The sequence below is a fragment of the Arachis hypogaea genome, chromosome 3, assembly GCF_003086295.3.
Source record: "Arachis hypogaea cultivar Tifrunner chromosome 3, arahy.Tifrunner.gnm2.J5K5, whole genome shotgun sequence".
Lineage (NCBI taxonomy): Eukaryota > Viridiplantae > Streptophyta > Magnoliopsida > Fabales > Fabaceae > Arachis > Arachis hypogaea.
Genome location: NC_092038.1, coordinates 1,802,211 through 1,945,135, shown reverse-complemented (window position 1 = coordinate 1,945,135; position 142,925 = coordinate 1,802,211). Strand labels below are relative to the sequence as shown.

Below are 142,925 nucleotides of genomic sequence, written 5' to 3'. Positions count from 1 at the left end.
TAATTATTTTAATTTAATTTTTAAATTTTTTAAATTTTAATTATATTATTAGTCTTTGTGATAGTTTCTGTTATAAAATCAATTAAAAAATTTAGAAAACTAAATTGACACTATTAAAATTTTAAAGATTAAATTAAAATTTGAGTAAAATCTTAAAGACCAAATTAAATATTTTTTCGATATATATTTGTTAGTATATTATATTTATGGTATGCTTCATATATGATAACTAATAATCCTATTTATTTATTATACTGTAGTAAAGCAGTTTTAGTCTACTAATAATTCGACTAATAAGTTCAACAATATTTATTATTAAACTAATTTTTACTTAAAAAATCTAGTTACACTTGGATTATTATTACTTTTCAATAACTTTTCAGGTGGTTATAGAAAAGGCAATTTTCTTCTATGTTAATAGAGTATATCAAAATTTAATGATCAGAAAAGGATATTTGATGTCAATAATACATTAAAATGGAAGTTATACGGAAAAAGAAATTAAATACTTTTGTTAAGAAAATATTAAACGCTTGAAAAATATATATATACTATTAAACTCTAACCTTTTAACTAACCATTCAACTAATTTTTTTGTCACTTCAAAAAAATAATTAAAAAATTATATATTTCTCAATTTGTTATCGTAAATGTGTGGTAATATATTGAGTCAAGTTAAATAAAATTGGATTAGTGTAGCAATAATTCATTTTATATATACAATAATTTATTGACTAACTATAAATTTTTTAATAATATTTTAATCTATAATAAATTAGTGGATAGCCTATCAAATTAGTAGATACTATCAAAAATCTAAAAAAAAAATTGAGTCAAGGTGAACGTAGACTTACGCTATTTGCGGGGGCTGATTTGTGATTTTTGTAGGACCGAGTCAACTCAGTGAAAAAAGGTTTCATTAAGAGTGTTAGTTCTTTCTTGTTTTGCCATTATTGCCAAAATTCCAATTAGGGCAGTGTGTCACTGACACCATATATATTTTCTGCACTCCACTCTGCTACCACTCAAATACATGCATGCATTCATGATTCATGCATCTTTCAAATTATAAACTACTTTATTACTTATGTTTATTTTAACAATAATTTTATACTCTAGTTTTAATGGCTGATATATATAGTACGTAATTAAATGTACGTAAATTGTTTTATATTAATCGTAAGTTAAAAGTAAATTCATAATTTTATTAGATAGATAATTATATATTGTCTTAAATAATTTAAGTAAATATATTAAATTATTTAATAATTTAAAAGTATTTTATATGATAATTATTATTTTATTATTATAAATTTAATTTTAATATATTAATAATATAAAATATTTTTTATATAATCGTTTAATTATATTTCTTTTTTTAATGATCATTATTTATGTGATAAAGATAAAAAATAATTATTTTTATTAATATAATATTAAATTATTTTATATTGACATTGTATTAAAATTAAATTTTATATTATTATTATTATTATTATTATTGGAAAATAACATCTTCCATATATACATATTGATGATAATATATAGAAATTAGATGATATAATTCCTTGAGTAAGGCTTTCAATGATGAATGTCTGAAAATGTTCATTGAGGACGAACTATATATATTGTGTAACAAAAGAGATCGCATTGATGAATTAATAACTTTTAATAATTGCCAGTAAATCTGCTCAAATAATTTAAAGATAATTATTGATATTTTGAATTGAAAATATTTATTCCCATTTGTGAAACAGCAATGAAGTGGAGAGGTGGACGAATTTCTAGAGAAACGTGAAGCATATACACAAAGAGATTGCTGTGTGCCACAGACACATAAAGCAGTAGCACTCATTTCTTGTCTTTCTATCATCAAAATTAAATAAATAAATTAAATTAAATTGGACTTATTTAATAATTAATCTATTTGTTCGTTTAAATAAATAAATTAAATTAAATTGGACTTATTTAATAATTAATCTATTTGTTCGTTTAAATAAGTATTAAATATTTAAATTTTATTTTATATATATAATAATTTATTAATTAATAATAAATTTTAAATAAAATTTAAATTTTAAACAAATAATATTTTAATATTTCAAATTAAAAATATTGTAAATAATAAAGAATTAAATAAATTAATTAAAAAAAGAAAAAAAATGATATATTCTCTCTCTTTCTCTATCTGACAGTCTTACTCTTATGGGTCCTACCCTTAACCAGTGAGGTGTCACGGACGGCACCACCTTCTCTATCTCTATCATTTCATAAGGTCATAATAATAATTATGCCATAATCATTATTCTCATCCCTCCCTGTAAAGCTAACTCACTTTTCTCTTTTCTTACTTTTCAAACTCTCAATTATTTTCTCCTTCCATAAAGCCAACCCACTTTTCTCTCCCTCTATTTTATCATTTCCTATCATTGCTTCCCACATTACATTTACACTACTACTACTTTTTTTTTCCCCCTTAAATTGTATTACAAATAATTTGATTAGATAAGTTGAAAGGTCTCTCATTCGGATTATTCCTAGTACATATGTATTATTTCATCAGACAATTTTTGTTACATTTTTTTAAGAAGGTAATTTTTTTTTATGGGAAATAGAGAGACTCGAATTCATAATCTTTTAGGTGAGATGGAAAAACTATACTATTTGAGTTATAACTCGTTGATAGAAGATAATTTTACTCGATGATTGAATACTTTATAAAAGATATATCAACTTTTTTTTTTCATACTAAGATTTGAAAAACATATCAAGTTATAACTTTCCATAACTAAACTATGTATTAATTAATATGTACACATATATAAACTGTAATATACATGTGAGTGAAAATGAAATAAATATTCAATGAAATTAATATGTACACATATATATATAGTTGTAGGGAAGAGAGTGGTCCATATATAGTTGATTCAATGGCTGACTACCTCTCACAGCAGCCGTGTTAGATAAGGAGAGAAAATAAAATAAATATTCAATGTTTATATATTCATTATTATTATTCCAATCCCTTTCTTTTCTTCTTTATTTAATTATTAACACTTGATAATAATTTCTTATAAGATTCTCTAAACTATGACTAGTGTGCTTTCCGGGCAGTTCACATGTAAAAATCCAATTCCATCAATTCCCTTAGTTCCAATACACATATAAATACTTTTTATTATTCATTATTATTTTAATATCAAAATGATGAGAAAAATCAATGGAATGAAACTCATCAACACCTGTCTCAAGTTTTATTCCTAATAACAACACATGCTTCTTCAGATATTTATCTATCTTTCACAGCACAATCACCGGCAGAACCTAATAGTACACAACCATAAATTGGTTTTCCTATTTTTTTTTTTTTTTTTTTTTTTTTTTTTTTTTTTTTTTTTTTTTTTTTTTTTTTTTTTTTTTTAGATACTTTTTTTTGCAAATTCAAATTTGATTTTTATTTATATGTTTTGAGTTAACTGCAAATTCAAATTTGAGTGTTGGTTACATATGTTTTGATTCAGATCCGGATGCAGAAGTGATAGCTATGTCACCAAAGTCGTTGATGGCGACGAACCGTTTCGTATGCGAAATCTGCAACAAGGGTTTCCAGAGGGACCAGAACTTGCAGCTGCATAGGAGAGGACACAACCTTCCATGGAAGCTAAAGCAAAGAAACAAAGAAGAACAAGTGAGGAAGAAGGTGTACGTGTGCCCGGAGAAGTCTTGCGTGCACCATGACCCTTGTAGAGCACTGGGGGACCTCACAGGTATCAAGAAACACTACAGCAGGAAGCATGGCGAGAAGAAATGGAAGTGTGACAAGTGTTCCAAGAAATACGCTGTTCATTCTGATTGGAAGGCCCATGCCAAGATCTGCGGGACTCGGGAGTACAAGTGCGACTGCGGCACCATTTTCTCCCGGTACGTCCCTTATCAGCTTAAGTTTTTGGGAGAAGTGATTGCTGAATGTTGAATATGATTGTATTTAGGGTTGTTCATTATTGTTAATGACGTGTTAATTACTAATTAATGATGATTAGGAAGGACAGCTTCATAACACACAGAGCATTTTGTGATGCATTGGCTGAAGAAGGTGCAAGAATAAACTCAGTTCCAACAACTTTGAGCAACTTGATGGATAGAAGAGATCATCATCATCACCATCATCAATTAGCAACAAGTAGAATCATCCCTCGTCATCACATTCTTCCAAGTGCTGGATTTCACTCGGAATTTGGTGGTGGTGGTGGCAGTGGTGGTGGTTATTATTCAGATCAGAAGCTGATGATGATGAGGAACAATAATATTCAGATTCCACTATGGTTAGACCAGGGCAATAGCAATAACAATCATAATCATGTTAGTGGCATTTCATCAAACACTAGTAGTGCATGCACCAATGGCAACACTATCATTATGCCTCATCATGATGTAGTGAACAACTCTATGTTTGGATCACAACAATGGCAGCAGAATCCAGAAGCATCATCATCATCACTCACAAACAATAACAACAATGCCAACGTGGCTATGATGATGCCACCACCACATGCAGGATTAAAGCAAGAACAAGATGACATGTTCTATTTTGGTGCTAGTAATTACCATCATCATCACATAATGTTACAAAAAGCATCACAAATTGGAGGAGGTGATGAGTTGGTGAATTTGGAAGGTAGCATCAGTAGTATTCCTCCATTAATATTGAATCCAACAAGGAGGCCATCAAAGAATGATAATAAAGATGAAGATGATGAACTGGGTTTAACAAGGGATTTTCTTGGAGTTGGAGAAGATGAATCAACAATGAGCAACACTAGGCCATTGATGTTACAGCAACACTTAGCTGACTTCACAGCCATGGATATGCATCATCAAACCCACTACAGTAGTAGTAGTGGACATTACTGTTAGCACTTTAACTTCCAACTTGTATCATATATATATATATATATATATATATATATATATATATATATATATATATATATCATCAATCACATTATTATTCTTCTTATTTTCATATATGTCACATTTGCATCAAATAATTAAATCATATTCTTATAATAGTAGAACTTATATGCAATTATCTTCTTGTAAAATTGATATAGTAAAAAACTATCATATAATAATTAAGTTAAATCTATCAAATAATCTAAATGATTTTCGACTATCAATTTACTCACCTTTTACAACATAGAGTGATACTAATTGAATATTTATACCTACAAGTATATATCTACAAAGTAAATCATATTGAATACATAATAATTGATTTTACTAAATTACTTTAAGTGTACATATAGTAATTTTTTAGTTGTATATGTACTAATATTCATTTAACAGTTTTCCTTATAATAATATTGATTTCTAAACTACATTTGTTATATATAAAGAAAGGTAAAAACTCATGTGCGACTTCACATGAAGTGGATAACTGAAATTTATTAGATAATTTAATTGATTTGACTAAATTTTTATTTAACAGCTCTCAACTATCAACTTCACGTGAACAAATTACACAAATTACACAAATTACACAAGCTACTACTGATTTTCTTACATGAATAAATTAAAATTCTAGTTGAAAAGAGTTGATTGCGTAGATATTTTGAACAACAATAACAGAATGTCAGAATCTAATAATTTTACCATGAATGATGTTACAGACTTACAGGTAAATGATGAAGAAATAGATGGATGAATGATAGAGTGGACAAAATAAAAGAAGTGAGTTGACTCGGGAAGAGGGGGAAGAAGAGAATGGTGCAACTGTGCAAATTTGAGAAATTCACGTGACGTATATAATCATAGAAATGACTCGTGATGTGGGGCCATTGCATTTTTTGCATGTTGGAAGGGACAAAACAATTTAGAATAACTCCAAATTGAACTCACAAGCCTGTGAGATTCTCTTTATACATATGGTCCCTCCCTCCATGCATGTCCATCGTACAAACAATAATATATATTATACTATATAGTAATAAAATCTTCATATTTTTATATGATATAATAGTACTATACACATCAATAAATATTTTTGGAAGGTTTCTCTTTATATTAAGATGTGCCTCTTGATATTTCTTTCTTTATATACACGTAATAATTATTACTATACATATAGGTGAGTCAACATATATATATTAACATGAAAATGTATGGAACCAATTTTTATATTATCCAATAATATTAACTATTTTTTTTAGTGTTAAAATTATTTTTTATTTTTGTTTTAAAAAATTTAAAATTTAATTATAAATATTAATATTTAGAATTTAAGACGTACAATTATGATAACAATAGATGGTAACATTGGATGACTTGTAGCGATTATAGGTGAAATTATGGTAATATTAAGAGAGACGTTAGAAAGAAAAAATAGAAAAATGTGAGAAGAAGAGAATATATGAATTAAAAGATAATTTTTTTAAAATAATATTAGTTGAAGTGACTACTAAAAATTAATTTTCTAGTTGGAACCATTATATACTTATGTACAAGTAACGCTTCTCTTTTAAAGATACAAATTGATTATTTATTTATTTATTTATTTTGGAAAGATATTTGTTGGATTACTATGTATATATGTATGAAACACGTTTTTTTCTGAGAGCAAATTCATAAATAGATTAATTTTTTTTGGGAATGTCTTGCATAAAAAAGGGGAAACGGTGGTGGCGGATAGTGGCAGGCATGCCATATATACTGCCATACTACTCGATGATGAAAACGATTTTTATACGCAAAATAATATTCCTTTAGCATAAAACATGTCGCAATCTCACATTTACAAGCTTACATTATCTTGCAAGAAATGTTTACTATAAAAAATGCATTAACATTTTTTTTAAACTACCAAAAATATAGCCAAATTATTTTGTTGTTGATAAAAATGTCCTCAAATTTTATTATCGACAAAAATATCATCAAATTATTTAAAAATGTGACAAGTTATACTGATGTACTGAAATATTATATGTTAATAAAAAACAGTGATGTGTCAAAACAAAATTTTTTATGTGGTAAGTGAGAGTTTGACATTGATAAGTGAGTCACATTTTTTCTGTTAATGGAATAGGTATTTGTTTACGACTAAACATTTTTATCATATTTTTAAATTATTTGAGAAATGTTTTATCAATAGCAAAATTTAGATGTATTTTTATCCGCGCTAAAATAATTCTGAGTATATTTTTTGTGGTTTATTTTATCTATATATATGATTTATCTCCAAAAGAGGATCTCTACATCTTTTATTTGATTGGTTTAGTAGTAGCAGTAGTAATCGAGTTATTAGGGTGCCCTTAAGATATACTATATATATATACGGCGATAAAATTTTTACAATGCTATATAATTTTCAAAGAGAAAGTTTAGAAATTAGTTTTTTTTTATAATTAATATTTAGTTTACTTTGTCATTTCCTAAATTAAAAGTATATAGTGGAAAGCTAGGCAGCTAATAATTAATAAGGTTTTTAGCTAGTACCCTAATTAAGAATAAGAGGAGGAAGATGTAGTTACGTTAGTTATGAGAATAATCCTCCTCACCTTTGAACGAAAGACAAATTAAAGTGCCGCATCTATTGATATCTATGGTTCGTTGGAGAGAATAGAAGAGTGATATATTATATCAAAGTTCAGGGTTCACGATGGCACACCACTCCTAATTAGATACGTTTAGTTTATTATGAAAAAGTATATGTCATGGCATTAATTAATTACAGCTTCAATTTAGTTTGATTGATCAACTATAAATTAAAAGTACCAAACATCTAAAGGGTGCCAGCGGATAAATAATGTAATGTATAGTCTTTTTAATTTTTATCCACGCTTAAGGCTTTGTTTGGATAGTGGAAAGAAAATAGAAGAAAAAAAATAAGTGGAAAGAAAATAGAAAGAAAAGTAGAGTTATTTATTTGTTGTTTGGATTAAGAGAAAATAGATAGAAAGAAAATAGAGAGAAAATTTTCTTTTGTTTGGATGGAAAGAAAAATAAAAAGAAAAAAATCATAAAATATAAAATTACATTAATACCCTTATAACAAAATAAAATATAAATATTTTTATTTATTTATATTTTATCACATTTTATAAATATTTAAAATATTATAATTTTATATATTTAATTTAAATTATTTATTTAATACACATATAATATTTAAATATAAATTTTTATTATAATAATATATTAAAATTATTAAAACTAAATTTATATTGATAATTATTAATAATAATATAACTATAGGTAATATTGTAAATATACAAAAATAATCTTTCTCTCCTAATTTTCTTGTTTGTTATGGATGAAAATTTTTTTGGTGGGATCCACAAAAAAATTTTCCTTCCTTTCCATTTCGTTTGCATCCAAACAAAGAAAAAAAAAAACAATTTCTATTCATTTTTCTTCCATCCTTTTTCTTTTCTCTTATTTTTCTTTGAAACAAACATACTGTAAAAGTCTCAAATTCGAGACCAACTCTTAATTAAAAAAATTAACACTATTAAATTCTTCTAAATTATTGATAGATTTTAGCGATATAATTTTTTAATTTTGCGACAGATCGATATTAGTGTTAGTGATAGAAATAATAACAGATAAATTTATCACTAATAATAGTTATGCTACATGATTTAATCAAACAAACATTTTAAACCGTCAAATAATTATTAATGAAAATGAAAAATGCTCAAAGATCAATCAACAAAAAATCTATTATTCTTATAATATGAGGGTCTCTACCAGTCTTTGGACACGAAAGAAGGAGAAAAAGGTATATATAGAATTGCAAAGAGCCGGGAAAGAAGAACGAGAGATTTGGATCAGGTTAAGTGCATAAAGGATAAGGATGGAGAGGTGTTGGCTCAAGAGGAGAAGATTAATGAAAGGTGGAAGAGCTACTTCTACGAGTTATTTAATGAGGGACAGAAGACTCTTCCGAGCCTTGGTCGATTATGCACAAGGGAAGAAGATCAAAACTTTGACTACTATCGAAGGATTCGAGACTTCGAGGTAAAAGAGGCTCTAAAGCAGATGAAAAATGGCAGGGCAGTAGGACCTGATAATATCCCGATTGAGGTTTGGAAGGGTCTTGGAGGAAAAGGCATCAACTGGTTAACCAAGCTTTTTAATGAGATTTTAAGGTCAAAGAAGATGCCTGATGAGTGGAGAAAGAGCACCTTGGTACCTATCTACAAGAATAAGGGGGATATACAAAGTTGCGGAAATTATAGAGGGATTAAGCTTATGAGTCATACTATGAAGTTATGGGAAAGGGTGATAGAACGGAGGTTGAGAAAAGAGACACAAGTAACAGAGAACCAATTTGGATTTATGCCAGGCAGATCTACCACTGAAGCGATATACCTATTAAGAAGGATGATGGAGAGGTATCGTAGTAATAAAAGGGATCTACACATGGTGTTTATTGATTTGGAAAAAGCGTATGATAGGGTACCAAGGGAGGTCTTATGGAAGGTTTTAGAAAAGAGGAGAGTAAGGATCGCATATATTCGGGCAATTAAAGACATGTATGATGGGGCCACAACTAGTGTGAAGACTCAAGGTGGTGTGACAGAGGAATTCCCTATTGGTATAGGATTACACCAGGGATCATCCTTAAGTCCATACCTTTTCACATTAGTCTTGGAAGTACTCACAGAGCACATCCAAGAGCCTGTGCCATGGTGCATGCTTTTTGCCGATGATATCGTCCTTATGGGAGAGTCAAGGGAAGACCTAAATAAGAAGTTGGAGTTATGGAGAGAAGCTCTAGAAGTGTATGGTCTGTGCATAAGCCGTAGCAAGACGGAATATATGGAATGTAAGTTCAGTCTGAGAAGGGAAAACTCCAATATAGAGGTGAAAATTGGAGAGAACACCTTACGAAAAGTTAAAAGTTTTAAGTATCTTGGGTGCATCATACAGGATAATGGAGAGATTGAACATGATGTAAATCATAGGATCCAAGCAGGTTGGTCAAAATGGCGGAGTGCATCTGGTTTTATATGCGACAAAAAAGTGCCTTTAAAACTTAAAGGTAAATTCTATCGCACCGCTATAAGACCGGCTATGCTGTATGGTACGGAGTGTTGGGCGGCTAAAGGAGAGCACGAACATAAGTTGAGTGTGGCAGAGATGAAGATGTTGAGATGGATGAGTGGTCACACGCGATTGGATAAAATAAGGAATGAAGATATAAGGGAGAGAGTTGGAGTAGCACCCATTGTGGAAAAGATGGTTGAATCGCGTCTCAGGTGGTTTGGACATGTGAGAAGAAGACCGATAGAACATCCAGTCAGGAGGGTGGATGAGATGGAAGATGGACAAAGGGCGAAAGGCAGAGGAAGACCTAAGAAGACCATCCATGAGGTGGTCAAACGAGATCTACATGTAAACGGTCTCTCTGTAGACATGATACATGACAGAGCACAATGGCGTCGTTTGATTCATGTAGCCGACCCCACTTAGTGGGATAAGGCTTTGTTGTTGTTGTTGTTGTTGTAATAATTTTATAAATTATTAGTCAAAAATAATAAATTTTATAAATTTTTTAATATTTCTCAATATTAATTATTATGTTTGCATAAAGATATTTCTATATTAGTAATCTCCATAGTATATTAATGATTTTGGATTCATTCGTTCCTTATAGCAAAATAAAAAAATTGCAGCAATTTTTTTTCTCAGCAGTTCCACAATTATATGGGGCCTCATGAATAGCTGCTTTTAAGAGGTGGACAAAGAATTTTGGATAATTTTTTGCGGACAGCTGAAAATTCAATATAATCGATTTAATATAAAATTAATAATTAAAAATAATTAAATAATTTGATTAATTTAACTAAATTTTTATTTAATAATTTTTTATTATTAACTTAACTTAAAGTTAATTACATCTGAATTTACATCCTTTCAGGCGACTCTCGTATACATTCTTAATCAGTAAGAAAGAACTTACTGATCCATCATGAGTGAACTGTGTGGCACCCACCATTTCTATCTATCTATTGTGATTGCTGACGCTACACCTTAATATCCTTGCCAGGTGTAGATAGCAACAAGATATCAATAAACCTTCACATATATCATCACAACACCTTCCTTTAATTTGACATGTCTCCCACAATCTATATATAAAACCCCATGCATCATAAACCTCTTCATCTACTCTTCATTGCAAAATAACACAAACCCTAATTAGATTAGCCTTCAATTCACCAAAAATGATGATCAAAAACCAATCTCTATTATTCTTCACAATAATACTACTAATTTCCACAACCACTATAGCACAATTATCACCAGCTATATCCCCAGTAGTTCAACCAAACCCTAAACCAACAACAACACCAGCAGCATCACCAAAACCATTGGTACCTTCATTACCAAGCAACTCACCAAGTGAGAACATTCCAGACACACCCACTGTTGACGTCATCGCCATTCTGAGGCAAGCGAAGTCATTCAACACACTCATCAGACTCATGAAGATCACCCAATTGATCAACCAACTCAACTCTCAGCTCATCACTTCCAAGTCCGGCGGCCTCACCATCCTCGCCCCCGACGACGCCGCCTTCTCCCAGCTCAAACCCGGCTTCCTCAACTCTCTTTCCGATGGACAGAAGCTTGAACTCGTGCAGTTCCACGTCATCTCCGACTACGTCTCGAGCTCCAACTTCGACACACTCACAAACCCGGTCAGGACACTGGCCGGCGCTAAACCGGGAAAGGTGGAACTCAATGTGATAAGCTATGGCGGGAGTGTTAACATCTCAACCGGAGCGGTTAACACTACAATTGATGGAATCATTTACACTGATAAGCATCTTGCTATCTATAAGGTAGGGAAGGTGCTTCTTCCTTTGGATTTCTTTGCGGTTGCTAAGACTCCTGCAAAGGCTCCATCTCTGGCTCCAGAACCTTCTGATTCCGCAAAGGCTCCTAAAGCTGATAAGGATGACACAGGAACATCCTCGGATTCATCTTCGTCGCAGGTTAATCCCACTGAACAGAGCTCCGCCGGTGCTGTGAAGATAAATGTGGTTGCACTTGGTCTTGCATTCACGGTGGCCGCTGCTGCAACCATGCACGCTTGATAATGGAGATGACGCACGCATGAAAAATTTTCTTTATTTAAAATAATATATATTTAGATACTTATTTACATTGATGATATGTTGTTTTTAATTATCTCTTTTGTTGTTTTGAACTTGCTATCAATGCTATGTATTTTTATAATTGATTTCTTCTCATAAGATATGTTATTTAATATGTTTGCAATTATCTTTAAGTCATTAATTTTGGAATGAGACCTTTTTTTTACGAAAAAGTATAGGTAGACAATGAAAATATTAAATAATATAAACAATAGATATATCAGATGTTCAATTCACTAGGTGTGCGGATAGTTATTCAATTCACTAACTTATTAATTTGGAGTGTAATGTATTTTACTTGAATTATGTCATTTTTAAGGTCCGTTATTTATGTTGTTCAAAAAAATTATTAATTATCTAACATAATCTTTTTTTATATATTATTATTTGTCTTATGTTTATTTTTTTTAACAACCAACGAACTCTAAACCTTTAATATAAATTCTAATAATATGTTATAAAATTATTTTTTTTAATTTAAATTGATACATATAAACAATTATATCTCCAGCAATTAGTATATATATGTCAATTAGAGGAAAATAAAACTCCATCCCACATTAGATAACTAATTAAGCAAGTATATATAAAAGGTTGCAACGAAAGAAAAATGATATCACTGCTAAAAAGCTCCTAATTAATTACTTGAAGCTCTATATATGTATTAGCTAAGCAATAAGGCTTAGGTTTCGACTTGCAACATATGATTTAATTTGGACATACAGCTCTTAGAGTTCACCTAGCTGATATGAAGTGAACATTTGAATTGGATGGTAGATTTATATTTGTAAAAAAAAAATGGTGTACACCCTAAAATTCAATTATTATATATTTGTGTATAAATATATGTTATTTATATTTTAATATGTATTTTATATAAATAATTAATTTAGTAGGTGTGTTTTTGGTATCAACAGCATAATTGTAAATGGAGTAACTATATATTTGCTTTCACATCAATTCATTATCATGCATCATAGATCAGTTGGATGCATGCATATGTGAACTTGCCATTTGAAAGGTGTGTGTCTCTGTATACATGATGTACAAGCTAATTGATTCACTCTACTTTTCCTGATATTAAAGCGCATCTACAATTGATAGAATGATAGCCTCATTTAGAAATTAAAATATCAGTGTTGTAATAAATAAAAAGTGAATATGTTTTGCATTTTATGCCCATTAGTTTATGATAACTTTTTATCATAATTTAGTGAAAATGAATTGAATTAAGTGTTACATACATATTAAAAATTAATTATTGATGTATATTTATGTGTAACATTTTATATATTTTTAATATATATTTTGTATTTAATATGTGTTATATAAGATTGGCTGATTAATGTTTTTGATGTGCACATTAAATAAACAAATCTTTATTTGTCCCTCAAAACTTAATCACAATAATATAATTATGTTTGACCTTTGTGTGTACATATATACTTAATCACAACTCCCTCAAAACTTTATTTGTCGAAGTTACTTGTAACTTAAGAAACCTTATATATGTTGCAACTTTACTGTATTATAAACAATATTAATAAGAGTATTATTTTTGGATATACATGTTTAACAATTCATATTTATTAGATATACTCACAAAGAATTAATTAATGAAATTGAAGAATAAATGAATTTACTTTTAACATGAATATATCTAATTTTTCAAAAAGAAAAATGATGTATCTAAATATAAGATGTTAAACTTATTATATCCAACCAAAATATCAGGAACTTCAAAATTTCATAATGCAAAACAATATTTATCTCCTTACATGGATTAGTGTAAGTCATAGATTACCAATAATAATTATTGGTTATATATATACAAGTTTCTGATTAAACGATTTGAGTTATAACTTAGAATTTCTCTTTCCCTATTTTCTTACCGAGATAGAATTTTCTGTTAATTATTCAGAATATGCATTGTGTAAATAGTACTCTTGAAGAAAAACAAGCCATCATAGCATGATACTCATTAGAATAAACTCAAAGAAACATACAAATATATATCTCTAAAGACTCAAATACCCTAATCCAATCCCCTCCGGAAAACTCACCACCAAGCAACACACACATTTATCACAATCACATACCACAACACAACACTAATATTATTGAACATTAAACATCATGGTAGGTAGCTTATAAAAACTTAGATCCTCTTCTGGTTTATGATGAAAATATAGTCACGAGAACTGCACCAAGAACAAGTCCACATCCACTGATTTTCATTGTCCCAGAGTTTTGATCAGTGGGATTAACCTGAGATGATGATTCCGTAGAGGAATCTGGGGACAATGACCTATCAGCTTTAGGAGCCTTTGCGGAACCAGAAGGTTCTGGAGCCAGAGATGGAGCCTTTGCAGGAGTCTTAGCAACCGCAAAGAAATCTAAAGGAAGGAGCACCTTACCAACCTTATAGATAGCAAGATGCTTATCAGTGTAAATGATTCCATTAATTGTAGTGTTAACCGCTCCGGTTGAGATGTTAACACTGCCGCCATAGCTTATGACATTCAGTTCCACCTTTCCCGGTTTAGCTCCGGCCAGTGTCCTGACCGGGTTTGTGAGTGTGTCAAAGTTGGAACTCGAAACGTAGTCGGAGATGACGTGGAACTGCACGAGTTCAAGCTTCTGTCCATCGGAAAGAGAGTTGAGGAAGCCGGGTTTGAGTTGGGAGAAGGCGGCGTCGTCGGGGGCAAGGATGGTGAGGCCGCCGGACTTGGAAGTGATGAGCTGAGAGTTGAGTTGGTTGATCAATTGGGTGATCTTCATGAGTCTGATGAGTGTGTTGAATGACTTTGCTTGCCTCAGAATGGCGATGACATCAACAGTGGGTGTGTCTGGAATGTTCTCACTTGGTGAGTTGCTTGGTAATGAAGGTACCAATGGTTTTGGTGATGCTGCTGGTGTTGTTGTTGGTTTAGGGTTTGGTTGAACTACTGGGGATATAGATGGTGATAATTGTGCTATAGTGGTTGTGGAAATTAGCAGTGTTATTGTGAAGAATAATAGAGATTGGTTTTTGATCATCATTTTTGGGTTTTGGTGATAACTGATAAGTGAATTGAAGGCTAGCCTAATTAGGGTTTGTTCGTTCAAGTGCTATTGTTCTATTATTAGTATTGGACTTGTTTGAGCTTTCTTTGCAATGAGCACTTGATGATTTGATGAGGTTTAGGAGATGGGTTTTTATAGAGGATTGGGAAGAATCATATGGGTATTTGTCGCTATCTGATAAGGAAATTAGGTTATAGCATCAATGAAGATGAAGATATGGAATGAGAGATATTAGCTAGGGCCTAGGATGATGGATCTATGAATTCTTGCTTGAAAGTGACATATACATGAGAAACATAATTGGACAAACAGAGGGTTTAATATTATTGAATGTTTTGGGTGAAGGTGTTGCTTTTGGTAAGGATCAATGTCAAATCAAAAATTCCTTAATTTATTGCTAAATACGTCTCATTTTCAAGTGGATTTGCATGGACAGTTAGCAATAATTTTGTTTGTGCACATGAAAAAATTGGTTTTCTATTGGTCTTCTGCCAATTTTTCTTTCCCTAAAAGGATGAGCTGTTATTTTCCGAAGTTGAAATACTAAATCAGGGTAATAATCTAGCTCGCTATAAAATTTTCTTGAGAATTTGATATTCACAAAATTGGTTACTCTGCCATCTATCAATAACATCACTAATTATTAATTAACTTTCGGAGGAATATTATACGAAAATCATAAGTGGACACCTTTCATTGATGATATATTTGCTTACACACCTTTAAAACTGGTGGTTTTTTATTTTAATTTTTTTAATGAGGGTAGCTGTTCCTATTTGATATTCTTTTTCAATTAACTGGTTAATACTAAGGTTTCCTCTGTGCATTGCCATTTCCCTTTCCAACCTACATTCTATGCACAAAGATGTTAAGAACCATGCATCTTGCATCTCATATCATATGTCCATTATGTATTATCAACTCACCATATCCTAACCTCATATAATCATCATAACCTATTCTCACCTAAAGGTTGATTGGGCAAAGTTGCCAATAATAATCCATAATTAGATAAAAGATCCTTTCTCTCTCCATCACATAAAGATGTGATATACCCTCACAAATCACAATCAACACAACAACAATCTAATCTCACAAAACCATAATAAACATTTCACCAACCAATCATAATCCTATATGCCTGAAAGCAATAATATAACCCCTATATATATACACACACTTCTCCAGCAATCCAACACACTCATTCCAATCATCACACAACACAATTCTTCAAAGAGTGTATCTATCTCTAAACACTAAAGGCTAATAAGTGAATAAGCAACTGAATATAAAAAGATGAAGAAGCAGCAGGTAACAGGATTGTACCTTGTCTTGCTAATGTTGTGCTGCACCATCATTCAGGCATTTTCACAAACACCTGCAGCGTCCCCAAAACCAGCACCAAAAGCAGCAGCATCATCACCAAAAGCAACAACAAAAAAAGCACCGTCACCAAAGCCATTGGTGCCAACACTGCCGCAGTCACCAGACTCATCAGATGCAGCACCAGACGACATCACAAAGATTCTGAAGAAGGCGAAGATCTTCAACGTCCTAATCCGTCTGATGAAAACAACAGAGATAATGAACAACATCAACTCGCAGCTCATAACAGCCAAGACGGGAGGCATAACGATCCTGGCGCCGGACGACGACGCGTTCTCGAATCTGAAGGCAGGATTCCTGAACTCATTGGACGAAAAACAGAAGATAGAGCTGGTGCAGTTCCACATACTGCCGGAGTTTGTGGCCAGCAACAACTTCGACTCTTTGGCGAATCCGGTGCAGACGGTGGCGGGAAAAGATCCGGAGAGGCTGCCACTGAACGTGAATGCGTTGGGGAACAGTGTGAACATATCAACGGGAGTGGTGAATGCGTCGGTGGTGGGAGTTGTGTACTCCGATAACAAACTCGCTATATACAAAGTGGATAAGGTGCTTCTTCCTTTGGATTTCTTTCAGAAAGCTAAGCCTCCTGCTTTGGCTCCCACCGCTCTCGCAAAGGCACCTAAGGCCGCTAAAGAGAACACCGCCGCCGACGATCAAGACGGTGACGCCACTCCCGCCGATCAGCAAAAATCTGCTGCTGCTATTTTTGGAAAACCATTGGTGTCAGTTGCTGTAGCTTTTCTTGTAGCAGTGATGTGGAATTGAGGAAGAAGAAGATGAGATCATCCATTTGACCATTTCGAATCTGCTCCTTCTAGTTTCCTTTTCATTTATTTTTTTATAAGATCGTCAATTTCTTTCTTTGTATCTTTTGATTTACATTCTTCAGTATGTTTCCTTGCGTACGTAACGGTGGTTTTGTGAAGTTACATGAGTTTTTTTGCATGAGTTTTTTAGTCCGAAGTTCCATGAAATCTTAATTTAATTTCTAAAATTTTAAATATTTTTATTTAATTTTTAAATTTTGTGACTTATATTCGTTTTTAAAAATAATTTTCAATGTCTAGATGTTAACAGAAGTGAATCACTCTCGATGTTATGCTGAATTTTATAAAATGACTTCGGTTTTATTTTTTTAGTGTTTATTAAAATTTTTTCTTTCAAAATAATTAATATAATATTTGAATTATTTGAACATTGAAATTAAAATTTCATCATTTTATATATTTTAGTATAATATTTAATTGTCTTCATCAGCGTTGTATTAATATTTATGTGTTAAAAATTATTTCAAAAATTATTATAAATTATATTTATAAAATTTAAAAATTAAATAAAAATAACTACAACTTTTAAAATTAAACTAAAATTTACAAATTTAAGAAAGAAATTGAATATTAAATCAAAATAGTATATGTTTTTAGCAAATTTGGTGCTTGAAAAATTGTATGCATTACTAGATGCAAATCAACTAAAGCAAAACCAAAAAAATAATGTTTCTTTAATTAACATCCTCTGCTCTCTTGAGGGTTGTCGTGGCCTCCGTCTAGATTATGGTGACCTTTTCTTTTTTTTTAATTTGTTACAGATATAATTATTAATATTATTTTTATTTTATTAATTTAAATTTTTAGGATAAATAGTTTCATAATATAATATAAGAGTATAAAATTTAATTTTCAGTGAACTCCAAAAGTAAAACAATAACATAAAATAAATTAAAAAAAATTTACATAAAAATCAAAGAATCCAAAAGAGACTTTTACTTAAAAAAATGTTAGAGATAAAATTATTAATATATCAATTTAAATTTTAGGATGAGTAGTTTTAGGGGTTCTGAAAGCCAGACCGAAACGGTCAATTTGACCGAATTAACTGAAAACCAGTTGGGTGGTTCGATTGTCCTCCAAAATCATTCTGTAAAAAACCGATTAAAAATTGGCCGAACCGATAGTTAACTGAAGAACTAGTCAAACCGACAGATTTTTTAAAGGTCCAGTTTTGTCATTTGTCTCATGAACGGCGTAACGCCTGAGAAAAAAAGAGAAAGCCCACTATCACAGTCACAATTCCCAAATCCAACTGAAGAACAAAAGAGAAAGCCCACTATCACAGTCCCAATTCCCAAATCCAACCGAAGAAAATCTCATGTCCTAAGCTGTTCAAGCTGTGATGTTGATGGTTTGATGAACCAAAAGAGATTAAGAGAGGGAGAAGAATAAGTTCTTCTCATTGTTGAAGAGAATGAAAAAATTTCTTAGAAAATATTTGTTGAGTTATTACACCTTATATACTATGTACTCTTTATATACTCTCACTAAAAAATAATTATAATGGTAAGCCTATTATTGATAAAAAAATAATCTAGGTAACACTCTCCCGCAAGCTAGAATTGTATAAATCTAACAATCATGACTTGGAAACATTAGCAAGAAAATGACCTGGTGGCAGAGCTTTGGTAAGAAAATCAGTAAGTTGATCTTTGGGACGAACTGGCATAAGATGAATGAGACTAGACAAATGCTTTTCACGAACAATGCGGTAGTCCACTTCAATGTGTTTGGTTCTTTCATGAAAGATGCGATTATTGGCAATGTGAATAGCTAATTGGTTGTCACAGAATAGAGTGATAGACTTTTAAAGCGGCAAACTAATGAAATTCATTAAGAAAGATAACCAACTAGCTTCACAAGTGGCAACAACAAGAGACCTATATTCAGCTTCTGTAGTGGACTTGGCAACTGTGATTTGCTTCTTACTCTTCCAGCTAATGAGAGAGTTCCCAAGTATGAAGTAATAACCGGAAACGGAGCGACGAGTATCAGCACAGGTAGCCCAGTCAGCGTCGGCAAATCCAGTGAGATACAGATTAGAAGTAGAGGAGAAGAATAGACCAGTTGTAGGTCGGCCTTTTAAATATCGGAGCACGCGAAAAGCAGCCTATAGGTGAGAAGTAGTTGCACAGTCCAAAAATTGGCTCAAACGTCCCACAGCATAAGAGATATCGGGTCTAGTGTTTGTGAGGTAAAGGAGTCGGCCGATGAGCTGTTTGTAAACAGTGTTGTCTGTTAAAATGGTACCTGATTCCTTTGAGAATTTCTGACTATAATCAAATGGGGTAGAGAGAGGTTTGCAATCTAGATAACCAAATTTCCGGAGAAGGTCCATGGTGTACTTCCGTTGATAAATGTGAATTCTAGAGTTATAGCGTGCTACTTCAATTCCCAAGAAGTATTTGAGATCATCAAGATCCTTTATTTTGAATTTGTCATCCAAATTTTGTTTGATGAAATTGATTTCGCCAATGTCATTCCCGGTTAAAACCAAGTCATCAACATATACTAGAATGACAGTGAATCTTTCATATTGTTTCTTGATGAAGAGTGAATGATCATAAAAAAACTACTTATAACCAGCATCCACAAGAGTCTGAGTGAGCTTAATGTTCCATTGCCTGCTTGCTTGCTTAAGCCCATATAGAGACTTTTGCAATTTACAAACCAAACCTGATTGTGACACAGCTAAACCGAGTGGTATCTTCATATAAACTTTCTTGTGCAAATCTCCATGAAAGAAGACAGTGCTGGCGTACAGCAGTTTCAAATGCCATTTCTTTGCCGCTGCTAATGCTAATATTACTCGTAGGGTAGTCATTTTGATAACTGGACTAAAAGTATCACCATAATCTACTCCTTACACTTGAGTGAATATTTTTGCAACTAGCCTCGTGCCTCTCTATGGTGCCATCGAGATTGAATTTTACCCGAAAAACTCATTTGCAATCTTGTCTTTTCGGAGTTCAGTGAGACACTAAGTTCTGTTCTAATCTAGAGCCATCAATTCATCTTGTATTGCCTTTCTCCAACATTCATGTGTAGCCGCTTCCTCATAAGTGCTAAGTTCTTGATTTGAGGTAATGACTAGAGAAAGTGACTTATATTTTGGAGTTAGTTTATCATATGACAAGTGTTGTGAGATAAGATATAAAGAGTTAGAGTTGACAAAGTTGTTAGAGTGAGCTGTGTGGGTTGTCATACAATGATAGTCCTTCAAATAAGTAGGCGGTTTTTTTTACTCTTTTAGATTTTCTAGTAATGCAGTCATGTGTGATGTTAGAGTATTGTGATGCAGGTGCATTGTTAGTGTGTAGTGTGGTAATGGGTGCAATAGTGTGTGAGAAAATTGGTGAGTGCATTGAGCTTGAGAAATGTTCATTTGAATCTGTGAGTGTGGTATGTGTGGGTGATTGCAAATAATGTGTGGATGGTGTATCATATTGAAAAAGATCAAGGCATTGTGGAGTACGAGTGGGTACCACAGAAATATCAGTGCTAGTGGAATGTAAAAATGGAAAATGAGTTTCATAAAAAGTTACATTTTTGGATATGAAAATTTCCTTTGATTTTAAATCAATAAGTAAAAAACCCTTTGTTCCTAATTTAAAACTGAGTAGTATTAATGTTCATTAATATAATTATTTTGATATAATAAAAGTAACTGATATATTACTAATATAAGTAGTCTCGTATGTAAAGAAAGAGAGAGAGAGAGAGAGGATATTGTATTGATTGTTGTTGTGTTATTGCCTAAGGCTTAAGCCTCTATTTATACATGAGTGAAGTTTTAAATTTTCAAACTTCATTAATGCTCAATTTAACTTAGGAGCTTCACTATTTCATAGGAAAAATCAGCCGCGCAAGTATTGAATGGTCATCCACGTTATCATGTTTATCACAACACTCCCCTTTGGATGATCATTTAGGATTATTGCCTCGTTAAAATCTTACTAAAGAAAACCCAATGGAAAAAAAACTTTAGTGAAGGAAAAAAGAGTACAATATCCTTTGTGATGGGGACTTCCTCATTAAAAACCTTGTCAAGAAAAATCCAATGAGAAAAAAAACTTGACCAAGGAAAAAAGAGTACAGTCTCCCCCTCTTGCCGACATCATTTAATGTCTCAAAATCGGCGCATCCCAATCTCATGTACCAATCTTCCAAAGGAGGGTTTTGGGAGTGACTTTGTGAATAAATTTGCCAGATTGTCACTTGAACGGATCTGTTGGACATCAATTGTCCCTTGTTTTTCTGACTCTTGGGTCTAATTTTGTTCTTGAATTTGTTAATGTGGAGACATATGCAAGAGAACCAAATACTCTTAAATATGAAAGGTTAGGTAAGTTACTATACAAAAGTTTGTAAGGACTAACATTATCCAGGTTAGTGCTGGGCAGCCTATTAATTAGGTGGATGGCATGAGCAACTACGTATTGCCAAAAATAATGTAGAATTCCTGATTGAAATAGTAGTACTCTAGCAACACCTAAAATATGCTGGTGTTTTCTCTCTACAATCCCCTTTTTCTCTGGTGTTTCTACACAAGAAGTTTGATATAAAATTTCAGTTGATGCAAAAAAGGATTTTAGAGTGAACTTTGGCCCATTGTCATTCCTTATACACTTAGGTAGCGTTTGTTTTGAAGTACTGAGACAGAGACTGAGAGACTGAGACTCAATATCATGTTTGTTGGCTCAAAGACTAGTACTAAAATTTCTGTCTCTGTCCACAAAATTTCAGTATTTCAGTACCTCCAAAAAGTGGAGACACAGGTGACTAAAATTTTTAGAGATATAGATTGAAACTTTAATAACATTTTATACCTAAAATACCTTTATTTCATTTAATTAATTCTAATTTTACCCTTTGTATAAATTAAATTAGAATTTTATTCTTGTTTCAATTTTTGTCTCTCACTTTGCACCAAACAGAATACTAAGATTTATTTCAATCTCTGTTTCTTAGGTAGCGTTTGTTTTCGGAGACAGGACACAGAGACATGGACAGCACATTCTTAAAAAGCGTTTGGAAGCAAAGACATGGACACTGAACATATTGTCTCCGGGACAATTTTTTATACTTTTGTGTCCACTCTTTTACGAAGGACAATGATGGACACGGGATTTGGAAGAGGGACACGGACTGTTTTTATGAATTTTTTTCTTTTTTGTCCATGGTGCTATTTTTTATTATTCCACTGTTACCCCTTCTTATTTTTCCTATTTTGCGTTGTTCTCAGAAAGTATTTTTTTACTCCATACTCTTTTTCTATCTCTACGTTCTTTTTCTTTTTCTTTTTTTCTTAGGTACTCTCTCCTTTTTATAAAAATTTTTATTGGACTGGATAATTTCTTTTTTCTTATCATTCTTACTTCAACATCATTTTAACCTTATATTATATTATTTGATTTGTAATAAAAATAATAACAAAAACAATTAGTTTAGAGACTTTTAAAAGATAAATATTATAAAGGTAAAATTGATATTTTAAAATGCTAAAAAATAATTTATAAATTGTAATTGATTTTATATAATTTAAAGAAAAATTAATTTTTTGAAAAGAAAAATAAAATTTTAGATAAAAAAAATAATTTTCTAAATAAAAATAGATTTTTAGGTGGAAAAATTAATTTTTTTCCATTTAAAAATGGATTCTTTTTTAAAACTGATTTTGTATTTAAAATTAATTTGACTTATTAATCTAAATGAAATTTTTTATTAATCAAACTCAAATTTTTTTTGTTAATATTAACCATATGTATTTCTACATATTAATAATAAATTTAAAAAAAATAATTATATTTATAAATTCTATTTTAATATAAATACTATTATATAATTTTTTATTAAAATTTTTTACTGCTTCAAATATTTTTTTCAAGTTCCCACTGTCTGTACTCCTACGTACTCTCATTATTTATTAAATTAGTTTATACTAAAAAATTTGGAATCACATGGCTATTTTAGTCATTTTATATAATATTTTAGTTTTGTCCATATGTATCCAAACATAATACTGGACATTACATTAGTGTCCTATCCATCATATCCAAACACGATACACAAAACATAATTTTTAATGTCTCTGTCCTATTGTCTTTGTCTCAGTGTCCTGTTCTGTCGTGTCTTTACAAACAAACGTTACCTTAGTCTCTATCTCTGAGTCTCAGTCTTTCTGGCTCTATCTCTCCACCAAACGCTACTTTAACTTATTTTTCAAATTGTACTCTAACAAAATTCACAAAATTAATAACCAATTGTGATGCTTCAGATTTGGTTTTCATAAAAAAATCCAAGTGAATCTGCTCTTGCCATCCACCACAGTAAAAAAACACCTATTTCTTTTATTGGAAGGGATAGAAATAGGACCCTAGATATCCATATGAACTAAGTGAAAACAATTTTTATTTCAGTTGTACTAAGATTAAAAGATAATTTCTTTTGTTTTGCAAAATGACATGAATCACAAGGAAGTTTTGAAGCAATACAATCTATAAAATAAGACTTCTTCAGAAAAATCAATTTATGCATGGTATGTGTCCTAATCTAAGATGCCAAATGTTGTTGTACTTACTGTGTGAAAGTGTGGTGGGATGAATAGTAGTCGTAGTTGCTGCCAATGAAGCTTGCTTTGTTGGAAGAGGGGGTAAGTGAGAGAATTTCGATTCTCTACTCATTGTATATAACTCTTCTATACACTCAACAATGTATCTCACAACACCTATCATTGATTAACAGTTGACAATGTAAGTTTGAGATTAACTTTGACACAGAGATGAATTTAAGATCAAAAGAAGGAATGTATAAAATATTGTTGAGAAAAAATTTTTTAGAGAATGTGATTGTGCCAATGATGGTGCTAACAGTTTTGGTCCCATTTGACAATATCACATTGATGGGATAAATAATTTAAAAGCTTGCAAAATCTTTTAAGTCAAAAGTCACATAATCTGTTGCACCAGAATTAATGACCGATAGTGCAGATTTTAGAGTGATAATACTCATAATTCTTACATTAAAATGTAATGCAATGGTTTTACCTGGAGTGGAAGTTTGAATGGAATTAGTCAAAATTTGATTTGCATTATGAGATTATTGCTGCACACTTTTGTCATTGATCAACTTTAACAAAGCAAATCTTTACTTTGGAGTGAACCCAGATCTTGATTTTGTGATTTTTTGTCACTGAGTATATCATCATTCTCCTCATTGGTCACATAATTGATGGTGGTGTTATGTTGTTGCCGTTGATAGAAATGGGATGAGTACCCATGCTTCTTATAGCATACATCTCTTGTGTTATAATGAGAGCATGTCAACGTAGCCTCTACAATGGGAGAATCTGTTTACCATGTTCGCCATTTTGAGAAATCAATGAATCACAGAGTAATAAGGATTCAGATCTTCTTCCTTCCAACTCGTTGATCGGAACAACTATATTCACCAGGAAAGAATCTTGCGAAATAGCCTCTCATCAAACTCTATTGGATGAGTTTGAAGAAAGAGGTAAGAATGAAAAAAATGTTGAAAGAAAAATTAGGGATAGAAAGAAAATGGCAAAATTGAATTGGATCTCGATTCACAACTTTTTTTTAAAAATTTGATTCAGAGCTTGGTTGCTCTACACGCTCACTGCACCGTGAAGCAAATCTCATGCCCTAAGCTGTTCAAGCTGTGATGTTGATAGTTTGATTGATGAACCAGAAGGGATCAAGAGAGGGAGAAAAATGAGTGGAAGAGAATGAAAAATCCCCCTTAGAGAATATTTGTTGAGTTATTACAACTTATATACTATGTACTCTTTATGTACTCTCACTAAAAATAATAATGGTAACACCAACCTAAACGCATAACCCTCTCCCTTCTAAAATCATCTTCTACCAAGCTCGTCCATTTTATTTTTCTCGGTCACCTCGTTACCGTCACAATCGAGCCATTTTATAGACATCATGTGGCTGTTACCCTCCCGTCAACTTTTCCAGAGCTTTGTAATCACCAACGATCGTCGTTGTTACACACAGCACCCCTCCATCTTTTTTTCTCTCTCAAAATCAAAATTCCGAAAGAACCTAATCCTATCTAGCCCGTGATAGAGCCATCAACTTCAACACCTTTAATTTCAAAATATTTATTTTGCAGGCGAGAAAGAAGATGGCAGATCCAAACCCGCAAAAGATTTTAAGGCTGTGCTACAAAAATTTGCTGAGAAATTCTTATGAGCTATGTATATGTGATTTTGATGTGGGCTTCTCTCACTTTTTTGTTTGTTACTGATTAATCACAATTAATTTGTTTTTAATTTTTTTTTTCAAGTACTCTCAAGTACTCTTCTTTTCTTTATTTTTTGAAACTCTAAAAACTTTGTTTCTACATAATTAGTTTATTGGATTTGAATTCTAAATATTTGTTTTGAGAATTGTCCTTCATTATCTTGTAAGAACTTATTAGAAGTTAATTAAAAATATATATTTTAAATTTTATTTAAAAATAATTAAATTTTTAAAGATTTTATTAAATATTTAATTAAATTAGTTCAATTATGGTTTAATCTTGGTTGAACCATTAAATCGTTGAATATGAACCGGTTCGATTCTCACAACTTCTTTCCCTTCTTCTTCCGTCCACACTGCTCCGCCGTTGTTTTCTTTCCTTTATTTTTTTGTTTGTTTGCTTTTCGTTCTTAGTTTTTTTTTATAATTTATTCATGGTATTTTTTCCTCTTTTGTGGTGACATTTTTGGTTTTTTTATGGTTGTTGGTATTATTTTAATGTTATAGATCTTTTTAAATTTAGGAAAAAATTTCTACAAAAAATACTTTTGTTTATAGAAAAACTTTTAGAATCAAAAAATTTATATAGAAAAAAAGAAGATGTATCCTATTGTATTACCGTAAGCGTATATAGATCTAGAAATAGGAATGACTTAAATTTGTTTCTATTTTTATTTTTTAAAATTTTTAGTAATCAAATATTATATTTATTATTAGATTATCGATCAATATATAGAATATTTATCTTCTTATTATTGATGTAAAATTAATATTTTTATAATCTTTGTAAGTGCTGCTTGACTTTTTTTATAAATAAAAAATTAGAGAAGTACCAAGGAGTCAGTAGATTTTGTAATTTGTAGCTATTAATTAATTATCATTAATATTTTTAATAGTATGAGATTACAATGACATAAGATTACTCACTTTTTTATTAGTTAAGTGCTTGCCAAATTTTAATAAAAGTGCTGATTTTCTTAATTTTATTCATAATATATTTAATTTATTATTTATTTTTTTATCTTATTGATATATTATTATTTAATAAATATTTTATAAATTTAAAATTATTTATTTTTTTAAATATTTTATAAATTTAAAATTTATTTATTTATTTAAACTAATTTATAATTTTATTTTTATTGTTATATTAGTGCTGATTTTCTAAAATAATATTACAATTTATTATGCCATTGTTAAAGATTTAATATTAAAATCTTGTTATATATATTTATTTTTTTAATTTATAAAACTGTAAATCCTATTCAATTTAAATTTTAAACTACTTGAAATTAAATAAAATTGAATCGGATTGAATTTTCTAAAAAGAAAAATTGGTACTAAATGCAAAAAAAAAAAAAAAAATCAGATACGATGCATTTCAAACCACACCCGAACACCCATGTCAATTTCATCGCAGATCTCACCCTAAACTTAACGACTTTTCCAATCAACACCACACAGAACAACAAAATCTTAGTTATATATTAAAAGAAAATCGCATATGCATGGTTGATGACATACGAAAAAAAAAAAGAAATAAAGAAACTGGAAGAAGTTAACAGATCCCAAATGGAAATATCATGTTCTTCTTCTTCATCTTCTTCAGCTCCACATCATCATTGGCACTGCTACGAGAGAAGCTATCGCAACTGACACCAATGGTTTTCCAATAATCACAGCCGCAGATTTTTTCTGATCGGCGGGAGTGGCGTCACCGTCTTGATCGTCGGCGGCGGTGTTCTCTTTAGCTGACTTAGGTGCCTTTGCGAGAGCGGTGGGAGCCAAAGCAGGAGGCTTAGCTTTCTGAAAGAAATCCAAAGGAAGAAGCACCTTATCCACTTTGTATATGGCGAGTTTGTTATCGGAGTACACAACTCCCACCACCGACGCATTCACTACTCCCGTTGATATGTTCACACTGTTCCCCAACGCATTCACGTTCAGCGGCAGCCTCTCCGGATCTTTTCCCGCCACTGTCTGCACCGGATTCGCCAAAGAGTCGAAGTTGTTGCTGGCCACAAACTCCGGCAGTATGTGGAACTGCACCAGCTCTATCTTCTGTTTTTCGTCCAATGAGTTCAGGAATCCGGCCTTGAGGTTGGAGAAGGCGTCGTCGTCCGGCGCCAGGATCGTTATGCCTCCGGTCTTGGCGGTTATGAGCTGCGAGTTGATGTTGTTCATTATCTCTGTTGTTTTCATCAGACGGATTAGGACGTTGAAGATCTTCGCCTTCTTCAGAATCTTTGTGATGTCGTCTGGTGCTGCATCTGATGAGTCTGGTGACTGCGGCAGTGTTGGCACCAATGGCTTTGGTGACGGTGCTTTTTTTGTTGTTGCCTTTGGTGGTGATGCTACTGCTTTTGGTGCTGGTTTTGGGGACGCCGCAGGTGTTTGTGAAAATGCCTGAATGATGGTGCAGCACAACACTAGCAAGACAAGGTACAATCCTGTTACCTGCTGCTTCTTCATCTTTTTATATTCAGTTGCTTATTCAATTATTAGCCTTTAGTGTTTAGAGATAGATACACTCTTTGAAGAATTGTAATGTGTGATGATTGGAATGAGTGTGTTGGATAGCTGGAGAAGTGTGTGTATATATATAGGGGTTATATTATTGCTTTCAGGCATATAGGAGTATGATTGGTTGGTGAAATGTTTATTATGGTTTTGTGAGATTAGATTTGTTGTGTTGATTGTGATTTGTGAGGGTATATCACATCTATAAGTGATGGAGAGAGAAAGGATCTTTTATCTAATTATGGATTGTTATTGGCAACTTTGCCCAATCAACTTTTAGGTGAGAATAGGTTATGATGATTATAAGGTTGGGATATGGTGAGTTAATAATATATAATGGACATATGATATGAGATGCAAGGTGCATGGTTCTTGTTTCTTAGCATCTTTGTGCATAGAATGTAGTTGAGGAAGGTAAGTGACAGATTGCAGAGGATACAGATTACAGAGGAAACCTTAAAGTTAGCAAGGAATTACTGCTACAAGTGTAGTACACACAGTATCTTATGATCTTCCTTCAAGGATGTCATAAGAGGGACAAATGATTTTTCTTTTTATAACATGAAACTTCTCTGAACTCCATTTGAACTTAAAGATTAGAAAAGCTCAAACAGAATTTCAAAGGTCTTTCAAGCATTTTATTATTAAAAATGGAACCTATTCCTTATTTCTCTCGCATGATGATCCTGACCAAATATTATTTATAACCATGTTGTTTTGAAAATAATAGACAATCTTTTTTTACCATGGAAGCCATTCAATTTAACATGTTTAATTTTTGCAGTAGAAAGATTTAGGTTGCAGAGGAAGTCCAAAATAATAGATTCTAGAAAATATGTTATGAAAGCCATCATCCTCCTTTTTGCACTTTAGTTGATATTAATTTTTCTTTTACATGACTTATTCATATCATGCTTCAAGGGAGCCAAAACGCATATATGTTGCCTCAAAAGTCATAGATAAAACCATAAAAAGCTTTTCTTTCTTCTTGAATCAGTAGTTATTTTAAAAAATCATATGCTATGTATTTACAAAAAATCAGCTGCTAATCTGTTAAAATATAGAATATATATTAAAATACGAAATACACATTAAAAATGTATAAAACTAACACATTAAATATACATAAACATATTGTACCTGATTTTTGGTGTACTCAGGGAATTTTTTATTTTCAATTACTAATACTTTTAATAATCATCTATTGAGTAATTTCACTTTAAATTCTATGCAAGACTGAACCAATGTAACAATGAGCTTTCAAATGAGAATCAAGCAAAACAATAATTTTCATCATATCAAAGGAAAAACATGTATACAACCTTCACATACATCTCTCTCAAACAATGCTCATGCAATCATGCTACAACAATAAATACATTAAATAATATAAAAAGAACAAAAAACCAACATTGACCGGAGGCGGTGCAATGGATGCTGGGAGCGTTGCAACAGATGCTGGGGGCGTTGCAACGTTGGCTGGGGGTGTTGCAACGGAGGCAGGTCACGTTGCAACATTGGTTGGGGGCATTGTACCGGATGCTGGGGGTGTTGCAACAGATGCTGGGCGCGTCGCAACGTTAGCTGTGGCCGTTGCAACGGAGACAGGTCGCATTGCAACGTTGGCTGGGGGCGTTGCAACGCATGCTGGGCGCAATGCAACGTTGGCTGGGAGCGTTGCAATGAAGGCAGGGCGCGTTGCAACGGATGCTGGGCGCATTGCAACGTCGGCTGGGGGCGTTGCAACAGAGGCAGGGCCATTGCAACGGAGGGTGGGGGCGTTGCAACGGATGCTGGGTGCGTTTCAACGGAGGCAGGTTGCGTTGCAACGTTGGCTAGGGGCGTTGCAACGGATGCTGGGCGCGTTGGAACGTTGACTGAGGGCGTTGCAACGTTGGCTGGAGGCAGGACGCGTCGCAACGTTGGCTGGAGGCAGGACGCGTCGCAACGTTGGTTGGGCGCGTTGCAACGGAGGCAGGTCGCGTTGCAAAGATGGCTGAGGGCGTTGCAACGGATGCTGGGCGCGTTGCAATGTTGGCTAGGGGCGTTGCAACGGAAGCACCCGCCGTTGCAACGATGGCTCGGAAGGTTGCAACGGAGGAGCCAAATTTTCATATCTTAGAATTGGCTTGTGCGCTTTTCCTGAAATTTTGAGGGAACCTTGGTAATATTAATTAAAGGCTGCACAAAAAAATTCAGGTAAAAAATTGCACGTTTGCTCCGTTTTTCATTTTTCATTAAATGATTTCGCCTTCCTTAGGATCTTGATTAAGTCGTCGGTGGAAGAAGAGTCAGAGGAATCTGATGATGATGAGGGTGATAATGCAATTGGTTGTGCTAATGTGGTGGTTGAGTAGAAGGAGGTGAAGAGGATGAGAAGTGTGATGGAGAACAAAGGTTGCTTCCTTTTCTTGAAGGCAATTGAAAGTTGAAGATTTTGTTTTGATGGTTTCAAGGATTGCAAATTTTGTAAAGTGATAGTTTAGTGATTGGTTAAGTAAAAAGTTTCATTATGATATTGAAAAATGATTTTTAATTATTTAAATATTGCATTCTATTTCGATTTAATTTTATTTATATTTTAGTGTGATTCCTATTCAAAATTTAAAGTATATGTGTTAGACAAAGAAAATATTATTTAAGAAGAAAATTTGATTTAATAAGCAATTAGATTAAGTTAATTCTTTAATGATATTTGGAATATACCTATTATTGGGTATATTTGGTCAAAAATATAATTGACCAGAATAATAATAGAACATTAAAATAAAAAGTGCAAGAACAATTGTCAATAGTCACATATTTAAAAAATTTTATTAGTATGAACAAAATATATAATATATCAATAATTTTTATAGTTATATTTTATTATTGTAAAATATTATTACTTTTAATTGTCATGTTTTTTGAATTATTTTTTATTATTAAAAAAATTATAAACCTAAATAATTAATTAACAAATATAATATTGTTACAAAAATACAATTCACAATTTCATAAAAATCTGAACGTACAATATGAATACAAAATATACCGCAAATTAATCGCAGAAAAAATATTAATAAAATTTTATTGTAAATAACCATGAATCAAACAATAAAAAAATACATAATAATATAATTATTAAACAAAATGCAGAACAATTGAATAAATTAAAAAATACAAATGGTAAAAAGGTAGAGAAAGATAATAACAAGTAACAACAGAGGATCGGATTTGGATCTATGGGGTAATTAAGATTAGAGTTACTTATTTATTTTGATTTTTTTATTAAATAATCAATATAGTATTAATAGTTATATTAGTCATTTTAAATTTAATACTAAAATAAAAGTAATGCTACCACTAATAAAATATATTATTTTTAGCCAACACTCTTGTTACTTTGGGTAATCGGAGATTGGTGAACTGGAATCGTGAGGTTGGCCCAATTGTTTTGGGAAGAAGGCCTTTAACTTAGTTCAGAGTTGAGAGCCTTCGTCGACTTGTGTGTGAAGGTAGGAGGGGATAGTAGTACCTACAAAGACACTCTGATGTCTAAGTCAGCAAGGGTCTAAACAAGTTTTGAGAGTATGAGAACTTAGAGATACCTGAGAGTTGTCAGTATACTTATAGGGGTGAATCCATAACCACCGTTTGAATGGTTCCACCTTTTAAGGAGGATAACCGTCCCTTTATCTTAGGAAGGTTGAGATTTAACTCCTGGAAGTGGGTTGAGAGATTTTAGAGGCAGCTACTTATTTGAATAAGTATTATCTGCCAGCTAATCTAACTCCTGACTTCTTTTTAGTGGAGTTTTCGTAGAATCCGACCTCTTGGATGGAGGTCGGTTGCGTGGGGAGGCTAATCTATGGATTGAGCCTCTTTGTCTTATTTGGTCCTGGGACTTAGTGTTGGATTAGGATATGAACAATTCTAAATTTTAAATTTTAAATTCTAATAATATAAAAATAAAATATTCATTTAAAATATTGACTAATATTAATAAAAATATTATTTTTCTAATATTTTATTTAAAATAATTTTAATAAAATAATTTTATTTAGTTTAAAATTAATTTAACACAACAATTTTATATATTTGTAAAATTAAATCTAACAAAATAATTCAATAACATAATGGGGTCAAATTTAAATTATAGTGAAAGCAAATAAATTTTATTATTATATACTACATAAAAATATTTTAAAATATAATGAAAACACTTGCCCAACACTCCTCCAACTAAATATAAAATTGTGGGAATAGTTACTAATTAAAGTTTGAAAACTGATGAAAATATTCTAAGAGTAACTATAAATTGACATTAAATTAGTCTGTTACTAATTTTTTTGTCAAACATTGTAATTAGTTTGATTCCTTTTTAGAAATATTAGGAAACTCAAAAACACTTTTAGTCTCACTGGCATCACAGAATAAAGATGAAAATCAAAATTCTTCTGAAATCTAAACTTAAATTTATATTTTATTTTTTATTTTTAGTTAAAGTTCTTTATTCTTATTTATTCTTTTTTATCTTCTTCCTTCTTTCTTTTTTAATTTTTGCATTTTAATTTGTTTTCAATACCTTGCATATTTTTTTTATCTTTAAATTTTACTTCTAAAATTATAATTGAGACGCTGAGACACTCACAAAAAAGAGTTGTTTTTGCTCCTTAAATTAAGATTATGAAACAAAATTAAAAAATTATTAATTATTTATTATTAATAATGAAAAAAATCGAGTAAAACATTTTTTTTTCTTTTTATTGAAAGTTAAATTTTGTTAAGTGTTATATAGATATTAACCTTTTTAGATGTTCAAATACCATTGCTATTATATAGCAACATCTTACCTATATTTTGTGTTATGTGAGAGGAGTGTCATGTAAATTAAGGTGGTGCATCAAATTGAATAAGATATATATTTTTTTTTTGGTTTAGAATTGAATAAGATATATATTAAACTACTTTTTCACCTTAACCCATGACAATAATAGAGAAGTCTCATGGCCCACAGCCCACCCACAACCCAACAAAATACATAAATTCAGTTACAATTTATCTTATCTTATCTTTAGTTGTTTTTATCTTATCTTTATTTGCTTTTATTGAAAAGGAAAACACTATTATAATAATTCTTTTCGTTCGTCCGTCATTCATCACTTCATCAGCTGAAATCTTTTTGCTCTTAAAACACAAGAAAGAAAAGTACAGTCCAGCAGATCGTGTTCTTGTTGCTCCATCGGGTTAGGCCACCATGGAGCGGAAGACTATTGATTTGGAACAATGTTGGGACTATATGCAGAAGGGGATTACTAAGTTGATGAAAATTCTAAGGGAGAGGCATGATGAATTTATGCTGAGGGAGCTTGAAGAAAGGTGGATAACTCACAAGGTCATGGTGAGGTGGCTTTCACGCTTCTTTCATTATCTTGATCAGTACTTCATTGCTGGACGCTACCTGCCACCACTAAATGCTGTTGGCCTTACCTGCTTCCGTCATCTGGTTTATATGGAGGTACGAGATAATGCAAGGAAAGCTGTGATCACTCGTATTGACAAAGAGCGTGAGGGCGAACAGATTGATAGATCATTGCTGAAAAATGTTGTTGATATATTTGTTGAGATGGATCAATATGAGGAGGATTTTGAAGTTCAGATGCTTGAGGATACTGCTAATTACTACAAAAGTAAGGCTACAAACTGGATTGAGGTTGAGTCTTGTCCAGATTATATGCTAAAGGCTGAGGACTGCTTGAGAAGGGAGAGAGAAAGAGTGACTCATTACTTGCACTTCAGCACTGAGCAGAAATTGGTAGAGAAAGTGCAACATGAGTTGTTGGTGACCCATGCTAATCAATTACTTGATGGTGTCCGGGCCTTGCTTAGAGATGATAAGGTGGAAGATCTGTCTCGGATGTATAGACTTTACCAAAAAATACCTAAAGGCTTGGATCCTGTTGCCAATGTATTCAAGCAGCATGTTACAGCCGAGGGTACAGCATTGGTCCAGCAGGCTGAAGAAGCTTCTAGCCTTGTCAGAAAATTCATAGAGCTCCATGACAAGTACATGACATATGTTAATGACTGCTTTATAAATCACACACTGTTCCACAAGGCTTTAAAGGAGGCATTTGAGGTTTTCTGCAATAAAAATGCTGCTGGTAGTTCCAGTGCAGAACTATTAGGCATTAGCTACATTCTGCGACAATATCCTTAAAAAGGGTGGAAGCGATGAAGCAATTGAAGAAACTCTTGACAAGGTAGTCAAGCTGCTTGCATATATCAGTGATAAGGATCTCTATGCAGAATTTTACAGGAAAAAACTAGCCCGCAGATTACTTTTTGATAGGAGTGCCAATGAGGATCATGAAAAGTGTATTTTGACAAAGCTAAAGCAGCAGTGTGGTGGCCAGTTCACATCTAAGATGGAGGGGATGGTTATGGACTTGACTTTGGCACGTGATAACCAGATGAAATTTGAGGAATATCTTCGGGACAACACACATGGAATTGATCTGACTGTTACTGTTCTTACCACAGGATTCTGGCCAAGTTACAAGTCTTCTGATCTCAACCTCCCGGTGGAGATGCTCAAGTGTGTGGAAGTTTTTAAAGAATTTTATGAAACAAAGACAAAACACAGAAAACTTACATGGATTCACTCACTTGGAACTTGCCACATCATTGGCAAGTTTGAACCAAAGACTATTGAACTAGTTGTGTCAACCTATCAGGCTGCTGCCTTGCTGCTATTCAACAGTGCTCATAAGTTGAGCTATTCAGAGATTATGATGCAGCTGAACTTAACCCATGAAGATGTTGTTAGATTACTCCATTCCCTGTCATGTGCAAAATATTAGATTCTTAGCAAGGAGCCTAACACCACAACTATATCGCCAAATGATACTTTTGAGTTCAACTACAAATTCACTGACAAAATGAGAAGGATCAAGATCCCACTACCACCGGTTGATGAAAGGAAGAAGGTGATTGAAGATGTTGATAAGGACCGACGATACGCCATAGATGCTGCAATTGTGCGCATCATGAAGAGCAGGAAAGTTTTAGGCCATCAACAACTGGTTTTGGAGTGCGTTCAACAACTGGGCTGCATGTTCAAGCCTGACATTAAAGCAATTAAGAAGCGGATTGAAGATCTCATAACTCGTGACTATCTGGAAAGAGACAAAGAAAACCCCAATACTTTCAACTATCTGGCTTAATGGAAGCTACTAGAGTATGAAAGTGGCCATTTTTACTTTCTTACATAATGCTGTAAATGATAGTAGTTAAGTTAGTTAATTCAGCTATTGGAGAGCCATATAGGTTTATAAACTCAGTCATAGTAGAGTTCATGAAATATTTACCATTTGGACCATGGATTCATGAAAGATGCAAGAGAAGCAGTGAAATCCATTCCATGCATTATGCCACTCTGCTTTTCTTGCTGTAAGTGAGTCTCAAATCTTCTTAAAGCATGGTCATGCTATAAGCAATATTCTAATTTTCTCCATCGTTTACTTTTTCTTTAGTAATACCAAGAAACAAAGAAGTAAAAATCTTTGCAGTAGAAATTCATATCCAGTTAATCTCATGTGCTGTTAGATAACAATTTAGTCAAATTTGTTAAATTATTTAACAATTCTCAGCTATCAACTTCACAATTGCACCTGAATTTTCACCTATCTTTGTTGCCCCTGCTACTAACTTAAATCCAGTTAGACCACGCATCTGGTTATGATAAGTCAGTCTTGTAACGAAAATAAGATCAATGCCTTAAACTCATACTATTATTTAAGGAATATAATGTGCTTATTATTAGAACCAAACCTACATTGATAGAATGAAAAATAATATTTTATGTTGAAAAACATTAGTAATTTGTTTATTTAAAAAGATTGCTAAAGAATTTTACTTTATGATTAGTTTTTTGGCATTTTTTGGTCACTTGGAAATTTGGCATATTATATATATACTTAAATGATCATTATATATAGTTTTTTCTTTTTCTTTTCATGACATCCAAATAGAGCAGGATTCCCTAATGTAACATGACATCCAAATATAACAACGTGCCCATAATCATTATGTTAGTATGATGAATGATCAAACAATAATACTCTATTCAAAGTTCATTAATGGAAAAATTCTCATATATAATACACAAGATATGAACTTATCTCTTATGAGGGGAACAAGGAGGAGTAAGAATAACAAAATCGAATTAAATTTTCACCACAAACTGTTTCATAAAAAAAAATGTAGACAGTAGCAAGAAGCACTTGAAAATAGTTCAATATATTTTTATATTAATTCTGCAAAATGTTGATGATGATTCTCCCCCTTCAATAATGAATCCACTGATCTCAATTTTTGTTATCTTCATCTTCTGATCTTCAAACAAATTGTGATTGTCACAATGCAAATGCTAGAACTGCAATAATGGAAACAACAACACCCCAAACCCCATTATTCATGATCATCACAGCAGAAGACTTATCATCATCTGCAGCTCCATCAGCAGGCCCTTCAGCAGACTTCTTCTTTGATCCCCTAGCCTTCAAAGGCGCCGGAGCTGGCGCCGGAGGCTTCGCCTCGAAGAAGTCCCTAGGAAGAAGCACCTTGTCCACTTGATAAACCGCTAGCTGGCGATCAGTGTACACTGTTCCTCCAACTGTTGCATTTACAATCCCTGTTGTCATGTTCACTTGGTTCCCTGTGCTTGTTACATTCAATGCCAACCTACCTTGCACAAATATGATTACTAGTTTTCAATAATCTTCATGTGAAGATAATAGATGAGATGTGAAGATATGTTATATCAAGCGATTCAGTCAGATATATCAAATTAGGTGGTCCTTAAGGTTTAAAGTGTCTTATTTGAATCTAAAAAAGTTAAATAATTAATGAAATGTCCTACATGACACAGTACCAGAATAAGATCGATAATCTAGAGAACAAGTACAAGCTCCAAAACAGAAAATCAACTGTTGATGTATCAATACGTTTATTTATCATTCTCCTTAGTTCTATAGGAAATATTTCATTTAAATTGAAAGAAAAATGATAAATAAATGTATTGATGCATCCACGGTTGATTTTGTGCCTCTGGAGCTTGTACTTGTTCTCCAAATTATCGATCTTACTCTTGTACTGCTGTAATGTAGAACATTCTGTTAATTATTTAACTTTTATCTCACTGTGGGACTACATTAAAGCTAAATGAAACTTTTTTAAATTCAAATAGGACACTTTAAATCTCAAGGACCAAATCAAGATTATGCCTAAAAGTAGAGGACCAATTTAGTACTTTACCCTATCAAATTATATAACCATGTTTCAGCTAATATTTTACATTGACATTATTCTAACCATATTCATGTGAGTAATCACCATCTAAGATACCAGTATTGGTGGTTACTTACACGAAGATATGGACATATGTTATGTCAAACAATTTAGTCAAATATATTAAATTATTAAATTCTCAGATGAAGATATCTTCATGTGAGTAAATTGCGCACATGCATGCATGCATGTGCGTGCATGAATGAGTAAAAATAAAGTATTTGTGCAGGGTAGGTTCAAACCTATCAGGGTCTGCACCGGCTTGAGTCCTAACTGGATTGCTTAACGTGTCGAAATTCGACACGGATACAAAAGAGGGTAACATGTGGAACTGGATGAGTTCATTCTTCTGTTGATCATTGAGGGAGTTGAGGAATCCTGGTTTGAGGCCTTGGAAGGCATTATCATTGGGCGCGAAAAGCGTTATGCCGCCGTTGGAGTTTAGGAGCTGTGAGTTGATCTGTGTGGACACTTGGGTGGTCTGAAGAAGACGGATCAAGGTTGTGAAACCTCCTGCTTTTTTGAGGATTCTAATGATGTCTGTTGGGGGTGATGATGGTGATGGTGCTGGGGCAGACATGGCAACTGGGGCAGCAGGGAAGATGCAGGGGATTGACCTGAAGTGTTATAAGGGAAAGTTATTATTAGTAAAAGTTGCAAGGTGATGAATATGAATAATGAATGATTCATCATAGCAACTATCTTTTGTTGTGTTTTTTGTGAAATGTTTAGGGTGGTCCTTGTTGTGATGTTGGAAAGAAGAATGAATGAATATATGGAGAGAGATTATTGGTGTTATTAGAGAATAGAGTGTTAGGTGGAATGTTATTAACATGTCTAGAAACCTCAGTAGTTAGCATATCATTGAAAGGTGGTGTGACATTACTATTTGAGCCACTTGGATTTCATTGCTTTGGAAGGAAGAAAAAACAGTGAGATCTCATCAAGGTGGGTGTGGTTGCGTAGGTGGCATTTACTTGCAATTTGTAAATTCTTCTGAATTTTCAGGAGAATAAAAAATGAGTTTGCCTTTGTCTTAAGGAAACTAGTCCCTAATTTGCTTTTGAAACTCGGTTTAATAAGAGTTAAGAGTGATATTTGTACATAAAAAAATTTAAGTGTTTATGGACACTAAACACAGTCTTAAGGCAGAAATCAAAAGTTATATGTACCGACATAAATTATGAGAATTTAGTATACAACAATCATTTTTTCACGATAGTTTGACAGTGTCGGAGGAGAAACGTGAATTAACCTAACCCCAAGGATGTTAGCTTCTGACCTACAATGCATTGATACATGCTTGGTGTTGAATGGCAATGAGACAGTTATAGTTATACTACCTACCTTCTTCAATGTTGATTAGGGAAGAACGATGGTTTTACATATGGATTACATGTCCCTAATCTTAGCATTAGGTCGCAGAAAAAATTCTCAATTTATAGTTTTTTAAAGTGTTACTTGAAAGTTTTATTTTGAAACATCATAAAATTTTCTCTTTCGCCCTCCCCCTCCCTTTCTCTTGACATGTACATGGAGTAAATATCTATATTGATCCCTAAAAAAAAATATTCAGATTAAACATTTTGATCCCCACTAAATTTTTAAGTCATCGAAAAATTACTCGACAAACGAATCCCTCCATTGTTATTTTTATAGACCTTCAACTTGAAACACGGTCCTCGTATCAATGTAGCTTTAATTGGAAGGAAATTATATAACCAACATGCATACATTAAACATTCATTAAGTAGGGTAATGCTATGATGAAGATTGATGATGTTTTGGTGAAGAGTAAAAATTACATTTTTAAGTTAAGAAAAAATCCACCCAAAAAAAATTGTCATATGCAATGCACATGTTTTTCCTAAATTTAGTAAAAATATTCACTCTCTACCTAATTCTACTCTTCACCAAAGAAACTCCCCAATGGCAGATAAATTGGTTTCATCTTAAACAATGGATGCATCTGCAGAGCATAAATATGCATCTTACAGGGAGTTGTGAAAGTAACATACACTATGGAATGCAAAGCAGTGAATTACTCACTAGATACATACTTCTATAACATATTGTTACAACATTAGATAAAGGTATAAGATTGAATTCTCCACTTGCATTGCTTTACAGTTTCTAACTTCCTCCATTCCCTCCTGAATTTCTCTCTCATAATGCATCCTCAGCTTTCATTGTCTCAGGAACAAAATCTGAACAAGCAAATAGACAACCTTGTGGTTAGTTATCAGTGCAAGAGGCATACACAGTGGGAAATAACTACGAATGCTCCAATAGGAATTTCGATAGTATTAGACAGTTAAGACATCACCAGAAAGAAATTCATATCTCCGCTGCTTACTCACAACATGCGCTGAAACCGAAAGCATGGATCTAATTAGTAATTGGAAAGTATTTCATGGTCAATGCACACAATGATCACTAATCTTTTAATCCAAACTACCAAAAGAGGGTTTTACAACAGTGAATTTTGGAAATAAGAAATTAACAAAGGCATAAGAGTTACATTACAAAATAAATAAAAGCATCCCTTGAGTTCCCAAAATAAAACATATAAATATTAATGATAGGCATATAATCAGTTAGAAATTGTATTCACGTCAATCTTGAAGATAAAATCATCAAGAAAATATTAGCATAATTTATCATCAGAATTCATCATGAAAAGAGTTCCAACTTCATTGTACATACATATTGATAAAAACATATCATACATGACGACATTCAGCACTTCATTGACAATGTACTAAGCAGATATACAACATGAACACAGTGATAAGGAAGAGCTTGCAAATTATAAGTTACAGCTATAGCACAACAGAAATAATTAGCATAGCATAAATCCTGAACAAAATTAAGAAACTAAAATTTTAAAGTTATCAAATATCATATATAGTATAATGATATTAGCTATCTAAGAGGAGCACTATTTAGCAAGAAGCTAAACTTTACGAAATAGTTTTGACAAATCAGGCTCTTCCGTGGCCACACACAGAAGTAAAACTTTTGATTGTAACAACAATAAAACCGAGAATGGCTCTGTCCAAGACATCAACGTTTGTGGAACAATACCAATAATTGTTATGTTAATCTAATGAGCACAAAACAAAACAAAACAAAACAAAATTTCATTAAATTGTTACAAAATGGTTCGAACAATCAGGCTCCTTCCTGAATCATGACCATGTCTAGAAGGTAAAACATTTAGTTGTAAATTTGTAATGGCAATAGAATAACAAGGAAATGATTATCCAACATGGTCGTACTTTACTTTCGCATAAAAACACTTAGTGTTATGAATTTATAAAAAGTTCACAGGTGTCGGCTTCTTTAACATTACATATCCTAAACACACATTCATCATTATTCTTTATCCTAATAATTGTGCCATATCCATGATCCACCAGCATTAGTATGTTAAAAAGCAAAAACTGATATTGCAAGAGACATCAACATGTATCCATTTAAGTGTCCGACAAGGTTATAAAATGCATTATTTGAAAACTATTTATTACAAGACAAAAACAACACTATTCTCACATGGATAAACACTACACACATCCTATCTTAAGGGAGCGTATATAGATACCACACTCTCACATTGATATACAATACTTATACTTTATCCAGCAAGACAAAACCTAAGCTTTGTTCCACAAGGTGTGATCTACTACATGTATCAAGGGTTGCTATCATGAAACATACTCATATTAAATCCCTTTTCGTCGAAACGAGTTGCAGCAGACAATGCTTATTCTGTATGAGTTCAGGAGAACATTTTCAAATAGATTTGTGTTCAACAACACCAATACCAGGAGAAACAAGGCCACAACTATTGCAAAAGATGTTCATGCTTCCTAGTTCCTAGTTAACACAACATATTATACTAAACAAAAACTCCAAATGAAGATTAATAGAATGAGAACCAGATTAGAATACCTAGGTGCTTGTAGCTCAGAGATTTCCTACGCTCTTGGACACACCGAACATAACCGTCCTGCGCAAATTGTTCAAGGAACTTCTCCTGCAAGCAAAACACAAACATTCAAGCACGTTGAAAACAGAACACAAAATGTAGAAAACGGAAAACCTAAATCTGAGAATTCGAAGAAACGCACCGCAGCTTTGTTGACGACGAAAATCGCTTCCTGAGAAACGCGCAAATCGGGATCTTCGGCCTTGACAATTGTTCTTATACGATTCATCGGAAACACGTGCGATTTCGCGTCTCCTTCGTCTTCCTTTTCCACTTCCTCCCGATTCCGCTTCGATTTCTTAGGTTTTTTGCCATCGGTTCGTCCATTGGAGACTACAGTGCTATCTTCCTCTTCTTGTTCAACTGATTCTACTTCTCGCTTTTGCTGTGACTCGGAGCTGGAGCTAGGAGCAACCAGCGATTCACCACCGCGGTGCTTCGAGTTGCCATTGCTGTGTGTGAGCTTCTTCTTCTTCTTGTTGTTCTTTTTGTTCGCATTCTCATTCTCCCTCTTCTTGTTCTTCTTATTATCTGAGACGTTCTCCTTCTTCTTGTTCTTATTCTTGTTCTCCTTCTTTGATTTGGTGATAGTCTTGGAATTTTGTTTGGTGACGGTTTTGGTGTTCTTCTTCTTCGTCTTGTTTTCGGTTTTGGAGTTTGAAGCCATTACTACCAACGAACTAACGAAGCTCGTTTTGCTCTGTGGGGTTTTGTTCCTTCTTACAGCCGAAGCGGGTCTTTGACTTGCCGACCCGAATTAAATGGACTCAATTCGGGTCACAAGATTGGGCCTTATACATTCATAATTCCCGTTTTCCGTATCAATTAAATGGGCCTATTGTCTTTTATTTTCTTAAAAAAGGAATGTGTAAAAGAAACAAAATGGGAAACAGTAAAGGTTCTCACTCGGTTATCACACAAAGGGTAAAAGCCCAGTCTACATTCTTTGTGTATTGTATATTATGTATATAAAGAAGCCCAAAGACAAAGATATGGGTAGAGGAGGCCAACTAATTAAGATTGAAATCCTAGAGAGTTTGAGGGGTGTAGTTGAGAGTGGATATGAGATTGTGATAGGAAATTGATTTCCTTAATTGTTAAAAAAATTGAGTGTATAAAATGTGATCTTTAACTCTTTATTATTCTCTTTCTCATATTTATTTTTGGTTCTACTAATAACACTAATGGTGAGAGATCACATTTTACTCTCTCAATTGTTAAAAAAAATTGAGAAAATCCATTCTCAAAAAAAAAGAGAGGGAAGAATGAGGGTATGAGAACGGGAGAGGAAAAGGCGTGGTTGCCAACAGATAGGATAGAGTAGGATTCAAAACTCTATTCGAATTAAAACACCTCAACCCAAACCCTAACTTCACTTTTTTTTTTGTCGCGGATCAAGATTAGTAGACTAGACCGATCCAGAAAGAACCATGAAATCTACCCGGCCCGGATGCCATGCAGCAAGAATCACAAAAAGAAATTTATTTTTACTTAAACAGAATATTCAATCTTTCCATATTTCTAATATAAAAAATTATTTATGTATGGATAGCAAATTGAATTATTCGTTTAGTGGCACTTAGTATTTATGCAAAAACAAGAATTTGAGTTCAAATCCTTATTCGTTCAAATCCTTCTTCATACGACAGGTCAAGAATTAATCGGTTACTACATACACAAAATAAAATTTAAATAATAATACTCATTTAAATAGACGAATAAATTAACTATTAAACTAACCTATCTTAGTCTAAATTTATAGCACTTTAAAATATGCAACATGGACACCAATTATGGAGCCTTTTCTCCGAATAATAAAACCCAAAAACAAATAGATATTGTTAGGTACTTGCATTGTTGAGTGCATGGGGTTGGGTAGCTAATTGGTATTTGGTACCACTAGCATATATGAAGTAATCATTTTAAGTTGGATAATGGTGATGATGATGATGCATATTATTATTATTATCTAAGAATATTAATGAATTTAATTGCATTAATTACTAGTCTTATGAAAGGAGATAGAGGACCAGTTTTAGTGGCATGCAGCCAAACCTTAGCTTGGGATTTGGAATGTAGGAGTGTCCACTACATATGCATTGTTGTCATTTAAATTTGCTATATATTATGCTCAATCACAACTTTATTTATATTTGCATGTTAGTGGCTTGGAATATATAATAATGATCCATCCTCCTATAACTAGTTTGGTATTGATTGGAATGTCCAAGAAATTATTAGGATATTTTAATCCAAGGTTTGGTATTATATTGTTTTTATTATGTGTGAGTGCATACAACAAATCCCAATGTGTTCTAAAAAAAAAAGGAGTTCATCACTTTATAAATTTTAAATCATAAATTATAAATTCTAAAATTTAAACTATGAGTTCTGAAATCTAAATTTTAAACCCTAAATTATAAACTACTCTACTAAATTTTAAATCAAAGTTATATATTGATATAAAATATAATAAATAATTAAAAAAAAACTTTTTTTTTTCATTTGTTTTCTTTAGTTAATTAATCTTGTATTAGGGTATATTATATGTATATAAATGAAGTGTGAATGATGCACCAAACCAATTTAGCAGCAGCCAGCAGCAACTTCTATGGAACCATTTTGAATGACTCAACCACCTTTGATGCTAATATAACATATACAAATAATATATATATAATTAAAATATGATTTTTTAATTTTAAATGAGTAATTTTTTTCAAATGTATAAGTCATATACTATCATATGGTTCGGCTAAATATGAATATATGTTATTCCAAATATTTAATATTAGTTATTTTTATTATTTAAATTAAAAGGAATAATTTGTCCTAAGTACGTATATATGTAGTGGTCTTTTATTTATATCAAGTAAGGTATTTTTAATTATTTAATAGGGAGAAAGGATAATATATTTAATATTCTAAGTTGATGATGATATGATTGTGGTTTAAATGATTGTGTAATTTGTTGAATATGAGGGTGGCTATGTGTGTTTTTTGTGTCACTATGTTATGACTTATCCGTGATTCTCTATCCCCTATTGTTTGGGCAAAAGATAGAGACGTAAAATATGAAAACTGTATACAATTAAAATTAAATAAAAAAACTAAAACTGATATTACTTATTCTCTACGGGATACTCAAATTCTGAAATTGATCATCACCGTATAATTTAATGTCATAATTCATGGATACAATTAAAAATTCGAGATATAATTTTTAGGTTTAATTACTCTATTGGTCATATAGTTTCGTGAAATTTTTAATTAGGTTCTTATATTTTTTTTATTTTTAATTGAGTCTCTACACTAATTTTTTTTAATTAAGTCATTCTTAGCAGTAATTGACTTAATTTTATAGGAACCTAACTAAAAAAAAAAATTGGTACAGGGACTTAAATAAAAGGAAAAAAAGTGTAGGGACCTAATTAAAAAAAATTGGTGCAAGGACTCAATTAAAAAAAAGATAAGGACCTAATTGAAAATTTTGCGAAATTATAGGGACCAACAAAGTAATTAAACCCAATTTTTATTGACAAATTTAAGATCAATCATAATATATATGAATTAATTTGGATTAATTTAGTAGATAGCTCATTAATCTATTTAAACAAAATATAAACAAATTTTTAAATAAAGCATCTGTAACAAATTAGTCATTAGCCTGTAAACCATAAAAAACTGCGAAAAACAAATATTACTTGTATGTTAAAAATTAGCACCGATTAGTTATCATATAAAAAATACATATTTAATATTTTATAAAAATTTTTTATTATTCTACTATAAATAAGTTCAATATTATTATTTATAACAAATATAATTATTTTATTATAATAAAATTGATTATTTAAGTGATTGATTTTTTAATTTAAAAAAATATATAAATTAATATGTATAAATATATTTTTAAGTTTATAACTAATTTGATATGTTTGAACCGATTTTATTCATGATATATATACTGTGCCACTTATAGATGCTCTTTCATTTAATATTAAACGTAACCCTGATGATCATAATCACAATATGTATGTAACTACAAAGAAAACAAACAACTAAAAAACAGCACAAGAATCTCAACAAAGGCGACTATTAATGGCATATACCCTTGTCTTAATCATAATCTCAATCTTAGATTATTAATAAATACATAGCATATCATTATATCATTGTTGTATTATTTTACAACAGGTTATATTTTGTCGTTAATATTAACATGACAGATTTTGGTGTCAGCATGTTTTTTTTTCTGTTTTTTTTTTGAAAAGTATTAATTTCAAATAATTATTAGAATTGTTAAAATTATTAAAATTATTGATTCACAAAAATATAAAAAAAATCATGATAATTATTCATCAAATGAGATTTTTATTTGCTAGAAATTTAACAAAAACCAACAAATTTTAGCTAGTCCCTATCAATAATAAAAATCTACATAATTATGATTCATATATTTGACGTGTTTTTAGTTTTATTTAATAAGTATTTGACTAATTAATTTAAATAATGAGATGCATAAATTTTATTTGCAAATCATGTTAATTAAGGTTGATACACAATAAAAAAATATAAATTAAATTTATTAAAATGATTAACAATTAATAAAATTTTAGTCATTAAATATCAATTTCATATAATTAATAATTTAAAAAAAAACACCTTCTTAAAATATTAAGAGCAGAGAGTAGCATGCTTATTAATATTACCTTAGCTTAAAATTAAATTGCCTCCATACTCTTCTTCCATTGGATTCCATCCCATCCTTCCCTCCAAGTTTATATCATCAAATTCAAATTCTAAGTTTGAAATGCTTATAAGTTTACATATATAATTATATTATATTATGGTGAAAACTCATGTGCAGTCGACTTCACGTGAAGTTGATACCTAATAGCTGTTAAATGAAAATTTAGTTAAATCAGTCAAATTATCTAACGACTCTCAGATATCAACTTCACGTGAAGTCGACTGCACCAGAATTTCCACCTTATATTATACATGTGTATGTGTATTTCTGTGTTCACAAAACGGCTAAGCAACAACAGTTCACACTCACACGCATGTGGGGGAAAATAAAAATCACAAGAAAAAGAAAACATAAATAAAGCCAACCATTCTCTTGCAAGCTTTTCTTTACCATATAAATATATATTTATATTTTAATTATTAATCATTATTTTCATATAAGTAGCTACTTTTATTTATATGACATTTGCTTCAAGACAGAGAAGTTGTGCCTTTATATAAGAGAAGCAAAACCCAAGTGGGGAATCATCATTATACACACATATTCCCTTTGATTCAAGGAAAAACATAAAGGGTTAAAAGTGCAATGAGAGAAGCTACAAAGATTCTAGTGTTCCATTTGGTTTGGTTCCTCTGCATTCATGTCCCTCCTATGTTTTGTGCCAATGTAACATATGATCACAGAGCATTACTCATTGATGGCAAGCGTAGAGTCTTCATTTCTGGTTCTATTCATTACCCTCGTAGCACTCCTCAGGTATAAATACGTATACGTATAATCATACATGTATACGTATTGGTATTATAATCTTTTTTTAGTTTAAACTGTTAGGTAGAAGCACGGGATAATTCTCTCTCTATATATATTTAAAGGTGGAAATTCAGAGTGCAGTCGACTTTACGTGAAGTTAATATCTGAGAGTCGTTAGATGATTTGACTGATTTGATTAAATTTTCATCTAATGGCTCTCAGCTATCAACTTTACGTGAAATTGATTGTACCTGAATTTTCACCATATTTAAAAGTCGGAATTTGTTGGATGTAGATGTGGCCAGACCTGATTCAGAAGTCGAAAGATGGAGGGCTTGATGTTATTGAGACTTATGTTTTTTGGAACTTTCATGAACCAGTTAGAGGCCAGGTGCTGCTATTTAATTTCTTGTTTTAATTAATTTTCCATATTCATATGTATAAATATATATATAAATAATAGTTGAATTTGGGGAATTGGCAGTATTATTTTGAAGGAAGGGGTGATTTGGTAAATTTTGTAAAGTTAGTAGCAGCAGCAGGATTATATGTACATTTACGTATTGGACCTTATGCTTGTGCTGAATGGAACTATGGGTATGTAACAATTATTATTAATTATTAATTATTCCTTTCTTAATTATTATATATTCACATATATGTAAATTTTATTGGAGCAGAGGTTTCCCTCTATGGCTGCATTTTATTCCAGGAATTAAATTCCGTACTGATAATGAACCTTTTAAGGTAACCATTTTCCTAATCCTATGTCTTCTCATTTAGTATTTTATTGCATCTAATTCAAAATATATTATCTGATTTTATTTTATTATTTTAGGCAGAAATGCAGAGATTCACTGCTAAGATTGTGGATATGATGAAGCAAGAAAATCTCTATGCTTCACAGGGAGGACCTATTATTTTATCTCAGGTTCTTTTTATCTTATAAACGAAAATATTTGGTAACTAAAAAGAATTAATAAAAAATAATTAAAATTTATCTTATTTATTATTTATTAATTATTATAATAATTAATAAATATTAAATAAAATAAATTTTAACTGTTTTTTTTTTCTTTAGCATTATAGTTTTATAAATTTCTATTAACTTCATCATCATGTATCGATATTATTATTATTTAGGGAAGTCAAAATATTGAATTTATTTTAGGTTTAATTACTCCGTTGGTTCTTATAATTTTGCGAAATTTTCAATTAAGTTCTTATATTTTTTTTTAATTGGGTCCTTGCACCAAATTTTTTTTAATTAGGTCTCTCTTGGTAGTAATTGGCTTAATTGTATAGGAATCTAATTAAAAAAAATTGGTGTAAAGACTAAAATAAAAAGAAAAAAAAGTGTAGAGACTTAATTAAAAAAAATTGGTACAAGGACTCAATTAAAAAGAAAAAAAGTCTAGAGACTTAATTAAAAATTTCGTAAAATTATAGAACCAATAGAATAATTAAACCTTTATTTCAATGACTATCTATTTCTATACTTTGTTACGTAACTGATTATGTGAAGAATAAATTATATTTAGATAGTTTAGCTTTAAAGAAATAGTCATATGATAAGTTATTTTGTTTGGACAATGAAAAATAAAATAAATTTAATTTTGTATTATGAAATGAGATTACTAAAAATAGGTGGTTTAAAATAACTATTTAATATTTTATACTTGGATCAATTAGGTGAAATCAAAATAGTTTGTTAATTTTTAAATAATTACCTTCTCCTTATAAAGCATTTTTCAAACTTAAAATTATCATTTATTCTTAATCTCTTATTACAATCTACAAATTTTACAAAACAATCATATTTTTGTAGGAACAATATTTTAGTGGTTCTTTATATTTCACAAACTTGCAAATTTTTGTTGTATTTTTAGTATAAAAAATTATGAACAAGTTGCTGTGATGATGATGGCAGATTGAGAATGAGTATGGAAACATTGATAAACCCTATGGTGCTGCTGGAAAATCCTACATAAAATGGGCAGCATCAATGGCTACATCCCTTAATACAGGGGTACCTTGGGTCATGTGCCAGCAACCAGATGCTCCTGATCCTATGGTAAGTCTTTTAGTCCACGTCCACGTCATCAAGTATCTTAGGTAGTATTTGGTGGATAGACAAAGATAAAAAACCTGAGAAATAGAGACTAAGAGAAAGATATTGAAATAAATCTTAATATTTTTTGGTGTAAAATGAGAGATAAAAATTGAAACAAGGATGAAACTCTAATTTAATTTGCATAAAGAGTAAAATTGGAATTAATTAACTGAAATGAGGGTATTTTAGGTATAAAATATTATTAAAGTTCTAGTCTCTATCTCTAAAAATTTTAGTTCCTGTGTCCCCTACGTTTTAGATACTAAAATACTGAAATTTTGGAGACGAAGACAAAAATTTTAGTACCAATCTTTAGACTAACAAAAATGATACTAAATCTCAATTTCTTCGCCTCTGTTTGAATACCTCAAAATAAGTTACCTTAAAGACAAAAAATACAAAAACATTGAACTAAAACAAAAATAATCTATGGTAAAATATAACGTGTTAATTTTTTTGTTTTATTTCTTTCTTACACTATTATAAAAACGTTCGTTACCGTCGAATTTACCGTAGCAAAAGTAACGATGGAAACACATTTTTATCGGATTTGCTTAGTTGAATATGAAGACCTTAATATGATGTTTTCCACTGTATGATGATAGATTAACACATGTAATGGATTTTACTGTGATCAATTCACACCAAATGCAAATGCAAAGCCAAAGATGTGGACTGAGAATTGGAGTGGATGGTAAGTGACTCAATTCAAAAATACAAAAACGTCTCTCACTTTTTAAAATGCGAGATTTTAGTCCTTCTGCCTAAAATATACAAGAACAAATAGGCCCTCCAGAAAGACTTAGATGTCTCGCGTTTTAGAAAATGAGGGACATTTTTGAAATTTCAGTTAGCCAAGGACCTATTTGTTGTTTGTGTCAACTTTGATTGAAGCTTTTTGAGTTCTTTGCAATTATGGTAGGTTTCTTTCATTTGGAGGTGCTGTGCCTTATAGACCTGTGGAAGATATTGCATTTGCTGTGGCACGTTTTTACCAAAGAGGTGGAACTTTTCAAAATTACTATATGGTAATAAATAAATAATAATAATTTAAACTTATTATTATATGATTCCTTAAATTAGAAATCAGCCTTACAAAAATGACTCTTTTGGTTGATTGATCTTGAAACAGTACCATGGAGGAACCAACTTTGGCAGGACTAGTGGTGGACCTTTCATTTCCACTAGTTATGATTATGATGCACCCATTGATGAGTATGGTATGCATTCTTTTTCATTCTTTTACACAGTTGTCTAATTTGGATTACTATTCATGCGCGATTAATGTAAAAAGTAGTTATTTTTACTGACGTGTTATTGCGTAATTGAATGGACACGGAAAACTCTTTTACATTGATAGTGCATCAAAATTAAATTCGTGAATCATAACTTGAAAACCATTTTATTAATACTCTATGAACACATGAAAACTTCTCTTCATTACATGAAAAATATTATACTATTTATGTGTATTTTGTCCAAGTATACTATCTGAATAATGCAGGTATTATTAGACAACCAAAATGGGGCCACCTTAGAGATTTGCACAAGGCCATTAAGCTTTGTGAAGAAGCACTTATAGCTACTGATCCAACAATAACATCTCTTGGTTCAAATCTAGAGGTACAAAAAACTGCACTATTAAGTATAGAATTTTAGAATTATAACTTGTTCTGCATTAATACTTATTCTATATACTATGTTTTATGAGGGATTAGTCTCTTAAGTTGTACACAATATAAGCCTTGTTTTTTGCACTATTCAAAACTAGGCTGCAGTATACAAATCAGGAACTGTGTGTGCTGCTTTTCTTGCAAACATTGGCACATCAGATTCAACAACAAATTTCAATGGCAATTCATATCAGTTGCCAGCATGGTCTGTGAGCATCTTACCAGATTGCAAGAATGTTGTGCTTAACACTGCAAAGGTATAAATATATATATCAAAACTAGAAGTGCAAAATATTATTGGTTGTGTGATTAAACTAAAGTAATTAGTACTTTTGTTTTGTTTGGTAGATTAATTCTGCATCTACAACTTCAAGCTTCATAACTCAATCTTTGAAACTAAAGGAGGATGGTGGTGGTGCTTTAGAAGATTCTAGCAGTGAATGGAGTTGGATAAGTGAACCAATTGGAATTTCAAAGAATGATTCATTCTCAAAATTTGGATTAGTAGAGCAAATAAATACCACTGCTGATAAGAGTGACTATTTGTGGTACTCATTAAGGTATATAGGCCTCTCAATGGTTGAAAAAGCTTTCTTGAGTTCTATCTGATTTGAAATCTATGCATGACCCTTTTTTTTTAATATTTGAAGCATTGATTTTGAAGATGATGTTAGTGCTCAAACTGTTCTTCACATTGAATCTCTTGGACATGCCCTTCATGCTTTCATAAATGGGAAGCTTGCAGGTAAATTGCATCAGTGACTGATTTCACGGCTTGAACCTGATCACGTGGAGACAACTCCACCGTTTCTCCAAGGCTTCCTTTCTTTCAAATAATATTAGTGAAAATATATTTTCAGGGAGTGGAAAAGGAAACAGTGGCAATGCTAAAGTCAATGTGGATATCCCCATCACACTTGTAGCTGGGAAGAACACAATTGATCTCTTGAGTTTAACTGTGGGACTTCAAGTAATTCCTCTTTCTCTTCTTCTTTTTTGAATATATATACTATATACTATATAAGCATCTTTAATAGATGAAATTTTGTTTCTTTTAAGCATTTGCCTTGTTATCTTTTCTCCCTATGTGATTTAGAAACTAGAAGTCATAATATTTCCCTGCTATATATATATATAAGCTGATGTGATTCTTATACAAATCAGAACTATGGATCTTTCTTTGACACATGGGGTGCTGGAATCACTGGGCCAGTGACATTGAAGGGATTGAAGAATGGCACTACTATTGACCTCTCCTCCCAGCAATGGACATATCAGGTTACACTCCATTCGCTTTCATCTGTCACTGTTGATTCTTGGTTGTATCTAGCTAGCTAGATACATTGTTAGAAAGATACAGAATCTATATCTTTGTGAATGCAGATTGGTCTTCAAGGTGAAGACTTAGGTCTATCTAGTGGAAGTGTTGGACAGTGGAACTCACAATCAAACTTACCTAAGAATCAACCCTTGACTTGGTACAAGGTAATCAATGAATGCATAATCTGTTAGAAAAATGCAGATGAATTTGGTTCTAACTAATGTTGTATAAATTAGACAAACTTTGTTGCTCCCTCTGGCAATGATCCGGTTGCAATCGACTTCACTGGGATGGGGAAAGGAGAAGCTTGGGTGAATGGACAGAGTATTGGAAGATTCTGGCCTACATATGTCTCTCCAAATTCTGGTTGTGCAACTTCATGCAATTATAGAGGATCTTATAGTTCATCCAAATGCCTCAAGAACTGTGGAAAGCCATCACAAACATTGTAAGTACTACATTTTTTATGTTAAGAGAACTATAGATATGGTTCGTGATCAATTGAAATGTTTAACTGTAAGGACCTAATTGAAATATCGAGTGATATTAGACGAATCTTCGAAGTAAAGTAATCGAGTAGATAATGATTGTCTCACTTATATTGTTCCTGCAGATACCATGTCCCAAGATCATGGTTGCAAACAGATAGCAACACTCTTGTGTTGTTTGAGGAAAGTGGAGGTGACCCTACACAAATCTCTTTTGCTACAAAGCAGATAGGAAGCTTGTGCTCACATGTATCTGAGTCTCACCCTCCACCAATAGACATGTGGAATTCAGATTCAGAATCAGGAAGAAGATCAGGGCCAGTTCTGTCACTAGAGTGTCCTAATCCTAAGCAGATCATCTCTTCAATTAAATTCGCCAGTTTCGGAACACCTAGTGGGAGTTGTGGAAGCTTCAACCATGGTAGCTGCAGCAGCAACAAGGCTCTATCCATTGTTAAGAAGGTGATACACACACAGCTTCTTTAAATAACATTTTCTTAGCTACCTTTGTTAGTTATTTTTCATTTCACTTTGTATTGTATCGTACGCCGAATCAACTCATAGTTTTCTTTGATTATATACACAGGCCTGCATTGGATCAAGCAGCTGTAAAATTAATGTATCAATTGATACATTTGGAGATCCGTGTAGAAGAGTAACTAAAAGTCTTGCTGTTGAAGCTTCTTGTACATAGACATTGTTGCTTCATGAAGTACCTACCCTTCTTCATAGCTTGGACATGAAGGATCTTAGATTCTTAGTTGAAAGATCATGATTACTGATGATAGATTAGCCAAATGTAAAATGGTGAATGAAATAGTCTAAATGAAATAGTATATTGAATGTAATTCCATCAGTTCATGCCTTATCTTAAAGTTTATATTATTATTAGATTATATTTATAAATAGCATCGGTTATGTCTTATGTTTTGTTTTTCATGAAGTAAAAACCATGCATGCAACGGCATTTTAAGGTTCTAAACACATGTGACAAAAGTGCAATGCCATAGAATAAATCATAGCAACCATTTAAAAGCTTGTTTTATATATGTGCTAATTAAAAATTCAAAGATAAGATAACAAGAAAAGCTGAGATTTTCACTCTTGAAGCCAATTTTGTCATTTTCTTCAACTTTTTATATTTGTATGTATCTTTTTCTGTATGTTTATTTATATACCAATAAGCTAAGCATATAGCAGTAGTCCATTATTGTTGGGATTGGTGTGTTCTTTCAGTTACTGGAAACAATACTAAAATGGTAGCAGCAATGAGTGTAAAGAAGGTTGATCAGTTCATTTTTCTTTGGTTCCTTGCCATTTATGCACCAGCAGCTACATTTTGTGCCAATGTGACATATGATCACAGAGCATTGATCATTGATGGCAACCGTAGGGTGTTGATTTCTGGTTCCATTCATTACCCTCGTAGCACTCCTGAGGTATCGAATTATGCCGACTCATACCTTATTCATTACTGGATAGGACGTAGAGAAAATTTAAATAAATCTTAAACTAAATCCTATTCAGTAATAGATAAGATATGAGTCTACAACTCGTTAATTAGTGAGTAGTATAAGGTATGGAGTATGAACTTAGAGTAAGTGAAATCTATCTAATTAGTAACTAAGTAGTGTGTGTTAGCTTAGGATACAAGAAAGAATAGTCAATCACAAATATCATATGTATCTTAACAAAAACTTGCATGTCTATGAAATGAAACTATCAACATCAAGAACAGTGTTGTATATGTAGGAATTTATGTGCTTGTGTTGGTTACAGATGTGGCCAGACCTTATCCAGAGATCCAAAGATGGAGGAGTTGATGTGATTGAGACCTATGTTTTCTGGAACCTACACGAACCAATTCGAGGCCAGGTGCAGTTTATTTTGTTACCAACTTAGTTACTATTTTGATATTGCTTCTTATGATCTAAGAATTTGTATGCAACTTTTTTGCAGTATAATTTTGAAGGAAGGGGTGATTTGGTCAAATTTGTAAAGGAAGTGGCAGCAGCAGGTCTATATGTTCATCTGCGAATCGGTCCATATGTCTGTGCTGAATGGAACTACGGGTACAAATTGTTGGATCCTTGAACTAATTTCCATAATCTTTTATGAGCTAAGCAAGTTTGATGCATAATTTTGTTTTACTTGTGACAGGGGTTTCCCTATTTGGCTGCATTTCATTCCAGGGATTAAGTTTCGAACCGATAATGAACCATTTAAGGTTAGTCCTTACATATATATATACTTAATTCATGTGATAAGTAATAACAATTCCAAAAATTTGTTCCTTCAGGCAGAGATGAAGAGATTCACTGCCAAGATTGTCAACATGATGAAGCAAGAGAGCCTCTATGCCTCACAAGGAGGACCTATTATCTTATCACAGATTGAAAATGAGTATGGAGATGTTGATTGGGCCTATGGTCCTGCAGCAAAACCTTACATAAAATGGGCAGCATCAATGGCTACTTCTCTTGATACTGGTGTCCCCTGGGTTATGTGCATGCAAGCAGATGCTCCTAATCCAATTGTATGTAACTATTAAGCATCCTTAATTTAAATCTAGCTTCACTAATCTTACTTAATTATTATACATGTTAATTGCTAGATTGACACATGCAATGGATTTTACTGCGATCAGTTCACACCAAACTCTAATGCTAAGCCGAAGATTTGGACCGAGGGCTATAACGGATGGTTAGTTACTCGAGCTAAGTTAGTTAGATTCTTGATAATAGAGCGCGGATAAAGACCGAAATAAAGGGTCTAAGTGACTTTGAATTCTTTGATTTGCAATGGCAGGTTTCTTTATTATGGTGGAGCTGTACCTTACAGACCTGTGGAAGATCTTGCATTTGCTGTGGCAAGATTTTATCAACTTGGTGGAACTTTTATGAACTACTATATGGTATTAAAACCTATGATATCTTTTAAGTTTGTATATGAGAAAGGAATTGAGTTGATAGCACAAAGTTTTGATGTGAAACAGTATCATGGAGGAACTAATTTTGGTAGAACCACAGGTGGACCTTTTGTTGCTACTAGTTATGACTATGATGCACCACTTGATGAATATGGTATGATATTTATTTATTTATCTTATTTTGGTTCTAAAGAGAATCTCAAATTTAATCAATGTATCTTATGCAGGAATCATTAGACAGCCTAAGTGGGGACACCTTAAAGATTTGCATGATTCCATAAAGCTTTGTGAAGAAGCATTGATTGCTACTGATCCAGCAGTTACATCTCTTGATCCAAATATAGAGGTATTATGAGTAGCACTTTTTAAAACTTATATCAGATTTTCTTAAATTTCTTCAAGCTTATTATGTTTCTAATATCTTATTAAATCATCTTTATATGCTTTATGGTTTCTGCTCTTTGAGTTCTCAGGTTGCAGTTTACAAAACGGATAATGTGTGTGCTGCTTTCCTTGCTAACATCAATACTACAATTGATGTGACTGTGAATTTTAGCGGCAACTCGTATCGGTTGCCGGCATGGTCAGTGAGCATCTTACCAGACTGCAAGAATGTTGTGTTTAATACTGCAAAGGTTTGCCTCATACAACATTTCAATAAAATTAAACAATTTTGAGGGACTATTTTGTCATCCGAGAGTTAAAATGGGGTGTACTCAAATTATTTAGATCATCAATTGATCAGAGTTAATAATCAATATTTAAAAAGTGTACTAAGGTCTATATACTTTGTCTTGTTTTAAATCCTAAGAAATAATTATCATAGACTAAAGATATTTTTGTTGTGACAGATTAATTCTGCATCCACAGTTTCAATATTCAGAGCTGAGTCTTTAAAACAAGATGTTGGTTCTTTGGAAAATGATAGCTTGGGATGGAGTTGGATTAGTGAACCAATTGGAATTTCAAAGAATGATTCATTCTCAAAGTTTGGATTGCTAGAGCAAATAAACACCACTGCTGATAGAAGTGACTATTTTTGGTACTCATTAAGGTACATAGGACAAAGCTTTCTTCTGACCTTCAATGCTTTACACCATGATGACATATTTTCATGATATTTTCTGTTTTTGAAGCATTGATCTTGAAGATGGTGATGATGCTGGTTCTCAAACTGTTCTTCACATTGAATCCCTTGGTCATGCCCTTTATGCTTTCATAAATGGGAAGCTTGCAGGTAAAGTTATATATAATAAGTTTCGATTTTTCGCCATTATGTATACCTCAAACCTCTTTTGAAATGCTTTAAAATTGTTATAAGAAAATGATAATGTTGCAAAGTTCCAACAATCAAGGTTGATCTGAAATAAAACTAGACCACTTTTCATGGTTGTTCCTTCCTAGAATGTTCAGTTCAATTTTTTCTTCTCTTAATTAAATATTTCATAGATTATCTAACTATTCTTGTCTATGACACTACTGAGAACTTTTCAGGGGGCGGAACTGGAAACAGCACCAACGCCACTGTCAACGTCGACATTCCTGTCACACTTGTAACTGGAAAGAACACAATTGACCTCTTGAGTTTAACTGTAGGACTTCAGGTACAACATTTTAAACAAAAATGAAATTTTGATTTGCATTTTGCATTGGCTTTGTTAAGAAGTCATTTCTATACTATATATAGTAATCTAATGTGAACCTTGTACATATATATAAGAACTTTGGAGCATTTTTTGACACATGGGGTGCTGGAATCACTGGACCAGTAACATTGAAAGGATTGAAGAATGGAAGTACTATTGATCTCTCCTCCCAACAATGGACTTATCAGGTTATTCTCACCTTTTTTCTTAAAGCCTATTATTGTTCTTCTTCTGGTTTCCTTTTTGTTTTAATTTCTAATCTAAAACCATATAATATGCATATTAAGATTATGTATTTTACTGAATTCAGGTAGGCCTTCTTGGTGAAGACTTAGGTCTGTCTAGTGGAAATGCTGGACAGTGGAATTCACAATCTACCTTACCTAAGAATCAATCACTAACATGGTACAAGGTAATCTCTTAGAAGATTAAATGTCCACACTTGACAATATAAGAGTAATTTATCAGAATAATCTGCAACTTGTTGTATATATATGTATATCTTCATATCTCAATTCCTTGCTGCAATGAAAATAAAGGGAAAACTACTATTGGACAAAATAATAATACTGATATGTTTCTGTCAAGAAACCATTTCTTCGGAAAGTTTAAACTGATAAGAGGAGGCAAACGAATAGTTATATCTCTAACTGTTTCTAACTTAATGATCATATACATGTTGGTATTAGACAAACTTTGTTGCTCCCTCTGGCAATGATCCGGTTGCAATCGACTTCACCGGGATGGGGAAAGGAGAGGCTTGGGTGAATGGACAGAGCATTGGAAGATACTGGCCTACATATGTCTCTCCAAATTCTGGTTGTACCAACTCGTGTGACTATAGAGGGTACTATTATCAATCCAAATGTCTCAGGAACTGTGGAAAACCATCACAGACATTGTAAGTTCAAGATGATTTGAAAGTAATCCTATTAGTATTAGTGTTGGATATTGATTGATTCAATGATCTTGCAGATACCATGTACCAAGATCATGGTTAAAATCAGACAACAACACTCTTGTATTGTTTGAGGAAAGTGGAGGTGATCCTGCAAAAATATCTTTTGCTACAAAGCAGATAGGAAGTGTGTGTTCATATATATCTGAATCTCACCCTCCACCAATAGACTTGTGGAATTCAGACACAGAATCAGGGAGAAAAGCAGGGCCAGTGTTGTCACTGGACTGCCCTTATCCTAATCAGGTGATCTCTTCCATTAAATTCGCGAGTTTCGGAACACCTTATGGAACTTGTGGAAACTTCAACCATGGAAGCTGCAGCAGCAATAGTGCTCTATACATTGTGCAAAAGGTACCATCTAGCTTCTTTTCAGTTTGAGTTATGTGTACTCACATTGTATAAAACACTGCATCAGTTCATAATGTTTTTCTTTCGATTTAACTGACTCGGCTGAGCTTTAATCTAACAGGCTTGCATTGGATCAAGCAGTTGTAACATCAATGTATCAGTTAACACATTTGGAGATCCATGTAAAGGAGTGACTAAAAGTCTTGCTGTTGAAGCTTCTTGTATGTAGACATGTTGCTTCAAGAATCTTAGAAGAAAATGATTCTGATTAGCTAGAAGTAAATTGTTATTAATATTTTATAAACAAATCCATATTGATGTCAGTTTTCTCAGTAGTAAACAAGAGTAAAGAATGTCAAATTAAAACATTATATTGTAACTTGAAATGAAAAGGAGAGAACTAAAAGAAAAATGGTTCTTCATATTTTTAGCACACATAGAATTTATGAAAATAATGATCTTGGGCAACATTTTTCTTAGGCCCTTATTTGTCTATAGAAAAATACAAACACAAACCAAAACAAAACAAGTATGACAGCAATTAGATCATGTTATTTTTGTCTTCATGATTGATTATATGATATCAGTACTGAGCAATCAATCCTTCACTTGAAGCAATCTCAGTTGGCCTCTCGAACCGGCAGAGTTTGCAGGTAGTCGAATAGAGAGTCCTAGTCTCATACTTGTCCTCTCCACCCATCATGGGCATAGCAACCCCTTTCTTGACAGTGCTAACATAGTTTGGCCTATAAGTCTGTCCCAAAATACCTTCAACAGAATCTGAAAGGTTCTTGAACCTGAATTGTGTCTCAAGATGAGCAAAAGCATCATCTGATGGCAATTGATAGTTGTGAACCTTGTTCTCTTTTTCTCCAATTGGCCTTGCCCTTATGTCCATTTCAACCAAACCAGAAACTGTCACTCTCAAACTGTTTGTATCATCAGTTCTCTCAATAATCACTTCCCTGTCATCACCATTAGCCCTCCATTCGGCTTCTCCATCGGTCGGAATGCTAACTGATTTACCATCCCACTTCACTATGAGAGTGTCAACTTTGTCATCCCATTGAGATACTCTCCTAGCTGCAATGTCAAGAGTGTGTGAGTCAAACATCACAGCAAGAGCCTGCACCCATGTGTAGTCGCGAGTCCTTCCTTGTGGCCGAGTTCCAATGAAGTGAGCATTGATTTGGAAGTCATGATCGGATACTATGGCAAAGTTTCCTCCCTTGGCGCCATGGAAGTAGAACATAACACCATCACCTCCAACGAAGCGAGGATCATAACAAAGAGAGCCATATCCATCACAGTTAGCTTTTCTATCTGCCAAAGAAACAATCAAACTCAACATGAACTCAACACACTTCTTGTTCTAACTACATACATATGTTACTTCTTGATCAAGTTACCAGGAGATAATTAATGCTTACATCTATCTAATCAAAATTAAACTTCTTAATCAAAATTAAACTAAATAGCAGATTCTTCCTATGAATTAGAAAACCTACACTTGCAAGTGGCTTCACATTTGCTGCTACAATCCAAGAAACAACCCTTCTGCTGCTTGTTCTTCTTTGGCTTCCTTTGGTTACACTCGGCCGGACACACGAGTGTCTTGAACTGGCAAGCAGTTTTCGCCTTACAGAAACCTCGCTCTTGTCCGGATGGCAGAGGTGAAAGCTTCTCATAGTCTGAAGATTCATCATAGTTCTTCTTTGGAGGCTTCTCTTCCCCCTTCCCCTTGTCCTTGTTCTTGTCCTTGCTCTTGTCCTTGTTCTTGCCCTTATCATCTTGCTTTCCATTATCCTTACCATTCCCTTTGTCATTCCCTTTGCCATAGTCACCATTGCCATTGCCATTACCTTTTCCTTGAGCATTCACAATGGCAGCTTCCATGGCTATAAGCAATATGAAGAATGCCACCAAGATGGTCCACTTTCTACTTGCCATCTTGGTGGATATGCTGATGCAAGTTTGAGCCTTTTTCTGCTTTTTTTCCACCCCTTTTGGTTTGTTTTTCAAATGCTTGAATGTATTGAGAGGTGTTTGGATGGACATAACAAGCATCAAAGAAAGCATACATATATATAGAACTTTGGTTTTGCATAATTGACTTGAAGTTCGGCTTAAGCTTTGTTAACCCTTTCCCTAAGATTTAGAAAAAGATTGTGATTGCTTAGTTTTTTTTCAAGAATGAAAGATTCCAAAGTGATTTGTTGACCAAGTTATCAACACACAACACTAACTTGATGCTCAAACATTGTTCCCCCCATACTATGTGGAGTCATAAAAGGAGACTTAGATCACTACTCAAAGGGAATGTTACATTTAATTTAAGACTTTAATTTTGATGCAGTGCAAAACGTTTTATACAGTTTCGCAATCATATCCATTCTTTTAGATGACCATTTACGCGATTAATGTGAAAAATAGTTATTTTTACTGATGTGACGTCGCGTAATTGGATATCCGTATAAAATTACTTTACGTGTATCAAAATTAAATTCTGTCTTATGAGTGTTGAAACATAAATATAGAGATAAATAAGCTGTATCTTTCAATCTCTATTCTTTAAAGAGTTTAATTTTGATGCACCGTAAAATATTTTATACAATTGTGTAATCGTAACCGTTTTTTTGGATGACCATTTATGCAAAGGTAGTTACTTTTGTTGATGTAACATTAGGTAATTAGATACAGTGTAAGACTACTTTACGCATCAAAATTAATTTTTTTTAAAAGGGCAATAAGTTCTTTTCTTTTCAAAGAATGTTATTTCTAATTTTGTTAGAGAACTAATTTTTCTTTGACCAATAATCTGTCAACAAAGTAGTAGATGAATACAATTTAAGAAAATAGAAAAAGAAAAGTATTTATTGATTATTTATAAAAAAATATAACTTTTTTCTATCAATTCCATATGAATCTCTAACTTAAAATATATTTTACGTTTTTCTTTTTTTTTATCAATTTTAGTCTCAAATTTAAAAAATTTAAATATAATTTTGTTTTTCTATCTCTATATGAAACTCAATCTAAAAGATGATATTATAATAACTCACTGTTATCTAATATTAAAAAGATGAAAACTTAATTTAAACGAGATTTATACCTCATTTAATATTAAATGATATATAAGTTGGCATGCAATGTATGTAAAGAAATAGCTTTTTTTTTTTTCCTATTGAAATGAAAGATAACTTGAAACTGAAGATCGGAGGCATTTTATAGAATCTTTAATCTAGTTGTATGGAATGCAGCTATCTTTTTATTTTTAAGCTTCAATTTGAAGCTACTTATCAAAAATGAAGTAGTTATATAATATATGAAAGACTATGTTACGTGTACACTAAAATCAGTTATTAAAATTAATTATTAGTATAAAATATATGTTAGAATATAATATATATTAAAAATAAATTAAGTTATATATATTTATACATAAATACATTGATAACTAATTTTAATAATTAATTTTAGTGTATGATTAATATTTTTGGTTTGCGAATTAAGCTAACTTATTTGAATTAAAACCTTTCAAAGTTCACAGCACTGGCAATTAAATGAGCTGTAGGCACATGGTTTTTACGTGTGTATAGTTGTTATGAAGAAACTTAAATTGATGGCATTGATATTTTAATAATTTTATGTTGCATGGAACAGCTCCATCTATCAATATTTTTATGTAAGTCAACTCCAATTTTGATGCTACTCAAGCCACCCATCCTTCTCTCATTACCTCTTATTTAAAAAAAAAATAAAAAAAAATGAACGAACGAAAATGATGAAGAACACAATCTGAAGTTCTGAACCTTTGAGATTTTGATAACGAGTACATATATAAGAAAGTAGGCAAAAAATACAAATACATTTAACTAAATTATAATAAGTACTATACATTTGAGGGATTATTTTAAAATTATAATGTAATTTTAAAAATTAAATTGAGACTTAATTTCAGTTTTAAAAAAATCAATTAGAATATTTTTTTTATAATAATTATTTTTTCTAATATTTAACTTTTAGTTTTTATTTTGAAAAAAAGGACATCTCACTTGAATGTGTTTGGCAAACTTGTACATTAACATAGTTTCGATAGTAAAAATTTAGATACAATTGACTTCACGTAGTCAACTGCACCTGAGTTTTTACCATTTTTAATAATTATATTTTTAGTTTGTGTTTAAAAATTTAAGTGAAAATAATTTTAACAATAACATGACTAATAATAAAGTAACAAGATTAATGATTAAAAGTCTTAATTAAATTCACTTATCTGATTATTAAATGAATAAAAGTTCAAACATATATTATTTTTGTTTATGAATTGTTCCTTTTTTACCTTTTCAAGTTTAGAATCATAAAGTTTTTTTTTTTTAATTTCATATTTTTATCAAAATTTCAGAAACTGTTTTTTCATGATTGCCAAACACGGCCTAATGCTCCTAGCCTTGTTGTCACCATCACAAACCCTATTCGAACAAAATCATATTCTTTTCTTCAGAAAATAGGGATCCCGTTCCCAATCGGGTAATCACAACTTCCTTGGACGCGGATCCAATTCATTTTCCTATTTTATTTCATATCATCTCTCTTCAATTTCACTGAATCGCCGTTTTTCATCACTCACCCTTCTCAATTCCTTCCATTTGCTTCATTCAATCGATCGTTTCCTCGATCTAGGGCTTTTCTATCGCGTTCTCATTTCATCTCCTGCGGAATTCAGTTTCTCAAATTAGGGTTTCTGAGCCTCTCCCGCTTCCAAAAGCCCCTCGATTTCGTCCTGGAATTTTTAGGTTTTTCGAAACTGGGGGAATAGGGCACTCCCAGTTTGTCGTTCTTGCCCATAAAAGGAGGTAACTTTTTCAACACTTCTTATCGTATAATTTAATATTTTGTTAAAAGTTGCCCATTTGAATGAATATGTCATTTTCGTATATTGAGATGGCGGATTGTGATTGTTCCATGCATAGTTTTCATCTTTATTGTTCCTTACATTAACCAATTTAAAATTTTTTATTGATGGGCACTTTTGTTTTCATAATTGTTTTTGTAATAATTGTTTAAAATTTCATCTTTTTTATGTGGAAGGTCAACGAGTTGTTCGTGTGGGAGTTGTGGGCTGAGCCTGCAAGATTGGATATAAGCTGGAGTATCACAATGCTGGGTTTGAATCGTAGTGGGTTTAGTATATCTTGCCGTTTTCTCCACCTAGCTGAATGGCATCCATTGGAATAGCAAAGCTTAGTGGGGCCTGAAGCCCTCTTTTCTCCCCTTAATCTCAAATCAGGTAAGAACAATTGCAATTCAAGTGTCCTATCCAGATGTTGAATTGGAGATCTAAGATGTTTCTTTTGAATTGGGGCATACCAAGTTTTTTTTTTTCCTTCAGGTTTTCAATTTTTGGTTGAGAGATACACCAACTACCTTCAAGGTGCTAGCTCCAAATGCTAAGTAAGACTCTTTCTTTTGCCACTGCAATGGGCTGCTGTAATTGCTTCGGCTTCATAAGGAGTCAAAGCCGACAGAGAGCTAAGCCCCGCCATGTCAACCATAATCCCTCCCAGGAGCGGTTGTTGGATGATGACATGGATGACATGGATGACGATGATGAGCTGATGTATGGTGACAATGTTGCTAACTCCAGTAGTGGAGATGATAGCGATGGGCAAATTCGCCCCAAGCGATCTGAGGATATTTTGAACTTCAGAGCAGAGAATGACTTGGTTTGTAGGAAGTTTCCTGTTAAGGAGACTCACAAAGTTGTTCGATCAGAGGTAATTGTTTGGTAGGACCAGCTTTGTATGTTTTGCTGTAGGGAAATTCTGATGTATAGCGAAACACCAAGACCAGGCTGATTAGTGGTATATAGTGTTTGTGAATGTTCTTGAGTACTGTAGTGGTTTTAGGCTTTTAGCTGTCCCCCTTGTGTTTTGAATCATCGATGGCTTTGAGATCCTTTTCCCCTTCATGATATACATATACATATTTATTAAGCTATTTATATATCGGTATAATGGAACTTCTACTTGAATGAAGTCTAGATGTAGTTGGAAGTGTTTGTTTTATTTCCGACATATATTCTTTTTTACTGATTTGATGTGAAGTTGTGGCTAGGTATTGATTTTTTTTCCAAATAAATTGGTTTGTTTTAATATTTTCTCAGCCATTTTAACCATAAATTGCCAGGGTTTGTAACCATGTGCCTTTTCTATAACTAATGTACCATCAATGTATCTGCTCCATTCTGAATGGTTATTTATATTCAGGATAAAAATTGTATTGCATATCTTATCTATCGTAAGCTTTATTGAACTTTTGTTTTTCTTAGGATGACAATGGGACCAAGATGATTAATCAGTATGTTCGTGAATATAAGATCGGTTCTGGTAGCTATGGGAAAGTGGTAAGCTTAGGGTTTCATTGTACTATACTGTCTCTCAATGAATGTGGATTTCCTGAGCTTCTTTCTTTACATATATGGCAGGCGCTTTATCGAAACTCCATTGATGGAAAGCATTATGCAATTAAGGTAAGGATAGTTTCTGGTATGAGTAGGAAGACTACTTCATCACGGCAAATAGGGTGCAGTTGATCAGTTATTGAGCTAAAAATCTTTGACTGCAGTCCTTTCACAAGTCTCATCTACTGAAGCTTCGAGTTGCACCCTCTGAGACAGCCATGTCTGATGTTCTACGTGAGGTATTCTTCTGTTGTATATCTTTGACTCTGCTGGAGGGTTAGTAAAATGTGCACGTTTCAATTTTTTTATCCATACATGTCTTATGTCATCTTTTTTCACCTCTGATCCTGTTTATACAGTGCTGCACATATAGTATTTGCATTTTATTTTGCTTCCTAGTTGATCCCTTTATGTATATATACACACACACACACATAGCATTAGGATTACATTTCCTTCCTTGATTGTTTTGGCTGTTGTTCTACCGTCTCTGCGGTAGGCTAAAAGGCAGACATATTTTTTATTTCAGGTACAAATTATGAAAATGCTAGGGCATCCTAATATAGTCAATCTTATTGAGGTGATTGATGATCCTGAGTCAGATCACTTCTACATGGGTATTTATGATTAGATGCTTCTTTTTGCTTTTGTTATTTGACGATTGAATGCCAATAATCAGATTCCTGAAAGTTTTGTATGACAGCCTTAAGTTAATGAACCTTTTTTGAAATCCTTTGCTTGATTGCGGATTTTGTTTCTTATACAGTACTTGAATATGTGGAAGGCAAGTGGGTTTGTGAGGGTACAGGCCGTGCTTGTGCCTTAGGTGATGAGACTGCTAGGAGATACTTGCGAGATATAGTTTCTGGATTGTCATATCTCCATGCTCATGTAATGATTCTCAACCATTCTTTTGAAGTTAATGTTGATTAAAGATCCCCCCCACAAAAAGAACCAAAAAAAAATTGGGTTAATTTGATTTGATTATTTTTTAACCAAGTTGGGTTGATTTGTTTCATTTTTTATAACAATAATTTGAAGGTTACTTTTGGTTTTTCGAAATGCAGAACATAGTACACGGGGATATTAAACCTGATAATCTGCTGATTACACGTCATGGAACAGTAAAAATAGGGGATTTCAGTGTCAGCCAGGCTGTTGAGGTACAGTAAATTACTTAGCTCAAATGTTAATTTGATTACTAGGAACTTATGAAAGCTGATGATTTTACATAGGGAGACTAGTGTATTTGGAATGTACTTAGATGTGACCACCCAAAAGATTAGAAGTTGATTAATATACTTCGTAAGCACTTGAAATATCAAATATAACTTGAGTGTTAATTGTCTTTTATCCTGAACTGAAAATAGTTAACATGGGATCATGTGATTGGTCATTTCTTCAGTGACCTAAGGATAGAGAGAGACTTTCTTTTTTCTTTTTAAATTTTTTTTTTGGGTTTGGGGGTTTGGTTGGGGGGGGGGGGGGGATCTTTTAAGATTACTGTACCACGCAAAGCTTGATTGTTTGCAATCGGAGTTCCTGCCATCTCCTCTCCTGTTCTGTCTTATTTCTAATTATATGATTCTGGCATCTCTTTAGAAAAGAAAGCAAGTAGTTGTCAAGAATATATTATTACATTTTGAACTTGTTCCTTTCTGTGTGGTATCTTGACAAGATCTATGCACACCTCTTGATAGAGATGTTGGTGACATTGTGTGCGCATTAGGATATGTCCTTGTAACTAATGTGGTATCCCGTAATTGGTCTCATTTTATAGGATGATAATGATGAGCTTCGCCGTTCACCTGGCACTCCCGTCTTTACAGCACCAGAATGTATTCTAGGTTGGTTTTCTTTACAATCTTATTTCTCTTGCCCCTTGCAGCAATGAAATGCCCTATATCCCACCACTGTTTCGTGTCTGTTGATATGTTCTATGTTCTAGGCCTTACCTATCATGGCAAAGCAGCTGACACATGGGCAGTAGGAGTTACTTTATACTGTATGATATTGGGTGAATACCCCTTCCTTGGGGACACACTTCAAGATACATATGACAGAGTAAGCAATATATAATATATATGATCACCCCCCCCCCCCTCCCCGGGCCACATCATGATACATCTTTTCAGCATGCGTAATGAATGTTACTATTCCATTTTCTGTGATCCCAGATAGTCAATAATCCAATAATACTCCCAAATGATCTGAACCCACATGTAAAGAACCTAATAGAAGGTCTACTTTTGAAAGGTATATGAACTAAGCATTTTGGTTTTCCTCGTAAACCAACACAATTATGTGGTTCTCAATTAAAACTTGTATTCTGCAGACCCAAAACTTAGGATGACTCTGAGTGATGTTGCGGCACATAGCTGGGTCGTTGGAGATGATGGGCCAATTCCTGAGTACCTATGTTGGTGCAGAAGGAAGCGCTTTGGTCAAGAAAGCAACGAAAACAATACTACTGACTAAATATTCTTAGGTTTTTGGGTTTGGTTTATGTATAGCATAAATAGCCCAGGAATTAATCGCCTTTTAACTCTTTTTCTGGCATGTTATGATTTTAGCAGGGTAGTCTTGAAGGAATCTTTGTCTTGGAATTTAAGAAAGGCGATGCGATGGTAAGCGCGGAAGGAAGAGAATGTTGGTTTGTGTTTTTGTGTGGAAGAATTTGGTGTCTAGGGACTTAGGAGAGGAGAGAATGAGATCTTGTATCCGGCTCTTTACAATGTTTGAGTTTTTGAGTTCCAAGTTTCTAGGCAATGTTTCTGTGATTTCCATGCATTTTGGTTTAAAGATTCATCCTTTTCACAGGATCATCAAAATTCACAGTTATAGGGTTGTGGTGAACTGGAGCCCAAGGAATTTAATGGGTCTTTGTAGATTGATGATTTTGTATTGGAGTGGAATGATTAGTAATGCTATGGATTTTATTTTACTGTTTAATCACATGTCTATTAGCAAATAGCAAGATTGCAGAGAGATGAATATTTTACTTTATATTTTACTAATGATTGACTAGTTTTATTAGTCTGATATTATTGTGATCATGAATTTTTTTACTTGTTTAATGAATCTGTTTAATGAATCTAAGTATACATATATTATATAATTATATTACATCTAGAATCTAGCTCTAGTTAGTTTGATAAATTGCAAGCCAACTTGGGTTAGTCAAGTGGTTAACTGATTTAGTTCGCCCGTTCGTTTAAGTGAGTGTCGAGAGTTCGAATTTTAGTCTATGTATACGATACTTAATTGACTAGTGACAAACCTTAAATGAAGTTTAGATTAGTCATTGGCTTGCTAGTTATATCAGGAGAAATTTTAAAAATAGTTTGATAAATTGTAAGTATCATTGTATCAAGTAATCTAAATTGTTGTTGTATTATTATTATTATTGAAAAGGTTATGTAGGGCCAATGAAGCTATCTCTTATAGATCTGTGAAGTTGGTTATTCACAAAATAACAGGAAGAAAGAAGCATGACCCCAAATACTTGGTCCTTTATTGCATGTGCCTTATCCCCTACCTTGTTTACTTCATCCACCAAAAGAGACAAATCAGTGACACACTTTTGTTGTGCTATCATCATCATTCATCACCCCACCTAACCAATGTTTTCATATTTTTGTTCTCAAAATTACTAACACCGAATTCGTCGAGCGGTAGACAAACTCGTAAATTTTTCAACAAGTCTCGAGTTTGAGCTCAAGAAATAGGAACAAAAAGTTGCGAATTCTTGATGATAAAATTTGGATATCGGCGACGATTCTTGTGACTTTCCGTCAAGTAGGGTTACCTAAATTAATAGAGAAAATTATCCAAGTGTATATCTCTCTTTGTTGATGCAGTGCCAGGGTGTGTGCAAGCATCATGATCTTGCACCATTTGTGGAAAAGGCAAAGAAAATTGCTTTCAAAGTAAAGTTTGTTGTTAATAGAAAAAAAATAAAAAAGCAAGGAAACGTGCATTGGCAAAATAACGAGCTTCCTTCCTTTCATTCTTTTCAAGATTTTGGAGAAACGAAAATGGAAAAATAAAAATATTTGGAGAAGTTACATATAAGTAAAGGAAACAATTACAACAACAATGTGGTTTGCATACCAAAAAATAAGTTTTTTTGTGTCAAAAAACCTTCTTACATGAATAGTTGCAATTTAATTTCAATAATCTTTCAATCAATGTAAGAACAGATACAAATATTCAGTATGAGTTATGTTATAATGAAGAGTCTTTTTTAATAAAGAGTAAATATTTTTTTTATAATATATAAAAAATATTTCAATAATAAAAGTAATATACTAATATGTATGGAAGAAATTTTAAATATATTAAATATACCAGTATTTCAATAATTTTAATCGTTGATCTTAATTATAATATATATATATATATATATTAATTAAATAAACGGTTAAAACTATTAAAAGACTGTTGTGGATGTATTTGAAAACTTTTGATGTATATATACGAAGATTTTCAAATGTACTGTCATATTGATGTATCAGTGACTTTTAACTGTTGATCTTAATTATATATATTATATATATTTTTTATAATTAAGATTAACTGTTAAAAATTATTGATATACCAGTATGACGGCACACTTGAAATTTTTCCATGTATATATATAGAGTGAGAAGGGGGTGAAGTACAGAAAAATAAAAGAAGGGACCACATTATAAGAGATGGTGTGATTTTTGAAGAACATGATATATTAGTAACATAACATAGGCATGGCCTGTGTCAGCCATCAAACTCTGAAATATGAATAAAAGCCACTTGGATTTTCTGACACACAAAATGAAATTATAAGAAAGAATGAATCACCACCACTCCCCCCTTCCAAATATCACCCTAATGAATAAAGCTTGATTGAATCACATGCTCTTTTTTTTTTTTTTTCTAGTTTCTAACTCTTAAAATAAAATAATGAAAGAATCTAGTAGCTCTAGATCTGAGTGATGATGTTACCAAAAGAAAATGAGACCAAATATTTTCATAAGTGAAATGGTGACCATTTATAGAATATGGCAATAAACACATTAATTAACAAGACAGGTTAGAGGATTAGTAAAATTTATTATTTTTTATTAAAAATTAATTATTAATATTTAAAAATATAAATTAAAAAGTATTTTATTAAATTAATAAATTAAAAACTTAAGTTAATGACTAAAAGTGATAATGATATAAATTTGTATTAAAAATAATGAGAATTAGAAATAATAAAAGAGAATAAAAGAAAAATTCTTAGAATTAGAATCAAAGAAAAAAAATAAAGCTTTTATCACATCATGTTTATTTTATATTATTACATTATACTTTTATTTATAGTATAATTCTCTAATTGAATTAGTTCAATATTAATCATATTATATAATTAAAAATAATAAATTATGATGGTTTTTGATTTTTTTTTAATTAATCATGCATGTATTTCAATAATTTTTTTTCGCACTTCTTATATAGAAGGACAACATTTGATGTTGACGACAATTTAGAGGACCTAAACATATAAATTAGGATAAAACATCTAAACAAAATATTTTATTTTTAATATTACATGTTTGTTCTTAATTGAATTCGATTATATATATTTTATAAAAATCCTTATGTTATATTATAAGGATTTAGTATTGTAATAAATCGTTTCAATCTACAATGATTTAGTAATAAACATGTACATTTATATAATATGCACGTTCATTACCAAATATTGTGGGTAAAAAAAAAAATTGTTGTCACTTACAATATATATATATATATATATATATATATATATAATTGAATTTAATTCAAGAAAAATATGTAATGTTAGAAATAAAATATTTTATTAAGGTGTTTTATTCTATATATTATTGTATATAATAAACAGTGAATGATTTATTAATTAAGAAGAATTTTAAATATATCATATATATCGATATTTTAATAATTTTAACTGTTAATTTTAATTATAAAAAATATATAAAATATACATTAATTAAAATTATTAGCCGTTGTTTGGAATATATTTTAAAACTTTTCTATTAATTAAAAATTAGATGTGATTATATATGAGCGTACCTAGTGAGTAATGAGAGGTGCATTTTGTAGGCACATGGGAGTACTAGACCTATGATAATGATATTATTGTGTCAAGCAAATGCTATTGTACTAAACCACCTAGTATAGTAGATGTTATTTATGGAAATTCTTAAATTCTTCTCTATGTGTATATATAATATAAACTCTTGAATGATACATATTTATAATTAAGATTTGTAGGAGTATCATTGAAGCAAGCACAATAACAATAATATATATATATATATATATATATATTTAATTTTATATAAAGTTAATAATTAAAAAATAATTTAATAAATTTAATTAAATTATCATTTATTCGTTTTTAATTATTAACTTTAGATGAAATAACTGTAATTGTAAGAACACAAATTTTATGTGTATACATTACTTAATCTACTAACCACTGAAATTTAGAGTAAATAAATAAAATTTAGAGTTGTATACTTAACCTACTAACCATGCTCGCTTCGGATATGATTTTCTTAAATATTTTTAAATTTTTATATACTTTTTTAATTTTTATTCGTTTGTTTACTATTTTATCTTATCTATTTTTTTAAATAGATATTTTATCGATTTTTTTTTCACATATTATCTTATTTAAGTAGATGAGTAACAGAACACTTAACTAAATTGAGTTTTTTTACATGTCCAAAAAAATCATCTTTTTTCGCACATGAGAGACATAAATATCAAAGTTTTATATTCAGTGACGGAAATACATTCATAAAAAGAGAAGTAATGTCCCTTCCAAACTTCTAATTTTTTAGTTTAACTCTCTTTTAATTATTAATATATTTTCTTAACTTATATTTTTTATGTTCGTCCTCCTAAAAGAATTTCTAACTCCGTTCTGTTTATATCTTGATGTTTTTATTTTATCTTCTATAGTTAGTGATTTTGCAATTAAATAGTATAAATGATCAGCTGTATTAATATAAATGGTTCTAATAAATATAAACACAAAAGAAACGCCGTAAAAAAAATCAACTATACAAGATATTTTACGCTATCAAATAAAATATCATAACTAAACTATTTAAATACTAATATCCACAGCGTTATATAACTTATTTTTCTTAATTACACTATAGTAGTGTTTTTTTTTTCTTAAAAGTTTAAATCCTTGTGAGTTCGACAAGTGGCACATTGGAGTATTTTAATTTCAGTTTGGCACATTCACAAATCACATGGCTCTTCATCGGAATAAAGAAAAAGATAAAACGTATTGGATTCTTTCACCTTTTCTCATTCTCCTGCTGCTTTGATTTATTCTCTTGTGTTACGTGTACTTCTAAATGTGACATGTTATATTCATTTATTTTTTATTTATTATTATAAATGTGTACAATAATAATATAGAATTTCATTTTATAGAATATTATGGAGATTTTTTTATATAAAATACTCAATCTATCTATATCACCTTTGCATCTTTAATTTCTTCCCATTTATAATTAGTTTAGTTAGATGCTAAGCATACTTTTTTCTTAAAGTGGGTGAAGTTACACATGTGAACAACACGTGGGCTTGTTTATTTATGATTAAAAAGAGAATAAATTTTCTTATTATTTTTCCCCCTAAGATATGGAAGGAGATCCAAAGTGAGTGGTCAGTTCTATTATCGTAAAATAATAATTAAATAAATAAACAAATTTGTTGGTTTTTGTTTTCTATATGTTGTGTTTATGTTGGATTTTTTCTTATAAAATAATCATTAGGTTAGGTTGTGAGATATGCTAGTATTTTTGTATTCATGTATGACATTGATAAATAAATAAATAAATAAAATTATAATAAAGTTATAAACATGGGGATTATTTCAGTATAATGGTTAATTAATACATATTGGTACGATAAAATCTTAAATGAATAAAAAAATGCCACCAAAATTATATTATATTTGTCAGCAATTATTTTTTTATTTTAAAATTATTATATTGTTGTATATACTAAAACACTGTCGGTGTAAATGAATTTAATTTTAATGCATCTATTTATGTAACGTTACGTCAGTAAAAATAAAGGGATAAGTACGATTTTAGTTTATAAGGTATAGGTCGAAAATTTTGTTCGTCTCCAACTTTTTTTTTTTGCATACAAAATCGTTTCTAAGGTTTAATTTGATTTTAAAATCGTCATTTGGACAAAAATACTATTCTCCTTCTTCACAAAAATATTCCGTTTCTATTCTTCTTTTTTATTATAAGATATCTTTTTCTTTTTCTTCTTCTTTTTCTTTAGCAACAACAACAATAAAATAGAAATAATGTAATAAATATAAAAAAATAAAAACAAAAATAAAAGCAAAAAAATAGAGGCAGAAGTAGAATTAAAAGCAAAAACAGGAACATAATTAGAAATAGAAATAGAAATAAAAACATAAACAAAATCAGAAACATAAAAAACAGAAGCAGAATCAAAGATATAAGAAATAGAAGCAAAAGAACAATGAATTAACAATCAGAAATAGAATTAAAATTAGAAACAATGAATTAATAAAATCAGAATAAAAAACAATGTGATTAATAAAATCAGGAGTAGAAGTAGAATTGGAGCATTAAGGAGGAGTAGCGGCGCGAAACAGTCGCCTTCGAGCACCATAATAGAGACGAGAGAGCGCGAGTGAGAAAGGGCAGAGGGAGAATAGATCGGAGAATGAGAATAGGGCCGCTGCGCCATCCTCGAGCTTCCGACGTGTCGTCGAACCGCTACCATTGAGTTCACCAAGAAGAAGGATGACAAAGACACAAGTTCGGGAGAAAGGAATTAGGGGAGAAGACCACGCCGAAGTGGAAGCTGCCTCCATTTTCCCTTTTTCTTTTTCTTCTTCTTCTTGTTCCCTTTCCCCTTCTTCTTCCTTCCTTCCTCGTTCTTTCTCTCTTTCGTCCGTTCTCTTTCTCTCTTTTTTTCTTTTTTTTTATTTTATATTTTTTTTGGTTAACGATAATTTGGTAATAGATTTTAAGATTTTGATAAAAAGAACGATTGTAAAACTAAGTTTAACTTAAGAACGATTTTGTATGCAAAAAAATGTTGGGGACGAAAAAAAATTTTGCCCTATACATTAGAAACAAAAATCGTACTTAACCCTAAAAATAAATATCCCGCGTGAATAATCATCCAAAAAAACAGATGTAATTATACGACTATATAAAACGTTTTACAGTCAGTATATCAAAATTAAATACTAAATAAATAATTATAAAAAGATAAAATATTTTTTTGAATATTTTTCTTAAAAGACTAAATAATTTTATATACAAGTGTTGGCTAGCTACTTTCAAAAAGAGAAATTAATAACGAGAATAAAATTTAAAATAAGAAATTCAAATATAGAAGTATTGAAGTTTGTGTTAGTATTAAAATAAGAAATGTATGTGTATGTGTATGTGTATGTGGTTGTACTTGTACTTGTATAGAAAGGACGAAGCTACTAAATATTTATGTGTACTTTGTCAGTTCTTAAATGAGATAAATCTTGTTAACTAACAGTGACTGTACTGTGCTGTCTTGTAATTTATTTTCTTTCACTGTTTCTGTTTCTTGTTTTTCTCTTTTTTCAAATATCATGCAATCACACAAAAAGAAATTGTTTTTCCACTGCATTCATTCCTCATGTACCTCCTTTGCAGTAAACCTAACTCCAATAATACATCTCTCTAATAACAAAATTATTATTTCAATTAATTAATAAATATAATAATATCTTTATAATACCATAAATACGTTCTTAATTAATTATTACAAAAGTATAATTAAATTTTTATTTTACAAATATTAAAATATTCTATGAATATTATAAATTAGTTGTTATGATTTTTGTATGTTTACATGTCACATACTGTTTTTAGAAGAACAATTAATTATTGAAATAATAAAACTTTTTATATTGTAGATCATTCAAACTTTGTTATAATAGAATAAGCAATTTTTTCAGAAAAAATAAAATAATCAAAATTTAAGAAAAAGTCAACATTCAATAAACTAAAATTGTGTTTTTTTGTTTTGATTATATTATTTGTAAAATTTTATTATTTTTTTATTTTGATTATAAATATAATCTGGTTTGATCATATTATTTGTAAAATTTTATTATAAATCTAAAGATAAAGTCATTTTATATTTTTATATAGATGATCAATTAGTATTTAATTTTTAGTATATATATAAGAGTTTAATTTTGATATACTAATATTCTGACAGTATAAAAATTGTATAATTATATTTATTTTATAACTATTTATATAATTAATGTAAAAAGTAATTATTTTTATTAATATAATATTACATAATTAAATATATGTGTAAAACTACGTAATTTTTAAAATTAAATTTTATATATAATATAGTTGATTATTATGCAAATAAAGGATTTTGAATGATAATAAACATTTTAATATAGTACATCAAAATTTATTGTCCTAATATTCGATCGTAACATTGAGAAAAAAAGAATTAATATAAATATAAATTGATTATCTAATTATAATTCTTATTTTACATAAATAATATATGAAATGTGAAATGGTTCTGTTTTTCCATTTTAGGAGATTGAAGAAGAAACCAAAGGACGGCGCTGTTTGATGTGAAATTGTTGGTGTCTGTGTCTCCCAATCATCTCAAATAAATTTATCATCACTTTCTCCACTCTTTACCTACTTTTATTTTTTCCTTTTAATTTTTTTTAATAAAACATATTGTAAAGACTGAAAAGATGGTTCTTATTTGCTAATGCCGTCATCCCTATTTTTCATTTTTTATTTTCTAATGGAATTTACGTGGTGTCACTTAGATATTATAAAAACTTTATTCTTAATAAATATAAGATTTTAGTAATTGGTCTAATCAATGGTGGTTAAATCCAGGGAGAATTAGCAAGAAGGACATTAACAAAAGCCAATTAATAAAAAGATCAATTATATTATTATTATTATTATTATTATTATTATTATTAAAAAAAACTATTCAAATAAAGAGTGAAGTATGATTTTGGTCCTTAAGGTATAGGTTAAAATTTTTTTTTTCGTTTCCAACCTTTTTTTCATATAAAATCGTCCCTAAGGTTTAAAATTAAATTTTAAAATTGTCATCTTTTCTTAAATCTTAAAATTTTAGATCAAATTACCCGTAACAACAAAATTTATAAAAGAAAAGAAAAATAAAAGAAAAAGAAAAATAAGAAAAACAAAGTGTTTCTGTTGCTGCAAAGGAAAAAGGGAAGAAGAAGATGAAAGGAGAAGGAAAGAAGAAGAAGAAGCACTCCATGATCCACCTCTATCTCTGCTTCTGCTGCTACTTTCGTACGATTTTTGTTCCTAAAGTAAGAACAATTTTAAAACCAAGTTAAACTTTAGAAACGATTTTGTACGTAAAAAAGGGGTTAGAAATGAAAAAAAAAACAATCAGTTTATATCTTAGGGATCAAAATCGCACTTAATCATTGAATAAACTTTAAAAAAAGAATTAACGTATTGTTTTAAAAGAACAATAATGCCATTAGTCAATTTTTAATAATATTTTAAATATCAATTTTTTTTTTTACTTTTTCATTTCAGTTCATTATTCATCTTTTTTATTTTTGGTATAATTTTAATTTTTAATTTTTTTTAAACAAAAAAGACATCACATATCAAAATTAATTATCAAGGATAATTCAAGGAATAACATAACCAAGCCCCAAGGCAAAATAAATTTATATAAGAAAAATTATTCTTAGACTCTCTAAATTAGATTATCCTAGCAAAAGTTTACTTTATTAATTGGTGATTTCTCTTTTCCTCTCAATAAATTCCTTCAGTTGATCCTTTATTTTTAAATATAAATAAGGCCAGAGACTTAGATGAGTAATATAAATTAAAGTCCATTTATGAAATTCGATCAGTAATTATTTTTTTTTCATTTCTTTTTCTCTTAAAGAATGGGATAAACTTATAAAAATAAGTTTACCTATCACTACAATAGTTAAATAATCTTTAGCTGAGATGACCACAAATAATCTATTAGTTTAATTTCAATCCTTAAATGATATTAATTAAAAGAGACTAATTATCAGTGAAATCTCACTGGCCTTCTTCGTTTTTTTTTTTTTGGATCAAGACATGTTTGATGGAATTCTTACTTTGATAAAATGTTTTGCAAATAGCTTCTATATCTTGTTGGACATTATGAAACTATTTCTCTAAAAATTTAAGGTTTAATTATTTTGTTAGTCCTTATAATTTTGTAAAATTTTTTATTAGATTTTTGTATATTTTTTTCTTTTTAATTGAGTCTCTGTATCAATTTTTTTTCAATTAGGTCCTTCTTAGTAGTAATTTGTTTAATTGTATAGGAACCAAACTAAAAAAAATTAGTGTAAAAACTCAAATAAAAGAAAAAAATATAGGGACTCAATTAAAAAAATGGTGTAAAAACTCAATTAAAAGAAAAAAAAATATAGAGACCTAATTAAAAATTTTGTGAAACTATAAGAACCAATAGAGTAATTAAACTAAAGTTTAAAGAGTTAGCTAGTGGCATATATATAGAACCGGTGATTTATTAAAAATTTAAATTAATCTTAAAGGGTGAATAATGTATAAATTTATCTTACAAAATGATTTTACTATATGTTAAACTTTTTTATTTAAAATAATAAATTAACAAATATCAAAATCTTTTTTCTTTTTTGCCATAAAAATTCTACATATACGAATAATTTTATTTCTAATATTTAAATTTCTTTTCAAGCATAGTGATAATAACTAGCACCAATTTCAAATTGGTCTTGTTCTTTTCATTTGTATTTTCCTACTTTATGAAGCAAAAAACTACGATCTTCATAAATGGCTCTTACTTTCTAGGAAGTTGCTGCAAACTTGGTCAAACTTTTCTCCTTAATTGTTGAAGCTCTTTTTTTTTTTTTTTTCAAGACGATAATTTATGAGATCAATTCAAATATATATATATATATATATATATATATATATATATATATATATATATATATATGAAAGAATCGAATTTAAATTTTCTAAATTTTAAATTTATATTTTAGAGGATAAAGTGTAATTTTCTATTTTTGAATAAGTTCTCTCTCATATTTATTCTTAATCCCACCTATAAAATAAATGGTGAAAAATTACACTTTATTCTCTAAAATGAAATACAAATTTTAAAGAATCCAAATCCGAAAGCATCTATTTTTTCATATATGACTTGTGGTCTAGCTTAATGTCAACTATTATTATTATTATTATTATTATTATTATTATTGTTGTTGTTGTTGTTGTTGTTGTTGTTGTTGTTGTTGTGGTGGTGGTGGTAAAAAAAAAAACTTTTAAACTTTTCTCTCAATTAATATTACTAAATATAATATTTTATTCTATAATATCTTTTTTATTATTTTTTTTCTGGTTTTCACTATGGTAAGATAATCCATTTCTCCCCGGGGTTACTATTACCATAGTTTTATGTTATTTTATTGGTTTAGAGTAATAGAGTTTATTCTTATCTTCTTGTATATATATATTTTTTTCTTTTTTTGAAGTTTTGTTCTTTTGTTGGGTTTGTATGGCATTTTATGGATGTTTTGATTTTCGTTTGTGGGTATTTTGGTTTTTTCTTGTGACTGTTTTGGTTTTTATATGTTTTTATCCACCACATAGTTTTCTAAATCTACTTTAGAATGAGATATATAGTAATATATTTTTCAAGTTGTAGTGTTGTTTATGTTGGTATCCAATGGGGGAAAAAAATTAGACATAAATAATTTTTTAGTAAGAAGTGTTGCTAAATATATAGTTTGTTAATCTATAATTTGGGTTGTATTTATTTGCTTTTTAACATATTAAGATATGATATATAGCTTTTTGAGTTTAAATATTATGTATTATTAATATGAATGATTTTATATTATTATTAAATCAAATGTTTGGAGTTTGTGAATTAGTATGTGATTCCATACTAAATTATTAAGTCAAACACTTTCACTAATATGATAAAAGATGTGAATACTCATATAATTAAATTTGTTGAATACTAATAATACTTATAAATTAAGTCTTATTATTTTGATTTATAAGTTCAATTTAAGTTATTCTGAGTTACAAATTAGCAAAACAGAAATTATAGTGATTAACTATCAAAATAATAGATAACTTAAATTTTTGTCAATCAATAACGATGTGAAATCATTTTACATTATCATTACCTATAAGGTATTAAATTTAAGAGAATCAATATAGTACCTTATATAATTACAAAAATATCAATTCCGTTGTAGTATGTATGGTTGAAAAATTAACATGTTTTTCTCGTTAATTTAAATTAGTTATTTTTAAATTTTAAAAATATTAATAAATCATTAATTAAATCAACTATATTATGTATATATAAAAAAAACAATTTTCAAATTAACTACCTGTATTAAATATATATTAAAATATAAAATATAAATTGACATAAATATATGATAAATAATTTAGTAGTTAATTTTTATATATACATAATATTGTTGTATTTCAATAAAAAATATCAATATCTTTAAGGTTAAAACTCATAATAAAGTATTAATTATTTTTATGTAAAGTTAATACTCAATAACTGTTAAATAACTATCAACTTTATATAAAATATTATATCTAAATTTTCACTTTTATATGATAAATAATTTAACATGTTTTACTGAATTATTTAATATAATATATATAAGTATTTTAATTATTATTTTCGTATAGAGTAATATTAGGTATTTTTTCACTAATATCACCTATTTAAAAAAAATTAAATTCAAATCTTACATTATAAATCTTTAATTTTAAATTTTAAATTTTAATTTTATATGTTAAAATTACTTAATATTGATTAACCATAAGTTAATTCCATATATTTTGTTTTCTTAGAAGTGGTCATCTTTATATAAAGAAAGGAATAACTTGACAAATCCCAAAATATTTAAATCTAAATAGGAAGTGGACTATGTCTAAAAAGAATTTATTTTTCTTATTAGAGTAAATCCATATTCCAAAAGAGAAAAAGAAAAGTGAAAGTGTGGAATACCCTAAAACGTAGGGTGAGGGCAACAACAACAATAAGCACCATTTTGAGAAATTAGATTATTTATTATAAATGACTCTTATATTATTATTTCTCAATTTTCTACTTATTATTATTAGTTTCTAGTAAGTAAAGTTTAGTATCAAACTCTCTCTCTCTCTTTCTCTCTCTTCCATCACATCACTTTCTTCCCTTTTTTCTCTCACTTCCTCCTTCGCCGGTTTCCGGCCAAAAAATCATGTTTTGACGGCGCCCCAATTCCGTCGGAATCATGCGGCGGTTCCACCCTACCTTAGATCCGCTCCTTTTCTTTCATTTCCAGGTACCTCGCACGCTATTTTTATTTTTAAATTTTTCTTATCTCTCTGTTAATTGTTTTTGGAAATTCGTCTTTTTTGGTTCCGGACTTGTTTTTTTTATTCTTCAATTGGATCAGAGCTTGCCCTTTATATCAAAGTTTGATTTTTTTATTTTTATTTTTTTTGGGATGTTTTGCCTTTGCATGCAAATTGGTTCACTTTGTTGTTGTTGCTGCTGTTATGAATTTGCAGATGATTCTGCCCCTTTAGCTGGAAATTCAGAAAAAAAGGAATAAAGGATATTGCTGATTTTCTGGTATTTTCAGAATTTCTAGTATTTATATTGCTTATTGATTTGTTTTTGTTGTTATTTTATTTATTTGTTTATTTTTGCATTTTAGTTCCTATTTTTATATGAGGTTATGGTTTTCCAGTTAACGTGCAAATTGGGTGAAGACCCTGAAAGGGATGATTTTTTTTAGCATAAGGTGATTACATATTCTAAAATGGAGTTTCTGAAATTGATGGAAAGAATAAAGAGATAGAGATTAGTGGCATGCCCATATTGGGATTTGGGTATAAGCTGCATGTGAAGGAATTGTGCAGTTTTTGGTTTGGAAACAGTGAAGAGTTGTTAACATGACAAAGAAATTACGGTCTGATTCTTCCATACAAGAGGATGATGAGAAAGTGAGTAGCTTTGTGAGGATGGATTCAAGGGAAGGAGTGAATGATGGTTTTTCTAGGAATGGACCAAGTGATTCGCTTCTCCCTGGTCTTATTGATGATGTTGCGCTTAATTGCCTTGCTTGGGTTTGTAGATCTGATTATACTTCGCTATCATGCATAAATAAGAGGTACAACTTGCTGATTAAGAGTGGCTATTTATCTGAGTTGAGGAAGAAATTGGGAATTGTGGAGTTGGAGCATTTGGTTTATTTAGTTTGCGATCCAAGAGGGTGGGAGGCATTTGATCCTAAGAGAAACAGGTGGGTAGTGCTACCTAGGATACCTTGCGACGAGTGTTTTAACCATGCAGACAAGGAGTCCTTGGCTGTGGGCAGTGAGCTGTTGGTTTTCGGCCGTGAATTGATGGATTTTGCCATTTGGAAGTATAGCTTGGTTTGTCGTGAATGGGTGAAGTGTGAGGGCATGAACCGACCTCGCTGTTTGTTCGGATCTGGCAGTCTTGGTTCGATTGCTATCGTTGCTGGTGGAAGCGATAGGTATGGAACTGTTCTAGATTCTGCTGAGTTGTATGATTCTTCATCGGGTACATGGGAATTGTTACCACACATGCATACGCCGCGTAGATTGTGCTCTGGTTTCTTTATGGACGACAAATTCTATGTGATTGGTGGAATGTCGAGTCCTACTGCTTCATTGACTTGTGGGGAGGAGTATAATCTTAAGACAAGAAGTTGGCGGAAAATCGAGGGCATGTATCCGTATGTCAATGGGGCTGCTCAAGCACCTCCACTTGTGGCGGTCGTGGATAATCAATTATATGCAGTTGAGCATCTAACCAACATGGTGAAGAAATACGACAAGGACAATAATTCATGGAGTGAATTGGGAAGACTTCCAGTTCGGGCCGATTCTTCGAACGGATGGGGCCTGGCTTTCAAGGCTTGTGGAGAGAAACTTCTCGTCGTTGGCGGACAAAGAGGTCCAGAAGGCGAAGCTGTTGTACTGAATTCATGGTGTCCTAAAACAGGTGTCAGCAATGGAACCATCGATTGGCAGGTACTTGGCGTGAAGGAGCACGTTGGAGTGTTTGTGTACAATTGCGCCGTTATGGGTTGGTCCGGGGAGATGCGTCTAGATTGACTCCACCGTGGTGCGGGTAACTTAGCTTTGAAGGGGGTTCTTCTATGTTCATTCATCTCATTTACTAAGTTAATTGTTGATGGGGGTAGCTTTCCCTAGATGAGAATTTCGGGTTCTTTTCTTTTTTAACATGGTTTATTTGGATGTGTTTCTTACTTTCACGGTCCATAATTTTTATCTGCTTTTGATGAGATTACTGAGTAGGCTTACACAGATATGTTCTGCTATCCAACTTATGTAAACCAATAAAAACAAGGGAGTTTCACTGTTTAATGCTTTGATGCTCATTCTTTGCTACTTCTTTTAGTCTTGCAATGTATGTTAAACTTGTCAAAAATTTATGTCCACTAATCTATGATGTTATACACCTTGTCTTATCCACATTTCCAGCTGTAATTTCTGAATTTAGGTATTGTTTGCATTTTCCTTTGTGCAAGTTGACCCAGAAATGATTCTCATCATTAATCATGATAGATTAAACAGGGAATGCTCTTGGAACCATTCTTTTTCTTTTATCACCCTATTAGCCTGCTTTACCAACTATTTTTGTAACCCAATATTTAATGTTTCACTTCGATTATCTTTAGTTGTTGGTGTATTATAATAGTAGTATATACATACTCTTCATCAATAGTTTTACCTAGAGTCTATGCAAGGCTTTAACTAACATGTTTATGAATTATGATTCATCAGAGGGGGCTCCATGCAATGCCTACTTTATTTATATCAATGTTATTTGCCTATTATCTACCCACTTGTCTGCTTCTAAATTCTTTATGACAAAATCAAATGTTTCAGGGATAATAAGATAATATAGTATATACATACCTACATAACCATATAATAAATAAACTAGATGACTTTTGTGTGTTGCTATTGTTATAGTTAGGATCCATCTTTTTCACTTTTGTTAGTTATGTTGAGAATGAAATCTATCTTTTCATTCAATTTGAGCAAAGCTTATTCTGCCATGTGTTAACCATGTTGTGGGAATGCATTGGTGAGTGGTGACAGCCTCCAATGTGATTTAGAATTCCTTTGCACCAGTCATTAGGCAATAATGCATCTATTCCCTATATTGCAAAAGAATGAGATACAAAATCCAAAAGTGTTTGTATTTCGAGGAATTAATGACAAATTTAAGCTTTTTATTATTTAACTAAATTCTTTAATCTACTACTACGAGTAGTATTTCACTTGGTTCGGCTTTTAATATCTAATTATCTTTTTCTTTTGATGTAAAAAATAAAAATTCCTCATTAACACATAAAAAATCAGCTATTATTGTATATTTGTATTTTTTTTATTTTTTCATAATATCTTTAATCCCACAAGTCAAGAATTAATTAATCTAATTTCTGACATTTGTTTAAACAAACGAGTGAGTTACCATTCAATCAACCCAAGTTGGTTATACTTTTGTATATTTATGATATTATTTTTACATATTTTTTAAATTAAGCTCCACTTTAGTCCTTGAAATTGGCGAGTTGCACTGATTTGGTCCCTGACTTTTCAGTTGCTACAATTTGGTCCTCCAGAATAAAAAAAGTGCACCAATATAGTCCCTCCTCAATGCGTTAGTGAGATAGCTCAAGTCTTGTCATGTTGGATATATTAAAACGACGTTTTACATGTTTTGACGCTAAAAGAGCACTAAATGATGTCATTTTAGTGTTTGAACAATATTAAAAGGGAGGGGTATAATGTTTTAGTATTGTTCAAATCCTCAAACGATGTCATTTAGTGTATTCTTTAGCGCCAAATGCATACCACGTCGTTTTAATATGTCTAGCGTGACAAGGCTTGGGCTATGTTACTAACGGCGTTGAGTTTCGGCAACAGAAGATACACGAAAGACTACATTGGTGTACTTTTTTAAATCTGGAGGACCAAATTGTGACAATGAAAAATAAGGGATCAAATCAGTGCAACTCGCCAATCTCAGGACCAAAATGAGGTTTAAGTCCATATTTCTTACAAAGTAATCAATCATCGGAATAATCAAATACTTTTAAGATTTTTAATCACTATCAAATATATATCTTTATACAATAATAAATTATGGCTAAATTTTTATATCCATAAAAGCATGGTTGAAAATAAAAATCATAATATAATTAACATTTTCGAAGAAAGCAATGCTTAATTATTACTTATTAGTGAAATTCCAAGGAGTGGATACAGGCTTTTTGTCTTTGATAATGGGCTTAATAATGGGCTTTTGAGGATATATGATGGGCCGACCTGGTGAACGGCCCAAATGAGTGGAACAGTGACTGAAAACAGAAGCAGTTACCGAACTTGGAAGACAGTTATGATTTGGACCCAAAGAAAAGAAGACAGTTACCATCACCTTCGCAAACACACCGCTGGAAAGAATGGAGGAAACTAACACTGAACTCTCCCCTTCTAAAACCCTAAGCCCAACCAACGGTCAAGATTCCATCATCCAATCGAATCTAACGGCTACAAACGAACCTGAAACCCACACTGAAAATCAGATCCCTGAAGCTGAACATCAAAGCGACGTCGTTGCAGGGGAGAAACGCAAGAGGGACGACGACGAAGCTGGAGAAAGCGTTGACGGCGGCTCCGGCGCCAGCGGCGAAGATCGTTCGCTCCATCCGCTGTGGAAGACCAGCCTCTGTTCCTACTTCAGGCGCCATGGCAACTCCTGCAGCCACGGAACCGCGTGCCGCTTCGCGCACGGCGAGGAGGAGCTTCGCATTCGGCCTGACAACACGTGGGACCCGACGTCGGAGCGAGCGAAGAAGGCGCTGAAGTCCGAGAACGGCGAGAGGTGCGGCGTTTCCGAGGAAGTTATGATGACTGAGGCAGTCGTTGACGACGACGATGGTGGCGATGAAGAAAATGGCGGTTCCGGCGGATCCAACCACGCGCTTAGCAAGTGCTTGGTGCATTTGCCGAGGAAGTGGTGCTCTGATAATCTGAGGAGTTTTCTCAACGATGCGGTGAAGAATTCACTTCAACAATTTTTCTTAGTTAGGAGTTAGAACTTTGATGTTTTGCGTAGTGAAGCATTTGATTATGTTTTTATGCTTCGGTTTCCAGGGTATACGATTTAAGCATGCAAAGAAGAAGAAAGGCATGATGGTAGGTTTCGTTAGTTTTGAAGATGAAGAACAAATGCAGAGTTCATCAAAGGTAGTTATGAGTTTATGAACTGTGATCATTTTACTTTTTATTGATTCCTTGGTATGTAAGAATCAAACCGGCTACTGGTAATGTTGGAATCTATCAATTTGATAGGATCTAGAAGGAAAATCGATTGGGAATAAAAGGTTGAAGGTTGCAGATGTTATTCCTAGATCGTTTGAAAAGAACAGTAACTCCAACGCTGGTTCAGTTGCTACATTGAATGAGGAGAATGCGGGGGTCGATGTCGATCCAAATGTGACGGTGGAAGCTGGAGCTAACAGTGATAATTTGGCAGCCAATGGTTCATTGTCAAAGACAAAGAGTTTGCGAGATGTAGTGACTCCTCTAGCTCATATGGCTTATGCTGATCAGCTGGAGCAGAAAAAGAACTCTATCATGCAGATGCTCAAAAAACTTGTAAATCATGATTATTTCTAGTTTTTCATTATAGTTTTATCAGCTGTACTCAGTTCTTATTTTAACCCCCATTTTTAATTTAAATGTTTTGGTGGCAGACTAGAAATGCTCGCAAAGCTTGTCCAAATGGTGTTTCTTTCCCTGACTGGATTGTCAAGTCTAGGGAAATAGGTACAGTTTGTCTCTGAAATTACCTCCAAATATGCAAGAACAATTTTCATTCTAATATCGGAGTTCAAGATTGGATGAAGGTCTTATTCTGGAAAAATAGGAGTATATAACAATGATGTTTTCTTCAGAAGTCGATACAATCCCCAAAGATTTCGCTTAGAAGAAAGATGGATTATATAGAAAATATATAAAGATGCACACTGCAGTGTAAATATTAATGGCTCATCTGTTTTCCGTTTTCCTTTTCTTGCTCTCCCTTTTGCAGGTGGTCTTCCGTGCAACCTAGAGGGTATTATTGCATCACCTATTGTAAATGGATATCGTAACAAGTGTGAATTTTCAGTTGGTTATTCTCTTGAAGGCAAAGTTACAGTTGGCTTCATGCTTGGAAACTTCAGGTAATATTTTATTTATGTATTTTTTTTTCCTGTTTGTGTAGTGCTTTGCTTATGAGTTATATGCTAATATATTATTACAGGGAGGGTGTAACTGCAGTTGAAGAAGCAGTGGACTGCCCCAATGTTTCTACAATTGCTGGCAAATATGCTACTATCTTCCAGGAATTTCTGCAGCAATCTGATTTACCAGTCTGGAACAGATTTAAAAATTCCGGATTTTGGCGTCAATTGACGGTATAATTTGCCGGAGTTCATGTTGAGAATCTTATGTCGATGTTACTTATTATTTTCCAATGTGGTCTGAATATCTGATTTTATAATTAATTATTTAACTTATAAAAGCTAACTAATTTTCGTGTTTCTCTCAAGGTTCGAGAGGGGAGGACAAATGGGAATGTTGCCGATGCTGAAAGTTTTGGTGGTATTGCAGAGGTCATGCTTATTGTGCAGGTTAGTTTCTATCTCCTCATAAAAATGATGTTGGTATTCATCCTTTGTGGGGGCAGGGGATAGTGATAGTTTCTTTGTCCACAATCGACATGTGAAACAAGAACCCTGGTACATGAAGGTTATGGTATAAGTAACCTGCTTTTTTCCATATCTTTTTAAAATAAATATGCCAACCATAGCTTCTTGCCTTGATTATAGGTTTCTACTGCTGGTTTTGATGACACAAAAGTATCTGGTGAATTTAAGAGGCTTGCTCAGGCATTTGCTGTGGGAGCTACTTCACATGGTCCAACGTTGCCTCTCACAGCTCTGGTTGTACAGGTAGTAGCCCTTCCCAAGTTTCTGCTGTCAGACATTGATAAATATTGACTACATATGCATATCCATGGTGTTTCTGTTCCATTGTTTGCTAGATAGTAGTATATATGTTCTCTCTATCTGAGCATCAGTAGATTAGATAATTTTTTCTTCCAAAACTGTTGTGATGTGATCATTGGTTTTACATGTAGGACCACCAAGGAATATCCAATGTAGCACCAGCTGATGCACCACTGCGTTTGCTTCCCATCCGTAAAACAGGTGACCTTGAGATGGATGAAAATGCAGATGCCATGGATGTAAGAATCCATGATTATATAAGCAATCTCCGTTTCTCTATATCTCCAACAGCATTTTTTCAGGTTAGGATGGAAATCCTTGTTTAATTTTTTTTGCTCTGAATTCTTGTGAAGATTTCTTTTTTCCGGTGGTATGTTTCTTCTAGATGGAATTTTGAGTCTACTTCTACTGCAGGTTAACACTCTTGCAGCTGAGAAGTTATACTCACTTGCTGGAGATTGGGCATGCTTAGGTCCTGATACATTGTTGTTTGATATATGCTGTGGGACAGGAACCATTGGTCTGACATTAGCACATCGAGTTGGTATGGTAATAATCATCATTTAAATTACTTCCTTTCTTACTTTGTAGTGATTGCTTTTGCTGAGGGTAAACAATATATTCATACTAGACCTGGTTTTCTAAATCTAGTATATGAATTAAGACCTTATTTTTGAAGTTCCCTATTTTTGTTGATTTGTTTGAGCCTCATTTGTGCTTGATTTCTTCCAGGTGATTGGCATTGAAATGAATGCTTCTGCTGTAGCTGATGCTCATAGGAATGCTGAGATTAATGGCATAAAAAATTGCAAATTTATATGTTCAAAGGTAAGATCAGGATCCTTGATTTTAAAATCCTGATAATATCTCATGGCTGCTAGAAATAAGGTTGGAAACTTGAAATTATGGAGGGTATTTCATTTCTTAGTACTGACAAATTCTATTTTCTGATGGAAAAAATTTTTTGTTTGATGTTATTGTTGACTTGTAATAACATTGCTACTTTTGCATGCTGGCATTTATATGAGGAAACAGGCAGAGGACGTGATGGGATCTCTGTTGAAAGAATACCTAAATGTGCCTAAGGAACAAGTTGATGACCCTAAAATCGCTGAAAGTAGCAATGATATTTCTGAGTGTGGCGATCTCCAAGAGCCTGAGAATGGTGAAATAGCTTCTCATAGTTCCGAAAATAGCAATGGAGAAGTTGGAAGTGAGGTTCAGAATTGTAGCGGTTCTGAAAACGGGAATACTTCTGCACAAAATAGCTCTGAAGGTGCTAATACTTCCGCACAACACTTTAAGAATGTCGTTGCTATTGTTGATCCTCCACGTGCAGGACTTCATCCCACTGTAAGAACCATACTCTGTTGTTCCATCCATCTCTGTTTATATTGCAACTGATTATAGTCTTATGTTGCTTGATCTATTCACTTATATTTGAATTTCTGACATTCAAATTGCGAGTTGCAGGTGCTTAAAGTTTTGAGAACTCATTCACGCCTCCGCAGGCTCGTGTGAGTTACTGTTCTGAAATATACCATATTCTTATTCAATTAACATCTATTTCTCCATGTAACCTAATTATGCACCTTTAAATGCAGTTACATATCCTGTAATCCTGAAACTTTGGTGGCAAATGCTATTGAGCTTTGCACTCCATCTCCCATAAAAATGGAGAAAGGAAATAAAGACAACAGAGGATGGAGAAACATGAGCAGTGCTGGTCTAGCAAGGCATAGAGCCAAGTCTATGCCCATCTCAGAGGCGTTCCACCCTGTAAAAGCAATGGCTGTTGATCTTTTTCCACATACTCAACACTGTGAATTGGTTATGCTACTTGAGAGGTAACTGGACCAGTCAGCATCATGGTTTAGGCTTTTCTAATTTGGTAGGTTCTCCAACTTATTCTGCCGACATTTTTTTGGGGTGGCATTGAATACTAGGTGGTGGGTGTTACTATATGTTTGATCTTGCATACTTTGAATCAAAATCTTCAACATTAAGTATTAATATGTTTCCTTTTTAAGCATTATCTGTGTGGAGATTTTCTTTAGTTTTGTTACTACATCTTCAAAGTCATTGTTTAATCGTAATTTCTGTTTGGGACCTTGTAGCTTTATTTTAATAGACATCTCTACTTTTAAGTTAACTATTTAAACAACAATGTTATTTAGAATAAAGTAAGAGATAAAGAGACACCTTTCCTTCCATCTGAGTTGGACTTGTAGTTTCTTCTATAAACTTCAGAGGAAGAAAAATCAGAAATGGATCTTGGAGCTGTTTGACAAATGGAAGAGAGTATTAGGCTATTAGCAATTTAAAATTGAGGTTTGACAATGAAATGTTTCTTTTCCACATTGCATTCCATATGTTTAAATTTAATTTATTAATTACTGGCTGCTAAAGTTAGGGATGGCTGGTAATGTGGTCACTGGTCACTATCAAGCACAATTATTTGGGTAATCAAATAACCGATGTCAATAATTTTATGAGGTGAGTGTTTCTGGAAGAAACAAGTGAACTACGAGTAAACATCTTATTCGGAAAGCAGATTAATAGTTCAAGTGTTAAATGAAATGACTGAATTGTTATTTGTTACTGTATTAACTAATAACCTTTGGACCTAATAAATAATTACTTAAAATTTCTGTGTTATTTAAAATAAATATTTTATTTAAAAAAGATCGTTTAGCTTCTTCACTCTGGCTTCTTTTTTTCTTTTAATTCATTCTACTTCTCTCCCTTTTTTCCCCCTCAACACTCTTTTCATGTTTTGTGTTTGATTTTATATTGTTTGTATTTTTATTATTTAAAAATAATAACTTCTTAAAGAATGGAGTGGAATTTAAAAATACTTATTTATCTAATATTTTTGCGAAGAGTAGTAAAGTAAATAGACATTAGATAGACCATATGATAAAAAAAAAAATCCACGTGGTTTCAAAATTATACTCACATTTAAGTATTACAACTACGAGCCACTTGCTTTTTTATTTTTTATTTTTTATTTTGGTGACTTTGCTCCCATGACTTTGGATGAGCCGTTGAGGGCTTCACCTCCTCCATTGGCATTTTTTATTAACAAAAATATTTTTTCTTTTTTTTTTTATTAAATAAAGAAACTATCCTTGATAAGTATCTTCCTTTCTCCACTATCTTTTGACCAGTCTTGTACCTAAACAAAATACAATTTCAAACTGTTAATTTTTTTTCCCCTTCCAAGTTGGCTTTGTTGATGGCTGGCTAGTTGGCAAGAGTGTCTTTATCCTCACTGCCACAATATAAAAACCTACTTTCCTTTTGTTGACTAACTGAATCATATCATATCATATCATAACATATTGTAACTTTACCTTAGAAAACCATAAAAATCATCCACATTCAGGTCCACTTGTCCACTATCTCATTCTCAACCTTGGGAGTGTAAAAGGCTAAGGTTATACTCATTCATTCATTCTTTGAATTTCCCATCTTTTTAATTACATCATTTTGCTTCACTTCCATATCCATTATCAGTAACTAACTTTATGATTTAAGTGATACTTGTTGTAGCTCCCATATCTATATCTCTTCCAATAAAAAACTTCACTCTTACAAACTTAGAATATATAGTTGTGTCAAAATACGAAAAAGTTAAAAAATTTCTCTAATTAATTAATTTAAATGGGCCAAATATTAAAATTCGAATAAGATTCTTCAAATTTCGTCTTATACATGTAGCATTGGTTAACAACAAGTTTTTTAAATAAAATTTAAATTTATAAATTAGTTTTTACCTTTTAGTCTAAAATATCTTCTCCAATTCAAGTATATCATCATAAAAAAAATATATATATTTATTTATATCTATAGTAAGTAGTTTACCAAACTTAGATGATATCCATTAACATTAGGGAATTGGGAAAATGACTAAAAAACATAGCATTCATGACGCCTTGACATCTCAACTATCGTGGCTATGCGATTTCCTTATCATGAAAATACATTGAATATTAGTGATGGTGGCTAATGTTTTTATGGCTATGGTCCATAATATTGAAATCATGACACGTCATATTGATTGTTATGTAGGTTAAATGATTAAAGATTCATAAACAAACAAAATGAAATATAAGTTTGATTTCGTTTCGATTAATAAAAAATAAAAACTATATATGACACATAAGAATGCTACTTATGTGTCTCTCTCACGTAATCAATATATATTGAAATTTGAAAGTTCATTTTTATGAAGAGGAATTCAAAGGGTATAATACTCTTGAATTTGAACCCTAGATAGTTATTATTATTTCATTTTTTTCCACCAAATCAGAACCTCAATCTTATAAGCATCTCATGACAAAAGCAAAAGTAGTGGTGTTTATTCATTAAACTTTTCTAAATAATCATATGAGCATCTAGTGGTAAATATATATATATATATATATATATATATATATATATATATATATATATATATATATGCTTATTATTATCATGTTTGTCGAGCCCCTAGGTTTTGATACTTTAATTCAAAATTTTGTGGAAGCAAGGAAAGTTAAAAAAAAAAAAGGTAAAAAGGACATCTATCTTTATAATAATAATAATAATAATAATAATAATAATAATAATAATAATAATAATAATAATAATAATAATAATAATAATAATAATAATAATAATAATAATAATAATAATAATGCATGGAGAAAACAATAAAGAAGAATGATATCTTGATCTTAATTAATTTTACCTTACATACACTGACCATATATTATTATAACCTCGAAAATATTTTATAACAAAAAAAATCAAAAATAGATAAAATTTAATAATTAATAAATATTAAATAAAATAATTTTTTTGTCTCTTTAACAATAGTGTATAACATAGTCTCCTTTTTAATTTTTTAATCTTGCTGAAGAATGAATTGAACATGATTGAGTAGCACTAAGAGATTAGTATATTATTATCCAAATGACATAAGTCTTATACATTGGACTATTGAGTAAGGTACCAATAACAATAAGTGCCAATTAATTAATTAATTAATCGTGAACATTATTTTATTTAATTACTATATACCAGCGTAGAAGAATTGACTTTAAATCTACATGAAGTTAATATGATAACAAAATTTCCAATATAAAATAAGGAATCGGTACAAAGTACACCCACCTTTATTGACATATCTAATGGTTTAGCTTAATGATGCTTAAATTCAATAATAATCATGCATATGCATGTGTATGTGATTCCTATTAGTTTAACATTAATTAGTAAAATTATGTGTATATCACTAATTAATTGTGTGGTGGGGTTGGAGTGTTGTTTTTTACTGTTGATTCAGCTGGCAGAACTGAACTTCATTATTTCTTTGAGGAAAAGGAGAAGTGGGTCCTATGATATATATAATTCGGATATTTAAATACATATTAATCATTAATTAAATTGTAATATTCACTATTATTTATTTATCATATTTTCTTTATCTTTAATTTACATAAATAAGAATCTAGGTGGCCAAATAATATTCTTGCCGATAAAAGTGTCCAACCTTAGGTGGCTAGCTTAGAAAATTATATTTCTTGTGGACTAATATATATTTCATATATTTAATTAATATATAACGGTTTTAATATTATATTAATTTAAATATTAAATAGAACAAGTTAAACAATGGTCACGTTAATCATATCATATCATAAATTATGCATTTCTTGACAGTGGCTGCTTACAAACACTCCTACATATTAATATTTTAGTGTGTGTGTGTTTTTTTTTTTTGGTCAAAATTAAGTTGACCTAATTTGACCATATTACACACTACATGATCTGATGCCTTTTGATTTTTAAATAACCATATGATCATTTCCTCTGTAATTTAGATAATATAACAACTTATTATAATTTATTTGTTTAATTTAAGTTTTCAATTGATAAAGCTAAATAATATTACTTTTCATCGTATAATTTTTAGATTAGACCTAAATGAAATATGCGACAAAAAGATTTTACGGTGAAAATATTTTAGATTTTCTTAACATCTACTAACAAATAATAACCAAAAAAAAAATCCAAATAGAACTAATTTCTACCGGATTCAATTAATGTTCATGTACATGTGCATGCATATAGAGAGAATAATAATAATATAATATTCTACATTCAATTAATCTCTTCAATATTTTCATGTGCATGCATGCATATATTATGATGAATTTATGCTATTCCTGCCTGTTCCCTTCTATGAAAAATTCGTGATGATGTAATTAAAATATTTTTTTGTCTAACAATACCAACCAAATAATGTTTATTCATTTAATTTTTTTTCTTTTTATTTTACCTATTTGGACTCTGAACAAACTGTCACAATAATTGTGTGAATACAAAAGAAGGTTGATTTTTTCACAAAAGAACAGGCATATAATATGGCAAAAGTTGCGTGACATAATTGCCATTATTTGCATTAATAATCTCATCCATAATGGGAGGTGGGGATAATAAGAACTAGGCCTAAACGTGGTTGGATAATTAAAAGATTTAAAAGAATTGAATTGATGTACAAATATATACAGTAATAATATAGTTGAAGTATGAGTAATGATTAGAGTACTACTTTATTTTTAAGAGAAAAATTCAAAAGAGCCCATGACAATTATCTCAAAAAATAACCAGATTTTTGACAAAAAAAAAATTAATTTGGCTTCTGAGTTTTATTTTTATAGGATGGATTGGCTCTGTATGATTTTTTTTCATATGAACTAATCAGTCCTAAAAAAATATCAGGAGATGGGTTGAATATTTTTGTTTGGAGTCTCGTCCTTTCGAGATAATTGTCAGGATCTAGTGGAGTATTCACTCTATTTTTAATTATGTTTATAATTTTTAAATAAGTATAAATTTAAAGATATATTTATTTTTTATAAAAATGTTAAAGATATAATTTTTTATTATTTAGAAATTAAAAAGATAATTAGGAAAACTATTTAAGACGCATAATCATTTCTTGTTGAAGTATTAATGCATAAATACAGTAGTGTAATTTGCACAAAAAAAAAATTCTTATAAAAGGAAAAGATAGTTAGGAAAGAAAAAAAAATACAAAGTTTAACTTTATCTATCTTCACTAAGATTGCTTTATCTTTTTCTCCATCTTTTGAATCTTTATTCCACACACACATACTAGTAAATTCTATTTTTTCCTTATAAAAAAATTCATTGTATGTGGATAATTTAGAAGTTTGCTAATTAGTGTTAAGAAATAATTAAAAAAAAAACACAAAATAATTAGGTAAAATATCAGTACATCAAAATCAAATTTATTGATTTAATGTATATCTCTAGTACCCATTTTATTTTGTTCATGAAATTAAATCCATACATTAATTTTCAACATTTAATGAAAATGACACTTCACATCTAATCTACTTCACTAGTATTGCAATCTTATTTGAATTCTACTTAGAGAGAATCTACATCCAATTCCAACACAAACACATAACTCACTCGTAATTTATTTCAACCATGTTAAAAATACACATAAAATAAAATAGGTCTAAAATACACATCAAAATACGGAATCAGTCATTAATATAAATTTTACATTAAAATATATAAAATTAATAATTAATAATTAATATAAATATATATTAAAATAAAATAAATTATACATATATTTGTATATAAATATACAATAATTAATTTAGTAGATAATTTATAATAAGTATGTAATATTTTTTATTTTATTTTTTCTCTAAAAAATTGGATGAAATTCTGAATGTATTTGTTTTTATATAAAGTTAATAATTAAAAACTGTTAGATAATAATTTAATAAAATCTGTCAAATCATCTAACACTATCAACTTCACATGCACGTGAGTTTTCGCTAAAAAGGTATTTTTTTTTTCTGAAAAAACGATAAATAGGTCTTTGATTTTTTAGGTCTAGTTTGGATAAACAGTTTAATTAAGTTTTTTTTTAAAAAATAACTTAAATAATAAATGACTATATTCAAAGTAGCTTATAAATAAGTTATTTTGTATTTGGTTTTTTTAGTTTTAAAAATGTTTATTTTTAAAAAAATGTGATAAAAAGTAGTAGCATGATGAGAGAAGTAATTTTTTTAACTTCTCTATAAACTCCTAAATAATTTTTTAGAAAATTGCAATTTAATTTTAAAAATTGTATCAGATATTAATACTATTACTTTTTATAAGTCAAAATATAAAAAAAAGTTACTTTGAAAGCTTCTCAAATAGGCCATTAGTCTCGTTTTAAAAATCCTCTCACGTGTGCTTTTTTATATCGACCAGATCAATATAACTGAAATTATGTTTAATTTTTTCATTGAGTCTCACAGATCTAAATAAACTAAGAGATCAATATACCTATATTTTTAAAAAATTAAAAACTTAAATGTATTTTTATATTTTTAGAGACTTAAATATTTAAAAACTAAAAGATCAAAAATTTATTTATCATTTTTTTTTATATTTCAGATATTTTTTTTTCTTTTTCTTAATTTCGGATTAGAACGAGAAAAAAAGGTAGTGTGTCCGCGCGCATTGAATTGAAGAACGAAGAAAGGAAGGAAGTGTGAGTAATGGAAAGATAGTGTGAGTAGGCCAACAAGGCTTCCCCACCATTCACTCACCCTTCTTCCTTCTTCTTCATCATCTTCTTCTTCTTCTTCTCATAAATGCTTCCTATACACTCTCTCACTTCATCTTTCATCATTAATCACTGACCCATTGACTTACTTCGTCTCCTTTATTCACATGATTGCTTCCTTCTTCTTCTGTTGAAGAAAAGTTTGTTTTTTTCGCTCGGTTTCGGAAATCCAAGTTCTGGGGTTATTCTTTTCTGGTTCAGTAAGATGAGTTCTCAGGAAAAGTCTCTGACTTTGGGTGGACATGAACAACAACATGCTGATGCTGATGCTGATGCAGCAGCTTCTTGCAGAAGAACAGTTTCTCTGCCAGCTCAAAAGGTATTACTATTGCAGAAGAACAGGTTCTGCTTCTGATTCTCTGCCTTTCATGATTGTTGGCTTCTTTGTTGATTTTTTTTATTTTTTCCCTCCTTTCTTCTTTTTTCTTCTGATTTCTCTTGTTTTTCTATGATTATCCATGTCATCTGTTTGTGCTTTTCTTTCACCTTCTATTTGTTTTTATGTTATGTTTAGTTTAGTTGATGATTCCTCAGACTGAGATTTTTTTTTTCAAAGTCATGTGTAGTGTTTTTGTTTGATATATCATAGATATGATCCTAATACTATAACTAATTAGTTATGGTTGCAAAGTTTCCTTTTTTTTTTATGTTAGAAAAGATTTAGTTTTTCTATTTATAGCACTCGGAGCTGGATTAGTCTGATTTAATTTTATTTGAGGGATATTATAAGATTTAGTATCTTTGATAGTGTGAATCTTATTCCTGTTAATTGCTTTGGCTGTTCTTCCTTATGCTTGTGCTGTGTGGATGAAAGCTGAGTTCAGTTTGAGCATCCTTCTATTTTTCTCCTAATTACTAAATTAAAGAAGAATTCATCACTCTAAAAGCATTAATTAACTTACCCCGTGGCTTGTGTCTGTTTGAATCTTTTGCTAGATTGCTCAGAATTTTACTTTGCACTTTGATTTTGAGATGGTGTGTCTTTATCTTTAATGGTATTGAATGTTGTTTTGAAAGTGGGATTTTCTTCCAAGTTGTTGTGCTTATAATAGAGAAGGGCACAACAATTACTGATTCTTGAGGTTATGATGATGTAGTGATTCCGGGTTAGTGTGCAGCAATGTAGTTTGTAATTTCTGTTTACATGTTTGCAGCAATGTAGTTCAGACTGTTCAGTTGTACTTCGATGTTCACATGACCGATTTTATCAAATTCCTATGTCATCTTGATAGGTTGGTGATCCAATGGGGATAACCGAAGAAACCATGCATGTTCCTCCAAGGAAGCGACAGAATCTTCTCCTAGAAATTCCCTCAAGAACTCCAGAAGAATGCTCTCAAGATTATGTGGCAATCAAAATGCCAATGACACCAAGTCCCACTCCCACCCCAAAGAGAGTGAACTTTCTCATATCTTCTCGCTCGGTCGATGCTCCTATGCATACTTCTCCAGGGCCTTCAGCTTCAAAAGGCAGATCATCCATAAGAAGCATTCTACCGAAATTGAGCTTCAGGTATCGGCCACCAACGGATACTGAAAAGGGTACTACTTCAGCACAAGAAGGTTCCTCTTCAGGTCATCGCGAAAAGCCATCAATCTCAAGATCACTATCCCTTAGTAAGATATTTACTCCTAGGATTAAAAGAACATCATCATTACCACTAGGAGAAATGGGACATTCAAATCCAGAATCTGCTCATGGTGGAAGTGTCGGTGGTCCTCTAAATGTAAGATTTCAACCATCACAATGATATAAGTTCAAAATGATTTTGATAATTGTAAGGTGTCTTTGATCTTCTGTAAGTAATAATAAGAACATAATGATTTATGCATTACCTGCTACTTACATTGAACATTATTTGAGAGCAATATTTTTTAAGTTCTCTTTATTTAGTGTTTCCTCTGGCACCCTTTTAATCTGTTACCTTCTTTTGCAGAAAGGAGAGCCGCAGCGTAAGATAGCTCGCTCGCTTTCAGTGCCTGTCAATAACAAAGATAAAGGCATAAGGAGGATGGATTCATTTTACCGTATTGTTCCTACCACCCCTCGAGTGAAGGAAGGAAATGCATTGTCATCCACATCCCCAACAAAGAATTCCGGTATATCATCATTTGCACTTGTGAAAAAATAGTAGAACTTTGAATGTTAAATCCTTAATAGGACTCTGTAGTCTGGATTTTTAACTTGCTTTAAATCGGTCCAGAAATTAATGACGCTGATGATGACGACGGAGAAGATATACCTGAAGAAGAGGCTGTGTGTAGGATTTGTCTGGTTGATTTATGTGAAGGAGGTGAAACCTTCAAGTTGGAATGTAGCTGCAAAGGAGAACTTGCTCTGGCTCACCAAGAATGTGCAATTAAATGGTTTAGTATCAAGGGCAACAGAACCTGTGATGTATGCAAGGAGGATGTTCAGAACCTACCTGTCACTTTATTACGGATCCAAAGTGTTCGAGGCCGGAATCCAGGAATAAGTAGGACTCAGCTCGAAGATGTAAACGGATACAGGCATGTCTAGCTACTTTCATCTGATACAAAAGATCATAACTGGCTTATGAAACAAACCATCTATTCCTTTATGGATCAGAACATTCTTGTTATATGTTTGTTAACGGATTTGATGTACCATAGTTATTACTACAGAGGCAGACTCTTAATTTTATCTGTTTTTTTTAATAGGGTATGGCAGGAAGTTCCGGTGCTTGTCATTGTCAGCATGCTAGCTTATTTCTGTTTTCTTGAGCAGTTATTGGTAAGAAGAGCAATCCTATCAGAATTCTTAAGAAGTTACAATGTTCTATGAGCTGAGTTATTTGAATCTTTGCAGGTCACGAAAATGGGAACCGGTGCAATCGCCATATCTCTTCCTTTTTCCTGTGTGCTAGGCCTACTTTCCTCCATGACATCATCAACCATGGGTAGGTTCTGCAAAAAAATTGATATTGTCAGCAATCAACATAAATTTTGAAGAACACCATGATTTGCATAACTGATTGGAACCCTTAAAAATGTGTATAGCAATCAAAGTTATTTATAGTGGTTCTGTTCATCTAAAATGATGTGCCAATGCTAATGGATTTTTTACACTAAATGGTTCTCATTCATGATGACATCTTTTTCTTCTTTATGCCAACTTCAATTTTTCATGATGCTATGTTCATCTTCACTAATCTATGCCAACTCTTGTTTATTTTCTCTTTTGTTTGGTTCTAGTGAAGAGCAGGTTCATCTGGATTTATGCATCTGTCCAGTTTGCACTTGTGGTTCTTTTTGCGCATATATTTTACTCCGTGGTAACTTTTTTTTTTCTGATTAATCCCTTGAATGCATATACTTATATATGAATCAAGCACTAAATTTATTTTTAACAATACAATAAGACTAGCATTCTGGCTTATTTTGATGTCTTTTTCAACTGCAGGTTCATGTGCAACCAGTTCTGTCAATCCTTCTGGCAACATTCGCCGGTTTCGGTGTGGTTATGAGTGGAAGTTCTATTCTTGTTGAGTTCTTCAGATGGAGAAGAAGATGGCAACAACAACAACAAGGTCCACAACTGATGACACAACCTCGGCCTGCAAACACGCCGCGTCCGGTGGTGCCTCCGAACCAGAATCAAACTGTGGAACAAGATCAAGAGAACTCAACTCAAAGCTGAAATTTTTTTGTGATTCTTGTGGTTTCTTCCCAAGGGCTTATTGCTTTTCTTTTCTTGGATTTGGAAGTAAATTATTGTGTATAAGTTAATCAAACTTTGTTGCTCTCCATCATCTACACTGAACTTCACTGTACAGCTTATGGTTTAGAAATAGATTGACTTAGAAAATAGATGCTGCTTCTCTTTCCCAAAGAATTTGTTTTTGTTTTGTTTTGTTTTGTTCTGTTCTGTTTGTAGGAGTATTTCAGCAATGTTAGAACCAGAAGGCTTTCCAAGCCTTCTTTTTTGTAATTTTGGGTGAGAGACAAAAGATTGAGGAAAATGTTTGTTGTGTTACAAGTTGATGATTATTTTGATGAGCTCATACCAAATGTAATGATGTAGTAAACCTAAATAGAGTTCTATTATGCTTTTTTCTAAAGCAATTTTCTGTTCTTCACTTGTATTTAATTATATATTGTTGCATTTACAATAGTAGCTTTGTTTTTGTACTTTATATCCACTGATTTAAATTACAATCAAGTTATGTATATACTAAAAATTAGTCACTACTTAATTATTGTGTATAGAAATACATATTTGATATCTTATGAAAGGTTATTATATTATTATAAACAAGAATGATTATTCGGTTATTGCAAGTTTGACTATTCTATTATGATATATTTGATTATTTTAGTAATTGTTTTTTAGTTAAAAAAATGTGAGAATTAATACATATAAATATATACAAATATATAGTGATTAGTATTTAGTCTATGTAGAATATTTTTGTTGAAATAATTATATATGATTATATAATATTATTAGGGTAGTAAAATCAAACTCTTTCTACATTAAATTATAGGAAATTGAATTATAACATTACATCATCACTTATGACTTATGAGCAATCTATTCCTTTTATTTTAGTTTTGCTAAAACCATCACTATACTACCACAAATTTTCAAATTTTGATATGATAATGATGATTTAAATTTTGTTGAAAAGGGGTTAGGAAAGTAAAAGTAAAGTGGAAATAGTGAAGACACGTAAGGGTGGCAACGGGTAGGGTAGGGTAGGGTTTGAAGCCAACCCTAACCCTACCCGCGGGTTGAGATTTTTATATAAACTCAACCCTACTCTATCCGCGGGTTGAGAATATCCCAACCCTAACCCTACCCGCTCTCAATCCGCGGGTACCTGAACTTATCCGCGGGTTATAAAAAATATGCAAAATTATTATATAACTTCATGATAATTAAAATAGAACTGAATTTTATATAAAAAAAATATTAAATGATCAATTAATGATATTTTTTTAGTGGCTAAGGATCTTTTACATTTAATGAGAGGTCTTTGGTTCAACATCCACTTGAAACATATTTTTATATAAATATATAACATATACATATATAGGGTGCGGGTTGGTCGGGTAGGATTGAGGCTCAACCCGCACCCTACCCGCCCCGCATGAGAATCCAACCCGCACTATCCTACCCGCTGCGGATCGGGTTGACAACCCTACCCGATTGGGTTGGGTACCCGCGGGTAGGATACATGTTGCCACCCCTACCAGTTGCCCTCCGTTATTTTTTCCATCTCAAAAATTGGAGCTATGTGCACAGGAGATACTTTGGTTATTGTACTTGGCAGCAAGAATGCCATTTGAATATAGAGGATGAAAATCCTCTTGAACATCAGCCGATCTTGTTCGTTTTCAACACCGATACTTATCATGTCATCAATCAGCTTCTTTAGAGTGTTGTCCTGGAACCTTCTAAAAATCAGTTTGATCTCTTCAGAAAGATACTTATAACTCACTTTATCAAGAAATAGATCTCCTACAAAAAAAAAAAATTATTACTTGAAATGCACCCAAATATGATTTATATGCACCAAAATATTTCTCATATGCATTCAAATATCACTCATATGCACCTAAATTTATTACTTGATTATATGAGATCATAATAAGATATTACGAAAAATATATTACAGAAAATGGAACTATAGAGATTTTCTGTAATCAGTTACCTGATGCATTGAGATCAAGGGCATCCACTATTGTTTTGGGTTTAATTTTAAAAGAACCATAGCTTGTTTTCAGTGTGTTTTTGTCTAATTTAAAAGAGTTAGCCGACTCCTTTAATAGTTTGTGAGGCACATTCATTGGCGGAATGTGCATGAGTCCACTAAAATCTAATTCACGAACGATTGCTTTTTTTGGCTCGCTCATCTTTTCAAATTTTTCACTCAGTAGTCTGGTGGCACACTTCAAGTCTTTGGTTTGCTGTAAACAAAACAAAATTAGAGTGATTTAAATAACCTATATTTGTATTAAGAAAAATTGACTTGTTGTCATTTTTACTGCAAGAAAAAAGAAATACTGTCAATAGATAAAAAATGCACCCAAATACCAGAGACATACACCCAAAAATCAGTCACCTGCACCCAAATACCAGCCACAAACACCCAAATCCAGTCCTAAACACATTTTATTTTTTTCAATTAAACGAAATTAAATGAGTTCAAAATCATATTCAACTCAACCAAACATGCATAAAATGACATTGTACGAGTTCAGAATGATATTTAAGTTTAAAATGCCACTAGAAGCACCAGTCACATTCAATACTGACATATACATCCAGAAATGTGCCATACAGAATTTATATGTATACAAACCTACTTAAAAAACATCCAAACATTCCCAAAATAGACTTTATAATGCCACATTTAAATATATACATTAAAGCTCGACCATCATGTTGCAACGTTTATATTAATCTCAGTAAAACTTCTGGAATTTATTTAGTCTATTAACAAGGACTTTTGTGATGATCTTGTAAACTACATTACAGAGATTAATCGGCCTGAAATCTTTCATAGATACCAATGATTCAACCTTTGAAATAAGAACTAATAAAATTTCCATCATTCTTGAATCAATAATAACATTGAAAAATGCCTACTTAACCTTTATTATAAAAAGAATTACTATTTAATCTTGACAAAAATTTAATAAATTTAATTTAAATAAGATCTAAAATAAAACTGCACACTAAGATTAAAAAAAATTACATCAAAATTAAGAAATAATATATTTCTATTGTACTTATAGATTTAGATAAGCTTTTTCCTATATATAATGATTTACCATATGCATGAAAAGAAATTAAAAAATTAATGTTAGCTAAATTTGACCGTTTTTAAGAAAATAGATTAAGTTTTTTGTGAATTATTTTTATTATGTAGTATATATGTGATTAGAATAAATTTTTGTAGAAATTTTTTTGAATTTGGAAATTTAAATTTTTATTTATTTATAAAATTTAAATTATAATAAAATTGAATTATGTTAGCTTGTTGGGATTTGTTCCTAGACTTTCTCTTTCAAAAGCCGAAGGTGTCACCGTTTCAGTTAGGAAAAAGTTTACCAATTTTATTAAATTTTTGCCAGCATGCGATCAGCAAAGAAAAGTGAGTCATTAAATAAAATTTTATACTATTAAAATCATTATTGATGGCTACTTGATAATTACAAATCACAAAAATTACAGATCCTAGCATTCTTTGTCAGCTAGTATTTCTCTCTCTCTTTCCATAATCAGCAGGTACTTTCCTTCTTCGATTACTCCTTGATCATTTTATGCTGGTTCTACTTGAGGATTTTATATATTGTATTTACCTGTAGCTAGTTCTGTTCAATAAATTGAAGAATCATAGCTAGATATATATGAAGTTAGCCAATGTGATTGCATTTACGGTCGCAATTTGCTACAGGCCTGCTGAGCTCATAGCTAAAGCGGCCTTTTTTTTTCCTCCCCTCTTCCGCTCAAAGAAGGCCTTTTTTGGTTCTTCGTACTTGTAGTTCTTGGTTGGTTCTTTATTCGCCTGAGACTAAATGGAGTACGGAATTTACGAGTCGTTGGATTCGGTTTGGTGTTAGCTGGATGGAGTAAATCAATCAATGATATTGTTCAGGCACTATTGACTACCACCCCTCCCACTCTTTGGGAGGGGTTGATTACCCTGACTCTATTTATCATAAACTGTTGGTGGAGCTGGAGCCTGTTACTTGAGATTTTGTATCGGCTGCGGCAGCAGCAGTTGGAGCAGCAGCAGCAGTGGAACAAATGATGCAGCAGATGAACGGGAGCAGCAGGAGCAGCAGATACAATGGATGCAGCGGTTGCAGGAACTTCGTGGGAACCGGCACGTACGGAAGAAGAATATCAGGATTTGGAAGGGGATAGTTGGAGATGATGCACTGTCAAACTAGAAGAATTTCTTATACTGCAGACACATGATTAGTACAACATGGTTATGTGAAACTCAAATTTGTTAGTTGGTTAATAGCTAGGAGGTTCATGAAAAATTCTGTGCAGTTTAAGTTTATTTGTTCTTCACATCTTCTGTCTCTTTCCTTTGTTTCTGTAATGGAAAAATGTTAAAGCATTTATTCGTTATGAACAAAATGCATGGCCAAGCAAAACAGAAAAATATAGTTTTTTTTTATGTTATAATTATAATCCTAACCTAATAGGTACAAACAATCATGAATAGATTATAGATAAATAGTGTTTTAGAATAAATACATAATTAAAAAAAGTTATAACTCATAATAAAAAAATAAATTTAATTATAATTCATATTAAGTGATGATCAACAATGGAGGAGCGTGTTTTAATTTGGTTATATATAGTCAACACACTTAGAAGAAGTCATCGGTGTCTCTAGTCTCTACATCAAAGTACCTATAACTGCTATTTCTTTTCTTTTTCTCCCGTATATTAATTAATAATTGTAATTTGTTTAAATTAAAAACAAAAAAAGTTTACTAACACCAAAAAGTGATTAAGATTTGTTTAAAAGATGCTTCGAATAAATATTTTTGAAAAGTATAAATATTGGTGAAAACTCATCTGTAGTCAGAATTTATGTGAAGTTGTTTTTGGATAAGACATGTGTTACTATCTAATTTAAAAAAAAAATCAATTTATTTTATACAAATTATTTAATTAAAAAAATCGGTTTGGATTAATCAAATTACCTTTAAATTTTTTTTATTCTTTTTGGTGTATTATTCCTAATTTTTTAAATGATGAATTTAGTACATTCTTTTTTTTTATCCCTTTTGACCAATCTTTCTTTAAAATTTATCTTTAACTTTTATTTATTTAATTTTCATCAAATATATGTATACAAATTATTTGAAAAAGTAAAGTTTAATATTTTAAAAAAAATAAAATTCACATTTTTTTGTGTGTATAGGAATGAAAAAGAAAAAAAAAGGAAAAATTAGGAATCAAGAAAAAAAAAAGGAAAAAATTAGAATTCATACGAAAAAAAATCAAATTTACAATAGGAAGAAAATGTCATAAATGATACCATCTGTTTCTATTTTTTTTGCTGTCTCTATTTCTATCTTCCTGAGGAGTTTTAATTTTTTTCGATGACTCAAATTTTCAGTAGCTAAATTCCTTCCCTAACATTAGATTTTATATTAAGTTATAAAAATATGTTTAATTATAAATTTATCATTAAATTAAATCTCATGTTAATCAACCAATTAGTTTTTATTTTATTAATAAATTATTTTCGTGAAAATTATTGTTGATTTTTTAAGATTATTCTATAAATAAATTATTTCTTTTAAGATAATAAATCATAATTTACTTGTCTAGAAATTATGATTTCACTATAATACACATTTTTGTGCTTTTATTCAAAAATTAGAATTTATTTTCAATGTAACGAAAATATCTAATCAAATTCTTATATTTATGTAACTATTTAAAAGTTATTATTATTTTTTATTTGATGCGTAAATACTTAATTATAATAGGTGTAAACCCCGCTAAAATCGGTATATAATTAGTCAATAAATCGAATTTTCAATAGGAAAATTAAATACGCAAAACTGATATCAAAATAGGATAGAGCTCGTCGAAACGAGAATTTTGATACCAATTTCGAAAAGTTTGGCCCAAGATTGGGCCGGATGGGCCGAACTGGTTGAACCGGACCCAAAATGGGCCCAAGGCCCAACCAAACCCAATCCATTAAAGAGGCACAGCTTCTTATTTCCTTTCTTCTTCATTATTCACGCTGGGAAACTTTCTTAGGGGGAAGAAGAACACAAGCAAAAACCTAACCCTCACTTTAATTTCAAATCCATGTAACTTTTGATCCGGAGCTCCGATTGACGAACCGTTTGCGGCCACGCGTTCACCGTGACGAGCTCTATGAAACCCATGGAACAATTGGGTAGGTAACTCATTATTTCCTTCTCAGCCAGCTTCTCCTAATTTCGGAAATTTATGAACAATTAAGTCAAAAATTGTTCAATTCTTGTGTTCTAGGTTCAAGTTAGCTTCCGGAACTTGTGGGCTCAAGCTATTGAGCATATGGGTATGGTAAGAATACCCTAACCCTAGCCAAATCTTATTTTAGTAATGGAGAACTGAAATTGGAATATGTATATGTAATAGGTGTAGATTAAGTGGGTATATATGCATTGGGAATATTTGGAGGCTTGTTGGTGATCAAAGCTTAGTTTGTGGCTGTTTTACTTGAGCTTGAAGAGGCTGTAATTTTGTGTTAAGAAGCTGCCTTGGGTGAATTAAGTGATCGGCCAAGGTATGGTTTAAGTTTCATACGTTTAATATTTACGGTATTGTGAAAGCTTAGGTTAGAGGTACCATAGGATAAGTTGAATTGTTTGTTGTATTTAATGATTAGCCTTGTAATGTTATTGGAATAGATTTGTTGGTGGACATATATATTGGAATTATGAGGTGTGGAAGTTATTAATAGTGTGTTCTTATATTTATTTATGATGGATTAGGATTGGTGTTTGTTGATAAGGATGTAGAGTTGTGTTGTGGTGGTATTGCATGTGCTGTAACTAATTATGTAATGATCGGAATTGCATGAGACCAAGTCTGGGCTAAACTTGGGAATATAAGGAACTAAACTGGAAAATTTGGGACCTTTTTGTTAAATATACAATTTATGGCAATTTTTTTAAAGTTAGGTTGTTAAATCTGTCCTGCAGCAGAAAATGTCAAACAGGGCAGCAACTTGTTTACCTTGTTGCGACTTCTACGAGTTGAGTTTTGGAGCGAAACCAATTTTGTTATAAAATTTGAATAATTTTCCTTATTTCTCTAAAACCTCTTAATTTTAAGAGTTGAGGATTGGGATTTGTGAGTTTTTGAATATTGGTGGTCAGAGCTGAAAAGAAACAGATTTCAGCAAGCTATGTATCAACTTCCAATGCTTGTAACTCTTAGAATTGAATAACAATTGGGTTGCAACCAAGACACACTTGTTCCTGGATGAGTAAAGTTTAACTACATTACTTTTCAAAGTCATTGGATTTAACTTGGATTTTATATTGAATTTTGAATATCATATGCTGCTGCTGTTTTTCTGGTTTTATGCACTGCAGAGCAGTCACGGTTTTTCTTTTATTCCCGAGGCTAGAAAAATCAGAAGATTATGATATTTAGTTTGTTAGAAAGCTTATTTCAATATGAACGCCTGGATATAAAGTTTGTGCAATTCTGAGTTCATTTGCTATATTAGAAACAGAAAAGAAAATAGAGTGTCGAGGATGTCTTAGTGATGGTCATGGGTTCGAGAAGTTAAAGTTTAATCCTCGTGTGATGTGATTGGTTAACGTTAGAGTTGGGTTGATTTAAAGATTATTTGATATTAAGAAGTTTGAGAAGAATTTGATAAATAGTTTGGTCAGGACCTGGAAAGGGTAATCAAGATGAATTATAAGGGAATGATGATGAAAGGTGTGAAAGGGAGGTTGTTAACAAAAGGAGTTAATATGCCATGGCTTGATGAATGATTAAACAATGATTATGACTATGAAATGGCTTATGAATGATGATATCTGAGATACGAGTTTCCCTGGGTAAAAACCGTGGCTTGCCACCACGTGTTCCAGGTTGATTCTCGATACTCTGTTAACCCTACGTCGTAAGGGTGACCGGGCACGTATAAATTCCCGGGTATGGATCAACCCCCATTGAGTGATTATATGATGAATGTATGTGAAATCTATGCATAGACTCTTGGGGATGCGCGACGAGGGACAGTCTAAGGTTTTCGGACTTGTCGGGTTGGCTGGATAACCGACAGATGGGCCCCATCAGCCATAGGACAGACATGCACCATATGCATTTGTTTGCTTTGATTGCTATGCATTTTCTGGGTTTGCCTAATTGATTTATATCGCCTGCTACCTGCTATACTTGCTATTTGTACTATCTGCTCATTACTTGTGCGTGATCTTGTTTGGTTGCTTGTTTTTGTTGCATTGTGGACGATGGAGGGATGGAGGAAAGGAGAAATGGCTTGGTGTTGATTGAATATTGAAAATGAAGGATTAACCACATGACCGTATTTCGGTTCGGTGGCTTTCGTGATAGTGGTTCAGTGGCTATCGTGATAGTGGTTCAGTGGCTATTGTGATAGTGGTTCAGTGGCTATTGTGATAGTGGTTCAGTGACTATTGATATAGTGGTTCAGTGGCTATTGTGATAGTGGTTCAGTGGCTATTGTGATAGTGGTTCAGTGACTATTGATATAGTGGTTCAGTGGCTATTGTGATAGTGGTTCGGTGGCTATTGTGTTTTTCGGTTCAGTGGTTGTTGTTAGGTTAAGTTTGAACTTGAATAAGTTAGGCAGATTTAGAATACCTACCCCTGTTTATGGCTTCTATTTTTGTGCTCAAGTTGGATAATTGAATAACGGAGTTCTAGGATTGCCTATAGCATTCTCAGGACCGTACTTCTTATGCGCGTGGCACTTTTACCATGCTGAGAACCTCCGGTTCTCATTCCATATTGTGTTGTTGTTTTTCAGATGCAGGTCGAGAGGCTCCTCGCTAGGCGTCTGGATTCTGGAAAGCGAAGTAGTTCTTGGGTGTATTTTGGTTTCTATTTGTATATATGTATATATAAGTGTAGCTTACTCTCCAAGTAATTTATGTATGCTGCTCCTCTTAGAGGTTGAGGGAGAGATAGGAGTTTACTTTGGTATTTTGGTATATTTTGGGGACACTTATGTATGTTTATATGTATATACGTATCCTCCGGCCAGCCTTAGCTTCGCAGGCTGAGTGAGAGGCTAGTTATGCTGTTCCTTGGCTTTCCTTTATCTCTTCGTTTATTGTTCTATCATATTCCTATTAGGTTTCTTCACCCGCAAGTAATTCGATTTCCCGAGAGTTGTGCTTTTTATTTTGCGATTTTGTTTTGCCCGTTTTTTTTTAAGGCTCCTAGTTAAGTATCTCTCTTCCTATTATTATATATATATAATTCTATCTTTAGAGGTCGTAATATCTTACTATCTCAATCTTATGACTTAAGCATAAGATTTAGGATAGTAGGGTGTTACATTATGGTATCAGAGCAGTTCGTTCCTATAGAGCCTGAGGGACGGACTGATTATGCCTCTGGGAATACTTTGGGTGTCTACACATGCTATTTAGGGTATCTAACTGATATATGAGGCATGAATGCTCATGAGCATGCATTTGGGACTGTGAAATACTAAACTAGAGATATTGAGACTGATCACCTTGATATCACTTGTTTGGAGTGAACAGGAACCAAATGGCATCTCGTAGGCGCCGTCGTGAGCGTAAGCAAGGTCGAGGACGGAGAGCTGATGAGGTGACTATACCGGTAGGTAGTTTAACCGATATCGTGACCGCAATGACGAGTGTTGTTGCTGCCATTGGCGCTGTTGCTGCTGCGACCATCCGAGTGATGGATGGGATGGAATCACAAGCTGGAACTGGCAACGATGGTGATGGTGAACATGAAGGTGGACATAATGTTCCGAATACATGGGTGCCAGCGGGTTATCCGGAGCAAGTTAACACGGGTCAAACAACGGGAGAAAGCTCAAGGAGAACTGAGGTAGCAAGGAATAGTCGCCAGGAACCCTTCACAAAGAAAAAGGAAAAAATTACACCTAGGAGCCAAAATTTCAAGAAGAATCATTTTGTCGCTTCACATTCTCAGCGCGGGAACAATGACCGAAGGAACGATAATCGTTCGGACCCAAATCCAGAAGGGCAAACTAGTGCTCAACCGGGTGACTTAAGGTGCTCAAGTTGCAAGAGGTACCATCCAAACAGACCATGCAGGGCAGGATTAGGTGTATGTTATAAGTGCGGGAGGCCGGGGCATATGTCTTGGAATTGTTCGTACAGAGGAAGCCGGGATGCAACCGAACCCGATTTTCAAACCCGAGGTAATTATGAACCAACAGTTGAATTTTTTAATTTCCTTGCCTACCATTGATATGTAATGTTCCTTCGTGACGCGTGACGAGTTTCAGTAATCATGAGGTCCAAGTCGATGATTAGTCGAAAACTATTGGTTGTTGAGTCGAAGGGAGTACTAGAAGAGGGAATCACCTAACAAACTATTTCTTTGTGGGAAGCATCGGTTATGCTGGAGAAGAAAGAAGAGAACGGTAGGAAACCTTATGCAGAGAGAGTGTGCTAACGAATCTTCGCGACTCGATCTAATCCTTCTTTTGAAACCTACATTGACATTCGATCCGGAGCTTTTCCTAAATAGCTTGACTACCTTTCTAACTTTACTCCTTGTGCACATGAATATTGTTTCTTCCAGGATGAGTCTGAGCTTGTCTTGGTATAAACGCGTAATCCTTGAATCTTGTACCCTCGCTATGACTAGAGTTGCCTTGTTCGCAAACCATGTTCTTCAGAATCAGCAGAAATTTCTTTGACTCTATACGCTCTGTTCTCTCTACTAAGGGTCTTTAATTTGAACTCTTTTCTTGAGATGCACCTAGGTTCTTCTCCTTGTGCATTTCCTTATTTCGGTATAATCCTGATTAACCGTGTACAAGATTTTCTTTTTAATCCTTACGAACACCGTTTGTATTGCTCATTCATTTTTCGAGCTTAATGTCCTTTTGAAAATTAACTCGAGCCTATATTAGTATCATGTATAAAGTATAGCTGCAACTATTGAGATGTTGATTCCTTAAGAGCAAGACTTTTGGATACGAAAAATGAAGCAGGTAAGCATGCGCCGCCAAAAAGAGTTTTGAAGCATTAATTCTTGCAGACTACAAAGCCTATGATTAGTTTAATACGCTAGAACATACACCGGTTACATGGATACCCGAATATGAAGAGAGCTTCCAACCTCCAAGAGAAGGATTAACCCCAAATCCAGTAATCAGGATACCCGAACTTATTTAACAACTCGGAATTAGTGCGATACATTACCAGAGGGGTTTAGGATACGTGTAAATACAACATCGTAAAGTGGTAACAGATGCCCTAAGTAAGAAGTTTTTGGGAAAAATGCTTGGATATTAAGGGTATAGCTAAAGGAGTCAAACTAAATCTATTGCGATTTTAAAACATAGCAAAGACGAAATGCAGGAAGCGTGAGGGGACGATAAATACCTACCAAGGATGTCGAAGTCTGGCAAACGAAAGGGAACTAAGAAAGGATTTATATGTTTAATGTCGAAGTAGAGATCGTAGAGTCAAGGACTTAAGGAGTGCAATAACAGTGATAAGGAGCTACTAAGAGAACCAAAGCCGGCTGAATCAAGAAGACACCATGAGTGGGTTATGTGTCGAGATTAGGAGTTAGAGTGAGAAACTGTTGTCCGAAGAATACAAGAGAGGATTTTTGAAGTTACCTTGGGGTTCTAAGACGTATCGCGAATTTAAGAAGATATTTTGAGCCGCCAGAAGTGAAGAACAAAGTGACGATCCATGTGATTACATGTTCGACGCATGAGGAAGAAAAGAGGGACCACCAGAAGCCATGCGAATGCTACAACTGTCGAAAATTCAGCATTAAAGGTAAAAGAGAATAACCATCGATTTCATAATAGGTTGCCGACGACTAGGACAAAAGGTGATACTGTTAGGGAACTGTGGATCAAGTGACCAGGCCCATTTTGCCCATCGGAGTAAACCACTTCTTGGGGATATCAAAGAGACTATGCATCAAGGAGAAGGTGAGACTTCACAGTATGTTAAACACATTTGAATTAACCGAAAACTGGAATACCAAACGTCTTAGTTCCTGAATTTGACAGCCGAAACAACGGAGGAAGAGTGACACAAATCTAAGTTAGAATTCTCACTATGAAAGCCGACAAAAGAGTTAGGCAGATCTAAGAAGAAGACTTCTCAAGTTGGAAGGAAGAGGATACCTATTTCTGAAGATCACTTCAACGAACTAGAATCGGATGATCAATCAAAAACTAAAAAGCTAAATCCCCATCACATCGGACTAGTGGCGTATAGGATCGTTTTACTATCACAATGTTCGAACCTGCATGATGTGTTTCACATATTACAGCTTCATAAATACACCTTCGACCCAGTTATGTCCTACAACCAGAATCAGTCCAAGTAAGAGAAGGTCTGACGCTTCCAGTAACTCTGGTTAGGATTGATGATACTAGCATTAAACGTTTACGCAGGAGAGAGGTTTTCTTAAGTGAAAGTAGCTTGGTGTTGGGCTGGTATTGAAGAATACACCTAGAAACTTGAGACAGAGATGCGGAAGGACTACCCACACCTCTATTCAGGTAGCGCACTCTGAATTTTGAGGACAAAATTCCTAATTAGGTGGGTAGGATGTAAACCCCGCTAAAATCGGTATATAATTAGTCAATAAATCGAATTTTCAATAGGAAAATTAAATACGCAAAACTGATATCAAAATAGGATAGAGCTCGTCGAAACGAGAATTTTGATACCAATTTCGAAAAGTTTGGCCCAAGATTGGGCCGGATGGGCCGAACTGGTTGAACCGGACCCAAAATGGGCCCAAGGCCCAACCAAACCCAATCCATTAAAGAGGCACAGCTTCTTATTTCCTTTCTTCTTCATTATTCACGCTGGGAAACTTTCTTAGGGGGAAGAAGAACACAAGCAAAAACCTAACCCTCACTTTAATTTCAAATCCATGTAACTTTTGATCCGGAGCTCCGATTGACGAACCGTTTGCGGCCACGCGTTCACCGTGACGAGCTCTATGAAACCCATGGAACAATTGGGTAGGTAACTCATTATTTCCTTCTCAGCCAGCTTCTCCTAATTTCGGAAATTTATGAACAATTAAGTCAAAAATTGTTCAATTCTTGTGTTCTAGGTTCAAGTTAGCTTCCGGAACTTGTGGGCTCAAGCTATTGAGCATATGGGTATGGTAAGAATACCCTAACCCTAGCCAAATCTTGTTTTAGTAATGGAGAACTGAAATTGGAATATGTATATGTAATAGGTGTAGATTAAGTGGGTATATATGCATTGGGAATATTTGGAGGCTTGTTGGTGATCAAAGCTTAGTTTGTGGCTGTTTTACTTGAGCTTGAAGAGGCTGTAATTTTGTGTTAAGAAGCTGCCTTGGGTGAATTAAGTGATCGGCCAAGGTATGGTTTAAGTTTCATACGTTTAATATTTACGGTATTGTGAAAGCTTAGGTTAGAGGTACCATAGGATAAGTTGAATTGTTTGTTGTATTTAATGATTAGCCTTGTAATGTTATTGGAATAGATTTGTTGGTGGACATATATATTGGAATTATGAGGTGTGGAAGTTATTAATAGTGTGTTCTTATATTTATTTATGATGGATTAGGATTGGTGTTTGTTGATAAGGATGTAGAGTTGTGTTGTGGTGGTATTGCATGTGCTGTAACTAATTATGTAATGATCGGAATTACATGAGACCAAGTCTGGGCTAAACTTGGGAATATAAGGAACTAAACTGGAAAATTTGGGACCTTTTTGTTAAATATACAATTTATGGCAATTTTTTTAAAGTTAGGTTGTTAAATCTGTCCTGCAGCAGAAAATGTCAAACAGGGCAGCAACTTGTTTACCTTGTTGCGACTTCTACGAGTTGAGTTTTGGAGCGAAACCAATTTTGTTATAAAATTTGAATAATTTTCCTTATTTCTCTAAAACCTCTTAATTTTAAGAGTTGAGGATTGGGAGTTGTGAGTTTTTGAATATTGGTGGTCAGAGCTGAAAAGAAACAGATTTCAGCAAGTTATGTATCAACTTCCAATGCTTGTAACTCTTAGAATTGAATAACAATTGGGTTGCAACCAAGACACACTTGTTCCTGGATGAGTAAAGTTTAACTACATTACTTTTAAAAGTCATTGGATTTAACTTGGATTTTATATTGAATTTTGAATATCATATGCTGCTGCTGTTTTTCTGGTTTTATGCACTGCAGAGCAGTCACGGTTTTTCCTTTATTCCCGAGGCTAGAAAAATCAGAAGATTATGATATTTAGTTTGTTAGAAAGCTTATTTCAATATGAACGCCTGGATATAAAGTTTGTGCAATTCTGAGTTCATTTGCTATATTAGAAACAGAAAAGAAAATAGAGTGTCGAGGATGTCTTAGTGATGGTCATGGGTTCGAGAAGTTAAAGTTTAATCCTCGTGTGATGTGATTGGTTAACGTTAGAGTTGGGTTGATTTAAAGATTATTTGATATTAAGAAGTTTGAGAAGAATTTGATAAATAGTTTGGTCAGGACCTGGAAAGGGTAATCAAGATGAATTATAAGGGAATGATGATGAAAGGTGTGAAAGGGAGGTTGTTAACAAAAGGAGTTAATATGCCATGGCTTGATGAATGATTAAACAATGATTATGACTATGAAATGGCTTATGAATGATGATATCTGAGATACGAGTTTCCCTGGGTAAAAACCGTGGCTTGCCACCACGTGTTCCAGGTTGATTCTCGATACTCTGTTAACCCTACGTCGTAAGGGTGACCGGGCACGTATAAATTCCCGGGTATGGATCAACCCCCATTGAGTGATTATATGATGAATGTATGTGAAATCTATGCATAGACTCTTGGGGATGCGCGACGAGGGACAGTCTAAGGTTTTCGGACTTGTCGGGTTGGCTGGATAACCGACAGATGGGCCCCATCAGCCATAGGACAGACATGCACCATATGCATTTGTTTGCTTTGATTGCTATGCATTTTCTGGGTTTGCCTAATTGATTTATATCGCCTGCTACCTGCTATACTTGCTATTTGTACTATCTGCTCATTACTTGTGCGTGATCTTGTTTGGTTGCTTGTTTTTGTTGCATTGTGGACGATGGAGGGATGGAGGAAAGGAGAAATGGCTTGGTGTTGATTGAATATTGAAAATGAAGGATTAACCACATGACCGTATTTCGGTTCGGTGGCTTTCGTGATAGTGGTTCAGTGGCTATCGTGATAGTGGTTCAGTGGCTATTGTGATAGTGGTTCAGTGGCTATTGTGATAGTGGTTCAGTGACTATTGATATAGTGGTTCAGTGGCTATTGTGATAGTGGTTCAGTGGCTATTGTGATAGTGGTTCAGTGACTATTGATATAGTGGTTCAGTGGCTATTGTGATAGTGGTTCGGTGGCTATTGTGTTTTTCGGTTCAGTGGTTGTTGTTAGGTTAAGTTTGAACTTGAATAAGTTAGGCAGATTTAGAATACCTACCCCTGTTTATGGCTTCTATTTTTGTGCTCAAGTTGGATAATTGAATAACGGAGTTCTAGGATTGCCTATAGCATTCTCAGGACCGTACTTCTTATGCGCGTGGCACTTTTACCATGCTGAGAACCTCCGGTTCTCATTCCATATTGTGTTGTTGTTTTTCAGATGCAGGTCGAGAGGCTCCTCGCTAGGCGTCTGGATTCTGGAAAGCGAAGTAGTTCTTGGGTGTATTTTGGTTTCTATTTGTATATATGTATATATAAGTGTAGCTTACTCTCCAAGTAATTTATGTATGCTGCTCCTCTTAGAGGTTGAGGGAGAGATAGGAGTTTACTTTGGTATTTTGGTATATTTTGGGGACACTTATGTATGTTTATATGTATATACGTATCCTCCGGCCAGCCTTAGCTTCGCAGGCTGAGTGAGAGGCTAGTTATGCTGTTCCTTGGCTTTCATTTATCTCTTCGTTTATTGTTCTATCATATTCCTATTAGGTTTCTTCACCCGCAAGTAATTCGATTTCCCGAGAGTTGTGCTTTTTATTTTGCGATTTTGTTTTGCCCGTTTTTTTTTAAGGCTCCTAGTTAAGTATCTCTCTTCCTATTATTATATATATATAATTCTATCTTTAGAGGTCGTAATATCTTACTATCTCAATCTTATGACTTAAGCATAAGATTTAGGATAGTAGGGTGTTACAATAGGTATTATAATATAATAATATATAATTTAATAATAATATAAAAAAACTCATTTAAATATATTCGTTTTGAATAATTGAAATTTTAATTAAACCATTATTGAAAAAAATTATTAAAAAAGCGAATTTAAAAAATAAGTCATTTTTTAACTATTACCCTAATATAGAACTCTCTTTCCGCACATGCAATACGCACACCCTCAAAATCCTAAAAGGCTCAAATCCAAACTAAACCGAAGCCAACTGCAATGAAGCCCAAACTTAAACCAAAACCCAAAAAAAACAGAGTAACCATTCATAATTGCACACTACACCACACCACAAAGTCACAAACCAAGCCAATTCCTACCATAATTCACCCAACTCATAACGTCTTCTCTACCTACCTTTTCACACTACATATTGTACGGCAAAAGATTTGATGGTCCCAGAATATTTGGACCACTTAATGATTTCATAACAAAATATATTTTTTAAGTTTTTTTAATAATTATTTTTTAAATTTAATTACAAATTAATCCATATATTTTATTTAATTATAAAAACTTTTTTAATTTATAAATTATTATTTTATCAATCATCTATTATATTTATTAACAATAAAAAACACAAACAATAACGAATTAGATCTTCTATTGATCGTAATAAAATTTTTTGCCATTCCAATTAATTAAAGTTTATATTTGATCCGTGACGTTCATCTAAGAGTATGAAATCGTGTTTCTTTCAGAATCAATCGATTGAATTTCAGGTTTCCCATAACTCAATCGATTGGACTACAGGTTGTTATCACAAAACAATCGATTGAAAATTGCAAGGCTGTAAGGTTTTTGCAAAATCAATCGATTGGTCATATTACCCAATCAATTGAACGATGATGACTAAAATGTGGGTTTTTAATAATTCAATCGATTGAATGCTTGAAAACAACCTGAGGTCTCACAATTCAATCGATTGGTTGTGTTACCCAATCGATTGAATTTATCAAAACAATAAGAATTTGTCAAATTCAATCGATTGGTTGTGCTACCAAATCGATTGAAGCTTCAAAGCAACTCGAAGTCTCACAATTCAATCGATTGGTTTTGTTACCCAATCGATTGAAGTTTGTACGTGACTCCAATTCAATCGATTGGTATGAGAATTCAATCGATTGGAAAGTGATTAAATGTGTTTTTTATGAATTCAATCGATTGGTAATGTAATCCAATCGATTGAAATTTGAAATTCGCTGTCTATTAAACCCAAACCATGCGTATTCACTCTCTCAGTAAATTCATCGTCGAAATCTTGTTCGCTGTTCATCCATCATATCTTGGTCACAAACTAACTCTTCTTGTTGGTTAATGTCATCGTCCTCCTGGTATTGCTCATTCATCTTGATGTCCGTAAATATATCTAACATCTTAAAAATGTCCAATGAAAAAAAATTTCAGTACACTCCGTCTTATGACATTACAAAAAATAAATAGATTATAATATAGCGAGCAGGGACGGATTCAGATAATTAATATGGAGGGGCCAAATTTTAAATAATTTTTTTATTCTATAAAAATAATTAACATATAGTTATTGGAGTTAGTTTTTTAAAAGATTTATTAATATATATATATATATATATATAATTATAATTTTGTTGACTAATTTTATTTTTAATACGATGATTACATAAAAAAATATAACAATATCAATAGTACATTATAAAATTATAAAATACCAATAATTTATAGCGTGTTTAGTTAAAAAGTATCACATATCTTATTAATTAAAATTAATTCTTTCAAAAAATTTAAAAAATTTAAAAATAAATTATAAAGTATTAATTATTTGAAAGACACAGTACCCTTATAAAATACAAGATATAAAATATTTTTATAAAATTTTTCTTTTAACAACGTAAATTTACAAGAAAAATGTATCTTTTTTACAAGAAAATAATATCTAAAGTACATAATGTGACTACCAAAATATAACTACGTAAGTTATTATTAATATAAAAATATGAATGTTAAATATATTAATATAAAAGAACAAATGATATTTTTTAAAAATAAATATAGAAATTATTACATAAAAACTAATTTGAAAAGTATAAAGATTTGAGGGTATGATATTAAATTAGTTAGGTAATATAAAACTGGGAAAATATTTGGTAACCAAAAAATATTAGCCAAAATAAGCCAAAACTTGCCTTATTTAGCATTCATTAATTATCGCGACAATTAATGAATGCTAAATAAGACAAGTTATGACTGTTTTTTTTTGTCTCCCTAGCATTATTCTAAAATTATTAAATTACAGAATATTTTTTATTTTTTAAACACAAATCTTATATATAAATATAGTTTCTTAAAATTTTGGGAGGTTCAGGCCAGTACTCGCCCCCTCTGGGTCTGTCCCTGATTGCTAGCTAATTAATATTAAAAAAATATTAAAATTTATTTACTTTTTAGTATTTCTCAATATCTGTGAATTAATAAAAGATAAAAAAATACTTTTTCATTACACAATCAATTTCACGAATAAAGTTTCGAAACGAATAATTGCAAAATTAGAGATTCTATTTACTGACCTCGATTTTGTAATCAAAATGATGGATTATTTTTTGAACACTACAATGAGAAAATTGATTGGACCTTTGCTAATACTGTGATTATCAATTAATGATGAACAAATATTGGATATTAAATAGATGGATAAAAAATGAAGAAAAATTAGAAATTAAGTAGATGGATATCCGAAAGAAAAACAATGAAATTTTTTATAATCAAAGAGACTGATACACGATTCCAATGGTGGGGTTGAATAATTGGTGATAGATTATTTATCAATTTGTAATGTTAATATTAAGGAAAAGATAAGATTAGAGTATCTAAATCAAAATAAAGCCTTAAAAATTGAGGATAGAATTTTAAAGATAAGATAGATGAATAATAAGATAATATTTTTTTTAACGATAAGAAAATTTAAAACAGCGTAATACACAATTCAATCGATTGAGTAGCACAACACATCGATTGATTTTGGAAACCCATATTGTTTTGATAACTTCAACTGATTGGGTAACACAACCAATCGATTGAATTGTGAGACCTCAGGTTGTTTTGAAGCATTCAATCGATTAAATTATTAAAAACCCACATTTTAGTAATCGTTAAATCAATTGGGTAATATGACCAATCGATTGATTTTGCGAAAATCTTGCAAATTTGCAATTTTCAATCGATTGTTTTGTGATAACAACCTATAGTCCAATCGATTGAGTTATGGGAACCTGAAATTCAATCGATTGATTCTTAAAGAAACACGATTTCACACCCTGGACGAATGTCACGGGTCAAATATAAACTTAATCAATTGGAATGACAAAAAATTTTATTACGATCAATGGAAGATCTAAATTGTTATTATTTTTGTTTTTATGGTTAATAAACATAATAGATAATTGATAAAATAATAATTTATAAATTAAAAAAAATTTATAATTAAATAAAATATATGAGATTAATTTATAATTAAATTTAAAAAATAACTATTTAACAATTATTAAAAAAATTTTAAAAATATATTTTATTATGGGACCATTAAGTGGTCCAAGACCATCGAATCGGTGCCTAGTGTGTGGAGGTGCCCTCGTAGTATAGTTTAGCTTACTGGCTTGATCCGAATGAAGTTGTCAAACGGAATGGTGGGCTCGTCAATGTGCCAAAATATTTTTGCGGAATGGGTCAGAGTGACTGAGCCCGTTTTCATGATTTCTGTAGTTTATATTTAGGCTGTAGTCCTCATTTGTAGATGTTCAATTTGTGAAAGATCCGGGTAACCATTGAAAATATTTTTGGGAAAGGATATATTAGTTTTTGAAATATTGAAATTCGTTTTTCAAAATATACCATTGATACAGATTGCTGGGATTTGTTTAAAAGAGAAAATATGAATAAAATTAAGAAAAGAAAAAGATAAATTTTATGAAATATATGTGTTACCAAAAGAAAATGCATGCAGGGGTGTTGTTAATAACCCCTTATACTCCACAATGGACCATAAGCATTAACACTTTCTAACCAACTCCTTAAAAACCCATAACCTATGACTAATCTAAATTATTTTATTTATTATTTCCATTAAAATTCCTTTACTATGTACAACCCTCAAATCCACTAATAATTATGCATTCGAAACTCTCTTATTATGCCGGTCAGTGACAACAAGTCAAAAGCCAAAATTTAAAATGATATTTTATTAATTAAAATTTCTCTCATATATTTACAAATTTAAAGAAAAATAATATTTTATTAATTACAACATATTTTCTATTTTTATAATTATTATTTTTATTTTATTTTTTTATAAATACTTAAAGAGTATAATAAATATAAATTTATAAATACTTGAAGAGTATAATAAACATAAACTAATTCATTAATTACTAAATAAGTAAGTAAAATTAAATTTTAAAATAATAATTAATTTAATATATAATAAAAGTAATTCAACCAGTTCAACTTGTAATCTACCGGTTAAATCAATAATTTAATAATTTGATTAATTTGATTATCGATTCGGTTCTAATAATTATGATTCGCAGAATGTAGGAAAGAAATGAGAAAATTAGTTAAAATTTATATAATTATTGAATTTAAGTGTTAAAAAATTATAATATTTTAATTGTTATTCTAAGGTTATTAACCATTAAAATTGTTAATCTAATGTTATTAACTATTATTTCAAGTATTACACAAGTATTATAACACATCATAACATAAAATTCTTTATTATAAAAAAAGAAAATTACTCCTTTATTATATTGGTATAATTGAAAAAGTGATATTCAATCAAATAATACTTTTAACAATATAAAAATTATTATTTGTTATAAGGAGACTAAAGAAGAATTTGGTGTATGTTTTTTATTTTTAAATACTCTTTATCATATATATAATTTAAAATTAAACCCAAAATCCTTTATTAAAAGATAAAATATACTTATTATCTTTACTAATTTTTTACTGTTATAATTTTACATATTTAATAAATAAAAAATAAATTTAATTATTTTATAAGTTTTTATAATTTTACTGTATTTTTAATTAGATTTGTATAATTTTTTTATCTTTTTAATTTAATCCTTATACCATTTAAATTGCGTTAAACTTTTAAAAAACGTTAGTGAAGTGTGAATACACTTATTTACTCATATCTTGCACTTATAATTTTCACACTCACTATCTTCCACCATTCTCTCATCTCATCCACTCATTTTAGAATTTAGAAAATATCAAAGTATTTTTCTTGGAGTCTAGTATTCTTAAATTTAGAATATTCTATTTTTTAATTGAATATTCTGTTATTTTAGACGATTTTGTAATGATAAAGACTCAATTAAAAAAATTAAATGGTACAAGGATCCAATTAAAAAAATATATATATAAAAACTTAATTAAAAATTCTATAAAACTATAAAAGCTTACAAAATAATTAAACTTAACAAATATTAAAAGACACTTTCATACGTACTAATACACTAATTATTATAATATAACTTATCACTGTCATGAAATTTTTACTTTTTTTTAATACAAAAAGTAAACTTTAATGGCAGAAGAGATCCGCTTTTTATTATCAGAGAATTTTTACTATTATTAATAGTGCAACTAATTTATTAACAATGTATCTATTCTGCTTGTTAACAATAGAAGAGATCCTAACTAAAATTTAGAGACTTATCTTCAACGAAAACAAGTAAATATTGTTTATATTCACTAATATATTATTAGTTGGGTATGTAAGATAATTCTTTGTATGGGACATAACATTTGATTCAACAAAATTACTGAATTAGTTTAATTTAAAATGCAAAATTATTTGTCATATAAATTTATATTCCAAATTAAACAAAATTATTACTCTTAATCATAATAAATTAGTGCGACTAATTTATGAGTAATAGTCAGATTGGTATTTAAGTAATTTTTTGTTAAACATTTGAGTTTTTAATAAATTTTAATTACCAAATCATTCTTTAAATTTTTATTTTGTTAGAAAAATGAATTCTTATAGTTAGATTACTAGTCTATATAAAATGTTCACCAATCATTCTATTGCACTGTCCTTAGCCGTCTTTTTCCTTTCTTTTTATGGACCTTTTTGTCATTGCGCACCATACAAGACAACGATCCGAACATGGTATACAGCTGTATCAATAAAGCAGCTAGTACTTGTGAACATTTTCCAAGCTTGTAATAATTATTTTGACGCAGCTGGTTCGCCAAATGCCCAAATCAGAGGAACAATAAACACACCCTCCCAAAGAACTGCTCTTTCATCAGCTCACCAAACCAGAAAAATCCACTCTTCAATTTCTATGTTTCTCCATTCATAGCAACAAACCAAGCACCATTTCACTGCAATTCTGATTCTGGGTATGTCTTTTTCTCTAATTCCCCCCCCCCCTTTTTTTAATTAATGAAGGAATCGATGAAACTGATCTGATTCGTGTGGCGTTCCTAGCTGATTTTGAGGTTAAAGTTGTAATCTTTCATGGACATTAATTAAAGGGCCTGTAAAAAAATGGAAAATTTCTAATAAAATCACCCTTTTTGTTGCTTTTTCTTTTGATTTATATGTTCATGTGAGTCTCTGATTGTGTGATTAGATCATATCATTCATGTGAAGGTAAATGGGGAATTGATGATGTTTCTATGAATGTGATCATCAGATTTGGTGAGGAAAAGGAAGTGAATTTGGATGGTATTGATGATAGAGGCATGATTATGAATTGAAGTGTGTTGTGGAGAAGAAATGAGTGTGAGCCATGCTTCGATTCACCCAATTGATGAAGTTCCAACTACTGAAGGCGGCGGCGATGATCAAAACAAAAACAACAACAACAACAACAACAATAACAATAATAACAACATTAACCCTCCTCCAAGGGTGAGGATGAAGGATATTCAAGGCATGCCAGGCACATCCGGTGGCCTATGTCTGCGGGTGTCTCAGTTTATTTTCTCTGCGGCTGCGCTTGCCATCATGGCGTCTACTAGTGATTTCCCTTCTGTAACTGCCTTCTGGTAATCAATCAAATTTGGACTGCTATTATGAATGTGAAAGTTTTTCTTCCCCTTTATTCTTTTTAGTTAATGTTGTTTGTGATTGTGAATCTGTGACGGTTAAAAAGCCTATGTTGGAGTGAAAGGTTTGGTCAAATTATAAAGTTTTGGATCTTAGAGCATGTACAATTCAATGACTTGTGTGATTGTGTCTATTGGTCAAAGCAGCATCTGCTACATGTGAATGATAAATAATGCCATTGGTGGAGCTAGATTGCATTATTTGATTCTTTGAGGGAGAATTTTGCAGCTTAAGCCTAGTCAATTAGTGAGTCATTCTTCTTGCTCTTCATTTGTATATATAGCTATATCAACAAGTGTGATAATGGTGGAGGATGCATGGTTCATATGAAATCCTGCTTGCAAATAAACACAAGCACTCAACAAATAACAGAAATTGTTGTCCATGCTTAATAAAATTCCATTGTTGTCCATTCTCTTGTTCATGAAATGCTATCCAATTTAGTAAAATCCCATTTCTTCTCTTTGCATCAGTTACCTTGTTGCGGCTGCCAGCTTGCAGTGCTTGTGGAGCCTTTCATTGACTATTATCAACCTATACGCCCTTTTAGTAAGGAGGTCTTTGCAGAACAACCAAGTTGTCAGTTAATTTACCATTGGCGATGGGGTAAGATCTCTATAGTAAATAGCAAGCCTCAGTAATAATAATAATGTACAAATTCTGTAATGCAAAATAATTGTCACACCTTCCAAGCAATTTTTGGGCGCGTTTAGTTTGCATTTTTATTTTCTGTTTTGAAAGTTTTATGAAGGAATAAGAGAAAACAATGAAACCAATAAAATCTTGTTTTCTTTTTTCGCCTCCTGTTTTCTCCTTTTTTTTTTTCTATCTTTCACAAAATCTTAAAACATGAGATATTGAAAGCAAACCAATCCCATTCACTTGAACTTGCTATTGATGTACGCCACACTTCTTATCAATATGTTCAAAGAGATATTTTGTGTACTCATTTTTCTTGAGATAATTTTATGTTTGATGGGATTATATGGAATCTAACACTAACATGAGTAGTGCTGTGAATTACGAATGATTAAGCACTCTTAATAACATTAATCATCCTAGTAGTATTAGTGGCGTTTCTTGTAAGTAACTCATAAGCTTTTTTGTTTCATTTTTATCTTTATTCTTCATTATGGCTTTTTCATTCAGACATTCATTTCCAATCAAGATTAACTTTACTGTGATGGGAAATGATTAAGTTGAAAGAATTGAGAACTTTTACGGTGTATTTCTTGTAAGGCCATTGTCGGAATTCACCGAGCATTTCTTTTCTGTATAATAATTAGCAGCGAGCTTATAATGTGTCCTTATTCTGATTGTTTCTATACTAGCAGGATGACAAGTTTGGTTTCAGGCATTCATGCATTGGTGATTTATTTGAGTATCATTTGTATAGATGTATTTGCATGTCACTCCTATAGATGTATTACAAAACTGGTTGGGATTTCTTTGCCTCAATTTAGTCATATGATTATATAACATGAACTTTTTTACTCTTTCAGATCCCCAGAGAACCCGTTGTGGTTCAAAAGTCAATAAACAATGGAATGAAGCACAGCACATCTCGAGATAAGAGTGACGGAAAAGTAACTAATAAGTAAGCATTTGTGTTCTGTTCGAGTGCAATTTTTGTGTATGAATTAAATATTATTTTTATTTGTTTCAACATGTATTTTCTCCCTTGCACGTTTCTTCTTGTTGGGGGAGTAAGAGTATTTTTACTCTTCACTCTTACTGATATAGCCTGATGTATAGTTAGTTAAGTTAATATCCTTATTAAGGACTCAGTTGTATTTTCTCTATGCTGACCAGAACTAGTTAGTTACATTGTTAGTAGTAGAAGTAGCTGTTAGACCTTTACTATATATATAGTCTAACTGTATAGTGCAAAGGGGTGTAGAAGTAGCTGTTAGGCCTTTACTATAGATATAGTCTAACTGTATAGTGCAAAAGTGGTGATTCACCATTATAACAAAATCACTTCATCAAATTCACATGCTTCTCTCACCTCTATGGGAGCACACAGAAATTCACCTCTCCAAGTTCATTTCATCACTTCTTATGTAGTGTAATTGTAATTGTCAAGTAGACATTTGACACTTCTTTTTGAAATACAAAATAAAAATGAATGAGCAGATTATCCCCTCCCAGTTTGAAGCTCATGCCGGTTAGGAAACCGTGAGTTTTTGTTGTTCAAACTCTATTATTGGATTAAGTTATTATCTCCATGCATCTGGCTTTACATTACAAGGCTTGTCGGTATTCATTGCCTCTTTTCATTTGAAAACTTCTCTCTCGCCCCTCTTCTTTTTTCGCCATTTGTTCTCCTTCAACTTTCTAGCCTCAAATCTGAACGGGTTTGGACCCTCAAATTTAGTGTGGTGTATTGAGAAAACTGACTAGTGTTTGCTTCCCTGTTCTAACTTTAGAATAACCGCATCAACAACATCCATCACCATCTATCATATTAGATTTCAATAAACACCATAGGCAAAACATTCATGTTTTGGATACAAAATAACTAGTTTATAATAACGACGGCATAACCTTGCCTATATCTACCAACCTCTAGGAAATAAAAAAACCTGCAATCTTGGTAAGCTCCCAACTAGTATTTGCTTTGGAATTGTAACTGTAACCTTTCAAAATCAGCAGATAAACCTGTAAAAACGGAGAGCTACCATGAATATTTTCATTACAGAACAATCACAACTCACAAGGACCACAACTATGTAAATGCAAACACATGCAAGAAACAGATAGAGTAAGCATAAACTAGAAAGTCCAACCCAATGAAAACAACTCAGCCGAAGCTGCTGAAAATTTCAGAAATTGATAAAAACAAACTGAGATCTACTAAGCTAATTTAGTGACTAACCTTAGAGTGAGCATTCCTTAGGCTTAAAGGAAACTCCTCTGACGATGTCGTATCCGACTTCGTAGTTGGTCATCTGGAAAGCCCCAAAGATTGATATGCCATCTTGTTCGGTTTCCTCACTGAATGCTAGGCATATCACACTCGGCTTCATGCGAAAAACTTGATCTGCTCCTAGAACCACAATGACATTAGGATTAAACCGAAATTTGACAGTAGGAAGTTTACTTATTTCATCTCTAGGCTTCTTGTAGCACCGAGATCCTGTACCCGGACTTATGGTAAAGCCCAGCATCATCATCTGATGACGCACTTCTTCTACTAGGAGATGAAAGACCGGTGATATCAAACGTGTGAACCATGTGCCGCTGTCTACTATAAAACCTCCTCTGCCGTGAGCTTTCAGTCTAAAAATGTCGTTAGGCATATTTAGTCGAGTATTTCCAACAGTAATGCTCCTAACACCAATGTAATAAAATGGGTATCGTTGTGATACCAAGGTAAAAGGTGTGATTGAGCCCTCATCTATAATCGCGTGGGAACCGAATCTCAAGGCACCCGTCTTCCCTGGCTGAGGAATGCAGTGTGAGAATCTCAGTATGCCTAGTTGTTGGATCAAGGAGAGGGGACCTCGACTCAACCCAATGATTCCTTTGGTCTGATCGTCGCCTACAGCGAGATAGTTGCAACCAAAGGTGATTTCTCCTAGATCCAGGAGAGGACCCCGTAGTGTTCTGAGCAGAATCTTGTCGCGGACAAGAAAGCCTTCCGTATGTAAGCCTCCTCCATACTCTTGTCTAAACCTGCAATAGACTCTTGCCAGAGTGCATAATCTCCGACGAGTTCCTAGGCACACCGTGGGTCATGGCAGAAAAGACTTTTTGACTTCTTGCACGTTAAGCGCCCTTGAGGGGATTTATTGAGACTCCACAGAATCTCACTTCCGGTGTCCACCACAAGTTCCACCTCTGCATGTTCATCACCATCTCCTATGATGAATCTTGCAATGACATCAACATCATTTGCCACCTCAGTTGTAGCAGCTGCTGGGCGATTTATTAGTCTTGGCTGGTTCATCAATTGTGATACTAATGCCGAACGATTGTTCGAGCACGTATCACATGTTCTTGTGATGGGCATTGAGAAGCCATCTCTTGTGGTGGTGGTGATGGTGATTGTAAGATGAATGGAAATGGAAATGGAGGCAATTAAGGAAGACGCTATGAACAATGTTAATCTCCGAGAAAGAGAATTCTTCTTGGGTGGAGAAGAATCCATTAATGGAAGAAGGTGGGAGGGAATAGAGGTGAGGTGAGGTTATCTGTCACTCTCTGCGACTCTGGATTACCCTTCTTCTCTTGCTCTCACCAAAGTAACGTGCTCTTCTCCTCTCCTGTACGATTGTTGTGTTACGTCTACTCTCTTCTCCTTCTCCGTCTGTTTTGTATTAGTTCGTTGTTGGCATCAGATTTTTGAGAATAGGCTTTCAGCTAAAGTGGGGAATCAATGACATACTTAAAATGCCAAAGGTAATTTTCTTTCTTCCCGTCTTTTTTAGGGCTTCAATTGGCTCCTGCGATATGCCAGCTTTACTTGTTATCGAAGCTGTGATGCAACTTTTCTTCCATCATAATGTGTTACCAATGCGTAATTTTTTGCTTTTTCGTTAATTACCATTTTCTTTTAGTATTATTGAATTTGAATGAGATTTCTGTCTCTTGCTATATCAAGCTTTGTACAAAATTGATTCTTATTGTATAGTCTATGAAATGAAATGGTTTTACATGATTGCTTCATTAAATTAATTACGATATATTTATTTATAAATGTATGTATAATTTAATTTATTTTTAATATATATTTTATATTAATAATTTATTTTGATATATATCTAACATAATTATAGTTAAATTAATAATATAAATAAATGCAATAAAAGATGTATTGATTGCACATGGTAGAAAGAAGACTATGGCAAGAAAGAATAAAGGGTTATTCAAAGTCCTACTAATAAATTAAAAAGAAATTTTTTTGATGTCTATGATTTATGTGTTTAAATTATTTAAAAATAGAGATAGAAAAAGATGATATCTACTCTTTTATTTTTGAATTTTATGTATAAAATTTAGGTACCATATAAAACATCTAAATTAAAAATGCTAAAAGTTAAGTTGAGTTAGTCTAGTGATTAGTTTACTAGTTCGCTTAAGGTTTAGTGTTGAGGGTTCGAATCTTGTCTTGTGCATGTAATAATTCACTGACGAATGAGTGAAAGTTTAGCCTCATGTTATGTTGTTACCAACTTTAAGCATAGCAGTAAGATTGTCACTCATCTATTTTTGTTTGTTCGTTCAGTGTTATATTCATCAAATGAAGAGCTCCGAAACTCATCCTCTGACTTTTGGTGTGCCGTTCTCTCTTCTAGAAAAGAGGTAAATACATGTTATGTTTCCTTTTGGTAATGATAGATGTTGGTAGTTATAAATATCATGTAATTAATATTTTTTTTACTTTTAAGAGTTTAAAAATAATAATCAATAATTTATAGTTCAAATAACATATAATTTTTCCATACACATTTAAAATATCACTTAATTCGAATCTTTTTATATTTAATTAAAAAAAATAAAAATAATAAATAATTTATATTTTGTACCCGACACACATGTACACTCTTTCAACGAGTTAAACCCCAAAATGGTCCCTGAGATTGACGTTTTGCACTGAAATCGTCCCTGAGATTCCAATTGCACCAATTACGTCCCTGAGATTGAAAAAAATGCACTATAGTAGTCCTTGACCTATTTTTTATTAACGACGTGATGACATGACATGAGGACGTGGACTGTAAGTGACACGTGTCACTTCATGCAATTTTTCCTTTCTTTTGTTGAATAGAAAATTTTTTTTGGCCACGTGTAATTGTAGGATGATGTGGTGACCAGTGACACATGGCATGCTGACGTGGATAATTGTGCCACGTGTCACAATGTTATTTTAGCCACGTATCCAGTTGTATATTACTTTACACGGTATTAACAATTGTTATATTCCAATATTATAAAATTATTGCTTAAAAGAAAAGTAAGCTTAAAAGGAAATTAAGCCTGTAAATTGGAAGAGGGGTTTATAACACTGATAAGAATAGGAGTAAGAGAGAAAAAGATCCGTGGATGACAGAAAAAAAAAGATAGAGTGGTTTGCAATGCAAAATATATGAACCAGAGGAGGACGGCGGCGGCGAGCAGTGGTGCAGAAAACAGTGCAACCCAGAGTAAGAAGGGAGAGGTTGAAGAGTTTATTTTCTTTATGTGAAAGGGAGCGTTACGTGACATGTATGCACATTGTTTTTTTATTCTCTTGTATAGAGTCAGCATGCTCTGTTTAAGGCTTCTCATTTTTTTGGTTGGGAAGGAGTTGGTGATGAGAGTAAGGAGTAGAGCCGGCAGATCATTCCCAATCTTATTCTGCTATATGTGTCCGGAACCAGAGTAAAGTGTATTGCACCGGATGAGGGATTGTTTTGGCAAAGAATTGAGAGATTGAATTGAGCAGAATCCGAAGGAGAAAAAGAATTAGGTGAAAATAACAGCTCAAGTTGGAGGGATTAAATGAGAGACTGTTGCTCACAGCGACCATCCTTGCCACAGTACTGAGGCAATAGGGGTGGAAATAGGCTAGAATAGGGGTGGAAATAGGCTAGGCGGCCTATATTCTTTAAAAGGCCAGGCCTAGGCTTATATAGAGAGTTTTATTATACTAGTAAAAATGCTATTTGGAAGGATTTGAACTTAGGTCTTCTATCTTATGAAAATACTTTTATCTCCTCAGCTATTTATCTTTTTAATTATATATGTGTATTTTGTATTAATATTATTCATAAATTTATTTTTTTATATTTTATAATTTTAAAAATTAAATTATATCTTAAATTTAATTATTACTAAAAAAAAGAGGTGTATTTACAAGTTTCAGACCAGACTCAGTACTCGTTAAAAAGCTTATACTAAACTACAGGCCAGGCTAACTGTTAAAAGTAAAGTCTGGGGCCTGGTTCCAAAGACATGTCTTTTTATTTGTCTAAGCACTTTTTTTTTTAATTTTAGTATTTTATCCACCACTTTATTTATTTTGATAAATTGTCGAGCACTTTTTTGGGTTATATAGGAGAGGGAGAACCTAGCTACTATTTTTCGATTACCCTTCTCACTCTCGCTCTCACCAATTCTACTCTCTTCTCCTTTTCCCCTGTTGTGCACTTAAATCTGCTTTGTAGATTTTTGGGGATAAGCTTTAAGAAAAAATAGGGAATCAATGACATACTTAAAATGCCAAAGGTAATTTTCTTTCTCCCCGTCTTTTTTAGGGCTTGAATTGGCTGTACATGCAAAAATTTCCTGCCATACCCCATCTTTAGTTTTTATCGAAGTTGTGATGCAACTTTTCTTCCATCATAATGAGTTACCAATGCGTAAATTTTTGCTTTTTCGTTAATTACCATTTTCTTTTCATTTTCACTTCAACTAATTAGTATTAGTGATGAAATTTTCAATTTTCATTTCATGAGATGCAGAAAGCCTTTCCTGAGCTTGGAAGTTGCAACCTTCTGCAGTCATTTTTGAACAATGAGCTAAATTCTTTGGTGGAATTGGCAGCAGAGAAAGGTTGCTATGGTATTTTTTTTCTTCATTCAGTATTTTTGGCTCTTTTTGTCAAAACATAGACCATTTCCTTTTTGAATTGCAAAATACCAAGTTCTACAAGATTATGTCAAGATGCTGCATTGTTTCTGGTGATAACTTTCTTCAAGGATTGCTCATCAATGGTTGGCTTACAAAATTAGCATTCCTATGTGGCCGTATAGAAAAACCAGTAGCCATTTGGTCCTTCAACACCAGTGGGTGAAAAGTTTAAGCATAGCAGTAAGATTGTCACTCGTTTAATTTTTTTTTTTTTCGTTCAGTGTTACATTCATCAAATGAAGAGCTTCGAAACTCATCCTCTGACTTTTGGTGTGCAATTCTCTCTTGTGGAAAAGAGGTAAAGACATGTTTGTTATGTTTCCTTTGGTAGTGGTAACAATTATGACCGAGCATGTTTTGTTTAAATCTATTTTCAATTGATACTTTAGTATTTAATATAGCATCATATTTTTAGCTTGATCAATTGCCTGTCAAAATTGGTTGGTTTCCTGAGTACTCAGATTTGAGAAGAGCTCTTGACACTTAAGGGTTTCTTTTTGAATTTTCATCCAGTGGTGAACCCAAAAATTTAGGTAACCATGTTGAGATATTCTCAGAATTTCAAGTGGAACAGCAAAGACATTGCTACATATATTTATTGCCGTCCTTTTAAGAAAATCTATGTTCTTGTCTCCTAGATTCTGACACTGGAGAACCACCCCAAAATATTCGAGTCTGGCTCAAATTTGTCACTGCTTGTTGTCTAATACGGTAAGCCACAACAATGAATCTACTTAGACAATTATGTGAATTGGTTTTCTGTTACTTTATTACCTCTGGCACACTTAAAGAATTCCCGAATTAAGTGTTTACTGATGACTTTTGGGTTATCATAGTTTATTTATTGACCATCACCAATGTCTATTGTACCATAGTGATTCTTGATTAAGTGTTTATTTGTAACTTGAGTATATTACATATTTAAGGTGTCAATCCTTGTTATTTTAGGCTTTTTCATTAATGTGTTTTTGAATGGCAGTGTGCGTTATGATTCATGATTCAAAAGTTAGACATGATTTTAGGACATGATTTATGATTTGACATCCTTGTTTAGTGGTTTGACAATGTCAACTGACGCCTTTTTATTCTCACTGCAGGAGTAAATGACCAGCATTTTCTGTTGTAGAAGCTGAAGAACTCATTGAAAGCATTATATGTCTATTCCTAGATCGCCAGTTTCAAGGTTTATTAGTGCTTTTGAATGATTGCATGCAAGCCATTGTCAATTACTTCACAGACCAGGAATGGCATTCAAGTTGTGAGAACATAGCAAAATTCGTTGCTTCCTGGTTGTTATTACTTTTGGTGTCAATAATAGTAATTCAGTGATGCTATTGTTTGGCACAAATTTCTTTGGCACCACAAAACTTCCTTATATAGATAGATAACATCAACCTTGTGCTACTTCATGAATCAAAATACATAGTTATTCATCACTTGTTCAATTTTTGAGAGAGGAATTAATACAGAGTAGCTCAGCTAGAAAGCCTTGGAGTTGGGGAGGCTTTGAAGGACCAAGGAGTGTGCAGGTGGAACTATGTTCTCAGAAATGTTCAACAACATGTTAGATCGTTTTCACAGTTTCCTTCTTCCTCTGCTATGGTCTCCATTACAGTACTCAAGAGGTCCCAAAAAGCTAAGCAGTCAGAGGAATCATTAAGAGAAGTCATGTACTTATCTTGTTGGGGTCCTATCTAAATGTTGGTAATGAGATCCATTTAGGACAATAGAGAAACAAATTTTCATCTTTGATGCTACTAGCTAGGCCATGATTCCATGTAGTCTTGTATAGGTGGGGTCATATAAAACAATTATTTCATCTTGTTGTATACATAACATCCTCGTATGGTACAAGATGAATACAGGAGTTGTTTGGTTATAATGATTCTTCTTCAATATAGAATGCTTACTTTTTTGTTAAGGTAGAAAACTCCTATTTTCATGATATGTTGTGGTGTTGGGACTTGGGAGAATTCCTTTTACTATTTTTAGTCTCTTAATTTTGGGTAAGTGTTCATCAAATCAAATTCTATCTTTAAAAACATAACATCATAGGTTTGATTATGCATAGGTGGGATGATGTGAAGGGATCAACATTCAAATTTAGTATTTGTTAGTTGTTGCCATAAAGTATCGTTCAAATAATACTTCATTAATTACTCTATTTCATAATCTTGTTTTCTTACAAATAACTTTACTACGAGAATAAAAAGAGGATTTGTCTAAGGTGGAAAAAGTATAAAGTGGAACCAGGGAGAATATGCCATTTTTGTGGCTGTGATGATTTTTTACTATATTTTTTTATATTACACGGATGACTTTTAAGTTAGTTAAATTATAATGAATAAATTAAAAAATGGCCAAATTATACTAGTAATTTTAAGACGTAAATTTAGTGAGAAGAAAATGTGGGCTTTTGTGATAAATATGTATTTAGTAAAATTAATTTATTAAAAAATAATATATATCTATCTATTAATATATAATAGTTAACTAGCCAAATAGTAAATCTACACACTATTTAATACTTTTTCTTTCTTTTGTGTTTCGCTCCTTAACCTTTTCTTTCTTTCGTGTTTCGCTCTTCAGCAAAAAGCCAAAACCTTTTTACTTGGTGGAAAGTTATCAAAGAAGATTTTTGTCCAATGGGTTGAAGAAAGTTAATCCGGCAGCAATCCCAAAACCACTATTTAGAAAAAAAAAACGAAAATGCTAGCTTCTGATTGGATGATTAGAGTAAACAATGAATTGAGAACTCATTGTCCCTCAGGTAATGAAGTAGAACTCTTCTGCAGCAATTTGAGCGCGATCTTTTCCTTTCAAATCAGGATTTGAACACCAAATTTTGAGAGCAATTTTTTCATTTGAAATCAGAGTTCAAAATGACATCCTCAAACGCCTCTACCACACCGAAGATGCTCCTCAAGGTCTTTTTACTCACAATTTTTGTTTCAGTTTAGCTTTTGAGGGATTTATTATTAGCATTATTAATATTCTTTTTGTGGGTTCAGATATGATGGAGATGAGGGCAGAAATCGTGGCGATGCTGAAGTCGCTGTCGCTGCACCCCTATGTGCAGGAGTTGAAGGCTAACAAGGAAGAATTGCGAGTAGAAAAGTTAAAGGACAAAGGAAGACTGGAAAAGGCGTTAGTTGAAGAAGAGGGCAAAGGGAAAGGTCTGCGAGTTTGACGGTGTTGTAGTTGGTTGGTATGCATGTTGAGGTTGGTGAACGAATCTTTCTGTGGGAGAGGAGGCTGAGACCCTGCAGCAGCCTTAGGAGTCGTGTTTAACCGAAGCACGACGCTGTGTTTGCTTTTGATTTTACCTGCTTAGTGTTTCGGTGGAATAACTGCTGTGTTTTCAAACTTTGGTTCGGGTTGTGGATCTCTTGGTAATGTGAAGGCCGATGAGGTTTTCGAAGACACCGTTGCTGTTGTTGCTTGAGCTTTGAGAAGTTCTTCATCGCTTAAGGTCTCTAAAGATGGTTAGTTTTGGGTAACTTAATCACTTTATAGAGTTTCAATTTTTCTTTTTTATTTGTGAATAATGTCTGATTTCAACAGATATGATGAGGAGGCAATATTCTTTGATGAATCTATTTTAGAAATGTAAAACGAAAGCAATTGGAGTCGAAGGCATTGGATGTAAGTCTTTCTGCTACCTTCTAATTGTTTTATTGATTTATTTTTATTCATTTAGATTAAATTTGAATACTAGCAACAAGTGTGGTCTGAATAATTCTGTAGTTTACTATTGGTTAATTAAAATTAATTAATTAAGTATACTATATATACTGACCCCTAATGTTCCATTGGGGAATTGTTCATAGAAGACAGTAGAGCCTGGTAGGAAGTTTTGATCCTTGAAGGCTTGTCTGAATTCATGAATAGCTTTTTCTTCTGCATCACCGAATGTTTCTACGGATTTCATGTATGCCACACAATTTTCTGAAACCTTCCTTACATATTCAGGACCATCCAATGTTTTAAGCTTTGACCCTCTAATCAGTTTCTCAAATGGACCTAATTGATCATAACACACCAGTCAGATCAATTAATTCACTTCATTATTCAATTGGTCTAAGAACAAATTAAAATTATATAATGGAAAACAAGGCAGAAGAACAGCATGCATCTAATGAAAACAAGGCAGTATTGGAGACTATGATTTAGGGAGATTCCTGTTACCCCTGCTTTAAAAGATAGTTTGACTACAAGGCTTTTTCAGATTCTGAATGTGGCCAACCCCTGCATTGAGTTCTAACTTCAGTTGAAGAAAGATTCCATCCAACTGTAAAAATTAATGCCAGCTTCTTTTCTGAATTATGCTTGTACTTGGCTACTTGTATCATAATATGCTATAACAGATGTTGTATCAAGAGCATCAAGCTTCTTATGTTCCCTAATTTCCATCATTTTTTTCTTTTGGTGTCTCATTCAATATATACAGAAAGAAAACCATCATAATAACCTGAACTCTGCATTATATTCACACAGATCCTTAACCATCTGTGCTATATTTGTTCACATATCATAGTAACAAAACAAAGAAATTCTACATTTTCACCATTCATTTTATTAATACACTAGAAGCTGGTGAGTGATAGATTGAATGTGCTACTAAGGTAATTTTTCTGCTACATCTTCGGCAACTGAATTTCCATTTTTCGTGTGATGTAATCCATTATAAATTAATTTTCCCTGCTTTTAGTTTATAAATTGTTCTAAAATCTTAAGCTAAGCAAATGAATTCAATCATATAAAAGTAACAATGCAGCAATATTCTTTAATCTAAAAAAGTGTTATTATGCTTGCTCTTTTGTTATTACTTTCTATAATTTTGCATTCTATCTAAACACATGATAATTAGTTTAATTACTTGCTCTTCTTTCAGTTTATACTCACCAAATAAAGGAATGCAAGGAAAATTTTATAAATGAAGTTCATCAGAATTTGAAGGTTAGTTTATTTGCTTTTGTATTAATAAGTATTTTTTAAGAGTATAGGTTATATTGGTTAGTGGTTACTTTAGGCAGAGAGGGTTGATGTGTTAGTGTAATTTGAACTTATTATTCTTATTATAGTAGATATTATAATTATGCATTTGGCCTTTCTTTTATTAATTAATATGTTTCTTTGCTAATCTATTCGGATTTAATTTTTTCGTTCTGTTGATAAGGTTCTTGCTAATTTGTTTTTTTTTTCTATTGATATTTGATATAGTGAAGTTTTGCTTAAGGAGTTTATTGCAAAGCATGTTAATGATAAGAAATGATATTTTGGCTCTCCAAAAATGATCTCTGTTTGATAGAAAGTACCAAATATGGTGTTTTTTGTTTTAGAATTTATTTGTGGAGTTTAATTCCTTTGCTTTTGCAGTGCAAAGATTATTATTATTATTATTATTATTATTATTATTATTATTATTATTATTATTATTATTATTATTATTATTTTTAAACCTGTCTTTAGAATTTGACTTAGAAAGAAGGAAAAAAAAAGGATAGAACAATACTATGAAGAAGAACTAATAGGATTACCATGTCGGCTTCCCTGTGATGAAAAGCTCCTGCCTGCTTAAGTGTTTTCTCCTAACTAATGAAAAAGGATAATCTAACATTGGTACATGGCTTATCCCTTTAGATTTTAATAATATATTTTTGTATTTATATGAGGATGTCTCATCTCTTTTGTTTCTCTTTCTGATAAAATCTTTTTCTACAAAAGAAAATAATTATTATTTACTGTTTTGTATGTGTGCTATGCAGATTGCAAATCTTTTGGATTGCACTTCATGGTCAGGGATGGACCAAGGCTAATGGATGCTTTTACTCAAGGTGCTCTGCAAGTAGGACCAGTTGGTGGATTTGAGTTTTAGTCATCTGATGTATCTTTGCCATAATGATTTAATTTATGTCCTATTAAAATAGAAATTCTCATTGTAATGGCTTTTTATGTAAATGAAGCTTATTGAAGGAGGATGTGAAGCTCCAATCCACACGGTAACTCACCTTTCTTTATATTTATTTTAGACTAACTATGAATTGTGCATTTGTTCGCTCCATGCTTACATCTTTGATTGATGATGTCTTTTACTACAGATTTTTAGTGTTCAGCTACCGCATGTTGGAGACAGTAGGTTCTTCTATGGCATCCCCTCATTGAGTTTTTAGAAATATCTCAGGAACTGAAGATAATATACATGTATGAGGTTTCATGATTTCTCAACCACTCCTAATTTGATTTTATTTGATTTGCTGTGCCTCAACTTTGGTATGAACATACCTATTAAGAGAGTCTCATTGCTATTATCATTATCTCCCCTTTGGCAAAGGATGATGTGGAGTTGGGGTGAGGTTCAAACAGCAACCGTGCCAATTTTCTATTTGTGTGTGTGTTTATTCTTTATCTTTTCTATCACTATTATTAGTATTTTTTATTTGTGTTCATTTGAAGGGTAAATTGAGTGTTATGTTATTTTATTTGAAAATGATTGACAAAAATTAATACCTTAGAAATTATGTTAATGGATGGTGGTTGATATTGACAGAATTTTTTTGCATATTTGAATTATGGGTCAGATACATCACCGTGTGTTTAAATTGTTAACTGCTCTAATAGTTTCTCATAACTCTTTTAAGTTTGCAGCACCTTTAAATTAGTTTCTCATACCTCCATTTTAGTTTGCAATTCATTATTATTATTGCTTTTTATCCATTTTAAAACTCAACCTAAATTATAAATACAAATATTTATGTACTATCTATTGATTTCAAGAGGCTATAGTAGTAAATACTATATGTATATATATCGGTGGCGTTTAATGTACATATTTTTATTATTCAAATTGAAGTTTTTTTAATTAGATAAAAAGTACACTATTTTTGAAAAAGATGGCATTGGTATTCATTCATTTAAGAACAAAAATTTGAAATTGTCGTCCCATGAATATTGAGGTGGACCAACCGACCAAGTTGGTTAACAAACTCTAAGTGGCATATACTCATAGACTAGAAAATAATATAATAATTAAGATAGTTAATTAATAAAAAATATTATATGCATATAAAAGTTAGTCATTAAATTAATTATGATATATTTATTTATAAATGTATGTATAATTTAATTTATTTTTAATATATATTTTATATTAATAATTTATTTTGATATATATATCTAACATAATTATAGTTAAACTAATAATATAAATAAATGCAATGAAAGATGTATCGATTGCACATGGTAGAAAGAAGACTATGGCAAGAAAGAATAAAGGGTTATTCAAAGTCCTACTAATAAATTAAAGAGAAATGTTTTTGATGTCTATGATTTATGTGTTTAAATTATTTAAAAATAGAAATAGAAAAAGATGAGATCTACTCTTTTGTTTTTTAATTTTATGTATAAAATTTAGGTACCATATAAAACATCTAAATTAAAAAGACCGAAAATTAAGTTGAGTTAGTTTAGTGATTAGTTTACTAGTTCGCTTAAGGTTTAGTGTTGAGGGTTCGAATCTTGTTCTGTGCATATAATAATTCATTGACCAATGAGGAACCCTTAAATAAAACTTTGATCTATGACAAATTCGTCTTTAATTTATCAAGTTAGGAGATATTGTAAAAAAATATAAATAAAAAAACAAAAAAGTTGTCTTTTATGTGGTTTTCACATCACCCTTCTCCCCTCTTGCATGCTCAAATCATACCCAACTCCATGTTATGAGTAGCACTTGAGAAATGTTTTTTTTTCTTTTAATTAAGACTAAGTAGAAAAAAATAACTAATAAAAAAATTAAGTTTAATTAATATTAATCAATTTTTAAGAGAGTGTATGGTTTAAAATTAAGATAATTTTAAGAAATTAACTAAAAAAAAGGTTAATTCTCTAATTCAATTATTCTTTAAATAATATGATATAACATGAAAGTGTATCAAATAATTTAAGATTAAACTCAAGTTAAGAGAAATAGTAATAGATGTCATAAATACTTTATACTATATTTGGATTTGATGACTCAAAAGTCAAAACCTTGCACAAGTAGTGTTATTAATAGGAGATTAATGTATGTATAGCGACATTGACTTGTTTAAAATGTTTAATTAAGAGAACTTCACGATCATAGGCGACTTTGCACGTGTCAAGCCACCTTTGCTATAGCAAAATTATTAATGGATAAACCTAAAAAGTATTTTCACGTAATTAACACGGTCAATTAAAATAATCGATACTCTTTCATTACCCCAAAATAAATAAATAAAAACCATAAAAGTTTCATCTTAATTATTGCTTAATCAAAACAGCATAAATCTATATATTTTTTTCCTAAGCTCAATATTTCTCCATATATATGGTTTAATTTTTACTGTATTGAAACTATAAAATATTTTATATAATTATTTAATTATATTTATTTTTTAAATAATTATTAATTAAAAATAATTATTTTTATTGATATAATTTTATATATAATTAAATGTACACAGTAAAATTAAATTTTTATTCCATGCGTCTCTATAATTTTATTTAATTTTTAATTATCAAATTTTTATAATTTAAAAATTTATAATTTAATTTTTATATTAGATAAAAGTTTATTTGTTTTTATTTTAAAAAAATACAATAATTTAAAATATTTAATTTTAAAATATTTTATAAATTTATCTTACATCAAACACACAAATAAATATTTTAACAAGAAAAATTAGAATTTAGAACGAATGTATAATTGCAAATTTTTATCTAATACAAAGATTTAATTATAAATTTTTTAATAAGATTTAATTAAAAATTTGATAAAATTATAAATTGTTAATTATAATTTGTTAAGATTTGATTATTCGTAAGTTTTTTATTATTTTATAATTTTTTATTTATAATAGGACTGAGTCAATAAATTTAAGAAAAAGTATAGGTAGACAACGAAAATACTAAACAATGCGAACAATAGATATATCGGATGTTCATTTTACTAAACGTACGGATGGTTATTTTAATATTAAGATTTAGGTAGGTAATTTGGAAGTGTAGTGTATTTTTATTTGATTATGGTGCTGTTATTTGTGTGTGAATTGAAGATGGCAACGGTGGAGTCTGAGATTTCTAAGAAAGAGAAAGAGGAGATACGGCTACTTTATGAGAGAGCAGAAAGAAGAAGGGGGCCGCCATTAGCTACTTTTTTCGTTGTCGAAAACCAGCGCAGAAACAACGAGGACTCTTTGAACTAAATAAGGTAAGCTTATACGATGAATAGTTTTTCTTTCAATTTGATTACGGTGCTGTTAATTGATTAGCCCTAACATGTAACCTAATCTTGATGAGATTTCTGAGAAAGGGAAAGATGAAATTCTCTACCCTCTTGGTTGAAAAGTAGAAGTTGCATTAAATGTACAAAAACTACGATCAGAACTGATTCACCTCGGCCTATTTGATGAGGAAGCCCCAAAAGAATTAGGATGGACCCGTTTGCCCCCCAAGGCCATTCCAATAACACTTCAAATGAGAAGCCTCCTAAATAAGGACCAACAGCAATAGTGTGAATTCATTCCTGAAATAGCTTTTCATTTATTTCTTACCATAGAGTCCTAGATCAATTACATCCAAACTATTTTCTCTAGCTAGTTTATTATTTTTAGTTCTGGATTATCATCATATAACAATACATGCTTATTATATTTCTGCTGTGTGGATTCAAATATACTCACAATATTATATACCATATAATAAAGTGCATTATTTTCGTAAGATAACTATATCAAAAAGAAAAAGAAAAAACAGAATTTTTCAATCCCAAAAAAACAGGCTTAATTTGATTTTTCGGTCAAAAAGAGCTTGCTGTTATTTATAATTTAGGTAGAAATATATATATATATATATATATATATATATATATATATATATATATTGTTTACCACCATAGCCTCTTGAAATTAATAGGTAGTACATAAACATTTGTATTTATAATTTAGGTTGAGTTTTATATTGGATAGATAGCAATAATAATAATAATGGATTGCAAACTCAAATGGAAAGTCCAATATAGAAACTGAAAAAAAAAAAAATCAAATTGAATAGAGTATTAAGAGTTATGAGTTGACAACTGAGTCAGTTTTGTAACACCTATATTAATAATAAAAAAAATGCAAATTAAAAGATAGAATCTCAAGGGAAAATTAGTCATAACAACAACAACAAATCAACAATAATTTATAGTTTCACTTTGCTTTAAGCCATTAATTAATTACACTAACAACATTGTCTACCACTTCTTGCATCATCATCATCATCATCATCATCTAATTAATCACCTTGAGATGTCACAATTTGAGGTGTATGATCCTACTTGCTCAGCTTCCCACCTTAAAAGTTGGTGGTTTATTTAATACAACAAAAATATATGAATTATTTTTCAAAATCAAAACTTTTTTTGGTCTTAGGCCATAGTTTTTTTTTCTTAACTTGGGCCTGTATAAGAGGGACATGGCCCATTTTTCTTTTCTTTTATTTACGTCATGATGCGGTATAATTGTATAATATTTCAATTTTTGCCCAATAAATGAATAAATAAATAAATAATATATAATTTTGAGTGTCATATTTTTTTCTTAACATATATATCTATGAACTCTATTTAAAATTTTATTATTAATCAATAAATTTTATATATATAAAATAAAATTTTAACTTTCAATATTTATTTAAACAAACAAGTGAATTGATCGTTCAACAGCCGAATTCGTACCAACCTGGTAAAGCAATGAAGGCATCAGAATGCTTAGCCATCTCTGCCTTTCTTTGATGCATGCCTGCCACTGCTTTTACTTCTCCACTGTCTCTCCAGTAATCTTAAGGGAGAAAAAAATACATCAACTAGGTGAACCCAAATTATCACTGAAATACTTGGAAAGAGCTTTTTAGTTTTTATCATGTTGGAGAAATAAAAAGCTACATTATACAAATATTCTCTAACTTTAGCATCATATTTAAATTATATTATATTTTTTATTAGACTCATTTATATTTAAATTAATTGTATTTTTTATTATCTATATTTATTAATATAAATATAATGTTATTAAACATATATAAATAGAAAATATCAAATATTTTTATTAAGTACAATATAATTATTTTTTATAATTATTTGATATTTATTAATATTATTTTTTTAATAAAGAAGTATAGTATATAATATATAATAAATATATACTAATTAGCTTGTTATTAAAATTAAAAATAATTACTTTAATATAAAAATAAAATTAAAACATTTGTATCATAAAAAAAAACTAAAATTTTATATCATTATTTAATAATCAAATTATAATTTGTTGAATATAATTTGTTAAAACTTGATTATTCGTAATTTTTTTATTATTTTATATTTTTTATTTATAATAGGACCAAGTCAATAAATTTAACTAATGATCTAAATTGAACTAATGAACTAATAAATCAGATTCGATTACAGTTCTAACAATTATAGCTTCATGTTTTAGGCTGGTTGGTCAATTTTAAATAATCTTATTTGATTGTAAAATATTTTTTTATATTATAAAAAAAATATTTTCAGAGATAAAAATTACATCTTCTCAACAAATTTATAACAAAGTAATAAAGAGTAAAAAGACGAGCATAGAATACGAGCCCAAAAGCCCAAAAGTCCAAAAGTCTATTGTTTATATAGATTTGCCGGTGGCATTTGTTAACCTAGCTCTACTATAATTAAAAAAAAAAGAAACTTAGCTTTACTCTCATCAAAATGGCATCGGAGGAAGACAATGCGTTGCGTCTCGTGAATACTGATGACGACCCGGACTCCCGCATGATTAATAAGGTAAGCTTCTACCATGAATAATTATTTTTTGTTTCAATTTGATTATGCTGCTGTATCTGTGTGTGAATTAAAAATAACAACGGTGGAGTCCGAGATTTCTGAGAATGAGAAAGAGGAGATTCGGCTATTTTATGAGAGAGCAGAAAGAAGAAGGGGGCTCACCATCTCCATCTACTTACACCGTCGTCGAAAACCAGTGCAGAAACAACGAGGAGTCTTTGAAGGCCATTCCAACAACACTCCAAATAAGGTAAGCTTATACGATTAATAGTTTTTCTGCTGTCAATTGAATAGCCCTAACATATAACCTAATCTTACTTTACTGCATTGGTGGAGTCTGAGATTTCTGAGAAAGAAAAAGATGAAATTCTCTACCCTTCTGATCGAGAAGCAAACCTTGCATTAAATGTGCAGAAACTATGATCAGAACTGATTCGCCTCGGGCTATTTAATGAGGAAGCCCGAAGAAGAACTTCGTCAAGATAACAATACATGCTTATTATATTGCTGCTGTGTGGATTCAAATATTATATATCATATAATAAAC

General features: G+C 31.7%; 15 protein-coding genes, 3 long non-coding RNA genes and 1 pseudogene across 71 annotated transcripts; 14 read left to right on the top strand and 5 right to left on the bottom strand.

Moving 5' to 3' along the window:
- Window positions 1–3,366: 3,366 nt before the first annotated feature.
- On the top strand, window positions 3,367–6,083 carry LOC112786402 (uncharacterized). The gene is made up of 3 exons (XM_025829784.3): window positions 3,367–3,924; window positions 4,044–4,912; window positions 5,673–6,083. The coding sequence occupies exons 1-3, from the start codon at window positions 3,548–3,550 to the stop codon at window positions 5,705–5,707; spliced, it is 1,281 nt and encodes a 426-aa protein (XP_025685569.1). The 5' UTR covers window positions 3,367–3,547; the 3' UTR covers window positions 5,708–6,083.
- A 5,048-nt stretch (window positions 6,084–11,131) lies between these two features.
- Window positions 11,132–12,324, top strand: LOC112786394 (fasciclin-like arabinogalactan protein 11). The gene has a single exon (XM_025829776.3). The coding sequence runs from the start codon at window positions 11,232–11,234 to the stop codon at window positions 12,105–12,107; it is 876 nt and encodes a 291-aa protein (XP_025685561.1). The 5' UTR covers window positions 11,132–11,231; the 3' UTR covers window positions 12,108–12,324.
- A 1,789-nt stretch (window positions 12,325–14,113) lies between these two features.
- LOC112786376 (fasciclin-like arabinogalactan protein 11) lies at window positions 14,114–15,762 on the bottom strand. The gene has a single exon (XM_025829765.3). The coding sequence runs from the start codon at window positions 15,207–15,209 to the stop codon at window positions 14,343–14,345; it is 867 nt and encodes a 288-aa protein (XP_025685550.1). The 5' UTR covers window positions 15,210–15,762; the 3' UTR covers window positions 14,114–14,342.
- A 671-nt stretch (window positions 15,763–16,433) lies between these two features.
- On the top strand, window positions 16,434–17,570 carry LOC112786384 (fasciclin-like arabinogalactan protein 11). Its single transcript, XM_025829769.3, has one exon. The coding sequence runs from the start codon at window positions 16,530–16,532 to the stop codon at window positions 17,385–17,387; it is 858 nt and encodes a 285-aa protein (XP_025685554.1). The 5' UTR covers window positions 16,434–16,529; the 3' UTR covers window positions 17,388–17,570.
- A 9,515-nt stretch (window positions 17,571–27,085) lies between these two features.
- Window positions 27,086–31,394, bottom strand: LOC112786366 (fasciclin-like arabinogalactan protein 11). The gene has a single exon (XM_025829756.3). The coding sequence runs from the start codon at window positions 28,198–28,200 to the stop codon at window positions 27,334–27,336; it is 867 nt and encodes a 288-aa protein (XP_025685541.1). The 5' UTR covers window positions 28,201–31,394; the 3' UTR covers window positions 27,086–27,333.
- On the top strand, window positions 28,042–35,703 carry LOC112786357 (cullin-1-like; annotated as a pseudogene).
- A 629-nt stretch (window positions 35,704–36,332) lies between these two features.
- LOC112786352 (fasciclin-like arabinogalactan protein 11) lies at window positions 36,333–38,381 on the bottom strand. Its single transcript, XM_025829743.3, has 2 exons — window positions 37,824–38,381; window positions 36,333–36,975 (listed from the first exon to the last, which is right to left on the bottom strand). Exons 1-2 carry the CDS (start codon window positions 38,159–38,161, stop codon window positions 36,648–36,650), a joined length of 666 nt encoding a protein of 221 aa, XP_025685528.1. The 5' UTR covers window positions 38,162–38,381; the 3' UTR covers window positions 36,333–36,647.
- Window positions 38,382–39,294: 913 nt separating this feature from the next.
- Window positions 39,295–42,266, bottom strand: LOC112786339 (uncharacterized). Its single transcript, XM_025829730.3, has 4 exons — window positions 41,715–42,266; window positions 41,536–41,620; window positions 39,908–39,949; window positions 39,295–39,788 (listed from the first exon to the last, which is right to left on the bottom strand). The coding sequence occupies exons 1-4, from the start codon at window positions 42,237–42,239 to the stop codon at window positions 39,748–39,750; spliced, it is 693 nt and encodes a 230-aa protein (XP_025685515.1). The 5' UTR covers window positions 42,240–42,266; the 3' UTR covers window positions 39,295–39,747.
- A 4,531-nt stretch (window positions 42,267–46,797) lies between these two features.
- Window positions 46,798–53,595, top strand: LOC112786331 (beta-galactosidase 8). Its single transcript, XM_025829722.3, has 19 exons — window positions 46,798–47,081; window positions 47,371–47,466; window positions 47,560–47,672; window positions 47,756–47,822; window positions 47,914–48,006; window positions 49,006–49,149; window positions 49,794–49,882; window positions 50,111–50,216; window positions 50,321–50,408; window positions 50,693–50,811; window positions 50,960–51,118; window positions 51,210–51,421; window positions 51,512–51,606; window positions 51,722–51,831; window positions 52,026–52,139; window positions 52,245–52,346; window positions 52,419–52,630; window positions 52,796–53,132; window positions 53,257–53,595. Exons 1-19 carry the CDS (start codon window positions 46,911–46,913, stop codon window positions 53,362–53,364), a joined length of 2,535 nt encoding a protein of 844 aa, XP_025685507.1. The 5' UTR covers window positions 46,798–46,910; the 3' UTR covers window positions 53,365–53,595.
- A 211-nt stretch (window positions 53,596–53,806) lies between these two features.
- On the top strand, window positions 53,807–58,922 carry LOC112786310 (beta-galactosidase 8-like). Its single transcript, XM_025829708.3, has 18 exons — window positions 53,807–54,109; window positions 54,450–54,545; window positions 54,630–54,742; window positions 54,831–54,897; window positions 54,970–55,206; window positions 55,285–55,373; window positions 55,479–55,584; window positions 55,666–55,753; window positions 55,827–55,945; window positions 56,073–56,234; window positions 56,451–56,653; window positions 56,736–56,836; window positions 57,094–57,203; window positions 57,320–57,433; window positions 57,556–57,657; window positions 57,935–58,146; window positions 58,221–58,557; window positions 58,676–58,922. The coding sequence occupies exons 1-18, from the start codon at window positions 53,927–53,929 to the stop codon at window positions 58,781–58,783; spliced, it is 2,547 nt and encodes an 848-aa protein (XP_025685493.1). The 5' UTR covers window positions 53,807–53,926; the 3' UTR covers window positions 58,784–58,922.
- A 33-nt stretch (window positions 58,923–58,955) lies between these two features.
- Window positions 58,956–60,631, bottom strand: LOC112786322 (uncharacterized). The gene is made up of 2 exons (XM_025829713.3): window positions 60,063–60,631; window positions 58,956–59,877 (listed from the first exon to the last, which is right to left on the bottom strand). The coding sequence occupies exons 1-2, from the start codon at window positions 60,619–60,621 to the stop codon at window positions 59,138–59,140; spliced, it is 1,299 nt and encodes a 432-aa protein (XP_025685498.2). The 5' UTR covers window positions 60,622–60,631; the 3' UTR covers window positions 58,956–59,137.
- A 2,315-nt stretch (window positions 60,632–62,946) lies between these two features.
- LOC112786301 (serine/threonine-protein kinase GRIK1) lies at window positions 62,947–67,969 on the top strand. 2 transcript variants are annotated; one of them, XM_025829692.3, is made up of 13 exons: window positions 62,947–63,410; window positions 63,646–63,844; window positions 63,947–64,331; window positions 64,886–64,960; window positions 65,042–65,086; window positions 65,182–65,256; window positions 65,547–65,634; window positions 65,784–65,908; window positions 66,085–66,180; window positions 66,798–66,864; window positions 66,966–67,081; window positions 67,195–67,273; window positions 67,353–67,969. In XM_025829692.3, exons 3-13 carry the CDS (start codon window positions 64,002–64,004, stop codon window positions 67,493–67,495), a joined length of 1,239 nt encoding a protein of 412 aa, XP_025685477.1. In that variant the 5' UTR covers window positions 62,947–63,410; window positions 63,646–63,844; window positions 63,947–64,001; the 3' UTR covers window positions 67,496–67,969. The 2 variants fall into 2 exon arrangements, with proteins under 2 accessions (XP_025685477.1, XP_025685480.1); XM_025829695.3 differs by having other exon boundaries at window positions 63,002–63,410; window positions 63,929–64,331.
- A 12,184-nt stretch (window positions 67,970–80,153) lies between these two features.
- LOC112786291 (F-box/kelch-repeat protein At5g60570) lies at window positions 80,154–82,566 on the top strand. The gene is made up of 3 exons (XM_025829684.3): window positions 80,154–80,462; window positions 80,692–80,755; window positions 80,874–82,566. Exon 3 carries the CDS (start codon window positions 81,079–81,081, stop codon window positions 82,267–82,269), a length of 1,191 nt encoding a protein of 396 aa, XP_025685469.1. The 5' UTR covers window positions 80,154–80,462; window positions 80,692–80,755; window positions 80,874–81,078; the 3' UTR covers window positions 82,270–82,566.
- A 2,016-nt stretch (window positions 82,567–84,582) lies between these two features.
- Window positions 84,583–89,277, top strand: LOC112786282 (zinc finger CCCH domain-containing protein 24). The gene is made up of 14 exons (XM_025829678.3): window positions 84,583–85,244; window positions 85,345–85,437; window positions 85,543–85,848; window positions 85,947–86,019; window positions 86,285–86,417; window positions 86,498–86,651; window positions 86,787–86,867; window positions 87,066–87,188; window positions 87,377–87,547; window positions 87,660–87,794; window positions 87,978–88,073; window positions 88,281–88,598; window positions 88,719–88,762; window positions 88,850–89,277. The coding sequence occupies exons 1-14, from the start codon at window positions 84,651–84,653 to the stop codon at window positions 89,094–89,096; spliced, it is 2,568 nt and encodes an 855-aa protein (XP_025685463.1). The 5' UTR covers window positions 84,583–84,650; the 3' UTR covers window positions 89,097–89,277.
- A 6,423-nt stretch (window positions 89,278–95,700) lies between these two features.
- LOC112786273 (uncharacterized) lies at window positions 95,701–99,997 on the top strand. Of its 2 annotated transcripts, none has more exons than XM_025829669.3 (8): window positions 95,701–96,220; window positions 97,134–97,628; window positions 97,839–98,001; window positions 98,106–98,412; window positions 98,584–98,656; window positions 98,732–98,822; window positions 99,118–99,197; window positions 99,326–99,997. In XM_025829669.3, the coding sequence occupies exons 1-8, from the start codon at window positions 96,107–96,109 to the stop codon at window positions 99,560–99,562; spliced, it is 1,560 nt and encodes a 519-aa protein (XP_025685454.1). In that variant the 5' UTR covers window positions 95,701–96,106; the 3' UTR covers window positions 99,563–99,997. The 2 variants fall into 2 exon arrangements, with proteins under 2 accessions (XP_025685454.1, XP_029150946.1); XM_029295113.2 differs by having other exon boundaries at window positions 95,760–96,220; window positions 97,056–97,628.
- Window positions 99,998–105,639: 5,642 nt separating this feature from the next.
- LOC112786267 (uncharacterized) lies at window positions 105,640–108,725 on the top strand. The gene is made up of 4 exons (XR_003194276.3): window positions 105,640–105,815; window positions 105,911–105,964; window positions 106,040–106,187; window positions 108,432–108,725. It is a non-coding gene; the product is annotated as an uncharacterized lncRNA (long non-coding RNA).
- A 3,737-nt stretch (window positions 108,726–112,462) lies between these two features.
- LOC112786260 (uncharacterized) lies at window positions 112,463–115,546 on the top strand. The gene is made up of 4 exons (XR_003194275.3): window positions 112,463–112,640; window positions 112,736–112,789; window positions 112,865–113,012; window positions 115,257–115,546. It is a non-coding gene; the product is annotated as an uncharacterized lncRNA (long non-coding RNA).
- A 6,353-nt stretch (window positions 115,547–121,899) lies between these two features.
- LOC112786233 (CASP-like protein 5A2) lies at window positions 121,900–132,424 on the top strand. 50 transcript variants are annotated; one of them, XM_072225636.1, is made up of 11 exons: window positions 121,958–122,213; window positions 122,467–122,864; window positions 123,072–123,171; window positions 123,399–123,531; window positions 124,428–124,522; window positions 128,156–128,232; window positions 130,374–130,464; window positions 130,764–130,840; window positions 130,958–131,075; window positions 131,181–131,253; window positions 131,640–132,424. In XM_072225636.1, coding segments are annotated over exons 5-9 (318 nt in total). In that variant the 5' UTR covers window positions 121,958–122,213; window positions 122,467–122,864; window positions 123,072–123,171; window positions 123,399–123,531; window positions 124,428–124,521; the 3' UTR covers window positions 131,030–131,075; window positions 131,181–131,253; window positions 131,640–132,424. The 50 variants fall into 46 exon arrangements, with proteins under 50 accessions (XP_072081690.1, XP_072081672.1, XP_072081736.1 ...); XM_072225614.1 differs by having other exon boundaries at window positions 130,374–130,473; XM_072225642.1 differs by having other exon boundaries at window positions 123,069–123,171.
- A 667-nt stretch (window positions 132,425–133,091) lies between these two features.
- LOC140181602 (uncharacterized) lies at window positions 133,092–137,094 on the top strand. Of its 3 annotated transcripts, XR_011876568.1 has the most exons (7): window positions 133,322–133,469; window positions 133,554–134,027; window positions 134,107–134,187; window positions 135,437–135,501; window positions 136,311–136,390; window positions 136,509–136,544; window positions 136,644–137,094. It is a non-coding gene; the product is annotated as an uncharacterized lncRNA (long non-coding RNA). The 3 variants fall into 3 exon arrangements; XR_011876572.1 differs by lacking the exons at window positions 136,509–136,544; window positions 136,644–137,094 and adding an exon at window positions 133,092–133,312 and having other exon boundaries at window positions 133,417–133,469; window positions 136,311–136,484; XR_011876561.1 differs by lacking the exons at window positions 136,509–136,544; window positions 136,644–137,094 and having other exon boundaries at window positions 136,311–136,484.
- Window positions 137,095–142,925: the final 5,831 nt, after the last annotated feature.

Coding starts and splice junctions, on each gene's coding strand:
- LOC112786402 (XM_025829784.3), top strand. CDS start 3,548: ATGTCACCAAAGTCGTTGATGGCGACGAACCGTTTCGTATGCGAAATC. Junction 3,925..4,043: donor TGCGGCACCATTTTCTCCCG/GTACGTCCCTTA, acceptor AATGATGATTAG/GAAGGACAGCTTCATAACAC. Junction 4,913..5,672: donor TAGTAGTAGTGGACATTACT/GTTAGCACTTTA, acceptor ATGATGTTACAG/ACTTACAGGTAAATGATGAA.
- LOC112786273 (XM_025829669.3), top strand. CDS start 96,107: ATGAGTTCTCAGGAAAAGTCTCTGACTTTGGGTGGACATGAACAACAA. Junction 98,002..98,105: donor ATCCCCAACAAAGAATTCCG/GTATATCATCAT, acceptor AAATCGGTCCAG/AAATTAATGACGCTGATGAT. Junction 98,823..99,117: donor CATGACATCATCAACCATGG/GTAGGTTCTGCA, acceptor GTTTGGTTCTAG/TGAAGAGCAGGTTCATCTGG.
- LOC112786310 (XM_025829708.3), top strand. CDS start 53,927: ATGGTAGCAGCAATGAGTGTAAAGAAGGTTGATCAGTTCATTTTTCTT. Junction 57,658..57,934: donor AATCACTAACATGGTACAAG/GTAATCTCTTAG, acceptor TGTTGGTATTAG/ACAAACTTTGTTGCTCCCTC. Junction 58,558..58,675: donor CTCTATACATTGTGCAAAAG/GTACCATCTAGC, acceptor TTAATCTAACAG/GCTTGCATTGGATCAAGCAG.
- LOC112786301 (XM_025829692.3), top strand. CDS start 64,002: ATGCTAAGTAAGACTCTTTCTTTTGCCACTGCAATGGGCTGCTGTAAT. Junction 66,865..66,965: donor AGCACCAGAATGTATTCTAG/GTTGGTTTTCTT, acceptor TCTATGTTCTAG/GCCTTACCTATCATGGCAAA. Junction 67,274..67,352: donor AGAAGGTCTACTTTTGAAAG/GTATATGAACTA, acceptor TGTATTCTGCAG/ACCCAAAACTTAGGATGACT.
- LOC112786331 (XM_025829722.3), top strand. CDS start 46,911: ATGAGAGAAGCTACAAAGATTCTAGTGTTCCATTTGGTTTGGTTCCTC. Junction 49,883..50,110: donor ACTGAGAATTGGAGTGGATG/GTAAGTGACTCA, acceptor CAATTATGGTAG/GTTTCTTTCATTTGGAGGTG. Junction 52,347..52,418: donor AACCCTTGACTTGGTACAAG/GTAATCAATGAA, acceptor TGTATAAATTAG/ACAAACTTTGTTGCTCCCTC.
- LOC112786291 (XM_025829684.3), top strand. CDS start 81,079: ATGACAAAGAAATTACGGTCTGATTCTTCCATACAAGAGGATGATGAG.
- LOC112786394 (XM_025829776.3), top strand. CDS start 11,232: ATGATGATCAAAAACCAATCTCTATTATTCTTCACAATAATACTACTA.
- LOC112786282 (XM_025829678.3), top strand. CDS start 84,651: ATGGAGGAAACTAACACTGAACTCTCCCCTTCTAAAACCCTAAGCCCA. Junction 86,020..86,284: donor TGTCAAGTCTAGGGAAATAG/GTACAGTTTGTC, acceptor TCCCTTTTGCAG/GTGGTCTTCCGTGCAACCTA. Junction 87,189..87,376: donor TCACAGCTCTGGTTGTACAG/GTAGTAGCCCTT, acceptor TTTTACATGTAG/GACCACCAAGGAATATCCAA.
- LOC112786366 (XM_025829756.3), bottom strand. CDS start 28,200: ATGAAGAAGCAGCAGGTAACAGGATTGTACCTTGTCTTGCTAGTGTTG.
- LOC112786339 (XM_025829730.3), bottom strand. CDS start 42,239: ATGGCTTCAAACTCCAAAACCGAAAACAAGACGAAGAAGAAGAACACC. Junction 41,621..41,714: donor TCGTCGTCAACAAAGCTGCG/GTGCGTTTCTTC, acceptor TTTTGCTTGCAG/GAGAAGTTCCTTGAACAATT. Junction 39,950..41,535: donor TCTGAGCTACAAGCACCTAG/GTATTCTAATCT, acceptor TTTCGGTTTCAG/CGCATGTTGTGAGTAAGCAG.
- LOC112786233 (XM_072225595.1), top strand. CDS start 122,593: ATGAGTGTGAGCCATGCTTCGATTCACCCAATTGATGAAGTTCCAACT. Junction 122,865..123,398: donor CCTTCTGTAACTGCCTTCTG/GTAATCAATCAA, acceptor TCTTTGCATCAG/TTACCTTGTTGCGGCTGCCA.
- LOC112786322 (XM_025829713.3), bottom strand. CDS start 60,621: ATGCTTGTTATGTCCATCCAAACACCTCTCAATACATTCAAGCATTTG. Junction 59,878..60,062: donor ATGTGAAGCCACTTGCAAGT/GTAGGTTTTCTA, acceptor TTTCTTTGGCAG/ATAGAAAAGCTAACTGTGAT.
- LOC112786384 (XM_025829769.3), top strand. CDS start 16,530: ATGAAGAAGCAGCAGGTAACAGGATTGTACCTTGTCTTGCTAATGTTG.
- LOC112786352 (XM_025829743.3), bottom strand. CDS start 38,161: ATGTCTGCCCCAGCACCATCACCATCATCACCCCCAACAGACATCATT. Junction 36,976..37,823: donor GCCGGTGCAGACCCTGATAG/GTTTGAACCTAC, acceptor TGTGCAAGGTAG/GTTGGCATTGAATGTAACAA.
- LOC112786376 (XM_025829765.3), bottom strand. CDS start 15,209: ATGATGATCAAAAACCAATCTCTATTATTCTTCACAATAACACTGCTA.